Source organism: Squalius cephalus, assembly GCF_949319135.1.
Source record: "Squalius cephalus genome assembly, chromosome: 3".
Taxonomy (NCBI): Eukaryota; Metazoa; Chordata; class Actinopteri; order Cypriniformes; family Leuciscidae; genus Squalius; species Squalius cephalus.
This window is the reverse complement of record NC_137124.1, coordinates 10,516,691-10,634,933: the sequence shown is the minus strand read 5'-3', so window position 1 is coordinate 10,634,933 and position 118,243 is coordinate 10,516,691. Positions and strand designations below refer to the sequence as shown.

At 38.3% G+C, this 118,243-nt stretch overlaps 9 protein-coding genes and 2 long non-coding RNA genes across 17 annotated transcripts; 7 read left to right on the top strand and 4 right to left on the bottom strand.

Annotated features, from left to right (window-relative positions):
* The first annotated feature begins 4,225 nt into the window (after positions 1-4,225).
* On the top strand, positions 4,226-18,073 carry LOC307155854 (E3 ubiquitin-protein ligase TRIM39). Of its 3 annotated transcripts, none has more exons than XM_079866845.1 (8): positions 4,226-4,297; positions 7,190-7,851; positions 10,238-10,333; positions 10,449-10,682; positions 13,116-13,263; positions 13,349-13,393; positions 13,511-13,537; positions 14,559-18,073. In XM_079866845.1, the coding sequence occupies exons 2-8, from the start codon at positions 7,192-7,194 to the stop codon at positions 15,092-15,094; spliced, it is 1,746 nt and encodes a 581-aa protein (XP_079722971.1). In that variant the 5' UTR covers positions 4,226-4,297; positions 7,190-7,191; the 3' UTR covers positions 15,095-18,073. The 3 variants fall into 3 exon arrangements, with proteins under 3 accessions (XP_079722971.1, XP_079722969.1, XP_079722970.1); XM_079866843.1 differs by lacking the exon at positions 4,226-4,297 and adding an exon at positions 4,601-4,652; XM_079866844.1 differs by lacking the exon at positions 4,226-4,297 and adding an exon at positions 4,870-5,052.
* A 2,035-nt stretch (positions 18,074-20,108) lies between these two features.
* ovol1a (ovo-like zinc finger 1a) lies at positions 20,109-27,520 on the top strand. Its single transcript, XM_079866842.1, has 4 exons — positions 20,109-20,690; positions 24,035-24,273; positions 24,517-24,808; positions 26,397-27,520. The coding sequence occupies exons 1-4, from the start codon at positions 20,591-20,593 to the stop codon at positions 26,732-26,734; spliced, it is 969 nt and encodes a 322-aa protein (XP_079722968.1). The 5' UTR covers positions 20,109-20,590; the 3' UTR covers positions 26,735-27,520.
* A 947-nt stretch (positions 27,521-28,467) lies between these two features.
* mus81 (MUS81 structure-specific endonuclease subunit) lies at positions 28,468-36,904 on the top strand. The gene is made up of 17 exons (XM_079865158.1): positions 28,468-28,554; positions 28,826-28,972; positions 29,692-29,821; positions 29,921-30,027; positions 30,094-30,210; positions 30,362-30,442; positions 30,529-30,617; positions 30,708-30,893; positions 31,754-31,939; positions 32,066-32,193; positions 32,749-32,861; positions 33,869-33,988; positions 34,062-34,157; positions 34,242-34,370; positions 35,478-35,581; positions 36,219-36,302; positions 36,715-36,904. The coding sequence occupies exons 2-17, from the start codon at positions 28,835-28,837 to the stop codon at positions 36,779-36,781; spliced, it is 1,875 nt and encodes a 624-aa protein (XP_079721284.1). The 5' UTR covers positions 28,468-28,554; positions 28,826-28,834; the 3' UTR covers positions 36,782-36,904.
* Positions 36,905-37,062: 158 nt separating this feature from the next.
* LOC307155657 (transmembrane protein 151B) lies at positions 37,063-43,217 on the top strand. Its single transcript, XM_079866472.1, has 2 exons — positions 37,063-37,717; positions 40,929-43,217. The coding sequence occupies exons 1-2, from the start codon at positions 37,658-37,660 to the stop codon at positions 42,693-42,695; spliced, it is 1,827 nt and encodes a 608-aa protein (XP_079722598.1). The 5' UTR covers positions 37,063-37,657; the 3' UTR covers positions 42,696-43,217.
* Positions 43,218-45,702: 2,485 nt separating this feature from the next.
* On the top strand, positions 45,703-50,953 carry LOC307154926. The gene is made up of 2 exons (XR_013820435.1): positions 45,703-45,788; positions 49,498-50,953. It is a non-coding gene; the product is annotated as an uncharacterized lncRNA (long non-coding RNA).
* Positions 50,872-57,355, bottom strand: tmem179ba (transmembrane protein 179Ba). The gene is made up of 5 exons (XM_079865159.1): positions 57,164-57,355; positions 56,124-56,314; positions 54,361-54,498; positions 54,164-54,242; positions 50,872-52,436 (listed from the first exon to the last, which is right to left on the bottom strand). Exons 1-5 carry the CDS (start codon positions 57,269-57,271, stop codon positions 52,281-52,283), a joined length of 672 nt encoding a protein of 223 aa, XP_079721285.1. The 5' UTR covers positions 57,272-57,355; the 3' UTR covers positions 50,872-52,280.
* A 940-nt stretch (positions 57,356-58,295) lies between these two features.
* On the bottom strand, positions 58,296-63,596 carry prox3 (prospero homeobox 3). 3 transcript variants are annotated; one of them, XM_079865753.1, is made up of 5 exons: positions 63,297-63,596; positions 60,695-62,222; positions 60,136-60,243; positions 59,561-59,761; positions 58,296-59,476 (listed from the first exon to the last, which is right to left on the bottom strand). In XM_079865753.1, exons 2-5 carry the CDS (start codon positions 62,186-62,188, stop codon positions 59,288-59,290), a joined length of 1,992 nt encoding a protein of 663 aa, XP_079721879.1. In that variant the 5' UTR covers positions 62,189-62,222; positions 63,297-63,596; the 3' UTR covers positions 58,296-59,287. The 3 variants fall into 3 exon arrangements, with proteins under 3 accessions (XP_079721879.1, XP_079721880.1, XP_079721881.1); XM_079865754.1 differs by having other exon boundaries at positions 58,831-59,476; positions 63,053-63,575; XM_079865755.1 differs by having other exon boundaries at positions 58,842-59,476; positions 60,695-62,243; positions 63,297-63,360.
* A 6,765-nt stretch (positions 63,597-70,361) lies between these two features.
* snx15 (sorting nexin 15) lies at positions 70,362-78,849 on the bottom strand. Its single transcript, XM_079865752.1, has 8 exons — positions 78,651-78,849; positions 78,238-78,273; positions 78,036-78,156; positions 77,793-77,908; positions 75,469-75,805; positions 75,232-75,381; positions 74,943-75,152; positions 70,362-71,007 (listed from the first exon to the last, which is right to left on the bottom strand). The coding sequence occupies exons 1-8, from the start codon at positions 78,750-78,752 to the stop codon at positions 70,895-70,897; spliced, it is 1,185 nt and encodes a 394-aa protein (XP_079721878.1). The 5' UTR covers positions 78,753-78,849; the 3' UTR covers positions 70,362-70,894.
* A 3,935-nt stretch (positions 78,850-82,784) lies between these two features.
* trip6 (thyroid hormone receptor interactor 6) lies at positions 82,785-98,140 on the bottom strand. Of its 2 annotated transcripts, none has more exons than XM_079867279.1 (10): positions 98,072-98,140; positions 93,966-94,179; positions 92,118-92,275; positions 91,199-91,303; positions 89,500-90,063; positions 87,983-88,076; positions 87,734-87,903; positions 86,874-87,052; positions 86,539-86,659; positions 82,785-85,054 (listed from the first exon to the last, which is right to left on the bottom strand). In XM_079867279.1, the coding sequence occupies exons 2-10, from the start codon at positions 94,168-94,170 to the stop codon at positions 84,923-84,925; spliced, it is 1,728 nt and encodes a 575-aa protein (XP_079723405.1). In that variant the 5' UTR covers positions 94,171-94,179; positions 98,072-98,140; the 3' UTR covers positions 82,785-84,922. The 2 variants fall into 2 exon arrangements, with proteins under 2 accessions (XP_079723405.1, XP_079723406.1); XM_079867280.1 differs by having other exon boundaries at positions 87,983-88,073.
* On the top strand, positions 97,280-100,940 carry LOC307156074. The gene is made up of 3 exons (XR_013820653.1): positions 97,280-97,327; positions 97,358-98,682; positions 99,877-100,940. It is a non-coding gene; the product is annotated as an uncharacterized lncRNA (long non-coding RNA).
* Positions 100,941-107,414: 6,474 nt separating this feature from the next.
* On the top strand, positions 107,415-116,405 carry bcl6b (BCL6B transcription repressor). 2 transcript variants are annotated; one of them, XM_079865200.1, is made up of 12 exons: positions 107,415-107,633; positions 108,248-108,303; positions 108,555-108,759; positions 109,625-109,858; positions 112,186-112,332; positions 112,455-112,650; positions 113,190-113,410; positions 113,500-113,603; positions 113,696-113,836; positions 114,201-114,331; positions 114,418-114,555; positions 115,712-116,405. In XM_079865200.1, the coding sequence occupies exons 2-12, from the start codon at positions 108,279-108,281 to the stop codon at positions 115,859-115,861; spliced, it is 1,692 nt and encodes a 563-aa protein (XP_079721326.1). In that variant the 5' UTR covers positions 107,415-107,633; positions 108,248-108,278; the 3' UTR covers positions 115,862-116,405. The 2 variants fall into 2 exon arrangements, with proteins under 2 accessions (XP_079721326.1, XP_079721327.1); XM_079865201.1 differs by having other exon boundaries at positions 107,532-107,633; positions 113,193-113,410.
* The last annotated feature ends 1,838 nt before the right edge of the window (positions 116,406-118,243 follow it).

The window sequence follows — 118,243 nt, the reverse complement described above, 5'->3', positions numbered from 1 at the left end:
AACGAGTGAAAGAATTAGTGAATTTTGGGAACAAATTCTTAGTATGTGGTCACTATATAGGCCTATATTGTATATTTTGTAGGCTAGCCTATATTTTATTTCAAGTAACAAACTTTTTTGTGTGTTTTTATTTATTTATTTTAGTTACCCTACTCAAAGCTTAAAAATTGTCAAATTTGAAATTTTATAATGTATTCACAGTTTAACAGTATATCAACAAGTTGAGAGAAAACATGAGAACTATTTGGAACCAAACTTAGTAAGGGTGCTCCGATTTATTGGCTGACCGATAATAGCTTAATATAATTTGATCGGTGGTCTCTATAAAGGCCGATCGAAAGAGCCGAGCTGATGACCCAAAACTCGCGAGACAAAATTGCTTCACACTATATTCACCAGTCCAGCAATACATTTTTTGCAGCGTTTTTGCGGAGACATTGTAACGACAGCAATAGGGCTGTGATGTTTTAGTGCTTTCGTTCCTCCCTAAAAGCCCAAACAAATAAGCTAGATCAGTGATTGTTTAAAAAAAAAAACACACTCTAACTGTTGCTAAACTGCAGGACGTGCTCAATAATAAAAAAGAGAGTTAGCCTATTAAAACTGCATTAAGCGGATCGTGGCACGGACTGAGGCGGAGTGGAAGGAGCTTGGTGAGTATTAAACACCGTCGGTTTTGTCTTCAGTAAACACACGTTTGGGAAATAAGTCGCGTGTGGATCTGTGCATTCGGTTTTAAATTGACAGCAGCCTAACATGCATTCTGCCATGTGTGTCATTAATGTTTATCAAACAACAAAGACAAATGTATGGGCTTTTTCAAATCTTTTGATCTAATGGACGAGATAAGCTTGCACAATTTACATATTTGTGACTGGAGACGACAAAGAAACACACAGAGAGAAGATCACGTCAAATACTGTGAGTGTGTGTTAGAAATCAGGAATGGTGAGAGAACTTTGTGCTTGGTTCGTGTTTTGTCTTCAAACCAAACTTGGGTCTTCAGCCGATATTTAAACCCCGTCTGGCCAGTGCTTCTCATAATGCTACTCATTAAGTCCGTAGTGGAGAGAAGACGGTCTTTTGTGACTGTTTGAACACATTCGACCACATTAGTGTTTACACTACAAAAGCAATCCGGCCGACTGAGTTTTCGACGACCTCTGGTCAAAAGTGGACAAGCTCAAGGGCCATTCCACCGAATGGGTGACATTTGCTTGTTGGTTGTAACTCTTCAAAATTAAATATTATTTTATATATTTTTTCAACACTGAATCTAATACTACACAAATTAACTATTCAAAATGTGTATTGATCAATCAACTTATTTAAGTTGTTTACAAGGTTTCTAAGCAGAAGATGGCCGCATGTTTTCTCAGTCCTGTTGCCGAAACGTGTGCCATTTAAAAAGCATGTCAATTAATTCCTTTGTTTTCCCCACAAGAAAGTGTTTATTTTTAAGAAATTGTTGGTTATATGTTCAAATAATTGATATTTGTGACAAAAAAAAAATCACTATATTAAGGCAAAGTGTATTTTAATAAAAAAACACAAAGCCATTTTTTCATTTTAAAGAAGACCGAAGCCTCACGTTTATAATTTTTTCAATAATTCAATTTATTAAACAATTGTATAAATGATGGACCAAACAAACATGATAAAATCAGTGGTTTAACTTTTTCTTCTTTTTTTTTTCTTTTTAAGAAAAAAAAATGTAACCGGAATGAACACTTGGTAACAGGAATTAACTATTTCATAACAGGAATGAGGAACAGGAAACAGGAATGAGTGTCCATATGTGTGTGTATGATAGAGTGGACATGACAAAAGTTAATATTTTTAAAATAAACAAATAAAATCTAAGAAATAATGTAGATAACAGGATAGTATGTTGAGATTGACATTCTCAGTCATAGTTACAATTTCATCAAATATACAGAAATTAAAACGAGAGGACTTACTTGTGGTCTTCCCATTGCCTTCAGAAGATCCAGATGATGCAACTGTTGAAAATGTGTCTTGTGGAATATTCCAAGTTTTTCAGAGGGGGGAATGAGTTAGGGTAACAGGACAGAGTGAAAACCCGGGGACACGACAAAACATAAAGATATCGTGACACGATATAAAGTCACACAACAATCCCCAGAAATTAAGATTTCTGAAGGATTTTAATCATTATATTTCATGGTAAAGTTTAGAGGTAGTGGCGACATGCAGAAAATGCTATTTTTTAGTGTTCTATGTAGTTTTTATTAATGTTTTTAATTATGCATTTTAAATTTGTAGTTAGCTTAATGTGCAGTACATTTTGCTTAATAATAAAATATATTTGAGTTAATTTTCATGCAATTTTATATATTGTCTTGGGGACAGAAATGTCACCCATTCAGTGGAATGACTCTCAAATTGTTTTAGACCCTGTTTACACCCGTATTTAACGTCGTCCACTTGAATTCCTATCGACCAAAACGCATCTTAATACCAGGAGTAAACTGGACCAAAGAGAAAATCACTCATTGCTCATTAGTAGATTTAGTAGGATTACCGGTTTTTAATTAAATTTATACTGTGAAGACTATGCAGTGTTTTTACATTTGATTACTTTCTGGTTTTAAAGACTTTTTTTTTTTTTTTTTTTTTTTTTTTTTTATATCCAGGGAATGCTATTTGAAAAGCTCTAATTTTTCCCTTTAAGAGAGGAAATGAAATATGTTGCACATTTGCTTACCAAGAAATAAAGATTTGTTAGTTCATTATACTTTCTCATCTCTACAATTTTTTTATACTTAAAATAATTTTTTGCAATTCTGCTTCTCTCTCTCTCTCTCTCTCTCTCTCTCTCTCTCTCTCTCTCTCTCTCTCTCTCTCTCTCTCTCTCTCTCTCTCTCTCTCTCTCTCTCTCTCTCTCTCATTTGTGGGAGAGATGTTTTCGGCAGATCTAGTAGAGTAGCATTTGACTTTTGAAACACCATTCTTGAAATGAGACGGTTCTATCTGTCTCTCTGCAGACGGTATGTATGTACCAAAAAACATTGTGTCACCGTCTGGTTCTCCCTTCCAAAAACATCAGCTGATTTAACACTACATCAGGTTTTTGTATAGGGTTTTTGTTTGGACCGTATAAGACCTTGTCGACTGTATTCAGTCATGATCAGGCCCAGATCTCTGCAAAGTCTACATCTTCGCCAGCTTTTTTTATTTTTTTATTTCATTTATTTTTAATTTTATTTTAAAGTTATAGTTATTTTAACTTTATTCTAGCTACCAATAAGAATGTAGTACTATCATCTCAGTTTAACATATTTTACAATATTTAAATCCATTCCACAGAATTCCATTATTTCCCCTCCAAAAAAAAAGAAAGAAAATGCAACAAAAAAAAATACATAATATGTTTTGGCAGTGACTGGTGTTACTTAGTGTAGTTCATCACATTGAAGTACTTTTTAATACGTATTTGGAGATTGTGTCATGATCAATGTCAGTATATGTTACATCAAAATGTAAACTACTTATGATCCTGCAAGATTCATTTGTCATCCTGACAGTGTGTGTTTAAACAAGCATGTTATCTTGTTCGGAATCTCATCAAACAGGTTTAATCTCACTGTATCTGGCAGAAAGTGAGGGAGTGAAAGAGAGCTGAGGAGGGAGGGGCAGATCAGAGCACTAAAAGCAAACCACATGTAAGATTTCTATCAGACCTGTCCTAAATCACTGAATCTCGCCTGGATATACAGCACAAGGACGGAGCGACAGACCACTGGATAAAAAAGAAGAGGTAATTTACTCTTAGATTTCTGGTACTATAAGTTTTTTGACTGTTGATCCCGATTTGCTGTTGAGCTTGTAAGCCGAAAAGTTACTAAATCATAATTTAAGTAGTATTTGGAGAAAAAGGTTTTTTTGGATGCCAAACTTAAAAGTGAATGAATGTCATTAATTAGATAATTAATAAAACCAAGAAGCATTTATTTGAAAGAAAGGTAGCATAAGTACACTTCTCAAGGCAAATAATTTTGCAATTCTTTTTTTTTTTTATAAAGAGTAAAATGTATTTGACCACTTGTTAAACTTAGTTTGTCTGTGATCTTCATACATCCAGTAAAAATCACTTTCGGACCAGCTGGTTAAAGGGTTAGTTCACCCAAAAATGTCATTTCTGTCATTAATTATGTCGTTTCAAACCCCTATGACTTTCATTCATCTTTAGAACACAAATGAAGATCTTTTTAATGAAGATGGAGCTGTCCCTCCATTGACAGCTACACAATTACCACTTTCAAGTTCCAGAAAGGTAGGAAATGCATAATTTACCACTTTATTCACAAAATATGAATCTCCTGCACGCGTTTCACGCAACAATGCCTGCTCTTGCGTCAACACAACATGCATGCATCGTGGTGCTCTCGAGAGTAATATTTTGTAAATAAAGTGGTAAATTGTGTGTTTTTGTTTTTTTTTTGCATTAAACCACTAGAGTCACATTAAACCACTGGAGTCACATTAATTACTTTAATGACTGCCGTTCTGGGGCTTGAAAGTGGTAGTTGCATAGGCTGTCAATGGAGGGACAGAAAGATTTCATTAAAAGATCTTCATTTGTGTTCCAATGATGAACGAAAGTATTTCGGGTTTGGAACGACATGAGGGTGAGTAATTAATGACAGAATTTTCATATTTAAAAAAAAAAATCAACTCTTTAAAAGTCATTGGGAAAATGGTCAACTGAGAAACTGGATCATGTTTAGCAGATGTAACTTGGTTTGATATTTTTATTTGCATTTGGGTGTTTTAAGTGCAGCTTAAACTACCATTAACAGAATGGTAGTCGGAAGTACAACTGAATGGTTGCATTTGTGTGCATGTTCATTTCATCAGTTGGAAATAGATTTGGATTCGCAGAACCCACCTAGCTGCTCTGAAGGACTGAGATACTTGGAAAATAAGGAACATACCAATGACGTGAACTGAAACGCAATGAGCTCTTACACAATATGTGCACACTTTAGCCAGTAGTGCCTCATTCCAGTATAAAACTGCTGATTAGAGGTGAGAACACCATTTTCTCAATCTGATTCTGACTGTTTACAAACTCAATAAAACTAACCCTGAACTTAGACTATTTCTACTAACATCCAATAATCCTATAGGTTGCATTTGTCAGGTTCCCATTCTTTCAGGTCAACACAGAAACTAATGCAAAGTCATACCAACTGAAATTATTTTTACTGGTATAGCCCAATTTGTCAGGTTGATTTTAGTCAGAGTGACTAACATTTTTACTTATTGTTAGATGGTACCACGTGAAGCACATTTTTAGGATACCTTTGTACAGTGATGTAAGTTATTCATACTCATCTAATGTTAAAGATCCCTTGTGGTGAAAATACAGTTTTTAATGTTGTTTAGGCCTATATGTCTATGTGGACACATAACCATGTGCAAATCAACACCATTGCTGAGTATTTTCTCCTTAAAACTGCAGTAAACCAAAAACAGTATCAAATAGTGTTTGAAATCGTCCGTTTCCTACCGTCACATATAAACAATCCCATCAACATGCGGGGCTGGGCTTTTCCTATCATTAATGAGCAAGAACAACTGTAAAGACATACTTGACCCAAAAATGTTAATTCTGTCATTTACGCGCCCTCAAGTGGTTCCAAACCTGTATGAGTTTCTTTCTTTTGGGTCTGTAGGAAACTCAGAAGTGAAGGAGACTGTTGTATCTTCATCAGGATTCTTTATTGAGAACCCGATCTTTTGGTAGCTGCAGTCATCAAATCTAGCTAAGGGTACTTTACATGGTATCTTATATGCATTCAGTGGGCAGTCCTTAAATGTGTTGACCTTACACACAACCTTAGAAGTGACTGCTAAAACAAAAGCATCTAAAGACAATACAGAAAATCACCCCTGGTCGTGAAACTCCAGCAGATCTATCTCAGAAGAATTCAAACAAACAGGAACAATGGGTTAGACAACATTATCAAAAGGTTTAAACACCATCTAGTTCCGAGAACTAAGACTATGTAAACATTAACACATAGTTTGACTCTCAGTAGAAAGATCAAAGACTGACAACCAATTCACTGGAAACTTCATGTTCACATTGAATGCCCAATACAGTGTAGTTCACCTTAGTTTTCCATGTGATGTTATGTCTGGATATAGGATCAGCAGATCTTAAACCGTTAATAAAAGTTGTTATCCCACAGGCCCCATTAATTTCCATAGTATTTTTTTTATACCATGGAAGTCAATGTAAATGATGACATTTTGGGTAAACTATCCCTTTAAGAAGGGACAGGGAAATCGGGTACATAATAATCCGGGTGAATTATGATGTATATTACGATGTTATGATTAACTATTTGCCTCATAAGTTGTTCAAAGCGTTACTTAGGATTCTGATTTTTAGAAGACAGCTGTCTGACTCTGAGATGGCGAACGGGAACGTGGTTTGTGAAACACTAGCAACACATTAACTGTTTGATAACTTAGTCAAGCCAAAGGCTTATAAAAATCATATAATTTGCTGTTATGTGTTCAACGTTGCAGAGAGCGATATAAAACGCATTACCATTCTGATACATCGACTTGTAGACGAGCCTGTATAATTCACTTTTCCACTTCTTCTGAATCAGTTTCTGATTCAAACATATATGACTGAAATAAACTAATATTTCCACTTGCCATCGTGTAGCGTTTACTACAGTAAATTTAGACGAGTGGATCCTGTATTCTGAGCTGGTGTGAGTGAGTGGAGGCGGGGACCAATTTGCATATTCATTGATCCGCATATACTAAATGAAGTAAGGGTGTAGAGTAACATTCAAACTATTTTAAGGAATGAAGAAATTATTTTCACTGGAAAAACATTTAAATATGTCTTTTTGATTATCAAAAATGAGTTTTAAAGGTGCTCTAAGTGATGTCACACGTTTTTTTAGGCCGAAACATTTTTTGTCACATCCAGCAAACATCTCCTCACTATCCGCTAGCTGCCTGTCCCCTGAACACACTGTAAAAAAACCTTAGACCTTATTGTAAAGTGTTACCCTGTATTTTCCTACCCATGTCACGCAGCCAAATATGTACATTTCCATTAATTTCTGCATTTTTCTCTCATTGCCATCTCGTATCTTGCCATTTTCCTCCTCTCCTCTGCTTTCCCTCTGCACAGCCATGCCATTCTCGCGCAGCTTCTTGTCTGAAGAGCAGCTGCTGTGTTCCATATGCTTAGATGTGTTTGACAATCCGGTGTCCACGCCATGCGGCCACAGCTTCTGCATGACCTGCATCAGGCACTACTGGGACACAGCGAAGCTCTGCCAGTGCCCCCTCTGCAAGCAGTCCTTCAAGAGAAAGCCCGATCTCCACATTAATCGGACTCTACGCGAGATCACCGAGCAGTTTAAGCAAATGAGGGCAAACCCGGGGGACTCTGGGGGGGTCGGGGCAAGTGGAGAGGCTGAAGAAGAGGGAAGAAAACCAGAGCCAGGCCATAGTCCAGGTTATCTTATTGACGAAATGAAGCAGAGATTATCACGGTACAGAGTACATGGCAATTCTCTGGCCTGTCATGATGAAAGCGGGTCTGAACGAACACCGAACACAGACACTAATGGCACCCAGTTGCCTGTTATTGCCAGACAGCGGTCCCTGCGAAGGTTTACCCTGAGTGGGGCGGCAGATGTCATGAAAGTGCCCCTTTGTCCAAAACATCACCGTAACCTGGAGCTGTTCTGCCTGTCTGATCTGGAGTGTATCTGTGTTGAGTGTGGACAAACGGAACACCAATCACACGACATCGCATGTGCCGAGAAAGAGTGGCACAGTTATAAGGTAGGATGAAATGAGGAATAAGAGTCTGTGTAGAATATAACAAACAGTGTTGGGGGTTATGTGTAATCAATTACTTTTTTTCAAGTAACTAGTGAAGTAACGCTACTTTTAAGTTTACAATAAAAACGCAAGCAAGTTGAGAGAAATCGTAAGTGCAGAGGTGTTGTGTGCGCTCTGTGAACATGATGGATATTGTAGTCCTAGACTAAATGTGAACATGCATTTACTCATCTCACTTGCACAAAAACACATTCAGTATTCCTCAAAATAAATAATAGTTAAATGTGAATATTACGCAAACCTGTAATTAAATATGAAAAATTTCACAAATATGCTTTATGTATTTAATATCACTTTATTAACCAATGTCTTTGTTGCTGAACTTCGAATAAGCAAAAAAATGTACTTTAGATAAACGGCACATTTGTGTTGAATTTTGTTGTTTTAAAATCCAGAGCGGCGGCACAGCTGACAGGTTTGTTTGAGTTGCGCCCTCTACTGTACAGGCGTGAATTTGCATTTCCTTCAGCTTTATTCATTTCACTTTTGTTGTGAAAGGGCCTTTATGTTTGGCAAAAAAATTAGTTTTTTTTGTTATTGAAAGACAAACAAGCAAGCCCAGCCCAGAAGAGAAGAGAAATGCAAAAAAAGTAATGTTATGCACTTTACTTTCCATAATGCAATTAGTTACTTTTTAGAGAGTAACGTAATCTTAATGCATTATTTTTTTTAAAGTAACTTCCCCCAACTCTATAAGTATAAAAAAAAACTTTTAAAACCCCTCACACCTCACTGGCCCCCAAACTATTACATTCTTTTTATTATATAACTGTTATTATATAATAATATTTTAATTATTATATATTACTGTGCTCTTAATTTTTAAGTCCCCTTAAAAATATGTGGCATTTGCAAACTAATAACTGCTGTCAGTGGAGTTCATTTCATTAAGTGGTAAATTAATTTTAAACGGTAGATAAAACAAAATAAATGAAAATGTGAAATTTCTTGTTTGAAACATGTTTTTGTGTTATCTTCAATTTAATTTAATGATTTAATTTAAATTATCAAATTAAATTAAATAACTAAATAAATAGATATAAATACAAAAATGTAACATTTATTGTATTAAAATGTGCTTGTGCTGTCAATCTATAAAATAAATTAAATGATCAATTAAAATGTAACATTTCTTGCTTAAAGCTGTGCTTGTGCTATCACAGTTTTTTAAATAAAATGCAAAATTCCACTTTTTTATTTTCTTAACAAATCCAATGGCTTTCATACATTTGGAAGTGTGGCTTCAGTGTCCAGCAGAGGTGGACAAAGTACACAACTTCCTTACTTGAGTGAAAGTACAGATACTACTGGTCAAATATTACTCTGTTACAAGTAAAAGTTGCAAAGGCCGATTTTTACTTAAGTAAAAGTACAGAAGAACTTGTTTTTAAAAGTACTTAAGTATCAAAAGTAAATGCATTGTTTTATTATTGTTGTATGTAATACTTACAGTACCTTATGCCTCTGAATATATACCTACCCTCATATCAATATCAAATTTATTTCTAGAGCACAGTTCCAGTAGTGGGATTGAATGTGAGATTGAATAAGTGCACTCAATAACGTCCACAATGGTTTCGGACACCCAAATGGCTGTTCCCTCAAATAGTGCCCTATTTAAAGTCTGTTGGCTTTTAGTATTATGTAAGCCTTACTGTAATTTATAAGCTAGTGTGCTCCAAAACAAAATTCACATTTAGAAGACCAAACCCACAGCTGAAAATGAAAATGAGGTCAATGTCAGAATCCAACGCCAGATTGACATTTTTCTCCAACGTTGGACAGACGTATTGTGGTTGAAAATGAAAATTGGGTTAATGTCAGAAACCAACATCAGTCGGGTTCTGGCGTCAAACCGACTTTCATTTCAAACCAAAGTGCAACCCCTGCAACCATAATCATCCCCTTAGTGACATTACTACTTTCTACTCAAGGACCATGACAGAATTGTAGTGGAGTAAAAAAGTACGATATTTGTCTTTCAAATGTAGTGAAGTTAAAGAAAAAATTAGACTCAAGTTAAGTACAGATACTCAAAAAGTGTACTTAAGTACAGTACTAAAGTTAATGTATTTTGTAACTGTCCACCTCAGATACTCTTTTGGGTCAACTGAGTATTACTGATTTGGGCAGAGATCTTTGGCCACTACTGTGATTCAAAAAGGAGCAGTCATTCTTAAAAAAAATTATATTTGGGATGTAAAAATGTACATGAAGCACTGATATTGCTTAAGCACTTGTTTGGAGCTATATTAACATAATGCAGCATTACTGGTAAAATCTGACCCACTTCCTGCTGCATCATTTCCTGTTTACTTTCACACAGATGAAGATTTCCACCACAGAGACAGAGATACAGCAGATGACCAGAGAGAGGATGCAGAAAGTGGAGGAGATCAGACAATCACTAGTTGACGTCAAAGTGAGTTTACACAGTAGCTATCACTTGTTTTCATCATCCCACAACAATAAAAATCCCCCACTTCTCAGAGAAAAGTAGTGTTAACTGTAGTGTAAATCAGGCTCTTCTTCTCCAGACGCTGTCTGAGAACGAGGTGCAGCGCAGCATGCGGATGTTCGGGGCGCTGATGGGTTCTCTCGAACGCAGCCTGGCCGAGCTGCTGGAAGTGACGGAGATAAACCGGCGCTCAGCGGAGCACCAGGCGGAGCTCATGATCCGGGAGCTGGAGCTGGAGATCACGGAGATGAGGAGGAGAGGAGCAGCGCTGGCGAAACTGGCCAAAACTGACAATTTTGTCACTGGACTGAAGGTCTGTAATGTGTCAAGAGAACATGCCTTGGGAAGTGTGCATCAGATTTCATTTTCGTTTGAGACCCATCTTTTCAGTCTCTTCTCTTCGACTATTTAGTCTATATCAAATATCACAGACTCTTTTGACATGAGCTAATAAGAAATCACCTCAATGCCCACATAGCAAAACCACTTCTTCCACCATGTTGGAATGTTTTGCTCTGACAAGCACCATTATTTATTTATTTATTTATTTATTTATTTATATATATATATATATATATATACACATACATACACACACACACACACACACACACACACACACATACATTTATATACATGAAATATTATTTATATTATTAATCCTTTAGAAATCATTCAGATATGCTGATTTGCTGCTTATTATTATTATTATTATTATTAATAATAAATATTTTTATGAAAACTATTAGAGAATTCTTTGATTATTAGAAAGTTTATAAAAAAGTATTCATTTGAAAAATAATAAATATAAATAAATATTTTGTAACAATTTTCTTTTTCTTTCTTTACTGTAACTTTTGATTAATGTACTGCACCTTCCTGAATAAAAGCATTAATTTAAAAAATACTGATCCCTATGTGTATATATATGTATGTATATATATGTATGTATGTATGTATTATTTATAAATATAGGAAAAAAATTTTTTTTTAATTAATTAAATATTTTATTTAAAAGTTTCCCCAAATGTTTAAAATGTTATTTAAAAGTAAGTATAACTGCATGAATTGCATTTTTTAAAGTATTTTCCAGTTGCCTTTCTTTAATTATTTTGCCAATGCTATAATACTCACTTATATTCTTGTTTTGTGGCTATATTAGCCTTCATGCACAATTGTTATTTTGTACTTGTTTACATATATATATATATATATATATATATATATATATATATATATATATATATATATATATATATATATATATATATTAGAGGTGGGCATAGATTAATTTTTTTAATCTAGATTAATCTAGATTAATTTTGAAATTAATCTAGATTAATCTAGATTAAAATGGCTCATTTGAATTCTGCCGAAGGCATTCAGAATATGTGTGCTACCCAAATAATGACTATAAAAGTAAGTCTTTGTGAACGGGTTTCTCAAGCCATGTGGCGCATTAGACCAGGGGCTCATCTCCTGTTTCCAAAATGCATCACAAACTGCTTGAGAAAGCTGTTCTACTCATAGACTGTAAAGGTTACCGTCCATAGGCAACATTAGGTAGGCCTATGTTATTATCAACTACTATAGGCTATCAATTAGGGATGGGCGATATGGCCTAAAATCTATATTGTGATATACATTGCAGCCTCTTGCGATAACGATATAACGTACAGTATATTATAATAAAACCATTTCAGAACAGGTTACACAGACCCTGCTAAACAACTGCTAAATGTATTTTTTTTTAAAGGGTATATGTAGTTTTGAGAACATATATTGTGCAAAACTGTAAGTATACAACATAATTTTGCAGATAAATAAAATTTAAGTACACTAGCTGCAGAGACTTAAGTAGGTCTAATGTTTATTATAGCTTTGAGCTTATGAAACCCCAAATTTAAAGTGATAATATTGTCTAACTGATGTCTTTTCAGTTAAAAAGAAACACAACAACGAATCTTAAAATCGGGCATAGACAGAGATTATGTGTTAACCGTTACACCACTAAGATATATTGGAATGAGAATAATACGCGCGCGCTGGTATTCAGTGATATCATGTTTCGTTTTGAATTTGAGGTGGTAGAACGGATTAGTCGTGTGTTAACTTACCGAACCGTTACCCCACACACTCTGTCTATAGTTTGCTGCTGTTTGTCGGACGGCTTAAATCCGAACCAAGTCCAAATAGCCTAATGGATGTTGCAGCTTTCACTTTCAGCCGTGTTTACTTAAGATGACGACGAATATGCGTTGCAGCCGGGTTTACCTCGCGGCCGCGGGTAGATTGCGTCATCATCTCCGAACCCAACTTGGGGAATAGATTAACGGCGATATTTTTTTTATCGCGCGATAAGAGTCTCGCGTTAACGCAGCGCGTTAACGCCGATAACGGCCCACCACTAATATATATATATATAGTGTTATATTTAGTGTTATCCTTGCACTATTAAGCTATTTATTGAATTTGCACTATATTATAACCTCCAGCAACCTATATTTTTTATCATGTTGACATGTATATACTTGAATGTTATACTGGACTGCTGATTTTTATATTTGTTATATCTGATATTGTGTGTATTGGTGTCTTCTCTGTTGTATAAGCTACTGAATGCCTTGAATTTCCTTTGGATTAATCAATCAGTCAAGACATTTCATAATGGGCAAACTCTAGAAAGAAATTAAGCATGACACTTTAAACACCAAGCTCAATAATTGCTCTTGGTCTTCTCCATCAGGGCTACTCTGATGTCAGTACTCCCATGTCAAAGAAAGACTGGACGGGAGTATCGCTGACCTGTGACTTAGGAACTAAAGCAATTTACGCCTCAGTCTGTCAGCTACTGGAACAATACAAGCAGGAGCTTCAGAAACTGCCTGCAGTGTGTGAGTGACACCTGTCAAACACTAATCTACAGCGCCATCTAGTGGCAGATGTTCCTTCATGCAGTGACATCTCTCTCTGTTCTAGGCCTCTCTGTGTCCGCTAACCAATCACCAGTGAAGTCACACCCAAGTAAGATTTCTGTTGCCATGTGTTTATCTTACCATGATTTGTTATATAACTACGGATGTAGAATTACGAAATGCATTTTTCTTTTCAATAACATGATCTTATTTCAATGTTTTGCAGAAGTGAAGAGAGTACAGGAATATGCAGGTATGAGTTATAGATGACACTTTATTGCAGTGTGTGTATATAAGCAGGCACTATAGAGTTTTTTTTCCCTTGAGGCTTAATAACAGATTTGCCCTCTTATACAAAGTCCTAAGTAGTTGAGATAACAGTTTATATTGATTTGTTGATTCCTGCACATCATATCACCTGCATCACTTGTGTTTAGGAAAGGCAAATTAAATTCATTTTTGTTCTTGTGCAAGTTGTTCCCCTTGAACATTGAGCATTTGGGAACTTGACATGACGTCAAGCAGTATGACATGATATACTTAATTAAACAGCATTTTTCTGATTTGCTTGACCCATTATTTGCCAAATCCTATTTTTCTATATAAAATATTGTATTACATAATATTTAATACAATTCCAGTTAGAATTTTTATATAGTACCAACATTTTTAATCAAAATTATATTACATTTTTATGTGTGTATCTATTCAAAAGTTTAGGTTCGGTATAATTGTTTTATGTTTTTGAAAGAAGTCTCTTCTGCTCACCAAGGCTGCATTTATTCGATTACAAATACAGTATAAACAGTAATATTGTGCAATAATATTGCAATTTAAAATAACTGTTTTCTGCTTTAATACATTATTATTATTATTATTTTATTCCTGTAATGCAATCATTACTCCAAGATCTTGACCAAAAATGTTTGCATCTCTTGATGGAAATAACATCTAAACCTTTATTTCCATCAAGAGGTTCTTCTCCCTCCCAACCATTCTTTCATAATTTGAGCCTGATGAATCTTGACATTGTCAACCTGGAATATGGCCATGATGTGTCTTTCTACATAGTTGTTTAAGAAATGAAAAGCTGCACACTCCTTCAATTAGAGTTGCAGAAGAACCGTTACGAAACATAACATGCTAGAAACATCACAGCAATAATGATCCAATCATAGACCCTTTTAAATCCAAACAGAAACTTTTTTAATTGGCCAGGCAGTTTATGTATATTCTAAACATAAAAAGGTAATAATTTGAACTTTTTCCATCAGTTGATGTGACCCTGGACTCCAGCACTGCTCATCCACGTCTCCTCCTATCAGAAGACAAGAAGAAGGTGTGGTGCGGTGAAAGGCACCAACATGTTCCCAACAACCGTGAGCGCTTTGACCGTGTAGTCTGTGTTCTGGGGCACGAGGGCTTCAGCGGGGGTCGGCACTACTGGGAGGTAGAGGTCGATGGAAAGACCGACTGGGACCTGGGGGTGGCCAGTCATTCCAGCAACAGGAAAGGTAAGATCACAGTCAGCCCCAGCAACGGCTACTGGTTTCTTAGCTTGCGGGACAAGAACAACTTTGCCTTCAGGGCTGAGCCATCCATTGCCCTACCCCTCACCCTGAAACCTCAGAAGATAGGGCTGTTTGTGGACTACGAAAAAGGCCAAGTGTCCTTTTATAATGTGGACGCAAAGATGCACATCTACACGTTCATGGACAACTTCTCTGAGACCATTTATCCGTTCTTCAGTCCCTGTACCAACAAAACAGGCAAAAATAATGCTCCACTGGTGATCACGCCTGTCCAGTGACTGGAAAAGTTTTTATGACCAAACATCTGCTCCGTAATGTTTTTGGCTTTTCTTTTAGAACAAATCTTCTAATCTTTCTTATTCTATTAAAGTCGGCATGAAACAAAGGTTGCAATAGTCTTTTATTCCTTATTGGGACGTACATCCGAGTGAAGCGGCTTCCTGAACATGAAAAAATGTAGGGCGGGACTTGATTTTGTCCTTTGGGTATTGATTGGACGGTTGTGGTTTGCTATTGGTCGATCTCATGTGAGTGACAGGTTGCCCCACCCTCACGCCACTAAACACATCATCAGAGAAGAGATATTGCTGCAAGAGGGAGGGGAAGATATTTTGATTAAAGATTAAGAGGGTACATTTCTTTTCTTTTTTTCTTTTCTTTTGTATTGGTTAATTGCACTAAATCATTTATATTACATTATTAAAATGGTCCATTTTGATTTCATGGTGACCTTAACATAAAATCAACAGGGATTTATATTTTCTTCAGAATAAAGACTAAAATAATAAGCTTACATATTTCTTGTAAATTAAACAAAGACTGCACTGCAATCCACTATGAATGTCATTATTGTGTACACTGTATTACTTGTCAGGCATTGAAGATGAAGTTAGCCTAATACTTTAATAAAATCTGAATGTTAGTAAATTCATCTTAGTTTGTATCTTGTCCACCGTTAAAGGCTCATTTAGTCCACTCGTGTAATTCTCACACACTGCACCTCATGTTTCAGTTATGAAGTGTAATTGCGAGCATGATGAAATAACATTTCAGTGTCAGATGGCAAGTTACTGCAGGTCATTTTTCTCTTTGTGACATTCCATCCTTTCTGTCTCTCTCTTTCATACTGCCAGAATACCAGACGAAAGTTAGCCACTGTTTACACTTACATAGTCTAATAGACCAACATTGCAAGCACCTCGTGTTTGCTAATGACACGGTAATCAACACTGTCTTTACATTGTTGTTTGTTTTACAGCTTTATCTGGGTTACTCCCAACCAAATCCTAACGGTATTTTCTCTCTGTACATCGTTCGTGTTGAAGCATGTCAAAAGTAACTGTCGGAGAGAAGAGACCCGAGGGCTGAGTGAGTGAGTGAGTGAGTGAGTTTCCTCAACGCACCGCCAGATGGCAGAACTACTGAGAATATTAACCGCACTCTTTTCCCCACTAATGTCTCCTAACGCAAACACGTGGTTTAAACGGGCCGAAGTTACGTTTGTCCACGCCATCTATCCAAACGGCTCTTTATGAACTACATAAAACAGACTTCACAGGTGTTGACCTGTTTTTCCCTTGCTAAATATGTTAAACTGATCCATTTGGAACATATATAAGGAAGACCGGGGCTAGTTGTCACAAACGCAGATCTCAGTAGCAATACTGTGTTGCATAAATGTTTTACCTTTACATTTTGCTGGAAAGCTTATAATAGACTGCTTAATGGCAGGTTTTATCGTGACAACATGTCACAAATAGTAACTATCTCCCCTGTGCTTTAATTCATCCATGCCTTAGTGTGCGTGTGTGTGCGTATGTTTCAGGTTAACCCTACATTATGGGGACAAAATGTCCCCACACAGATGGCAATATCCAAAATCTTTGTCCTTGTGGGGACACTTTTAGTCCCCATGAGTAAAACGGTGTGTTGTTTTTCTTTTTATTTAATCAAATCTTTTTGGGTTTTCTGTTCTCTGGCACCACCTCTTTCTTATTTTTATGTTTAGTGTGTCTTGTTCTAAAACTAATGTATTATTTGCATACTGTTCTGAATTTAGTGCAACAGGAACTTATTGTAAAGGTGAACTTGGAAATTAGATATGTAGCCTACATTGGGCTTGGTTTGAAAATAAATAAAATTATGAATTTGGAACAGAAATTAACCAGGCCTTGGAACAAAATGCCCAAGTATTTAAAATATAGGGGCAAATTATATATATATATTTAATACTTGATCTATTCTATTGATATTCTATTCTAGGTCAATGGAGTTCAGCATGTTTAAATTCCTCTATAGATACCGAGCCTTTATTGTGTTATGATATTTTGTGCATTATTTGCAACGTTTCTATAGCTACAAATAATTTCAGAAAGTTCGACAGATAAAAAAAAAAAAATAGCACCATGTGAACCTCAAGTTTCATCGTGGCAGAATCGCAGGTGTAACAAGCCAAGCAGGAACGCTCGACTGACATAACAAAACTGACAGAATGAGAGAGCATGTGTGAGAGATGACTATTACAATATTTAAATATAGTAGCCTACATTCCTCACTAATACACTCTAGAATGTGGATCTGTGAGAAGAGTTCTTCCAAGCCTTTTCAGACTGAAATTGTTTCTTGTCAACAGGACGGTGTGACGCACGTTAAAGCCATGTCACAAATACTATAGTCAGAGAAATGCATGCTGGTCACAACTCCACCCAGCTGCGGGAAAAAAGCCCATAGCTTAAGTAAAAGTCACCAGTCATTCTTATGGCTTAGAAGTAAATGAAGCGAAGCAGGCTCTGAGCAAGACGAGAAGAAGAGAAATGGGGGAAGGGATGGAGTGATTGTAAGAGAAATGGTCGTAGGCCGTCTATCAGGTTGAGCCTGAATGTACTGACTCTTGCCCTCCTGCCAGCTCTACTTGCATGGCAGCAAACATCTCCGTCTTTCAGAGCCATGTTTGCAACAGTAAAGTTACAGCGTCAAGTGCACGAGACTTCCGTCTCGTGGCTGAACTGATTTATAACGCTTTATTGAATGCAAGCCTTGCAGTTATGAATCTATCTTACTGGAAATGTTGAATTTATAAATCCATAGAAGTTTGAAATTACAATAGTGATAATTTATTAGTTTAATTCTGATGAAAGGATAGAGAGGTTGATGAAAAAAAAAAAAAAAAAGAAGTAAAAAAACGTAAGCGAAATGTTCTGCCTCAACCGCTCCAACAGCCCAGGTAGCATACCTGTCATTCTGCAACACCTACACACTCCTTTTCTTTTTCTTTTTTTTTGCTCAAAGTCTTTCTCTTTCTCTATTGCAAAAAGGCTAAATCATCTCTTCATCTTTCCACCTGTTTGCTCTTTTTACCTCAGCCAGTTTTACATTTTTACATTGTGCTGATTGTGATTTTAACAGTAAAAGACTGTAAAAAAAAAAGAAAACTGTTAATTGGTTAACAGAAAGAACAAAATTACATAATTTATTGTATAATTTAAACCCATGAAACCCATGAAAATGAAAACCCATAAATTGACTTTCCCAGAATTCCCTGCGTGACACTACACATTTGATGTATGTTTTCGTTGAAATAACTGTTTCTTCTTAGTTTTTTCTAATCAGTTATGTACATTAGGGTTTTATGTTACATATTTCCCCGGTTTCACAGACGAGGCTTAAGTCTAGTCCCAGACTAAAATACATGTTTGAGATGTTTTAAATGAAAGCAACGTGCACTGACATATCTTGAAATTTGTCTCAAGATTCACACCAGTAATGTTTTTTTCTAAGGCACATTTATAAAAGCTACTTAAATATCCTATTGAACTAAGGCCTAATCCTGGCTTAATCTGTGAAACCGAGCGGCCCTAATGTTGTTAAATTAATGTTTATTGCAATTTTTTTTTATTTCATGTGTGTTACCGTGATGGTGTTTAGTGTTTGTTTGAATGACACTGTGCACCTTCAATATATTAGTGTTTACTTTATCATAAACTGCTTGTAATGAACAATGACCAGCTGTTTTTGAGTGTATTACAAAGGTACAAAACAGATATTAGTGCTTCAATAGGTTGGTAAATTAACATTGTATCAGTTAATGAAACACGCTTAGTTTTTTACTGTTAATTTAAGATAAATCTGTAAAACCTAAATTGTTGCTACCTTATTTTTTTATTGTAAACTTCTGGCAACCACAGCTGCCATTTTATTTTACGTAAATTCAACCTGCCTGTTTTTTTTACAGCTCATTTACATGGTTACATCCCTGGTTTGTGAGCACTCTGTAAGCCGTAGCCTTTGTAGAAGAACAGCACAATCATTTTGGAATTTATACAGAATGTCCTACTGCAAATCTATCAAACTTTTCAGCAGTGAAACTGCACAAAAAAAGCAGATATCTTTGCCTTCAGAAACTTGTCTTCCAACATGAAACTGGGAACTGAGTAGGCCTATTTTCCTAATTGTTCAATTAGCATCATGATGAACTGCTGTTTTGTGTACACTTGAGGTGTTTGTGTTCTGTCATCAGTTGCCTCATAAATAAAGTGTGAATATGTGTGTGTGGAGGATTATAGGTCTTAGAAGTTTCATGATCATTTTTTGTATTATATGGGGCTGAGAACAAAGAGTGCACAGTGCATTTGGCAGTTAACTAAAACTACAAGGAAACTATATCATCACTGGCTGTTCCTAATGCTTAGTATAGCCTAATAAGCAATATGACAGATGGAATGAAAACTTAAATTAATCTATGGTTTAGAATTAGAAATATTACATAGAATGGGGTGCATAATGGCTTAATGGGCTTCTTGGTGTTTAAATTTTAATTGTTTGAACAGTCTTGGCTCACTTGAACATTCCCAATGTAAGGTTTTTTTCGAGTTTTTTGCTTTTGTTTTGTTTTGTTTTTCCGTAATTTTTAGGAAAACCGTAAGTCGGATCAGTTAGAAAAGTCAGAATGTTGGCTTTCTCAAGACAACATAATGATCTTTAGTCATTTAAGCTGTTTCGACCATATTTAAATGCCGATATTCTCTTAAGGCGTCAGAGGGAAAACACAAAGAAAATCGTCTAGGTTTTTTACGTCAAGTAAAGGGCGACATTAACTGTAAGATTTCTTTTTAGTTCGTCTTTGGTCGCATATGGCCTCGTAGACTATTATAGGCCTACACTTCATTCACTTCGGTGCCACATTGAAGCGGAATTGTTCAGAGGAGAGAGAGGGAGAGAGAGAGGGAGAAAACCGGTTGGACAGGTAAGACGTAGAGGCAGGACTGGGTCGGGTTTGTTGTCACCGTTATATTCAGACGCATGCGCATTGTTCCCTGTTTCCTCATGAAATGTGTACCTGCGCTCTAATCAGCCACTGAAATTCGTTTTGTAGCCTACTCCGTCGTGTTGAGCAGTTTGGACTATTTATCTGCCACAAACATCACCTCCCAACTGAACAAAGACACCTAGCTTGGTCTTAACCTAACGTTACTGGACTGAGTGAATTTCCGAGGAAGACTTCGTCCACTCGGAGTAGCGGAAGACGGCGGAAGGTGTAGCAGAAGCGGGTAAATAGAGTGGGAAACTCCACGGAAACCTGTACAGGTACAAAAAGTTTGGAGTAAGAAGGTGTGCGTATACAGCGAAGAACTCGGCTTTGCTTTTCCAAATTGAGGAAGGCACCATCCAAGAAGGACTTTACACTTACTTTGCAGTTTTATCAAAAGTAGGTCGGTGTTAAAAAAGCCTGCTGTTTAATTTTGAGAGATAGCGGGGAAGGACCTCGGGAATAGACCATGCCACGAGCTTTCCTGGTGAAGAAAACGGGACATTCCCCCGGCAAGAGAAACTGGAGCAATCTGCCAGATCATGAACGCGGTGACATTTATATTCCAGGTGAGAAGATATAAAAGTAAACTCTTTTTCAGATCACAATCCGGATAACGGTACAGATGCAACAGTTCATTCCAGGGGGTCTAAAAAATTATTTTGTTTTTTTAAACCGTTGGTTTATTTATTTTTTATTATTATTATTTAATTTTAAATCCAACGTTTGGATTTGTCCATATTTGACCCAAACATGGGTTGAAACAACCCAGCATTTTTAGAGTGAGTTGTGTACGGAACAGCTTGCCTAATTGATAAGCTTATTTTGTGTAGCCTATTCTGTATAGCCAATTTTTTTAAAACATTTTTTTAACTAGGATATTTTATGTGATTTAGCCTACACTAAATTAAAAGATAGCTAAATACGCACAACTTGCCTAAATGTAACCATTTGTGAGTGATTGAAAACTAGGCCTACTTGATCTTATAAAATGAGTTTGAGTGTGTATGTGTGTGTGTGTGTGTGTGTTAAGAGTGCCGTTATACTGCACCTTAGTTGACCTTCAGACCCAACTGTCTTCCTTATAACATGAAACTCATTGCAACACAGGACGGTGCCAGTTTGGCCTACGCAAAACGTTAGTCGTCTGAAATTAACTAGCCTATAGGCCTAAATAAAATAACATAAATCTAGATAAAGCTAAACGTTTTCCCCTGAAAGCTAGGCTAGCCTACTAGACTAATCACTGTAAATTATTATAGATATATATTGGGTGATATTTACAATCAAGTTAATGATAACTGCCCGATTTTACTGTTTTTGGAAGTTAACAGTTTGGACTATCAAATTTCTGCGGGTCACCTAACGGATCAACCGTTCATTATGAGCCCCTTTCTTCACGAATCATCATAATGAGATATTCTGAGATGTAGCCTATAGTGTAGGCTATTTAAAAATAATAATAATAATAATAATATAGCCTATATATAGCCTATATATATATATATATATATATATATATATATAATATATATATATATATATATTTACGGTTCACAGTTAAAAACGAAATGTGTGTAGAACTGTGCCATTTTAAAAGAATGCGTGCGTTTGTCTGCCTGCGGGGTTTTGTGATCCGTTTGCGTAACAGCGCATTCATAAACTGAACCAACTTGTAACCGAGACATATATAGCATTGATTCATGCAGGTATGTCAGGAGGTTGTTGTAGGACACCTGTTGCATTCGTTGCCATAACGATAACTGAGTTCACATGTGTATTTACAAGGCGGTTTCTTTCTTTCTTTCTTTCTTTCTTTCTTTCTTTCTTTCTTTCTTTCTTTCTTTCTTTCTTTCTTTCTTTCTTTCTTTCTTTCTAATCAATGCAGCATCCGTTTAACGCATCGTGGTCCTTTAGTTTGTCGCCCGTGATATGGTTTCGGGTTAATGTTTACAGCGGTGAAGGAAATAACGGGCTTCACCGCGCTAGCTCCCTTCTCCCGCTACACCCTTAGCAAACACACACACACACACACACACACACACACACACACACACACACAGCGAGTGTACCTTTCACCTCACTTTTCGATATCTGACTGCTGAACAAACCCAGAGCACAGGCATTGTTATGTATTTATCGACGTTGCCTACCCACTTTATGACTCTTGTTTTAACCCATTGGTTGTTTTTAATTGTTTTATTCCGCCCTCCATGTGATGTGACGCAAATTGTCATAGTGAGGAAAATTGACTTTGAAACATAATAAGCTAAATGACTGATAAACCAGTTTAGGATTAATGGAAACTTTACTAACTGATATGAGGTAAAACATGATGTTTTTCCCTGATTATTATGGCTTGTGCGTTTCATTTAAATGCATGTTCACTCAAATCAAACATATTTGTCGACATCGAATGCGGTTCCTTTTTTTAAAGATAAAATTCTTTCGGTTCTAGTTCATCTTCATGTTATTGTTTGTGGTGTGACTGACTGTCTTTGAAGGGAGGGGTTGGCAAACACTTGGACAAAGGCAAAAAGAAACAACAATCACGGTTGTGTAGTGTGTGTGTGTGTGTGTGTGTGTGTTTGTTTATTTATGTGTATACTTATAGGCTATGTATGTATACATATACATATATATATATATATATATATATATATATATATATATATATATATATATATATATAATATTCACATGATCCTTCAGAAACAATGTTTATTATCAATGTTAAAAACTTTTATTCAGCAAGGAGGGATTAAATTTATCAAAAGTGACAGTAAAGACAATAAGACATTTATAATGTTACAAAAGTTTTCTATTTCAGATAAATGCTATTTCAGAAAAAAATTCTGAAAAATTGCTCACAACAGTTTCCAGCATTGATAATAATAAATGTTTGTTGAGTATGCAGCAAATCATCATAGCAGAATGATTTCTGAAGGATCATGAAGACTGGAGTAATGATGCTGAAAATTCAGCTTTACCATTACAGGAATAAATTACATTTTAAAATATATTCCGATAGAAAACAGTTATTTTAAATTGTAAATATATATTTCACAATATTACTGTTTTTGTTGTATTTTGGAGTTGGAGACTTATTTTAAAAACATCAAACATACATTCTGGTCTCTTCAGAACTGAACTACTTAGTTGGATTTCTTGACAAGAAACTGAGTTTGCTCACCGTGCAAGTCTAAATGGCCGTTATGAAATATCGGTTATTGGATGCTACCGTTAGCCACTGCACCCATTAGACATTTGCATTTTAATTTGCAACTCAGTCGATTGTGCCACACCAGAATCAACAGATTCATTGTTCAGACTGCTAGTATTAGTGTCGGTGATCATCTAAGATCTCCATGCAACCAATGTTTTTTTGTTTTGTTTTTCTCTCCCTGTGATCTAATAATCTTTTTATGAGTTAGCTATGATCGAACAACCTCTTAGGAAAGAACATGATAGTTTACCGTCAAACATTTGCAGGTTTTTCATCTGATGTATTGTGTTGCATGGAGGTTTGTATAAAGGGAGCTCAAGCCTGTGCCTCTAGCCCAGCTGGTCTGACTGGTAAAGCAGTAACAGGAGTGGTTTGACTTCAGCCCGGCACAATACACTCACACACTCATGCTCACCCGCCAACCCACCCACTCACACTCACACTCTCACACACCTGGCCCAGAGGCACAACTGTCCCCCTTAGCCTCGAGAGCCACATACACACCCAGTTTCTGATTGTCTAGCAATCACATCCTTCATCTTCAGCTGTGTGGGATGTAATCCACACTTGTTCACAAGGCCAAGATGTTATGAGGGAAAGATTTGTACACCTGCAATACTCAAGCAAATATTGTGGTGACACAATTAAAGATGTTTTCCGCATTTCTAATTTTGACGTTTCTTCCAGTCTCCATGTCTCCCATTGCTCTGCGAGAGGAGAGCGAAGCCAGTCCTGCAGAGGTGGCGTTGTGTCTGTCCACACGCAAGGACCACAGCATCTACACGTGTAACCAGATGTACACCGATGACCCTGGCGCAGTGGTCCCTGCCGCTGAGCTCCCATCATGCACTGCTCTAGGCCAGAGTCCAGAGACCGAGCACATCCGAAGCGCGCACAACAATACGTACGTGCGCACTAAAATAAAGGTGAGGCTTCTGGAAAATGTTTGCTTATGCTGTGTTGATCTAAGATCTAGTTTCGGCAGCATTAAGCAGTCATATTCAGCTGTCGTGCTATTGTGCCACTATTTGACATAATTGATTTGTCTTTCCCTATTGCTTATGTGTCTGTGTGTGTGTGGGGAGTCATATCATTTTACTAGTTCGAATGTTTACACTGCCACTAATTTCGTCTTTATATTTCCCTCTTTGTTTGTTATTTGGCTGCAGGTCACCACAGGTGAGCTTCCCATAGAGGTCCCACCAGCTGTCCCTAATGTAACTACAAGTCCACCTGTTTCTATAGGGACACCTTGCTCACCTCCTGTTGCTAAGTCCTCTGCAGCGCAGTCACGGAGTAATACCTATGTTTGCCAGGTGTGTGAAAAAGTTTTCCAGTTCCAGCGCATGCTAAACAGACACCTGAAGTGTCACAGCGAGCAGAAGAGGCACTTGTGCGACTTTTGCGGAAAGGGCTTCAACGACACCTTCGATCTCAAGAGGCACGTCCGCACACACACAGGTGAGAGATTCGTCGGTTCGCGATGAAATTGAAGTTGCAATAAATCGATTGTTTTGCAATGTGACGTACATCTGAGTGTAGTGATTATCAAAAACTAATTACATTTAGATTATTCTATTTAAAATGTAAAGTCTGGTCTCATTGGCTCTCAAATTGGTCTCAGAATCTCATTGGCTGCAGGATCAGCAGAGGCCAATCAGCTTGTGCCATGCAGCAATGATGTGATTCACACATTCACGCCTTCTAGAGTTTCATGACTGAACTAGATATACATACACACACACACACAGACCACTGTATGGAATAATTAAGATTTTCTAAATATAACTCTTGAAAGGTAGTGGAATATTAAGCAGCAAAAAAATGTTTCAGCATAATAATAGTTAATTATAAACTGCAATAATAATTGAACCCCCAATCAGTATGTTATAATGATTTCTGATCATTTAAATGCAGCCGTGGTTAGACTTCTTTCAAAAAACATTAAAAATATTAATTACAAACTTTTGACTCTGTGTGTGTGTGTGTGTGTGTGTGTGTGTGTGTGTGTGTGACTTTTTTTTTAGTCCCCATGAGGAAATAGGCATATAAATCAATTCATTAAAATGCAGGAAGTTTTCTGTGAGGGTTGAGTCAAGGGTTTGGGGATAGAATATACAGTTTACAGTATAAAAATCATTATGTCTAAAGGAAAGTCCCCATAAAACATGAAAACCCAACATGTGTTTGTATGCGCCGTATGTGTGTGTGTGTGTCATATACACACACTGCTGTGCAAAAGTTTGGGATCAGTAAGATTTTAATATTTTTAAAAGTCTCTTCTGCACAGCAAGGCTGCATTTATTTATTTTATTTGATTATAAAAACGAAAAGCAGTAATATTGTGAAATATTATTACAATTTAAAATTACTTTTCTATTTGGAAAATAGTATAAAATGTAATTTATTCCTGTGATCAAAGCTGAATTTTCAGCATCATTACTCCAGTCTTCAGTGTCACATGATCTTTCAGAAATCATTCTAATATGATGATTTTATTGCTCAAGAAACATTTATTATTAATGTTGAAAACAGTTGTGTAACATTTTTTTTCAGGATTCTTTGATTAATAAAAAGTCCAAAAGAACAGCATTTATCTGAAATATAAAGCTTTTTTCAAATAGAAAACAGTTATTTTAAATTGTAATAATATTTCACAATAGTGCTGTTTTTTTGTTTTTCTTAAATTCAAATAAATGCAGCCTTGGTGAGCATAAAACACTTCATTTACAAACATTAAAAAAAATTGTGTGTGTGTGTATATATATATACTGTGTGTGTGTGTGTATGTATATATATATATACATACACATATATACACACACACACACTATGGATGAATCATTGACAATAACATCTATAACATGCTTTTGCAAAATAGATAAGGTGAATTTGCATTTCATGACAACTTGTTGTTTAGTTAAAAACCCTACTGTCATTTCCTTCTCAGTTTGAATCCTCAGTTTTTATTTTTTTTATCTGCAGAACTATGTTAGACCAACATGCAAAACGCCTTCGCCTTTTTAAATCAAGAATATTCTTCTTGCAGGTGTTCGTCCATACAAGTGCAGTCTCTGTGAGAAGGCCTTCACCCAGCGCTGCTCTCTGGAGTCCCACATGAAGAAGATCCACGGTGTCACGCAGCAGTACGCTTACAAGGAGCGCCGCAGCAAGCTGTACGTCTGCGAAGAGTGTGGCCATACTGCGTCTACCCAGGATGCACTGGTGCGCCACCTCCACACTGAACATCCAGACAGTGTCCTCCTGCGGGCCAAGGCGGCGCGAAGACTGTCCCCGTCAGCGAACGCTAAAGACGACAGCTCCCAACCTGGATCCCCTCTCTCACTTCACAGCGATGATACTGGCTCAGGAGGATTCTCCCTATAAAAATATGGTTTTATGTACAAAGGGATGCGATTGATGCGCATTCTGTTTCATTCAGAGTGCGAGGGAGGAGGGAAATTAAAAAAGGGGAAAGTGAAGTCATGCAAAATGCTGTTTTTATGGCAGTACGCTGAAATTCAGTTTACACTTTTGTTGTACTTTTCCCTGTGAAACCACACAAAAGCAGACGATGATGTCCACTACATCATAAGTATGCACTACTTCACTTTACATAATAATATTATTATTAACATTGATGAGATGAAACACAACTCAGGAGAAATACACACATGAATGTGATATTAAATGGCTCAATTTGTACTGTATGGGACATGAATTTCATGTAGCAATGTTTCAACACTAAAATAATGCTGTTATGAACTCTACTGATAGTTATTATCAGTGGCCTCTGAATGTTTGATATAAGGGATTTCGAAAGGGAATTAATTTTGTGTTGCTAATTACTGCTTTATGTAATATATGTATGCATAAATTTATCATAAAAAGATTTATATTTATCCTGGTGTAGTTTTATATTTTCTGGGCTATGTTTAAACATTTTTGCTGTAGATTTTATACATTTGTTTTCACATGTAACAGCATTCTTGTGTGTGTGTTTTTTTTTTTGGGTGGCATTATTGTTTTTTTTGTACTTTTTTACATTCAAAAGCATCATCAATATAACATTGTAATTCCTGTCACTGTTTGTTTAAATAAGTAGACTGTGTCATTCTATTTCGGTGATCATCACAACACACCTCAACAATAAATGTTTTTGTTGATGGTTTGAAAATGAGTGTGGTTCATTCACCTGTGTTGTTTTAGGAATAGGCAACATTGCTATCAGAAACTCAACGACTTAGTTAGAACTTAATTATTGATATTCTAAAGTAGGCTTCTTTTTATGCATGATTGCTTGCATGCCAAGTAGTATGGGGAGATAAGAGCAATAAAGCATTATGGAATTTGCATGTGAGAGAATGAGTGAGAGAGAGAGAGATTCAGTGGGTGGATGTTGGTGTTGGCGGATTCCAGATCCTTGTTTGGTCTTGTTCATGGAATCCAGTGTCTGTTTCATTGTGGGGCCATCAGGCATTAACAGCTCAAAGGTGCCTATCCCTTTAGAACCGTTATTTTCAACACCAACAAATTCAGTACCACCCTTTTCAAACTGCACAAGAATTTCTTGTTTAAAACAAACAGAAGTTGAAGCGAAATAGGAAATGTACTTTTAAAGGGATAGTTCACCCCAAAATTATAATTCTTTTTAAAAAAAAAAAAAAAATTAAAAATTTAAATTAATCACCCTCATGTTGTTCCAAACCTGTATGAATTTCTGTCTTCTGCGGAACTCAAAAGAAGATATTTTGAAGAATGTTACCAAACATTTGATGGGCATTGACTTCCATAGTATGGAAAAATAGTCAATGGGGGCCCATCAACTGGTTACCCATATTCTTATTCTATATCTTCTTTTGTGTTCAGCAGAAGAGAGAAATTCATACAGGTTTGGAGTGATTAAATGAGGACAAAATGTTCATTTTTGGGTCAACTTATCCCTTTAAGTTGGGTAAATATAGGCTACTGTAGTTGTATAATACTGTGAAACATTCACCTAAACATAATCCAACCATATTGTGAAATAATGGTAAACTATTTAGGCGATTATCCACTGACTATGTCGTGTTTCTTCATTTTGAGCTTGACTAAAATGCGCCATCAACCCTGTGAGTGGCGCTACTCGTGTTATCGTCGGACGGAAATGACGCAGATACGGTACTTTCGAAAACACAGGCGGGGAAACAGTGTGGCAACTAAACTATGTAAATAAAGAATCACAATTAATATAATATAATAACTTACGTGCATTTTAAAAGATCATCACTCTAGCTAGCATTTAATCCGAATTTTAGCACATTGTTTGCAAGCAAACAAGCTCATTTAGTTTTTAGTAAGCGTGCGTTACATATTTCAGTTATTGTAACTCAGCTTTGGAGTCTTCGTTGCCTAGTGTTTATCCAATCTTGTATAATGCGGTTGCATCGGTTGCATTACGAACACTTAAGCAACTTGAATCTGTTTAACTTCTGATAGGATGTGAATATGCCTGGGGATCAGGTGTGTTTGGGTCGCAAGCGCCCGCTGCCCTCGTGCCCGAACCCTCTGTTCCTGCAGTGGTTAACAGAGTTACGTGACAGCGCCAAAGAGAAGGGCATGAAAACACAGTACGTGTACCAGAAGGTGAGCGAATGAGTTGGGTTTAATATCTTATTTACAGCTGCGCCATTTTTGATTTTGAACGGGAATGAAAGCGAGGCTGTGAAGGAGAGCTGTTGTTGCTGGCGAAACACTGCATCTTTCCAAGAGAATGCTGTAGACAAAAAACTTATGACATTTTGAGCTGTGGATAATTATAAGTGATCTAGGAGCTTTTATACAGCGGATGCCATTGAAAACACAGTCATTGCCATTGAAAATATGCCTCTCCCATACGTAATATACATATTTTACATTATGAAATTGTGAACCACTACATTATAGTGATCATAAACACAGCTCAAACTGCTGCGTAACACGAGAATGAACCTCATTGGTTCTCGCTGAAGCTCAAACGTGATGCGTAACACAAGAATAAACCTCATTGGTTCTCGCTCGACAAGCGAACATGCTTTAGCTTTGTTTACCACAACTGATGTTTGCGCTGATGAATGCTTATATGTGCATAAAAGCCTAAATTCAATCTGTTCATCATATAAAGCGATCGAGTCTCTTCAGAAAATGTATAAACTTTTTAAAGCTTCAAAGTGGTAGTAGCCTTGCTTTCATACCTGTCATGCCGCTGCTCTGAATAAGGTCTATTTCGAATGTTTGATTTAACTGACTGTAAATATGTAAATTATCTAATTAGAATATGCTAAACTGATTAAACCCAGCAATTGCAATGTTATGCTATTTCACAGGCCATAAACTCTTTGAAAAAATATCCTCTCCCGCTAAAAAACGGAAAAGAGGCGAAGATCCTGCAGAATTTCGGCGACGGGATCTGCAAGATTTTGGACGAGCGATTGCAGAAGCATTATCGGGAAAACGGTGCGGGACTTCAGTGTAGTGAAGACGTAGATTTTCCCTTTATTCACAATCTACTGGCATCATGTTTACATGCTTCTGTTTGTTTGATTTTCCTGAAAGGTTCTGATGCTCCAATCCAGTTGACTAGCCATACAAGCAACATGGCTTCCTCTAAACAGATGGACGAACCTCAGAAGAAACTTTCCGGAAACTTGGGTGAACATATGGTCGGTTTAAGGATGAAATGAGTTGTGCGTACTTGTCTTAGAAAACTAATGACAAACTTCTTGCAGAAACGAACACAAATAAAAGGAACAAAGGAGAAGGGAACTAGGAAAAAGAGAGAGTATGTGCCACAGAAGAGGTCTGGAGGTTACGCTGTACTGCTCACTTTGTATAGGCACACACAGGTAAAACAAGCACATTTATTGTCATGTTATTTTGTATTATAGCCCACAGTAGTCTTTTTTTAAGTTATCGTTAAAAATGACCTCCCCTATGGAGAAAATGAATGTGATTATTACTCCCGACTGCTGTACTCTGTTTTGTCCTGTTTTCTAGATGCCTGGCAGTAAAGGCTTCATGTTTAGGAATGAACTACAAACTGAGGCACAACCCTTGTGTGATAAGTCCTTCACAGTGGTGAGGCCAACAACACACTTCTACAAAGGATGTACCGCTATAACCGCTGTCTGTAGCCTAAGTATGTCTTATCCCTCTACATATAGCCTGATCTTGGTTGCAAGTACACGGCGTGGTCCTCGGTGAGCACGCTCATTCAGAAAGACCTGTTGGTGAAGACACACAATCCTGCCAGGTAAACCAGATCTGCAATCACAGCCCAGGAGTTCTGCTTTCATTTGAGTTCTGTAGATCTTCATCGCTCTCTTTTCTTGTTTTATTTCAGGTATTCATTGACTGACCAGGGTTTGGCTTTAGCTGAGAGGCTTGATTCAGAAGAGACAGGGATGACTAAAGAACATGTGGAGCAAAGGAGTGAAGAAGAAAACTCTCACGATGGACCAGATGTTGTAGACCTGACTTTGGAGGAGGAGGACGAGCAGGAAGAGAAAGAGAAAGCTAAAGCGAGTCGGTGGGTACAAGCTTTTGCCTAAGTACAAGGACATGTTAAAGTTATCAGGCTATTTTGAGTAGCAAAAGTCACTAATATTTAAAATTACAATTACAACAATTCTTGATTTGTTTTAATGGAATATTGTAGTATTTAGTATAAATGATTTATCCATCATTATTTAAAAAAAATTCATGTGCCCTTATAATCTTTAACCAAAATACCCCCCTCCCCCTCCCCCTCCCCCTCCCTCTCCCCCTCCCTCTTGAACAACATCCTTCTCTTCTCTGATGATGTATTTACTGGCGTGAGGGCGGGACAACCTGTCACTCACATGAGATCGACCAATAGCAAACCACAACCATCAAAGCATTCGAGCTGCTTCACTCAAATATAGGCCAAAATAGGGAAGAAAAGACTATCACAACTTCTGTTTTATGCTGACTTTACAGTTTTGCACGCACATAAAGCCGCCTCTTGTCCTAAATTGAGTTATTTTTCGCTGCTTATTGCGCTTAAACAGTGAAATACACACTAAATAATGTCATAATGCCGGTCTTGGTGAGTATTCACGTAAACGCAGTCAATTTTGTTTTAAGTGAACGTCAACAGTTGAGAAAGAAAATGCATGTTTAACAGTATAATGGATCTGTGCGTCAGGTCTTAAAGTGACAGCAGCCTAATATACCGCTGCCAAATTATGAGATATATTAAAAATATCTATATGGCAGCTTTTCCCCATTGTATCGATGTCAAAATTGTGGCCAGTGAAAATTCTGAGTGGCTAGTAACTTTGGAAAACCACTAGCCACAGTGACTGGTGAGCAAAAAAGTTAATGTCAAGCCCTGATTGTAGCATATTAACTGTATAAACATTCCAGGTCCAGCAAGTCTTCAGAAAGGCCTACTACAGCTCTTTCTGTAAATCAGGCCAGAGGTCTTCTCTCCGAGTCAGATGCCAAAGGAGAATCCCAAACTTCAGAGACAGGGAGAACAGCAATGGGTTGGCATCTTCCACCTGGATCTTATGACATTGTGTTGTGCGTTGACTTCATCGAGACGACTGGGTAAGATAAAAAAGTTTGTGTGTGGTACAACTTATATCAATATAATTTTATTTCGAGTTGAATGCGTTGTTTTATAAAACAGGAAATAGCTAGTAGAGTTATATTAGTTACATTGTGACTCAACAGGGGAAGCAGTGGTCGCAAACAAGAGTTGGCCAAGGAATTGCAAAGGAATGCTGTGACCTTTGACATCAGGAAACTGAATGTAGGGGACTTCCTTTGGGTGGCACGTGAGAAAGTGACACCTGTTCCTGGTAGGTCAACTTCGCCATGCTTTACTGAGATGCAGGACTAGTTAATAACCAGCAGATGGCAATGTTGTTCTTCTCAGAAGAAATGCACAAGAAGAGTTTAATAGATGATAATTATAATATAATAAAACATTTTTATTTATATAGAGCCTTTCCAACGCCCAAGGTCGCTTTACAAAGATGGGTTTAAGGAACAAATGAAGATCAAATTAAGTCATTTTTATACAGTCGTTCTCAATCTTTGTGACTTCAACGCTCTCCTTTTTCCAAGACAATAATCAAAGGCTCTGTTATCTAAGCTAATATGTACCTCTAGTACTTATGTTGTAGTGAACTAAAAATATAATGTCAGTTTAATTCTCTTTTTTTTTTTTGCATTTTAATAAAGATTGTCAATATACAAGTAACTTTATATAATTTAAAGACGTATTGAGGCCCTCCTGGAAGTTTGCTGATGCCTCCTAGTGTGACCACTGTTTTAATAGTTTAATCCATAATAGTAATAATAAACAATAATAATAATTATTGATTACATAAAAACCATGTGTCTTCCTCCAGGGCAGCTGCGTCCACCAGTGGGGAAAGAGCTAGTGCTTGATTACATCATTGAGAGGAAGAGGATGGATGATCTCTGTGGAAGCATCATCGATGGGCGCTTCAGAGAGCAGAAGGTTGAGGAAATTCTCTTTATAAAGTTATGAAAATGAACTTTGTCGCATTTTTTGTAGATTATTTTTTTTGCTTTTTCCTTTATTATTTTAACATTTATTTTATGTAACTTAAATGTAATTTATCCATTTAAAATAGTATATTTATTCTGTCATTTATTTTTCATGTATTTTCATGCATTTTTTTTATTTTATTTTTTAGATTTATTTATTCCCACATGTATTTATTTTATTATATTTATTTAGACATTTATTTTTTATTTTTTTTCTGTGCGACACTGAAATGTGAGGCGGTCCTTGCTTAGCTCCTGTGCGTCATTGGTCGAGAGCTCACGTACAGCAATAGAGATCGGAGTTTGCTACGAGACATCAGATCAACTGGAGAGTTGCAAGTTATTTTCAAAGATTCGTGTCGATGTCGAATTGTTTCGTAGTGACCACTGAAGTAAATGATGGATGTTTGATCCTTCATATTTATCTGCTTTCTAAATATAGTGAAAAGTTGCACGATTCTGGATAAATTGTGATTCTCCCAAGATTCCAAATAGAGAACTAAACAAAATTGGAATTAATTATATATATATATATATATATATATTTTTAAATCAGATTGCATGAATGATTTAACGACTCTCTCATAGATTTCACTTGTCATTGGATAAATCAGTGTTTTTGAACAAATCTCTTGAAAGAATGATTCAATGACTACTATATTTTTTTATACTTTTCACATGTCGCCACCAACTGGTCTAATGATGTAATTGATGCTATCTTTTTTTTTTTTTTGTGACTATAATCTTTTTTTGCCCGAACTATAAACTTTTATCCCAGAACTTCTGTGATAATTTGAAGCTTGTTGTCATTTCAGAATAAGATCGTGTCGGTGTTTGAATCGAGTTCGCGATATTTGAACGATTAATCATGCAGCTCTAATGAACAGATTTGTGACTTTCCTAATATATGTTCCATCATTTTCCCGTTTATATTTTCTGTTGCCTTCTCGTTCTCAGTTTCGACTGAAGAGGTGTGGTCTGCGTAAGCCCATTTATCTAGTGGAGGAGTGTGGATCGACGGCGGCTCATCTCAGTTTACCTGAGAGTACATTACAACAGGCTATAGTCAATACCCAGGTATACATCAGGCCGTAAAGACAGGCATGCAGTAGTGGATGATGATGATGTGATTGATTGTGTATAATTGCAGGTGGTTGACGGCTTCTTTGTGAAGCGTGTTCAAGATGTGAAAGAGTCTGCTGCTTACCTCACCATCATGACCAGATACCTGCAGAAACTCTACCAGGTTTGTTTTAAAGCCCAATCAGTGCAGTATGTGGAAATCACTTCTTTAAATATTTCCTAATTTATGGGGTTTTTTTATCCTCAGAATTGCACATTATTCTGTCGCTCCAGAGAGCTGGATGGTGATAGAGAAGATGAGATGGAGAATACAGCGAACCTCTCCTGTTCTCTCATGGCCTTCACAGAGTTTAACTATGGGGCTGTCAAGAACAAGGTAATGTGAAAACAAATCCATGGGCTTCTGAGAAAGTAGAGTTGCACTGATATTAAAATCATGTATGATATGATTTGCTGACATGAAAATAGTTATTGCTGATACGATAAATGGCAATATTAAAAATCTATACTAAAATAAAAATATAACACTAAAAACAAAAACCAGTATTATGATGCTTGAGTAAATTAACACAATATTATAATGTACACTGTGAAATATGTCATATTTATTTTGAAATGACTCTTGCTAAAAGATTTATATATATACATATACATATATATATATATATATATATGTATATATATATATATATATATAGTTCTGCTAATGAACTTTGTTGTGCTGATAATATTGTTCATCTCTTTTTGGTAACACTTTACACTTTAGTAAGATTTTTCATGTTAATTAACTACATTAGTTAACATGAACTACCAATGAAAAATACTTCTAAGCATTTATTAATCTTAGTTCATGTTAATTTCACCATTTACTAATACATTATTAAAATCCAAATTTGTTATTATTCAATGGATTTAAACGAACGTGATCTAAGAATGAGGAGTTGTATTTTTAATAACTAACAATAGTTATGTTTCTATCCACCTATTTTTATGTGCATTTTGGGATATTGTATAAAAAAACCACTGGATGGAAACACCAAGATGTGCAGAAATTCTAAAAATGCACATAAAAAAACATGCGCTCAAAGACATTAGCATAAACTACGATGGAAACACATTTACTGAATAAATTCCTTGATGCACAGCAAAAAACTCACGTGACTTTGCCTCAACAGTGGATGTGATTGAATAACTGGACTAACCAGTGGATCAGTTTCATCGCAGCATCTCAAATGTTGGTTTGATAATTCTGAAACGCCTGAGCCAAAATCTGTCATCAGAATGATTTAGTTTAATTCCCTTCCTGAAGCGTCTCACATGATTGTTCACAAACACCAGCATCCGAACACAAGATGAACATGACAGCGTTTGTGTTTCATCCGTGCACTCTGAGACTCAAGTCATTTATGATGGAGGAAAAAAGGATTTTCTTCATAAATCGAATAATTTCTAATCAAGATCTCTCTCTCTCTTGCACAAACAGTGCCAGACAGTGCGGGAAGTATTTGCTCGACAGCTTATGCAGATCAGTGGAGTCTCTGGTGATAAAGCAGCCGCTGTTCTCGAACACTACAGCACCGTCAGCAGGTGCGACTCGCTCTCTACTATTGCACAAACATATTAAAACTCATTTACATTCCACTATCACAGACACCCGCTCATTAAATTACAGCGTATCGCCCCGCTAACACAGACACGCACTCATAACACTTATTGTCATTCTACTATTGCAGACACTTTCTGACGTATGAATTAAAAATGCCTTTTTACGTATTCCTCATCGATTCCTTGGTAACTCATGCAGATGACATAAGGTCATGTCATTTTATCTCTTAAAGGGATAGTTCAGCCAAAAATTAAAATTCTGTCATCATTTACTCGCCCTCAAGTTGTTCCAAACCTGTATGAGTTTCTTTCATTTGCTGAACACAAAAGAAGATATTTTGAAGAATGTTGGTAACCAGACAATTGACGGCACACATTGATTTTCATGGTAGGAAGAAAAATACTACGGAAGTTACCAACATTCTTCGAAATATCTTCTTTTGTGTTCAGCAGAAGAAGGAAACTCATAATTTACTCACCCTCAAGTTGTTCCAAACCTGTATGACAAAATTTTCATTTTTGGGTGAACTATCCCTGATTTGGGTGAATCATTTGGAAAATGCTGTTGCCTCATGCCTCATTGTTTTCTTTGTTTTTAAACCATTCATTCTTTCTCTAGTTTATTGCAGGCATATGACCAATGCTCCAATGAAACCGAAAAAGAGAAGCTTCTTTCATCTATCAAATATGGAAAGCTCAAAAGGTTTGTTTGTACTAGAATCTAGTGTTTTGCTAGATCTCTCTCTCTCTCTCTCTCTCTCTCTCTCTCTCAAAAGTGACTTGCATTTTATTTATCAAAAATATTAAGCAGCACAACTATTTTCAACATTGATAATCATAATAAATGTTTCTTGAGATTCAAATCAGCATATTAGAATGATTTCTGAAGGATCGAGTGACACTGAAGACTGGAGATGCTGAAAATTCTACTTTGATCGCAGGAATAAATAAAATTTAAAAATATAGTCAAAAAGATATTTTAAATTGTAATAGTGTTTCACAATAGTACTGTTTTTACTGTAATTTGCCTTGGTGAGCAAAATAGATTTTATTATTATTATCATGATATTTCTGATTGATATTTTATGATGTATATGTTTGTATTGTTATTGCAGGAATCTTGGACCAGCCTTGAGTCGCACTATATATCAGCTTTACTGTACATGTGGACCTCTGTCATAGGCTTTCACCTTCACAAATGTCTGGTGCACTTCAGTTTAATCATTGTATTATAATTTTTCTGTTTGTTGACTCAAATAATGTCTAAAGCAATAAAGGTGTAAATTTCAGTTTTTCAAACCCCTCAGGAGTATTGCATTTTATTCTGGCTGTTCTATTCTGTTTCAAATCAAAAATTGCTGTGCCCAAGCATTTAAGCACTGAAGCGTATGATTTCAAAAAGGCAAAATATGCATTAAAATGAAGGAGAGGGGGTATTGGTGCAATGGATTGGGACTATCAGTGTGGGGCAGGTGGGTGACATCAGTGTAGGTAACAGCAGCTCTGCCTTCCAGGAGACTGGAGGGGGACACCGCTGACGTCCTCTGAATCTCCCTCAAGGAGAAACACGCATATCGACAAAAACAAGTAGGGCGCCCTCCTTGCCTCGTATCCACGCTGGTTGCTTTCTGGGAATGTGTTTTGACGTTTTGCTCCCTGCATCCCGCGAACAGACAGGCGCGTGCGTTTTAATGTCCTCGATGCATTCTCTTCTCTTCATCCATGCCTCTGGATACACAGCCGGAATGAGAATAACAACAACCTCATCATCATCACAGTCAAGGGGATGCAGCTGGTGGTGAAATGGTCAGAACCGAGAGACTATTTGAGAAAATATGCATGCACTTGATGTGTGAAGGGCGAGGAGGAGACGGAGAATGCGGGTGTGTGATGTGGCGTTGATCATGCGACTTCGCCCAGGCTGCCGCTCTCGAGAAACCGTGTCGGGACCCGCGGCGGATGGGGTGACTTACCCGCAGGGGAAGACCCGGACCAGGGCCGCCAGATCCTGAAGCGCCCTCGGCCACCCCCGGTGTGTCTCCGCGGGACGGAGGGAAGATGCAGGAGGCGACGGAAGATGGACAGGAGCCCATACTGAACGGAGCTGGGAGGGAAGAGGTGAGACGAGGGCATGTACTGGCCCACATTCTATCAAAATTTTGCGTTAGCATATACAGGTGAGTTGTTATTGTATAGTACTAACTGTGTTGGGCACATGAAGACTGTCACGACGTGTATGGCAAGCCATTTTAACATCTGTTTTTAATTGATAGTAGCCAATCCACTAGGGACTGTTCTTTCACTTGTAACTAGTAGGCTAGCCTGCTTATTCCAATAGTGACTAACATTTATTCCAGTTCTATTAGTAGGCCTACCTATTCATTAGATCTAGTATCACAAGACTATTGCTAACGGGTTGATTTTTATTTTTTTGTTTCACTTTATTTTAAGGTCTTTGTTACACTGGAGCCTAAATACAGTAGTCAACATTTGAAGTGGATCAAAAAAGTTCATCAAAGTTGTCCTAAGACGAGAACGGGTATTGTTCAAAATTCATGTATAACTTTGAAAGGTTTTGATCCGCTTCAAATGTTGATTAATGACTACTGTATTTAAGTTCTGAGTAATATTAAGTTACTACATGTACTTATAGCCTACTATAGGGTTAGGATTTGGTTTGGTTCAGGGTTAGTTGCATTTAAGTAGGCATAATTTATCGTTATTACTTTAGTAACATGTTTATGACACTGTAAATTAAGTTACCTTTTTTATTTTACTTGTTGTTACAGTTTACTAGTTTACTTGTCAGATGTAATGATTCATCAAAACAACTTAGTTATAGTTCAGTCAGAAATCCTAGAAAATGTTAGCAACAATAGAAATAGTCTTATAAATAAATACTAGTCTATTCTATTGCTATTAAGAAAACTGGTATAGAAGATACCAATAACAATTTGATTAGTCATGGTAATATTGAATGGTAACTAAAAAAAAAATAGTATGTAATGAATAAGTATTATCTAATGAATAGTTACAAGTGAAGATACCAGTCACTATTGGACTAATTAGTAATACAAAATATATTCTAGTAACATTAAAATAGATACTAGTTGGTTTTAAGGAATAAATGCCTAATGCTACTTAAAACAGCTTGCCATATGATGTGATCAAGCTGCACTCTGACGAGTTTTTCAGGCTCATGATTTTAGTAGTTTAATATAGAGACCTGTTATCTATCCATAACCGAGCATGCTGCAGTATATTGCCTGTTAGCTATGTGATTTTATCTCTGCACTGCAGTTACTAGTTTCCCTAGATTTTTGGCCTTAATCTGGCATTCTTTTATCTTATAAAAAAAGTGATCATATTGGCACAATATGTGGTGGCACTTTGATGATATCAGATACTAATAGCGTAGTACTGAATGATTTCCATGTTCAAATACCATGATGTTTACATAGTATTTTAAGCTACTGTTTGGAGGTGTAAAAGAGATCATAATGCTTCTCTCAAGTACAGTATCTCCACAGATGCACTAAATTGGTATTCCACAATTTTAGGTTTTCTCTTCTGAGGTTAATAATCATAATATGTTACCAAAGAAAGTGTAGCACCCATAGCCCACAGTATAAGTAATGCAACTGTGTATTATAAGTGATATTCTCCGCACAGGGGTAATAGGCCTATGCTCGTCTTTTCCCTCAGGTCTTGGCAGAGCATTTCCCTTGGGGCTGTTGTTTTACTATCATCCTTGGCAAAGTCTCTTTCTAATTTTGTTTGCCACTGTATAGCTCTTTCCCTTTCACATTTATCAGGCTCTTGCGTCTGATAGATGTCCTCTCACTGGTACAACATATGATCAAAGGAGGTCTGTGTTATTTCAAGGCAGATAATGACTTCGGCTAGGTCAATATATCTGTGACAAAGCTCAAGACCAGAGTCAGCACTGACCTCTATATTAACAAACTACAGCATTTCTCTCTCTCTCTCTCTTCTCTCCATTCATTCATTGGTGCTGAGTTAACCTCCTGTCTCTTGTTACATGAAGATCAATAGAAATTGAGACAGCTTGAAGGGAAGAAAGCTGTGAGTCATATCAGAAATGCAATTTTAAATTAATTTGGATGGCAGGAGGAATAGGCTACAACAGATAGTGTGCTATTTCTGTTCATTTTAGGATGGCATTAGTGTGGCACCGGCTGTTGAAGGATAATGAAAAACTGAAGTCGAGTGAAAGATGCTGCCAGAGTATCTGGCTTTGCTGTATCGCTCTACCTTCCAACATATTTTTATCTCTCTGTAAAGATATCATATTCCTCCTTTAACCAATATTTTTCTATGTATTATGTTCCTCTCTCTTGCATGATAGACCTTTCTATTTCAGTTCATTTCTATTAACCCCACCACAAATTCAGAATTGTATGATTGAAGTTGCTACGTCAGTCATAAAAGGCCATAATCCTCTTGCTACTTCACTCAGATGTTAATTTCTGAATTTGTGGTTTAGTTAATAGAAAAAGACTGAAAGAAAAAGGGCTACGGAAGAGAGACGTTCATAATGAAGAGTGTTCAAGAAAGAGAGTGCAATTGCTCATTTAAAAGCTAAGACTAGAAAGAGCAAATTTATTTAAAAAAAAATGTCATTACATGGACTAGTTTTTATTGTGATTTTGCACAAATTTCACTTGCATCCCAGTTGTAACACATAAAGAAGCATTTATCATTCTTTAGTTTTTCCATTGTCATACGTTTGTTAGTGTTAAATAATTACAATAACTTTGAAGTACTTACAAGAGTAGGATTGGTTAATAGGCTAAATAGTTTGAAATAATGGTCCAGTGGTGTCAGACTGTGAAGGATGGTCATGACAGGTTTCTTTGAATGCATGATAGTATGAATGAATTGGGGGGGGGGGGAAGAGTTATGAACATGATTTACTTAAAATGTTATAAAAAAAATTTCAGAATACAGTGGATAATAATAATTTGCATGAAATCCATTATGCTTAAAATAATACTCCATAATAAAATGGCAGACAGTGCTTCTCAACAAGTGTTAGCCTACCTTTTCTGACAATTGCACTAAAAAGTACTTGTCTGGAAGCCAATGGCTGTTGTAAGGTAATTAAATCTATTTCGCAACCTAATGTGCATGCAATTTATTGCAGCCCAGGCCAAGAGTGTTGTGTAATTTAACCATACTTTTAAGTAATTAAGTTTTTTTTTTTCTCCAGGCAATTATTAATGTTTTGCCCAGGAAAATATGTTTTTTTTTAACCCATGTCCACATTGCTCACTCTCATATTCTCTCTCTCCTCACCTCTCTGCAGCAGCGTCCGGTGAAGCAGTCCTTGGCCTCCTCTCTGTGTCGAGAGTCTCACTGGAAGTGTCTTCTCCTCACTCTGCTCATGTTCGGCTGTTTCGGCACACTGGCCTGGTGCAAGCTGTGCAAAGTTCCAGTGCTCGCCCCGACAGAGCCCGAAGCTGCGGTTGTGGAGCCGGGAGACCCCTCCGCGACCTCAGCTAGCTCTGGTACCTACATCCCCCTAGAAGTGGATCTGGATAGTCCCTGTTCCAGTGGCTACATTTATATTCCTCTGGCTTTCCTGGCCATGCTGTACGTGGTCTACCTGGTGGAATGCTGGCACTGCTACTCCAAGACGGCCATGTTGGCTCAAGCAGAGGTTACGGAGGTGTACGAGCGCGTGCAGAGGCTGCAGCAAGCAACGCCGTGCATCTGGTGGAAGGCCATCAGTTACCACTACGTGCGACGGACAAGACAGGTGACGCGCTATCGCAACGGGGACGCCTATACCACTACGCAAGTGTATCACGAGCGTGTAAACACGCATGCGGCGAGCTCAGAGTTTGACTATGCGAGGTATGGCGTCAAAGACGTTTCGAAGGAGTTAAGGGGCTTAAAGGATCATCCAGCGGTACGACTGCGTTTCACCAAATGCTTTAGTTTTGCTAGTGCCCGAGCGGAGGCTGCCTACCTGACCCAGCGTGCACGTTTTTTTGGTGAAAACGAAGGTCTTGATGATTACATGGAGGCACGGGAGGGAATGCATTTGAAGAACGTTGATTTCCGTGAGCACATCCTAGCTTTCCCAGACCCGGCCAGACAGCCCTGGTACGCCAGACGTAAAGTTTTCTGGCTGGCCTCGGCTTTGCTCCTGTCCTGGCCGCTTCGGGTTGTTGCGGAGTATCGCACTGCGTATGTGCACTACCACGTAGAGAAACTATTTGGCGATGCTGATGATAACAATACGGGTGACGTAACTGAGAACAGCGGGGGCATGGAGAATGGAAACGGACCTGGACCTGGCACTGGATCGAGTTATCGTGCCATTTCACGAGTAAACACGGTGGACATGACGGAGCTGGAGTGGCACATTCGCTGCAACCAGCAGATGGTGCCCAGTTACTCCGAGGCCCTGTTGATGGATCCCGGTTCAGGCGCCAACCAAGGTGCCAACACTCCTCCAGCTGGGCAGGGGACTAACTCGACACCAAGTGGCCCGTCTTATCCAGTGGCCTTCGCTTCGGCTTACTTGCTCCAGAACTGTCCTCGTTGCCGCCGCACCACAAGCAGTGCTTCCCTGCCTTCCCGTCTGAGAGGCCCGACCGCAGCCCTGCTGAGTGGCACCATGGCTGGGATGAGAGCTAGTGCATCAGGAGGTGGTCCTGGAGGCCCGGGACGGCTGGTTCTGAGCAGGAGCGGCTTCTCTTTGGGGCGGCTCCAGGCTCCTCGCCCGTCATCCCTCTTCCACTCCCGAAGTGTAGGTGGAGGGCTAGCAGCAAGAGGAGAAGAGGCAAGTGGAGGAGGTGGTTTCTTAGGTTTGGGAGCTAGACAAGACGAAGAGAGCAGACGAGTGCTTGAGGGAGAGGGTGATGAGGATGAGGAGGTGGCGAATGTGGTGGAAAGAGAAGAAGAAGGGGAGAGAGACGGGGAAGAAAGAGAGCAACAAGAGGATGCAGAAGAAGGGGAACCAAGGGAAAGAGACAGACCTCCAACATATCAGGATGCCCTTTTCTTCCCAGTGTTGATTGTGCATGGAGAGGAGAGTTGCCATTCAGGTGAGGACATTTCTTGAGGAAAAGACACTAAACCCCCATTTGAAGTGAAAGAGGGAGAATTGGAAATGTCATGACCAAAGCAATTTGTCAATTCATTTGTCAGTGACCTCTATAGACTTTCATAAGAAATGTGTAAGAAAAGCTTGTCTGAAAAAAATGACAAATGGCAACGGTTGAAGCGGGATTGGTTGGTAAAGTTTTTAAGGCGACGCTTAAGAGAAGAGTCAGTTGGTAAAGCTTAAGACCAATATGAGAATGCATGAATTGACCAAGAAAGGTGTCAGACACCTCTTGTCAACAATGGCTGACGTCACTTATCTATGCAATAAAGAAATGGCGAGAGAGTGTTTGTGAAATTTAAGGGGATACACAAGAAAAGAAGAACTCCTCCTGTGGCCATGTAGCAAAAAGCACCAAAAGACAAACTACCGAAGGAAGGCAAGACCATTGGAAAGAACAGAACAGTTCATCAAGGGGAATGTTATTAATATATATATACATAGCCATCATATAGCTGTGTCCAACAAGTCAAAAAAAAGTTTTATAAAAAAAAAAAAAACAAACACGAGAGAGAAGAGCCTCATAAACTTGCACAAAATGTTGGGATTCAACTTCTTGAGACATTTCATTGTAACAATCTGTTGTTTATTCAAAATGTCCTGCATCTGCTGTTCTTCTGACATGGATATTTGACTAAACTAATGGATGCCATTATTATTGCAGGGAGTATAATCAAATTAAGCAATTTTCTTGCAACTTCATTAAGAGTATTTTCTTTCTGCAGGCTTGCAAGTCCCAATAAAATTTTTGGTTTGCTTATCAGAAAATGAGTAAAAGTATGTGTTACAGCATTAAAAATGTGTGAGGTGCTGTAATCACATTGTGTTCACTATGTATTTTATACTTATTGTTTGTTAGTCAGTAACTGTTTATTTGTACAACAGCATATCACCAACTTTGCCTCATGAAGATTTTGACACTGAAGAGCACCTCACAGACATAAATAATGGTGCAGCATGTTGCCCTCCATCTAGCCTCTGTGCTCTCTCTGATTGGCTGAAGTGTCATGTGAATAAATAGGCCAATTGTGGATGAGACTGCTTAGTGTGCCAAGACGCATCCATCTTCTGGTAACTGTGGATCCTCGTGAGACGTCTTAGTAGTGAGTTCATTCATTGCAGAATGCACATATGAATGTGTTTAATAATTGGAAAATGTGTACAATGCAAATCTTCCTACTTGTGTTATACTGTCAAGCTTCAAATATAATCTGCAAATACACATTGGAAGCCAAAAAGCACACGCTTTGTCTCATCATAAGCCTAAAGCATGCAGACATGCTCTCTCATTTATCCTTTAGCAGGTCACATAGATGTTGCAACTGTACTGCAAATAATTAAAAAAAACACCTTTAATTAAGAAAAAGCAAATATTCTTGCAATACTGTCGAAATGTTCTGTCACAACGTGAATGTTGATCTAACAGTGATGTGGTGTCTGTTTAAATCACGATGAGAATGTAAAGTATGTCATAAGTATTTGATTGTGCAGCGTGTTTCATCCATTAGCTGGTGGTTGATGCACAGATGGCTAAACTACTTGAATTTTTAGAAATCGGAGCTGTTCAGTTGAGTGCACAATTGTCTTCTGGACCTCAGATGGATGACGAGAGTTTTTTAGATTTAGATTGCAAAAAGTCTTAGGCGGTCCTGAGATCAACTGCATGTTCAGCTTATGTGCGTTTTCAAGGGTATTTCAAGTTTGTATTCCGGGGTTTTTTTTTTTTTTTGAGACCGAACCCTTTAAGATTTAATAGTAGCATCAAAAGCAATACTTTTCTTTTTGTGTGAAATTCCCTGAATACAATCATTTCAGATGCAGCCAAATTCGTTAAGATGTTTGCGGGATACAGTATGATTGATTTGTTCAGCTTAACTAAACAGAAGCTTTATATTTGTCCCTCCCCAAAGTTAGTAGGTTGTAAGCAAGAAATTTTTGCTTTTACCCTAGTACAGTGATTTGGCTTGGAGAATGAAAGTTATGAAAGGAGAATGAAAGTTATGAAATATGTAAGTTTGTTTATGTGTGTGTGTGTTGGGAGGCAGTCTGAGGATTGTCACAACTGATGATCATGAGAAACGTAACACTTGATGGTACATAATAAACTGCTTGATTTGAAATCTTATTTGTGCCTTGACATTATGAACTCTGCCCAGTTATCCAATTTGTAAATTTTTGATAATTCAATTTTGTGTCGTCTTTGATCAAAAAAGAGAGAGTGAAAAAAAAAAAAAAAAAATGCTTCCCAGACAGTAACATAGTGTCTGCACAGATCTGGCCCACATCTGGTACAGGTGAATTCCACATGGCCCCGGATGTGGGCCGGATCATGACAATGGGTTATGATTCATCACTGCAATCAGGTCAAGTCAAATGTGTTAGATCTTCCTATTGCACATTGTTAGAACTATTCTATGTTCTGTGCAGCATGTAGGCCTATATTGACAATTGTAATGATGATATGATATTATGACCACATTTACATAGGCTACAGTAGGCCTATCTACAGGCTTTATTCACATTTTGAAGACCTGCTTCCTTATGCCACTGCTTCAGTTTCTTGCCTTTAAGGCCCAGTAGGCTATTAGTTCAGAAATATCGTTATATGGATACCTGTTACTACAGGAGTTCAAAAAATGCCCAACCAATCCGAATCAAGAATTCAACAACGCCCTGTGTGACTCCGTATTATGACGCCATGCTGCGAATGTTTGTATATTAGGCTACATATTTATTAAAAGCAATATTTTAAAGCATATTTCTTTAAAATGAATTTACCCACCTGTAAGAACTTTTCTGTTTTAGCGCTTAGTCTATTTCTATTTCCGTTCAAAAAACAAAACAAAACAAATGATGTTATAAACTTGTAGCCTACAAACCTATAAACATCTCTCTCTCTCTCTCTCTCTCTCTCTCTTTTAATCCTGTCGTGTTTAATTTGAGGTGAAGTGGATTTAAACCACTCGTTAGAGAAAATCACGGATTTAACAGTCACGCTGAATCGCGATAGAGACACGACAAGGACGTGATCAAGACGGCGGGAAAAATCTGGTAAGACATCTCTGATTAATGTGGAAAGTAGTTTGTTTTGTAAAGTTTGTTTTGTGTGATGTAAAGACTATGACTGTAGGCTATAAAAAACGCTCACAACACCTTTCTATATGTATGTATTTGTTACATCTTTGCATGCTGTTGTTTCTACACGGTCTCGTGCTTCAACAGTAGCTAATGTTCCCAATCACTTACTGTATGAGGCTGATGCGAGCGGCTCGGTAAGCCTCTGTAAGCCGCTTGATGCCCTTCAAGCCCCGCGGATCAAACCGAGGCTGTCGCTGCTGCTGTATAATAATAAAGCGTCACGACTAATGATTGACGCATTTTCATTTTGTCAGAGTGTAAATGCTCCACTGATGCCACCAAAGTCCCCTAAACAGTCCAAGGATGTCAAACACTGTATTATTAAAATCATCACTTAGAAGAAACGGCAACATGAAAAAGAAGTCATCCACACACATTATGAGTATATATAGCCTATATATATATATATATATATATATATATATATATATATATATATATGCTCCTGTATAAGAAAAATGTATAATTAAAAACAACTTAGAACACACACAAAAAATTGCATTTGTTGCATGTCCCCACTCTCTATCTCTAAGTTTTACCATGAAATATAATGATTAAAATCATTCAGAAATGTTTTTTTTTTTTTTTTTTTTTGTATTGTTGTGTGACTTTAAATCCAATCTATGCTTTAAAATGTTTTTGTTTTTTTTGTTTTTTTTGTTTTTTTATGAGAAAAAAAAATCCCATTCCCAAAAACAGTAATATTTGGCAATATTATTACAAATGAACATATTTCTATTTGGATATATTTTAAAATGCAATTTTTTCCTGGGATCCAGCTGAATTTTCAGCATCATTACTCCAGTCTTCAGTGTCACATGATGATTCAGAAATCATTATAATATGCTGATTTGCTGCTCAAGAAACTATTATTATTATTATTATTATTATTATTATCAATGTTAAAAACACGTGCTGCTTAAAGTCCCCCTGTGGTGAAAATCAAGCTTTTAATCAGAATCTGTTCAGAGTGCAAAGTCTGCGCTTCACTTCAGAGATGTGGTTGGCCAAGTACAGCATGGGGAGGGCAGGGTTCGGACTCATCCCAAAAACTCCTCTGTGGCATAAAGCAACATCAGTGCAGAAGAGACAGCTAGCGGTAGAAGAAGTCAGGAGACAGGAGGAGGGAGAGCGACATGCCAAAGCCGTCTCGAGGGCCAAGCAAGGGAGATGGACCAACTGGGGGTCTGGAGAAGAAAAAGCTCAGCTGGCGTGACATCTGGCAGATGGAGGGAGCGCGGCTGAGTTTTGTCATCAGAGCCACATACGACCTGCTACCCTCCCCCCAAAATCTGAAAGAGTGGTATGGAGAAGATCCCGCCTGTTCCCTGTGCCAAGTACCTGCATCCCTAAGGCACGTTCTATCAGGGTGCACTACAAGTCTCACCCAAGGGCGCTATACTTGGCGGCATAACCAAGTACTCAGAGAGCTGGCATCAATACTGGAACAGAAGCGTACCACCACAAACAATCTCCCACAAACATCGGCAGGACAGGTCAACTTCACAAATTTCGTACTAGCTGGCCAACTTAAAGAGCATAATACAACACCTAAGGATGCAAGCATCCTGCAGTCAGCGTGGGATTGGAAATTGGAAGTGGACCTTGATAAGGAGCTTGTGTTTCCCCCAGAAATAGTGGCTACAACACTCCGACCAGACATGGTCCTGTGGTCTCCAACAACAAAGCTAGCATATATGTTGTGGAGTTAATGGGAATGGGAAGATGGGGTTGAAGAGGCTTATGAGAGGAAAAAGAACAAATATTCCGACCTGGCAGCTGAAGCATCCCAGAACGGCTGGAAGACCAGCATCTTCCCAGTAGAGGTGGGATGCAGGGGATTTGTTGCCACATCTACCACCAGTTTGCTGAGAAAAATAGGGGTGAAGGGTCACTCTTTCCAACAGGCCATCAAGTCCATGTCAAGTGCTGCCGAAAAAAGCAGTAACTGGCTCTGGATCAAACGTAAAGACCCCAACTGCAGCGAGGTAGAGACAGATGCTATGCGGTCAGGCTTAGGCCCGACTCAGGGAGAAGGACGCCCCTGCCATGCAGAGCCCATCAGGGATATGGAGGATATGCTGGGTACACCGTTGAGCCTTCTTGAAGCGTTGTGGGCTTCAATCAATGAAACGTCGATGAAGCAGGGTGCCCACCTGATGACCCCAATGACATACCTTACCCTCCTTTCACCACTCCACACCGACTGCTACTGTCAAGAGCTTCCTACTAAAGGGATTGAAACATCTAGTTCAAATAGCTTTACATTTACATTTATGCATTTGGCAGACGCTTTTATCCAAAGTGACTTACATTGAATTTCAAGGTACACATTTTAAATTCTTATCAGTTCTTGCTTTCCCTGGGAATAGTACCCATGACCTTGGCATTGCAAGCGCAGGAAAGCTTTACCGCCAACTGTGACGTCATAAACCAACGTGGTGGTTGAACAACCACTTTGCTACAATATGGTTTTAGGAAACAGTCGTGACTAGCAAGTTGATTTCTCCAACGATGCATCGTACTATGATAGTGAAGCAGCGAGTTACGTCACTGTCAACGTGTTATCGTCAACGAGTCTTTTGTAACATTATAAATGTCTTCACTGTCACTTTTGATCAATTTAATGCATCCTTGATCAATAAAAATATACATTTTTCTCTTTTTTTAATCTTACAACAAATATTTAAATGGTATCATTGTTTCCACAAAAATGTAAAGCAGCAAAAACAGTTTTCAAAATTGATATTAGTAATAATAAATGTTTCTTGGGCACCAAATCATATTAGAATGATTTCTGAAGGATCATGTGACACTGAAGACTATCACACATCACACCAATCCTCCATAAACTTCACTGGCTTCCTGTTAGGTTCAGGATTGAGTATAAGATCTGTGTCCTGACCTATCAGTGTGTCTACGGCAGCGCACCAGTGTACCTCCAAGAACTCATTAATAGGCAAAACACAACCCGACATCTCCGTTCCTCTGACAGCCACCAACTCCAGGTTCCCAAGTCCAAACTCCGCACTATGGGAGATAGGGCCTTCCAGGTGGCTGCGCCTCGACTGCCCTCCCCAACCACCTAAGGGCGCCACAATCTATAGAGGTTTTTAAAAATAATTTAAAGACTCACTTATTTTGTATTGCATTTTCTTAATATAATTTTGTTTCTTGCTGTTTTTGACTGTTTTTATGTTCAGTGTTTTTACCTGTGCACCTGTAGCACTTTGAGATGTGTTCTTCACGTGTAAAGTGCAATACAAATAAAACGTATTATTATATTATTATGAAGACTGGAGTAATGATGCTGAAAATACAGCTTTGATCACAGGAATAAATTACATTTTACAACATATTCATATAGAAAACAGTTATTTTAAATTGCAATAATATTTCACAATATTACTATATTTTAATAATAAATGCAGCATTGGTGAGCAGAAGAGACTTCTTTTAAAACAATAATAAATCAACCTGGTGCTACGTAATATATTATATAAAACGGGTAACCATTTAAATCGTTATTAATAGAATTTTTATTTAGCTTAATTTTTACCCTAATTAGAAGGCTATTTAATCACAGTGGTAAATGACCAATATCTCTTTTTCTCTCCGCCAGATGATGACTGAGACAGCAAAGGCCCAGGCCGATTCGGTGGTGTCCAGTGTGGAGTCCATGCTGGCGGACGCCGGCCGAATACAAACGCGGTGCCGGGAGCGCAGCGAGCAACTGTCCGCGGCCGCGCTGGAGCTGCACGAGGAGACCCAGAGCCTGCGGGAACAGTGTCAGGCCTCACAGCTGGACATGGCCCGCCTCAGACGCACGCTAGACGAGCTACTGGATACAAAACACGCCTACGAGGCCCGCGAGAGACAGACCCGAAAACTCAGCAAGCAGCTGTAGAGACGTGAATTCGAGGAAATTAACCCAGACAGCAACATAGCATCAGCCCTGACCCGGCCCACATGTGGATTCCACACGCTCCAGATGTTGCTGTCTGGGAAGTTAAGCTAAAGTAGGCCTAAATATCTCTGTAAAAAGTTATTTACATAATTTACAGAACAGAATAAAAGATTTAAAAAGGCAATTTCAAATTTATATCTCAAAGAAGAAGATTTTTTGTATTTGCAAGATATAAACTCGATATTCTGCTTTTGTAGTCGGAAGGTTAGTGTGACGTTGATTAAGTTCGTTTATAGCCTATACTTTTAGCTTTTTACGCTACTTCTGGCGACTGCATTTAGGATTCAAAATTCATAAAGGTTGTGTTCATCTGTAATAATTATCTTGATGGACAAGACGTGCAAGTTTCATAAACTTTTGTTGAACACAGAGCTTGTTTTTAGTGATAATTCAAAAGCCTATGGAAAAATCCTGCCGTCATACCCGAGGCACTCTATTATGTGCCTTAAAGGCACACTATGCAAGATTTGTACCTTCATATAACAGCTTCAAATCGTTTCGATGGTAAACGAACTGCGAATCATCCCGATAGCAATGCAGGTTTGAGAGGTGGCGCCCCGACAAATCTCGCGAGAATCACGACTTGCTTTACGGCACGACGTCACATACATCAACAACATATGAAGCAGCCTCTGTGGAAGACACTAGCACGCATTTCAATGTGAATCATGGCAGAGTCGACAAAGAAAACTAAGAAAGTGCGGTCGGAAGAGTACAGAGACGGCTCTGCGTGAGTGGTATTTACGACAGTAACGTTAAATACAAGTACTCCACAGCGACTCTAGGGGTCGCTGTTTGAGAAAAACGGAAACTGCATAGTGTGCCTTTAAACTGTCAATTTATTTCTCATTTCACACGTTTTTCCCACCCATATGGCAGATGAATAAAATCCCTAAGCGCAATAATCTCATACATTTTTATATTAAAAATACCACCTTTGATATTTAGACATATTGTGTGACACCATAAGCTCTTGGTTGACTAAATGAATTGCTTTGAAGTGTTTGCATAGTCACAGACTCAAGCATAGCGGGTTATACAACAGATTTAATATTCATAAAAAATATCAGTGCATTATCTGTAACCAGCGGTTCAAAAACAAATGTAGCAAGTTAAATAAAAAAAGTTGCACAGAAAGAGGACTAACATGGACTCTGTGACGCCGAGATAGGCGGAAGGACACTGTGTTTCCGAGGACTTTCAGCACCTCAGATTTGGCACTTCGCCTGTGGAAAGCGGATACCATCACTGGCCAAATTATGGATTTATGTCCCTGTCAACCCAAACGCACACACACACACTCTTACCTCCTGTGGCTGTGTGCAAGAAAAAGCCATTAAAAATGACATCTCTACTGGGCACAAGATTAATAGGCAAACACTCTCAGAAAGACACTCTCAAGCAGTTTTGCTCATGTTAAGGACACCAAGGACTATGAATAAGAGAGTGTGTGTGTGTGGGGGGGGTGGGGTGTACTTATGGGAGATTCCTGGCCTACAAAACAGGCACATGAGCAGCGTCTAATGGGATTTATGGAGTAATTCATATAAACAGACAGCAGAGGGCGAAAATGTTGTACATTGACACAGAGCAGGCTTTATTTAAAGCGATAGTTCACCCAATAATGAAAATTCTCTCATCATTTAATTTATGAGATTTTCTTCCTTCTGTTGAACACGAAATAAGATTTTTTTACGAATGTTGATAACCAGACAATTGACTTCCATAGTAGGAAAAAAAATACTATGGAAGTCAATGGGTGCCATCAACTGTCTGGTTACTGACATTCTTCAAAATATCATATTTTGTGTTCAACATATGGAAGAATCTCATACAGGTTTGGAACAACATGAGGGTGAGTAGCCTAAATGATGACAAAATTTTAATTTTTAGGTGAGCTATCCCTTTAATACAAGTGACAAGTTACAGTAGAGTGCATCAACCTTAACCTGGTTTGATTCCAGGTCAACTAGGTTCAATTTATTGGATGTTATTCCACAAAAGCCTTGAAACTGTTATATGTGCTAATAAAATGTTTTGGCCAGAGAGCCACCATGCAGTTTCACCATGTAGTTTTCATAAAGCATTTTCCTGAAGATTTGTATGCTCATGTTTAGTTTGTGAAAACTCTGGGCAGTGTTGTCAGATTTGAACTCTTTACATAAAGCTGTGTCTCAATCAGTTCAGGTCACACCACCAATCTGGCAACCGCACACGATCACCTGCCAGGTCTGTGCTGCCAGCCACAGATCAGTAACCATGGCAACTAACCCTTGGCAATGCTAGTGAACAAAATCAAGACCGTATACTGGAACTGCCAAAATCCTTTTGGCTCAGCTAGCCAGCAGTGCGTTTGTGAATGTGAGCGTATGTATGTGTGTATGTGTGTGTGTGAGCGTGTTCAAGGGACACACAGACTGCTTTAGTGTGGGGCGACACTAAGGACGTCCTCGGCGGTTGAAGAAGGGCTCGGTTTCAGAAGGGGTCACTGATGGTTCCTCTCCTCCTGACTGGGTTTCTGACCCTTTGTTGCGCTGGAGCAGGACCAGACCTGCTATGATCATCCAAAAGAAGAAATTCACCCATACTGCTATCTAAGAGGGAGAAAAATAAAAGTTTCTTAAAGATGATGTTGAGAGATTATAAAGAGAGATTTTAGACAAAATTTGTCAAAATATATATGTCTAAAACGTGTACAGATGTCTAACACACCTTATATTATTATTATTATACAACACATAAACATACACACACATATATATTTTGATTGAATGATTGATTTATACTTTTTTAATTAAAATCAATAGACAAATAATTGTTTTTTCTAAATATATGAGATCAATTACATAATATAATTGTCTAAAACATTGTCATATATATATATATATATATATATATATATTAGTGCTGTCAAATCAAATCTAAATTTGTTTATATAATATACATGTATGTATTTTATATATATAAAAAATATAAGTTTGTGTATGTATATATACTATATAAACACAAACCTTTATGTTCGATGCAATCAATCGATTTGACAGCACTAATTTTATATACAGTACCAGTCAAAAGTTTGGAAACGTTACTATTTTTAATGTTTTTGAAAGAAGTATCTTATGCTCATCAAGCCTGCAGTTAAAAAAAAAAAAAAAAAAACAGTAATATTATGAAATATTATTACAATTTAAAATAATGGTTATCTTTTTTAATATACTTTAAAATGTAATTTATTTTTGTGATGCAAAGCTGAATTTTCATCAGCAAGTACTCCAGTCTTTGGTGTCTTATGATCCTTCAGAAATCATTCTAATATGATGATTTATGATCAATGTTGGAAACAGTTGTGCTGCTTAATATTTTTTTATAACCTGAGATACTTTTTTCAGGATTATTTGATGAATAAAAAGTTAAAAAGAACTGTATTTATTTAGAATAGAAATCTTTTGTAACAATATACACTACCGTTCAAAAGTTTGGGAACAATAACTTTTTTTTTTTAAAGAAATGAGTACTTTAATTCAACAAGGATGCGTTAAATTGATAAAAGGTGATGGTAACGATTTATATTGTTAGAAATGTTTTTATTTTGAATAAATGCTGTTTTTATGAATAAATGCTGTTAACGTTTTACTCAATGAATCCTGAAAAAAGTATTCCAAAAAAATATATTAAACAGCACAACTGTTTCCATCATTGATAATAACTGAGTATCAAATCATCATATTAGAATGATTTCTGAAGGATCATAAGACACCAAAGACTGGAGTACTTGCTGATGAATATTCAGCTTTGCATCACAAAAATAAATTACATTTTAAAGTATATTAATAAAGAGAACCATTATTTTAAATTGTAATAATATTTCATAATATTACTGTTTTGTTTTGGTTTTTTTGTTTTTTTTAACTGCAGGCTTGGTGAGCATAAGAGACTTCTTTCAAAAGCATTAAAAATAGTAGTGTTTCCAAACTTTTGACTGGTACTGTATATATAAACACACACACACACACACACACACACACACACAGATCCATACATACTGTATACATATACTGTATATATGACAATGTTTTAGAAAACTGTTTAGATTTTGCCATCAAGAAGATTTTGCCTGAGGTTTCTCCACCACCTCCAGATAAATGAGAGATTTGAAGCCAGAATGTCAATAAATCAAACAGCATTAAACATTTAATTAATCTCAGATGTTAACTTGATGGAGGCTCTAGAAATGAGTCGGTGTGAATGAGATGTAACTCTAATATGCTTATGCTGATAGCTCTTGTATAATGCGTTTCAATGCATTTGTGATCAGCTCTACCTCTGCACTGTGCAGTCTGGAGTAGAACTGGCTCGCACTGATAGGGCTCGACCAAGACTTATCTTGCGCTTCTTCACACCTGCAAATGCACAAAACAGTGTATTTATACAACCACTAGTTATTGATACAGTTGTTATGATGGTCAATACTGTCTGTCTGCACAAAAGCTATTACAAAGGTCTCTCAAACACACTCACTTTGTTATATTTTTCAGTGTATGAAGCACAGAGTCACACAGTCTGTCTCGGCCGATATTCAGGATGCATCCTGTCACCAAGAGGAAGAAGAGGAAGACTCCAGACAAACCAAGAGTAATGTTCATCCATAATTTCTCTCTGATACAAGACAGAGACAACATGGCACAATGTTTGAATGACATTTTAGAAAAAAAAATATGTTGTTGCTATCCAAGTAGCTTCCAAATTAATAGTCTTAAGGAAAAAAATCTTCTTTCATGTTAGCAAGGACTCACACTCTGACAGTACAGGGACTGTTGCAACATCTCTTACTGAATTTGAAAATCACAACTTGTTATTAATATACACACTACCAAAACTAGTGGTTGGCCGATATAGATTTTTTGATGCCTGATGCCGATATCTTGGAGAACAGGCTTATACTTTAGATGGCAACTTCTTGATTCTGCAATCATATTACAGTATTTTTCACAAGTAAATAATTTGCTTAAATTTTTTGTCTTTACTTGTTCACAAGTAAAGAATTTAAACTATTATGTTCACGTTCTCAGCGCCGGTAAAATAAAAGTGCTTCCGACACATCGGCCAAATAAAAAATCTTATCGGCCAGTGCCGATATTTAAAGGGGTGATATAATGCCCTTTTGAAAAGATGTAAAATATGTCTTTGATGTCCCCAGAGTGTGTGTGTGAAGTTTAAGCTCAAAATACTCCACAGATATTTTTATATAGCATGTTAAAATTGTCACTTTTTGAGGGTGAGCAAAAACGCACCGTTTTGTGTCTGTTCCTTTAAATGCAAATGAGCTGCTGCTCCCAGCACAGAGGGCGGAGCTTCAACAGCTTGTGTCATTTTACCTCACACAGACATGCACTGAAAATTTCAAAAACTTTTTTCCTTTTATGTTCAAACCGGAGACAATGATGGAGAGACTGGTGACCACATGTAGACAACATTTCTGAATGGTTAGTTGGTGAATTTATGTAGCTTATGTGTAGTTATCTTCTAGTCATTGATTAGCATATTCTGTCTTGATAATCTATAAATCATGTTCAGGGGGCGGGGTTTATGTAAATTTTAGGGTTGGTGATGTCACTAACCCGGGAGGAATGTTGTGTAGTCACTACCAGCCATTTGTTGTAGTCCTTAAAAAGTGATTTCTTTTAAAGCAAATATCTCCCTTTGCTTTGAACTTTGAGCATTGTGACTTTGCAGATGTTGTTTATGCTCAAACAGCAATTACACACTAACTAAAGTTAAAAAAGTGAAATCATAATCAACCACCCCTTTAAAAAAAAAAAAAAAAAAAGTCAAATATCGATATAACAATATGTCGATATATTGTCGACTACTAATTTAAACATTTGTGGGGAGTACGTTTTTTAAATGAGGTCTTTTCTGTGCACCAATATAATATTTTGTGGAAAATGTGATACATTTTATTCAGAATTATTTGTTAAATAGAAAGTTCAAAAGGAGAGCAGTTGTTTGAAATACAAATGTTTTGTAATAATTTTAAAGTCATGTCACTTTTGATCAATTTAATGAATACTTGAATAAAAGTATACTGTACATTTCTTTCAACAACAAAAAAACTAACCACAATGTCTCATATCTAAATTCTAACAACAACAAAGAGTTTGCATCACATATCCGTTTGCTATCCATCCATACTGGAGCACTACAACAGGAAACAGAAAACCTCTGTTCACATACATGAAATAAAATCACACGCACATGATTTACGGAGCTCTTTGACATACCTTTTCACATCTCCGTCAAAACAGGCGACGTAGACCCAGTAGAGGGAGAGAGAAAAGCAGAAGACAGCCACACACACCGAGATGGCTGACACAAAGTAACAGAGAGAGGGAGAACTGAATGTAAGCACACTGATGGATGTGTTGTTCAGATGCACTGAACCGTACAGCATACACTTCCCAGAAAAACTTCCCTGTTTGAGTGAAAAAATAAGGAAAGCATGTTATGGCTTACAATGCATCTTGTTATTACCATAGTAGGCACTTTCTACAAATAATGTACAACAGAGGGCCTGAAACTACTGAAAAACTTGGGCACAAAGGGGTGAAATACAGGTGGAAGTTTATGCACTTCAAACTAGACACTTTTCATGTTTAATGTATGTGCCAGTGAACTCCACAACTACATACAAGAGCATCATGGTTGTCGTCTTCATTTTTCCCTTTCATTATTTTCCTGCTATATCCACTGTTACCAGGATGAAACACTCAAAACTTAAATTCTTACTCACACTCTCCTTTTCTGCTCATCTGACTTTAATAAGCCAAATCCTCAGCTGGTCACATGACAGAAACAGTGACAGAACTGGAAGCTTCAGTTGCTTCTATTACACTTTCATTTTCTCTTCACTTCCGGGTTTTATTTTTAAAACGTGGGCCTATTAGTTAATCTACGGTATGGATAATTAGAAAAATTATAAAAGCATAGGCCCATTAGTTTTTCTACAGTATGGATAATTATAAATAAATAAAAAGTAAAACATTTCTGGTCACATGACTATGACGATTTTAAGGGCAACTCGTGAGAGTCTACAGAACCCCTCCAGAAGAAAAGTTATGATTTTTGTATGCATATAGGGAAAACACCAAAACACATCCCCTGCAAACAATTATGCTAAACAAAACTGTAAACTACAAGCATTCAGCTAACATCGTCAAAGTTTGAAACTTATTCTGTCGTGTTTCTGAACGCAATAGCGGATGCAACAACAAGGTAAAGTCTGTTATAATCTTCTATATTAAATAGCAAACAGCAGATATACCTGTGAGATTGTAACTGAGGCGGCTGTGATGATCCCACAGATAAAACAGCTGCCGTACAGCAGCAGCTCCAACAACAGAGGCCACGGCAACGGCAACGGCAGCGCCATAGCGTGTGTGTGTGTGTGTGTGTGTGTGCGCGCGCCACAACTCCGCACTTCTTTAACCAGCCGCGGCAGCGCGCATACACGCACTCATGTGTCCAAAACGCATCATGAGTTAACGACTATCATGTGATCGCAACATCGCACAATAACATGAATGAACAGAACCACATTCCGTTGCATAAGCACCAAAAATAGGTCACATTTATGATAATCACCTTCTATAAGTTATATAGACCTACCTACTTCATTTTGACTAGATTTGAAAGTTAACTACATTAAAGTATGATTATATTAGGACCATTTTACTTGTAACTGAACTACTTTGGTTTCTGTTAGATCAGTGCAAAGCCCTGACACACTTAAAATAGTTTGTTCAACCAAGGTTGTATAAACTATATCCAATATATAAAGCAAAACCAATCTAGGACCAGTTTTGGGGAAAGTTAAAAGTAATGCTTTGCAATTTTGCGTTACTCCCTAAAAAAAGTAACTAGCGTTACTTTTCCTCATCTGGACTGCTTTGTTTTTTAACAAATGTAAAGGCGCTTTTTTTTCACACCAAAAGTGAAATGAAAGGCCTGTTCACACCAACAACGATATAGCTATTTGAGATAACTATGATATATTAGCATCTACGCCAGCTGACGATATCGTTCTGTTTATTCTATGCGCGTGCTTGTCTGTCGTTGCAGGATTGATTCTGATTGGTTGTCAATGTTTTTATCGTTCATCAGCTGGAAAAAATCTTTAACTATTATTTAATATTGAGAACGACCTGTCATTCTGGACTGCAGAAGAATAAAGTTCAACACTTCAGCAATAAAGACTAAAAAATTAAACACAAATGTGATGTTTATCTAAAGTCACTTTTGCTTATATTAGTTTGGTTGAATTGGATCATCGATTGTCAGCAGCAAAGACATTGGTTAATAAAGTGAGATTAAATACATAAAGCATGTATTAACATTTAATTATTGCAGGTTTGCGCAATATTCTGAGTTTGAATTTTAGAGTTTTTATTTATTTTGAGTAATACTGAATGTGTTTTTGTGCAAGTGAGATGAGTAAATACATGGTCACATTTAGTCTAGAACTACAATATCCATCATGTTCACACACACGCCTCTGCACTTACTCACGATTTCTCTCAACATGTGGACAGGACAGGTGTCAGTCAATAAATGTGAAAAAGTAACTCAGATATTAATGTTATATATTGTAAATGAAAAAGTAATGCTTTACTAGTTACTTGAAAAAGTAATCTGATTACGTAATTCATTATCCCGAACCCTGTCTAGGACCATCTGTATTGACCGCAATAGAAGCCCATTCCACTGTGTATTGGCTCGTGCTGTCAGGTGTTTGAGCTTAGTAAGAGGGTAAGTAACTCACGATTTCTTAAGTTTGAGAGCCAGGGTCTCCTTACCCTCCCTCAGTTGACCATATGAAATGTTCACGTTATTTAATGTACTCAGCCAATACATATATCATGTAAGACTGCATATGTGTTTAAAAATAAGCATTTAAACTGTGGCACTAATTTGTAGCGTAGACTGAGAGGAAAGTTTGTTTTGACTCATTTTATTACACGACACCACGAATATACAGAAACTCAACAACATTATATGACGAGTAACAAGTAATATAAAAAGGTCAAAGGCCAACCAGGCCTGCATTTTCAGATAAATTAATGAGCCTTAATGTAACAGCGAATAAAATGAAAACATTTTTTTTTTTTCATAAATTCAGAGCGTTTTTCAGTGCTAAGTGTAATAATGCTTGACTAAAGCAGAAGTGTTAATCAGATAACGTTTAAACAAATAATACTTTTGAGCATCATGATGATGATAATAAAACACTTATTTAGTGTTCTCGATCTTTACAGCATCATTTTGTACACTTTCTTCTTGGTTCTTTGCCACTGATTCAAATAGTTAAACATTCTTGCACACTTATGATATCAATCTGTGCACAATTTCTGTGTTTTCTGAGGCTGTGCATGTGTGTGACGAACTGGATTTAACCCATGCGGTATGTGTCTGTAGGGCAGCCGGGCAGACGGAAGCTGTCAGGCACTGGGCTGTCTAATTTACAGATGATCTTGTAGATGGCCTTCTTCCAGCACGGGTCAGTATCCCGACCACTCTGTATGGCAGAGAAAAACTCCCTCAGGGCAATCTCGGATATCTCCACAAACCTCTCAGGAACCTAGAAAGCAGAAATGACGTTTAAACACGTAATTGAACGGTTTCACGCCGCACACAGATGTGCACATGCTTTGTACACACTGACCTGGTAATCATTGCTCTTATTGTAGTGCATGTTGAGAATGCGGTAAAGCTCGGTGTCTCTGCCCAGGCGGAGTGATCTTTCCCTGGCAGATGTAGGCCCCTCTCTGGCCGCCTGGCGGGCAAAGCGCTCCATCTGGATGTAGAAGAACTCCCGGAAGTTACTGAACCACTTAATCAGCTGGGAAGTGACACAGCGATTGAACTGTGAAAGAAAAGCCAAGTTAATTCTAGCATCATTTCAAAAAGAGGCTCTGTAATGAATGTAGGTCAGCATTAAACATTTTAGTTGTTTGTTTTTTTTCTGGAGACATTCTGTGAAGTTTAATCACATACGGACAAAGCTTTATTATAATACATATGATCTCATTGAAAAATCCATTGACATGGACTCATAAATATAGGAACATTTTCTGACTGCTCTAATTGATTTAAACTGTTTCAAAGGGAAACCATGTCAGACTGCTGTATATAGGTCAGTGTAACTTTATTCAATAAGTCATTAGCCCATATCATTTGTGCAAGATATGCACACACAACTATTCTACTTTGTGTTTAGGATATCTGAATGATGCTCACTTTGACATCAGGGAAATATGTCTTGAGAGTGCTGGAGCTGGGGTAGCGTGCGTAGAAGAACATGAGTTTGGCTTTCTTCAGGTGGCACGGAGAGAGACCTTCCTGAGAGTGTAGATGGTTAAGGAATGTTTGATAGCAGCACAAATACATTTATATAGTTGTATGTATAATATCCACTACCGTTCAATCACTTTGGGTCTGTAAGAAGTCTCTTATGCTCATCACAGCTATTATGATCAAAAATACAGTAAAAACAGTATTTAGCACAACAGTTTTCTATTTGAAAATAGTTTAAAACGTAATTTATTCTTGTGAATTATCAGCATCATTACTCCAGTCTTCAGTGTCACATGATCCTTCAGAAATCAATCTTATATGCTGATTTGTCGCTCGTGAAACATTTATTATTATCAATATTGGAAAAAAAAGTTGTTTTTATTTTAAAAAAGTGATAACATTAATAAATGTATTAATTTCTTTTTAAAACTGACCCCCAACTTTTGAACGGTTGTGTAAATATATTTTTTTCCCTTTGTTTTGTCTTCAAATAAAAGGATATTGATCCAGCGGCGAGATAGAGAGCTGCATCGCCTCCATCCCCCCCTCCTGCTCCGCCTCCCCTCATCCCTCCTTCTCTCGCTCTATCCGACGGAGAGGGCTCTAGCTGCCCCAACAACGGGAGGGGTGGGAACGCAGAGTTGTGTGAACGGAAGTCCATGAAAGATTCAGACAGGCAGTCCTTATGAAGAGGCAAACTGGAGAGGGAACGGGCGAAGAGATTCTGCATGGTGTAGTGAAGAAGGGGCAAGGGAACGGGGTTGTCCGGGGGATAAGAGGGCAAGAAGTGGTCTTTGCTCCTGGGGGGTAAAAGTGCCGGGAGAGGGGGCTGGGATAGCGGAGGGAGGCTGGGATTGGCTTGAGGGAGGAGGACACTTTGAGCGATAGGCGCCCTCTTTTCTTGAGGACTCTTTGTGACAAGTGGCAACGCTTCCACCTGCTCAACCGCATGAGGTCTCGCCCTCCTGTCTGAGTTTAAATCCAACGGCATGCTGGTTTCTTGGGAAACAGTTGCGGATGTGACTGTCGAGGCGTCGGTTTCGGCATAGAGACGGACAACTCTGTCGATAACTTGAGCCACGACATTTGCGAGCTCCTGCTTTAGAGCTTGAGCAAACTTCTGCCCTCCTTCTGCGCTCTCCCACTCGCCCCGGACCAAACTGCATCCCAGCCACACCTGATCACCATTTAACTCCAAGTCCAGGTCCACGGAGGTCTCTGGAAATATCTCGGCGTTGCCATTCCCGTTGGTTTCGTTGTTTTTCTTAGACGAACAGCGCGGAGGAGAAAACCCACTGCTGATGAGTGGATCGTCGCTGTCGGAAAACATCTCCGCAACCTCATCGAGGTTAATCGCTCCGTTCTCCTGTTCCTCATCGCCTCCTTTCTCGTCATCCGCCTGGCCTCCGTAAACTCTCCACACCTTGCGCTGGAGTTCGAGAAGTTTCCCTCTGGTTTCCTCCAGCTGAAGCTTCAGTTCTTGTCGCTGTCGCTTTCTGCCTTCCCTGCTTTCCCTCCTGTTCCCTGGTTTCTCTCCCTTCCTCTCACCCATTCTAACCGAAGCTCTACTCTTCCTCCCTCTTTTTCCTTCCCTCCCCGGTTCTTCTTCGCTTCGAGCTGCCGAGTCCATCCTGGGTCTCTTAACCCTCGCGAAATCCTGCCCCCATTCGCCAGGGTCGGGAGCCGAGCTTTGTCCCCGTTCTCCATGACAGCGCTGAGATGAAGGGGTTGCAAACTCCCTCTTGCCAAACACATCCTCCTCCCTTATATCATCATCTACCAAAAGCCCAGGGAACAAGCCCGGACGCTGACGGAAACTACCCCACCTTTGGGACGCACTGTTGGGATGCATGAGAGGGGAGAAGAGCGGGTGGGAAGACAGGCTGCCGGGGGAAAATCGGTGGCTTGAGGGGTTGGAATCTGGCAGGCTGTGATACAGTTCGAAGGGACACATCTGGGAAGGCTGCTGATGAAATCGATCCGAAGGGGAATCCATAGCCCCCTTTTCCGTTCTGATCTGGTTTCAGGATCTTTAAAGAGAGCACAATTTGCTGTGAATAAATACAGAATCATAGACGAATACACGCAGCTATTTGGATCGGTTTTAAAATTGCTCATAATCCTCTCATTGTTATCGGCATCATCATAGTCTCTTTTTTTCCCCTCTCTGCATGTGAGCGTTATCTATCCGCTGACAGCTGTACCCTGTGTTTGTTCAGACTGTTGACTCTATTGCTCTCATCCTTCTTTCCCTCTCTCTCTCTCTCACACACACACACACACACACACACAACACACTCAACTCAACACAAATACATGGATGGTGAGACAGTAAATATTTTAATGAGATTACTATAGTCCCAAAGCTCTGAATCTGCATTTTTACTTAATTCAGACCTTTTAGTACTACTAAATAGTTTTGAGATAGAGTGATAGACATATAGACAAGATAGATAGATAGACAGATAGATAGATAGAGTGATAGACATACATATAGACATACAGATAGATAGATAGATAGATAGAGTGATAGACATACAGATAGACATACAGATAGATAGATAGATAGATAGATAGATAGATAGATAGATAGAGTGATAGACATACAGATAGATAGATAGATAGATAGACATAGGCTACATAACTCATTTATCCTAAAATCAGATTAATGGAAATTACTCTCCTAAACTGACGTTTTCGCCTTTCCCTCATTGGCACAAATGCCACAGATGTCATCAGATTATAGCTCGAATTTAAAGCCGTTTAACTGCCATGGAAAAAAACATTTACCAGATGGAAGGACAACACCCTCACGGATAAATTATATAAATTGATTTGCCTTAATTACTCACACACTTACCAACTCGCCGTGAATAATATCGCAGAGTTCACGTCAAAGTTTTCTTGTTATTTGTTATGAAGAGAGATTTCGCTCCTGCTCGAATACCGGCGCACGAGCGGACATTTGTAAACTCTGCGCGCGCGCGTGTGTGTGTCGCAGATTCATTAACAAATAAATAGATGAGCCGCATTTGACAAGGACAACCAAATACGCGGATGTCCCTAAGGTAAAAAGAAAGGTAAAATATTTTTTAAAAACTTACAAAAGAGTCAGTTAAAACGCATCCCCCGGTCGGTCACTTTCCTATCGTATTATATGTCGGTCTTGTCGAGGTGTGCGTTGGTCACCGGGAGCATCAGCGTCAAACGCGCCACCGAGTTTCCTGTTATTGCTGTCGCTCCTGCCTCGCGCTGTCCATCTCTCATCCTCGCGCACACTATCGCGTGGTGATCAGCCAGTGGGCGTCGAGGCGAGGCGTGAGAGAGGGAGGGATGTCCGTCCGCTGCCCCGCGCACACACACACACACACACACACACACACCTCTCTCACGCGCGCTCTCCCACTCGCTCTCCACGTGGGGCAACTACTTGGTTATGAGCCTCCACCAATCAAAAACGACCAGATTTACTAAAATAATCTGATGTACATATGGTGCATCATTGTGACATTTTTACACCATAGTTATAACCGTTCTTGTTAAGATTTACAATTTAAATAAATGTAAAATTAATAATCGATAAGGATCTCATTCAATGCAAAAAGCCGACTGAAAGTGAATCCAAAAAGCCCTAAATAGAATTTGCTCTGAACAAACAGTAGATAGATCTGATACATTTCTGATACATAGCTCCCAACAGTATAAAGTTCCCAAAGGGATAAAATGGCCCTTTATTATTACCGCTCAAAAGTTTGGGGTCAGTACAATTTTTTTTTTTTTTTTTTTTTTTTTGTTAAATAAATTAATGTTTTTGATTAGGAAGGATGCATTAAATTGATCAGAATGACAAAATCTATATCAAACAGAATGTTCAATCCATCAAAAAAGTTATAGTCTCTTAAAAAAATTAACAAGCAGCACAACTGCTTTTAACATTGATAATAATCAGAAATGTTTCTTGAGCAGCAAATCAGCATATTAGAATGATTTCTGAAGGATCATGTGACACTGAAGACTGGAGGAATGATGCTGAAAATTCAGCTTTACCATCACAGGAATAAATTACATTTAAAAAAATAATAATAAAACACTTATTTTATTTGGTAATATTTCACAATATACCTTTTTATTAAAAGCAGCCTTGGTGACATTTTTCAAAAACATGAATAGCCTAAATCTTACCAAACCCCAAACTTTTAAGAAATGTAATAAAATAAAAACAAGCAGGTTTCTGATAAAGACGCGACATTCCAGGACTTTTAAAAAATGAAAAATGCTGTAAGATTTTGTTTTTCTAGTTGGAACATATTTGGTTCTTGGAGGATTCTTTTTTTTTTTTTTTTTTTTGCTTGCACTGGAATGTGTTCCAAATGATGATAGAATTCTAATAGGAATTCTGTACACATTCTTTTAAAAAATGTTAAACTCTCTTTCGACTAATGCCACGTACCTATTACAGGTTAAAACTCGAAAAATTAGAATATCGTGCAAAAGTTAATTTATTTCAGTAATTCAACTTAAAAGGTGAAACTGATATATTATATACACTCATTACATGCAAAGTGAGATATTTCAAGCCTTTATTTGTTATAATTTTGATGATTATGGCTTACAGCTTATGAAAACACCAAATTCAAAATCTCAGAAATTTTAGAAAATTTTCATTAAAGCTGTAAGCCTTACAGGCTTGAAATATCTCACTTTGCATGAAATGAGTCTATATAATATATCAGTTTCACCTTTTAAGTTGAATTACTGAAATAAATGAACTTTTGCACGATATTTCACCTGTATAGTAACACTGACTGCAGTAATTAACTAGAACCTATTGCAATTATAACATTTTTGTCTAAACATACTTCTGACTAAGAATCGATTGTTTTAATAGCCTGATATAAATAAATCATAACATAAATCTGAGTCTGAGGACGTGAACAGCTCCGGGTAGAACGTCACGGGTTGCCATCTCATAATTACGGTAACATGGTGTGAACGCAGCATAAGCTGGTTGTTTTGGTTCAGGAGGAACTGTAAAAGGCGGCTGCTGTTTGTTTGTGGCGTATCCTGACGTGTGATGCGCGGATGATGTGATGTCTGTGCGAGGAGGTATGGAAATACATATTTTGACAGGCAGGTATGACATCCTATCATTGCATTCGGACCGAATGCATTGATTGGACGAAGATTTTTTGACTTCCACAGAAGATTTATGTACATGTTTTAATATTTAGACCACTTCTATTATTGATTGCTATCAGGATGTCAAGAGTTTCCTGTAAAACCTTCCGTTAATGATTTTTATTTTTATTTTTTATTACATATTTGCCCTATGGGACTGTATATGCCAAGGCCGGTATGAAAATGCAGCAATAAAGCTCTTCATAATCAGAGACTCCTCCACCCCTGAACGTGTGAAAGCTGATTATCGGTCCCTCCACTCCTCTTCATAGCACCCCTTCTCTCTCTTTCATTGTTTCCATCACTCCCTCTCTCCCCCACTTCACTGAAATACCCCTCAACCAACCAAACTGTTCACAATAACCAGTGGCTACTGTTGTTATGGAAACAAGAAATATGACACAAAGCCTTATTAATAAAAGGTGCTTGCGACTACAGAGCGATCTATAAACAAATGTAATTGAAATGTAGTTTACAGATATTGGATAGATAGACGGGACATTAGCACAGCTCGCATAGTTTGACAAGTGGCGTTGATGCAAATTGTTCCACTGTTTTATTTCTAAATCCATTTTTTTTGCTCTGTAACAAATGACAGTAAGTGTGCAACGGAAGTGTTAAATTCCGCATTCGACAATTCCTTAATTCCTTACAGTCCATTTGCACTGTAAACACACACACACACACACACACCTTTTGTAAGGTCAGGCTGAAAGGCTTTTTGAACTACATTAGCAACTCACACTGAATGCTTTGAACTGAAGCCAAATGACTGACAGCAAACAATATTAAAATGCATGAGCAATTCTAACAAAGAGCTATGAAATACACCAAAGGGACGTGGCCATTTGCGAGCAGTGTTTTAAAAATGCCACACGAATGTCGATCCTTTCAAACGGTGGGAGACTTATCAAAATGTCTCATTTGAATGAGTCACGATCAAACATATTGCATTATGAGTCCGTAATATGCACGGAATGAAAATGTGGTATCCAGCGGGGGGAGAGAGAGAGAGAAAGCAGGAGTGCAGATAGACGTTTTGAGGGGGTCGATGGACAGGCAAAGTGTTTGCCCATTGGCTGCCTCTGAGGGAAAGTGTGTTTGAGAGAAGAGAGCACTCACACATTCAGCCTTGGGCAAGGTGACTGAGGAGAGAGAGTGAGTGACAACTGCAGTTGAACTAGAGGATATTCAATCTGAAGGGACAGAATAATGAATCCAGTCCTCGGGAATTAGTAACACAAAGACGTAAAAAAAAAACCAGGGAAGACAAATACACACAACCAGGTTGAGAGAGTGTTTATAATACGTGAAAAAAGAGGATTTTAACATCAGGCAAGTTGATTAAATGGAAGATATTTTGAGATTATTGGATGAAAACTGCGCAGGATGAGCAAAGAATTGGTCATTCCACCTTTGTCAGTATGAAAAATAATAATGCACATTATCTGTTTTCAAATAGATCTTCAGTGACCTTTACAATAAGGTTCAGTTTGTTAAAGGCAGGGTAGGCGATTTGTTGTTATGCTGGTTGAAAGTCTCTTCACATGAGAGAAATCACTAAGTTAAGTGGTTAAAATGTATTTGTATATGTGGTCTGTGGGAGGCGTAGGACCATAAAACGTTCGTCCAGTCATTGCATTCTGACGAGCATATGCTGCGTTCACGCCATAACTACAGTAATTTGGAAGAGATGGAAACCCGTGATGTTATACTCAGAGTGGTTTGTGACTCGAATTTATGCGTTTCAATGGCAACACTATCAACGCCAAAATGAATCTGCAGCAGTCGTACAGGGGTGCGTTTCCCAAAGCCAACGATGGTCGCAAGTTCTGTCGTTACCAGTTGAGTTCAATGGAACATGCGACCATAATTAGCAAACGATGCTTTCGGGAAACGCACCCGAAACGTTTTTTATGATCAATATTATTGTAATGTTTTGTGCTTTGAGACATGAGGTAGTTTGTGCGCGTTCATGTGTTTTGAAGGAGGCGTGGCTTTAGAGACGCTCTGAAGGGAGGGTGGGATCTCATGCTTTCAAAACTGGCCTGCTATTCCTAGCCTCTTAAATTGCCTATACCACCTTTAATTATATTTTTTCAATTTGAATAATTTAAAAATGTAATTTATTCCTGTGATGCAAAGCTGAATTTTCAGCATCATTACTCCAGTCTTCAGTGTCACCGTTCAAAATAACTGTTTATTTGAAATAGAAATATTTTATAAATCATATCTATGTAAAGCACCCTTGCTGTATAAAAGTATTGATTGAGTTACTTACTAAACCTAAACTTTTGGAAGGTAGTGTATATATGTCAAGGGACTTTGTCAGGCCCCACCCATAAAATGTATTGTTTTGGGCCTGTGAATTTTATGGAGAATCCTGTAAAAATCTGCATTTTATCAGCTAGATATAATTTGAGCACTAAATTTAACCGACACACCACTAGATAGTGGATCCAGCTGAGCCATGGCCACTGTTTCACCAGCTTTCAGCTAAAACTCCTCTTTACTGAAGCTCTGTTTTGAGTTTCTGCCTCTGACCTTGAGTTTCAGGAAACTGACTGCGGTAATGCACATTATTAAAGCCGTGAGTGTGTGCATGTGTCTTCAATGGATTGTCCTTGTCCTCTCAGCACCGCAAACATATTCTTTGATCTCTGACCGAAATGACTCTCACAATGCGGTGGAGAACCTCAGGAATACAATATAATGCACCGACTCGCTCTCAACCGCACACAGATAAGCTACCACAGACGCGAGAAAACGCGCTCGCTCACACACACTTTCACTCACTCTCCCTCTCAGTCTCTCCGCAGTACTCAGGTTGCAATTATCCTCTTTGGCTGGAGTGTTTTGATGGTATAATTGCCATGGACACTGAGGAGAGAGGGATTGGTGAGTGAGAGATAGAATGAGGGATGGAGAGGGGGAGAGAGGGACATCGAGAGCTGACACTCTCAGCATGCTAATGCCCAAACACACTCCATCTCCCCCCGTTTTCCTTTTTGTCACTCTCTTCATCGCGCGCGCGCACACACACACACACACACACACACACAGGTGCGGTAACCTCTCTCCATTCCACATTCTCTCCAGGAAGCCAAAACAGCAAATACACAAGCTCGACGGGAGAGCGAGAAAACAACAGTAGGAGGGGAAAGAGAGGGATATTTTCCATCCACTGACAATAGAGATGATCCACGCTCATCCTCTGCTCATCCCTCAGTTCTTTCAGCTATGTAATCCTTTTTGTCCTTTATATTCGTTCCTTCCCTTTACCCCACTCCAGAAAAGAGAGCCAAAGTGAGTGCTACTCACGATGGCCCTAGAGATGTGGTTTTATCTGCGCTGATGTCTTGATCTAGTTTAGGAAAAACAGCGACACCTGGTGGTGTATTAAAACAAGTGCGCTCAAACCTATTAAAGTCCCCCTGTACTCAATAATTGTATCCATTAATACTCATCTTTGATCAACGAAATTAAATGTTTTAAAGTTTTTTTTCCTTGAAAAAAAAAAAAAACCTTCTATGAATATGCAAATTAGCCCCGTCTCCACTCACTCACTCACACCGGCTTAGAGATTCACTGCAGTTTTAAGGAGAAAATACTCAGCAATGGTGTAGACTTATACCCTGGAAATCCTCTCGGGAGAGCACAAGTTGAATTTGCTCAGCGAGTCACTCTGGCGTCGAGTAATGATGCTCATTAACTATGCCCTAGTATCCGAGCTGCACCAATCACATCGGGTTATCTGATATAGGCGGGCCAGAGGCGATCTAAACAGATGACGACAGCACTGCGAACGTCAAAGTCATTAGTAAACATTGCAAGATGGCTATGGATGAACACCAGTTGTTTGAAACGACTTTGGCCGCTACAATGAATGAGTTAGACTTGGCTTTTTATCTAAAAGAGGAACAGAAGACGGCGCTCGAATCGTTCCTTTGCAAGAAGGGCGTTTTTGCTGTTTTGCCGACCGGATACGGCAAGAGTCTAATCTACCAGTTAGCGCCACTGGTAGCTAAGCGTATGGGGCTTGTTGTGATTGGTCGTAGTGTTATCCAATTGCGTGCAGTGAGATTTTCAAATGCATGCTTGGTGCCGCCCCTCGAGCTGGCCGATTTTCATTAGTCGATGCCAGACCATTAATCTTTCAGATTTAGGTCTGGATTTCCAGGCTAGTTGACTTATGAATTTGTACATGGTTTGTCTTAAAGCATATTAAAAACACCACATAGACATATAAACAACATTAAAAGCTTGATTTTCACCACAGGGGGATTTTAAAGTTAACATGAGATGAAAATTAACCATATGAAAGGTGCACTACGTAACTTTTTTTTGTTCAAAATCAACAACATTTTAATAATGAGTCAATACATCAATCAGTCAGTCAGTCAGGTTCCGGAAGTAAAATTTCTCCATATGGAAACTGTTTTTTAACAATAACTTACCCTTTAAAGAAAGACCTACTGTGAGCTACGAGGTTGTAAATCGATAGTATCTGCTTCTTATGAAGCCGTCAGCCCACATTATTTCAGCTTAGTTTTAAAATAATTGTGTATAACAGCAGAATTTGTGGTGGAAAAACAACATTGCTCATTATGCTGCACGGAAAATTCCACCAATCAGAGCCAAAAGATCTCTTTAGCTCCGCCCACTCCAATGAAGCACTGCTAATCACATATTATATATATATATATATATATATATATATATATATATATATATATATATATATATATATATATATATATATATATATATATACACACACACACACACACATAAGCTGTTAACTACACAGTCTTTTTGTTCAGTTTTGTCCAGTTTTCTAATACTTTTTCGCTTCAAATTAAAGTGTATAGTGTTGTGAGTCACCTCGTAGCTGATTGGCTTGGTTCATGGCTTATAACACTTTAACAAAGACTTTTGAACACACTGAATATCCTGTTCCACCCTGAAATATCATATTACAAAAGTAAAATGGGTTGAGAATGCTTTTTTTTATAATTCTATTATATTTTAAATTACTTATAATTTACAAAACAGGCAGATTCCATTGAAAAGGCAATGTCTTCATTTAGACAACAGTCGTTTACATAATAGCTTCATTTACACAAAAGTTGGATTAAAGAAAATTGAATGGCCTCTAAAGACGTTTCCAGTTCCTTAGGATCAGACAGTATTAGATGATTACATTAAAATAGTGTCAAATCAAATAAAAATCGCTTGGTCTTACAATGCAGGGAGTGTAGTGCATCCATTGGACACATCCGTTTGGATGGTGCTACAAGTGTAACTATTTGGTGTGGGAGTCAAGTGTGTGTGTGTGTGTGTTGACCGTGTGGGTGGTCGGCGAGTTGCACTTAAGTGAAACCGTGGTGGAATTGTTTCAACGTGTGCGCGTGTTAGTCAAAACTCGGTTCATGAGGGTACATATGTGGGAGTGTGCTTGGGTATCCCAGGTTTGATGAAGCTTGAGTTAGTGTGTATGTGTGTGTGTGCTTAAATTGTTTCTCTATGTATTGTGGTCGTGAGTGGGAGTCTGTATAGATAGAAGTCTCTCCGCAAGCTCTAGGACTTCAGCAATCTTCCTCTTCACTGCTTCTCTCCTCTTCAAATCTACATCTCCTAGCGGGAGAGAATGAGTAATAGAGAGAGAAGAGAAAAGGGTAGAACAAAGGGATGTAGTGAGCTTTAGTTTCCCCCTACCATTTAAATATTTTACATTGCATCCAAATAGAGCTAATTTAATGCTTCGAGGAAAAAAACATTGCATGTAATGTCCTTGTGTTGAGAGCTACTCTGCTCTTTCCTCTCAAATTATTTAATCACGCCAGGGTCATTCTGACCACAGCAAATTGCCATTTGTATGATTTAGGGTCTGTAACCTGTATATGGGGCCAGTTTTTCAATTTAATTTTTATTTAGATAATTAAAAAACTACAATGTTTATTAAAACAGCAGTCTTTTGGTCATGCAATTTATAAAAACATAGCTTTTTTTTGTTTTTAAAGAAATGAATACCTTTATTCAGCGAGGATATATTAAATGGATCAAGAGTGACAGTAAAGAGCTTTAAGGGGGTGTTCACACTCGTAGTTCGGTTCGCGTTGTTCGTTTGATAGGGATCCCCCCCCCCCCCCATTTTTTTTTTTTTTTTTTTTACTTTTTATTTTTTTTACGTAAAAAAAAAAACGTTTAGTCCTGGGCATTCACATTGGCATTTTTACACTGAAACTAAAGATACTGAACCTGAAGGCATAGGGATACGCTCACAACCTGATTGGTTAGCTTTTATTATGAAACAATGCTGTGCACTGGGCTACATGCACCTGTTGTGTGTGCGTAGCTACATATGATGGTATTTTGACCAGCTGAGAACTCGTGAAGAGCTTATAAAATGTGTAAAGTAGGCAAAACAGCAGCAGGAATCCCTCGGTCACACACACACACACACACACAGATCTGCTGTGAGGAGACGCGGTTCTGATGCCTGTCCCGAACTGTGATGGGCAACATCATGACAATGATGAGAAAAAAACAGATATGCTCGAGCATTCTGTCCTATTTAGGGTCGCATCTTGTGACAGCTTATGTCCTGTTTTTGGTTCGTTTACATGTCTTTGGTTCGTGCTGCGTTCATATTTCAGTCGAACCGCACCGAGGTTGGTTTGGAAGCGGACTGAGACTCACCAGGGTTCAGTAGCAGCGTTCACACTTATTCAAATGAACCGCACTAACAGAGCAATCGCACTAGGGTTCGTTTTAATTGAACTAAACGTGCCAAGTGTGAACACACCCTAAAATGTTACAAACAGTGTTGGGGGTAACACATTACAAGTAACGTGAGTTATGTAATCAGATTACCTTTTTCAACTTGTAAAGTAATGCAATATTTATTGTATGTATATTTTAAGCATTTAAATTTACAAGAAAGTATCTGAGTTACTTTTTCAAACAAGCTAACAAGCTACTTAACAAGCTAAACAAGTTTCAAACAACGCAAGCTACTTTATTTTTCCCATGTATTGACTGACAACTCTTGTGTTCACGTTGAGAGAAATCGAGAGTAAGTGCAGAGGCTGTGTGTGTGAACATGATGGATATTGTAGTTCTAGACTAAATGTGACCATGCATTTACTCATCTCACTTGCACAAAAACACATTCAGTATTCCTCAAAATGCCAAATAAGCCCAGACCATATGAGAAGTAACACAACGCATTACTTTTCATAAAAAGTAACTAAGTAATGAAATTAGTTACCTTGACGCAATACTGTAATGCATTACTTTTAAAAGTAACTTTCCCCAACACTGGTTACAAAATATTTATATTTCAACTAAATGCTGTTCTTATGAACTTTACAGTGCCCTCCACAATTATTGAACCCCCTGGTAAATATGATCAAAATTGGCTGTAAAAAATAAATCTGTATCGATTATCCTTGTGATCTTTCATTCAAAAAATGTGCAAAATTCTAACCTTTCATTGAAGTAATAGAATTGAAAGTGGGGGGAAAATCACATTATGAAATAAATGTTTTTCTCCAAAACACGTTGGCCACAATTATTGAAACCCTTTTATTAAATACTTTTTGCAATCTCCTTTTGCCAAGATAACAGCTCTGAGTCTTCTCCTATAATGCCTGATGAGTTTGGAGAACACCTGACAAGAGATCAGAGACCATTCCTCCATACAGAATCTCTCCAGATCCTTCAGATTCCCAGATCCATGTTGGTGCTTCTCCTCTTCAGTTCAGCCCACTCATCAGGTCAGGGGACTGGGACGGTCATGGCAGAAGCTTCATTTTGTGCTCCACAACAAATTTTTGTTTTGATTTTGATGTTTGTTTTGGATCGTTGTCCTGATGGAAGATCCAACCACGGCCCATTATAAGATTTCTAGCAGAAGGCGTCAGGTTTTGATTTTTTATCTGTTGATATTTGATAGAATCCACAATGCCATGTATCTGAACAAGAAGTCCAGGACCTCCAGCAGAAAAATATGCCCACAACATTAAAGATCCAATGGTATATTAAATTGTACACATGGGGTACTTTTTATCCTTGTGTTCACCAAACCCATCTAGTGTGTTTGCTGCCAAAAAGCTCTGTTTTAGTCTCATCTGACCACAGAACCCTGTGTTGTTTGAAGATCCAGTCGTGTCTGACAATTAAATTTGCTGGAATTTGTTTTTGGATGAGCGAGGAGGATTTTTTTTAAACCCTCCCAAACAACATGTGGGGATGTAGGGGTTGTTTGATTTTTTTTTTTTTAGGCTTTCTGACCCTAAGACTCAACTAATCTCTGCAATTCTCCATCTGTGATCCTTGGAGAGTCTTTGGCCACTCAAACTTTCATACTCGCCGTGCATTAAGACAGTATAGACACACGTCCTTTTCCTGGCAGATTCATAACATCTTTAGTTGGTTATAACTTCTTAATAATTGCCCTGATGGTCAAAATGGGGATTTTCAATTCTTTAGCTATTGTCTTACAGCCACTTTCTATTTTGTGAAGCTCAACAATCTTTTGCTACGCATCAGAACTGTATTCTGTGGTTTTACTCATTGTGATGGATGATTAAGGGGATTTGGCCTTTGTGTTTCCTCATATTTAAACTCCTGTGAAACAAGAAGTCATAGCTGGACAGTTTCATGTTCCTAGTCACCCTGGTGTACTAAAAAAGGTAAATATTAATGGGAATATACTTCAGAGATATTTTCCTCGTAAAAAATTCTAGGGGTTTCAATAATTGTGGCCAACATGTTTTGGAGAAAAACATTTATTTCATAATGTGATTTCCCCCCACTTTCAATTCTTTTACTTCAATGAAAGGTTAGAATTTTGCACATTTTTTGAATGAAAGATCACAAGGATAATCGATGCAGGTTTATTTTTTACAGCCAATTTTGATCATATTTACCAGGGGGTTCAATAATTGTGGAGGGCACTGTATATTCATTAAAGAATCCAGAATTTTTTTTTTATAACAGTGTCCACAAATATATTAAGCAGCACAACTGTTTTCAACATTGATAATACGTTTCTTGAGCTGCAAATCAGCATATTAGAATGATTTCTGAAGGATCATGTGACACTGAAGGCTGGAGTAATGATGCTGAAAATTCAGCTTTGCCAATACAGTAATAAATTCCATTTAAAATATATTAAAACAGAAAAGTTATTTTAAATAGTAATAATTTTTCACAATATTACTGAGACTTTAAAAAAAGTAGTGCATCTATTTTGCATTTTAAACTCAATTTTGTGCACACTTGTTATAACTTCAAGTTAATTAGTCACACTGGAAATGGAAGGTCACGTCAAGCACATGCATTGTGGGATACTATATTCCCAACAGTGTGCTTCGTTGAATACAGCACATATTACCAAAGGTAGTATTTAGTTTTTTGGGGATTCTGTGCATGCAGAAAATGTGCACAGTATATATCCTATACACTGCAGAAAAGTATATATATATATATATATATATATATATATATATATATATATATATATATATATTAGTATGCCATCACAAACAGCCTCCTTGTCTTACCTTGCACTCCTTTCATAAATATATCGACAGCCATCCTGTATCGTTTCACTGCTCCACTGTAATCACCCTCTCTCTCTCGTTCCTGGGCGGCATTCAGCTCTTCATTGGCCTGGTGCACGTAGCTCTCATCTCCGCCAGACTCAGTCCCGTTTGGACCCGTTAGAGGGACAGACAGGAGTTGAGCATGGCTGGGTGATCCGTATGGCTGATCTGAGGCATTGAATAAGATGGTTAGAGTGAGATTTGCATTTAAAAGAAAAAATAAGTCAAACTGTGCAGACTTCCCAACCTTCTTTGGCACATGGGTCAAAAATAGCCAGGTCTGTATCTGAAAGCGGAGGCGGAGCCTTTTCTAAATGTTCCTCCAATCCAGAATCAAACAGCGAATCAAACTCCTCTAATTGGTCAACTGGAGAACCTGGGATTTCAAGTGAGGCATCTGGAAGATGAAGAGTTAGGAATAGAGCAATTAGCCATGATTGAAATCGAATAGAAACAGGATAAAAGACGTGGATGACAAACTAACGTGTTGTAGCATCTGTAGCAGCGGCGCATTGGTCTGTGCCGTTATTCTGATGTGTTGAGATGTCAGTGTCGCTCTCTTTTTCTGTCAGCTCCTGTATTTGTGTTTCTGGTGTGGGGCTGCTTTCCCTGTCGACGGAAAAGGCCTCGACTGCCACCTCTGTCTGGGCTAGATCTGTCAGTCCTGGGTTGGACTCCAGCTCCTGGGCCGGGATAGGAGCATCTCTCCCCGTCTCCTCTTCAGCCGACAGCTCGGCGTTCCTCTCCGGCAGGGGAATAAGAGGAGGATGAAGACACGTGGAAATGGCAGCTGTCTCCAGTGGTCTCCTCACTTCTCCTCCCTGACAGAGGAAAAATGACCAAGCGGATTACCAAAAAAATTACCATTCACAAGACACACAATCAGACAAATACAGCACAACTTTTATGATCCTTTTTGTTATTTTTGTTTGACCATGTCAGTGCCCATTATGAGCTCAGGGGCCGTATTCACAAAGCATTTTATCTTACCACTAAGAGTACTCCTAAATCGCACTAAAAGATTTTAGCTAGGAGTTTTCTCTTAAAAGTTATTCACAACGCCTTTCAGACCTACTCTTAGTAAAGAAAAATGACAACTCCTAAACTAAGAGTGAGTCTTCGTTGCTATGGATGACGTCATTACTCATGCACGAGCTTGACTGAAGTGACCACCTTGATTGGCTGATGATTGTAACGCGGGAATGATTCCAAACACCTCCCCTACGATGATGAGTGACAGGTGACAGGTCTGAGAATGCCTGCGCTACACAAGTAGTGCGAAGGACGGAAGATGATGAATAACTGAATGAATAGCCTAAATGAATAAAGAGTAAGGCAAAACAAATAGCCTAGTAGCCTAATGAAACATATGAATTGATGCAATATCTTTGCAACATTATTGAATTAATCTGTCACTATATGCCTCTGCCTACGTTTGCAAAGAGAAGAACATTTTAATTTGATTCACAATGAAAAGTTACAATTAGTTTACATGCAATGAGTAGCCTAGTTTTGGTTGTTGTTGGTGGCGTTATTGCATCCCTAGTTATGCCTACAATGCAAAATTGTTCCCTCGCGATTGGAAGCTCCTGTAGCCGCCGCATACGCATTTCAAAACATCGCAGCGTGAAATGCCACAAAAAGCGGTTTGTGAATAGGTCTTAGTGAGTTAGGAGTCCTCTCGGCTTCTTTTAAGCTGTCCCAGGCTTAGGTGCTACTTTTAGAGCTAAAACGCTTCGTGAATTACTCTTAGTCAAAAAAATTAGGAGTCCTAAAGTTACGAGTGACACGCCCATTATTTTTAGGAGTTGCTCCTAAATTTGCTAGTTAGGAGCTACTTTTAGCCTTAAAATGATTTGTGAATACGGCCCCTGATAAGAGCAATATTTCTTTTATGTTCCACCTAAACAACACCCGAGGATGAGTAATTGATGGCAGTATTTGATGAACTATATGTATACACATCCTTAAAATATGGGATTTTTTGGATGAAGTCTCTTAGCACTTAGTTCACACTTGGCATGTTTGGTTCGATTAAAATGAACGCTGCCATCCGAACCCTGGTGCCACCAAACAAGCAGAAAAGATGAGTCTCGGTCCACTTTCAAACCAACTCTGGTGCAGTTCGACTGAAATATGAACGCAACACGGACCAAAGGCATGTTAACGCACCAAAAACAGGGCATGATTACACCAGAAGCCCTCAAATGGACAAAATACACACAGATCTGCTGTGAGGAGACGAGGTTCTGATGCCTGTACCGAACTGTGATGGGGAACATCGCGACTATGATAGGTTCAAGATCTGTGTGTGTGTGTGTGTGTGTGTGTGTGTGTGTGTGTGTGTGTGTGTGTGACGGAGGGATTCCTGTCTCTGTTTTGAATCCTTTACACATTTAATAAGCTCTTCACGAGTTCTCAGCTGGTCAAAATACCATCATATGTATCTACTCACATACAAATAGTGCATTTATCCACAGCACACAGCATTGTTTTGGATGTTCGGTAACTTCTGTTGTGAATCCCTATTCCTTTAGGTTTGGTGTTAAAATGCCAATGTGAACGCTAAGCAAACCAAACTACAAGTGTGAACACACACTTAGCCTACACTGTCAGTCCAAATCTGATTGTATGTGAACCCGATTGGAATCTGATCTAAATGAGTTAAAGTCCACACTGTTCAGATCCATTTTGTGTGTCCCGTGGCGCTTTTTCATTTTCCAGAATATATGCATTGGCTTCTATGGCAATGACATTGCATTGATAAGCATATACCATATGTCTAATATATCTATCTATATGTCTTACCCTAAAGAAATCTTTGAGTTGATGGCTGTTGTACAGGGCAGGAATGTTTGTAGAGAAGAGCAGCATGTCCTCGGTTGCTTTCCTCCGCTCTTCAATCACAGCCTCATTAAAACGCCCTGTGAGAGCGAGAGATACAGAGAGAGCGGTGAGGGGAGTTAAGCCGACTAACAGCTTCAAGTGATAAATCTTAAAATCCAGGTGGTGGGAAATAAAGTGACAAAATTGCAATTCCGTTGACCTTACCAAAAATCTGCGCTCGTGGGAAAGGGGGAAACTCCTCTAGCCGCCTGAACAGGTTCCTGTGAGTGTACGCCAGCTCTCCGTGTAATTTCTTCAACTCTGAGTACCTCTTCCACACCACAACCTGCCAATCAAACCAACAATGAGTCCAATGCAGCTCCAAACGTGTGTGTATGCAAACATACATGGTCAGGGATGATCATACCTCTTTAACATTCTCCGGCTGTGTCTTTGATACAAACTGTGGAGAAAGAGACGGATAAGTTAAACCACATGACACCAAAGGGAGAGGATTTGAAAGGGCTTATTATTTTAAGCATGAATGAGGAAGGGGATGAGATTTGTGCATGAGACACTGGAGTCACGTGATCTTGTTCCAGATCCTTTAAATCACGAGTTTCACAGCAAACCAGATACACAAACCTAAATTTGTATTTATTATTAACCCTCTCTATGAGGATCAGTATATTGCACAGTTTAACAAAGTGTAAAGCATAAATATCTAGGATACCTGTAATCAATTCAAAACACAAAACTATGCCGTATCCGTATCTATTATTCCCCTCTGTGATAAGGAGATGTAAATATGATCATGCAGAATATTTTAGTGCTACTAACCCTTGCTGTTACTTTATATTCCGTGTGTCCTTTCTCGTGTGTGCGTGGATCTGTCACAGTGAAGAAGCGATGGTATTCTTCAATTTTAGACTTTCGAGACATCACTGTCAGAAAAATGTTTAAATTTGAAATAACATAAATATGAGGACAGAATCAAGCGGTCGTGACTGGTACTGCGTTGGACTGTTGACAGTTTGGAAGTTACTTCCTGCTTTGTGACAGGCGCATGCGCAAACGGATAACGTCGCTACTTTTCAATCCCTTCATAATAAAAGTCATTCTAGGGAACGTGAAGATTTTTGTGTCTGTGCAGGGGCGATTCCAGGATTTTATAAATGGGGGTGACCAAGAACCAGTGAGGGGAGGGGGGGGGGGGGGGGCATGGGAAATAAATACTTGTAAATATTAAGCACAATGCACAGTGCCCTAATATAGATGGCATTAAATGTGGCACTGCATTTATTGGACCACACAGTTTTGTTCTAATAAATAAAAAAACAAAAAAAGACTCTGACCTCTTTTCATTCTCAACTGTGCCCCCCTCTAGACACGCCCCTGTGTCTGTGGTGTCTTTAACGAATGTGCTGATGAAAGAACGAGTGTGACCCATAGACAGTAAAAAAATAAAGAGTGTGTAAAAATAGTGTATATTAGATACACATGATAAATCAAGTTTTACATCACTTTTAAAGTCTACAGTCACTGCCCTCTTTTCAAAACCTTTTTTTGCTGTTGTAAAGAATAACCTAATTCTGTGACTATGAAAGTGCAATGCATTTATAGCCAATTCAATGATATCAAACCATTGTAAACCTGCCATTGTGAAATTATTAACAGATCTGGTTATCAAAAATAAGCATTTTATATATACAGTGGATTCAGAAATCATTTTGTTACGTTGCAGCCTTAAATGCTTTTAAATGATTTTTTTCACATCAGTCTACACTCCATACCCCTTAATGCCATTAAAGACACCTGATTGTGAGCCACTCTGATCATCTTATAGGGACCAATTTAAAACTAACTAATTTCCACTCATCTAAACTAGACTAGATGGGTCTTGTCACTCTGAGACATTTTGTCATTTGTCACAAAAAAGCAATCAATTAAAGATAACGCTTATTCTTTCCCTCATATTAAACCAAGGATGAGCTGGCCTCATTTAGGTGCCCAGCATGTTACCCATAGCACTGACATGCTCACCTCTCCCTTGTAAATGTTAATGGCCACCCATTGAGATGGCCAAGTCTGAGTAATTGCCCTCTGAGATCTCGAAGTCCTGGTTCATGTGGGCTCAGAGAGGGGGGAGATTTAGAGGTGCACAACTGTCCAATCTCAGCCACACATGAGTATCAGATTTGATCCGATGGACAGGATCTATATATATATATATATATATATGTACTGTAAAGCAGTCACCTATATCACCGGAGATGATGATGGTGTGACGTAATGGCTAAGCAAGCAGAGCAATTAACATTTGAGTCACTTCGCATCATTAATTCCTTTGTCTAACGAGGACCTCATAGTGAGAATAAGACACAGAAATGCACGGTTCTCCAAATCACAAGTGACACCACACGCCTTACCTGTCCACGATAGTGTCATCACCCTGCTATAATTAAGACCTTACTAGTTCATTAGTGCCTTTCTACTGAGGTTATTAATACTTTCCCCTGTCAAACATGAGGATATTTATGTTATAGCTGATCAATTTTTACGTTATATTATTGCAAATAACAGAATTGATACGGCTTCTGATGCACAGGTAACACCTTGGTGTGACCTTATCAAACATCTTTCCTACTGGGTCTGGAAGAGTCCCTTCCCTCGCACAAATGTCTCCTCACCCTTTACCCTTTACCCCTTCTCCTGTACACCCACACGACCACCTTCATCATCCTTCGTGTGTTATGTTTCGACCAATAAGTTCTCTTTAATAAACCCCAGGTTCCCACCTTTTGTGCCTATATATAAGCTTGTCATCCTTAAAGGCATCTAAAGGCAGTGTTTTTACAGTGCTGTAAGATGTTTTCCCCGTTACAGATGGTCGTGGCGACTCTATCGCTCTCTTTGCTGCTGTGCAGCGTCAGTTCGGCACCTGGAGGAGACATGCTGATCCAGCTGTTACGGTCTGAAGTGGAGCCCAAGGAGAATGAGGTAGAACACAAGCTTTTCTACTGTTTGTTTTGATGGTGATGTCTGTGTGGATATAGAGAAAATAATGGTAAAACTTTACAATAAGGTCCCAATGCCTAAGGCATTGCCTAACAAAAAATAACAATCAGCAATTATCATCAATCAGTCAATCAATATAAATATATATGTTTATTTATAAAATTGTATAACTTTTTTGTTAATAAAAATATGTTTATTTTTCATTAATTATTAATTTGTTTTGCAAATATTTAATCTATGAAAAGTACTAAAAAGAGCTTTTGACTAAACCTCGTTACTCAATCCTCAATCGGTAAACCTCAATCGTGAGTCACGCGCAGTTTTGCGTCTCTGCTTGTTTGCAAGGCAACAGTAAATAAAGAACTGGTTATCTGAATAAGTACAGCTGGATTTTCTTTACTCACGAACGCGATTTTTTTATTTGTCGTCGAGGCACAGCCAATATCAAATAGCCTGTGCCAAGTACTTCGACTTCAATAACATGAGATTTTGGCCAAATGACAGAAAGAAAAAAAAGACTGAGCGGCGCGCCCACATCGTTACAGCAAACTTTATAATATAATTTGATGAAAACATAATGCTGCCTCAGATACGGATTTTCTAATGGCGAACAAAAGTGTGTCTGAATTTCTCTGGATAAAAACTTCGTAAGACAGCTGAGCTTTTGGTAATAATATGATAACATATAAGTGTCTGACCATGCCACATTTTCAACTTTAACAATGCGGTATATTTAATTGTTTAAAATATATGTTTATATATATATATATATTTCCTGAAAAGTGGCGTTTTTTGGAGATAGGTTTCCGCCAGAGTCAGACAGCGACGCAATGAATTGTAAACTGTTACTTAAATAGTGACATGCACAAGTACTAAAGCAAGTTCAAATTAGAATCTATTTTTCTTTTTGACCTTGAAAAGCTTGTGAATCTTCGTTCTTTGCAGCTTCAGGATTTCTTTCGTTTGCTCCTTCTGAAGCAACTTTCTGAGTCGGCGGCACCTGAGGAGAAACAGGCTCGTGAAAGCATTGACGATGATCTCGACGTTCACAACGAAGTGGTTCGCCAGATTCCCCTCTCCCACCGAGAACGGAAAACAGGCTGTCGGAATTTCTACTGGAAGACCTTCACCTCCTGTTAGTCAACTTGCTTGGTATCAAATCTCAACTCAAACCCTTTCAACACTGACATAATTGTGTAGGCGTCAATATTACTTGTTTTAGAGGATTTCTGGTCCTGTGCTTTATGCCCGTATCCCTGTATCCTGGATTGTAATAACTAATCTAAATTGTCTTCAGTTTCTCCTTTATGATACTATATTTACCAACAATGTTCTTACAATTCACCAGCACGCATATTGGTAAATAACAGCACCAGTAACACTATTACAGTACAAATTGAGTGTAACTCTTTTTGATTTTTATGCACTGTATGGTATAAACTATTTGTGTTATGGGTACTATGGAGATTGATAGCAAGTGATTGAATGATTTAAGTTCAAATTAAATTGAAAAAATCTTGATCTATAGGTTGTGTTGACCTTGCAACAGTGTCATTAGATTGTTAGTCCTCTGTAATAAACTGTGATCAGGGAAACTGTTTATGTGTGATTGGCTTTATGGAATGTAATACAAAAAAAGCAAACAACTTTTTTTTTTTTTTTTGGCAATTTTTTTTCCTTTCACAGTTCATCAAATCATAAATTGGAAACAATGGTCAGTACAAAAACTAGAAATCAATATACATTTGCTGTAAATACAAATGGATTTATAAAGCAGATTTTTTGTCTCCCCATAATCAACATCAGGGAGAAAAAAAAATGCAAAGTCATCCAAACAAGCCCTGAAATAAACCGGCATTAAAACAAACCATGCAGAACCACGGGCACTTTATCAATCAGTGATTTATGCCAATGATGACAGGTTAAGAAAAAGTTGTGTGGCAGCAAACTGATCAGATTTGAACCATCTTACAGAATATTCCAGACAAAGTCAATAAATAAAGCATGCAACCATCTGACCCACTTTATGCTTTTAGTTTCTAGATAAATGTAACTATTCATTGGAACAAACACTGGTACTTACTTATTTTGCTTCAAACAATCAACATCTTATTTGAAACCTTTTTGTAAAATCGCTTTAAGTAATGGATGCTTGCTGTTCCACATATATTCAAATAATAAAAAAATGCATTTTGACACAAAATACAGCAAAAAAAAGAGATGTAAAAAAATAAAGCCAGTCAGTAACAATCTCTTTGCACAAAAGTCGGATGCATGATCAAAATCTGAAGTGAAAGTCTTAACCTTCTTGTAAACTTCATTCCACTTATCTTCTGTTAGTCACTAATCTGTACATTTAGTAACAAAATTGCGACTAACTTCCTCACTGTTACGAGAAACGTTCTAATACTAATAGGTCGTATTCGTCATTCTTCTAACATTGTAGACTCCTCTCCCTAATCGCTCACTATTTCTCTCACTATTCAAACTCGCTCCCGAAACCAAACCACAAACTCTACATGCAGCTCAACACACACCTGTCCAAAGATGTCCTTCATTGAAGCATTCATGGCTTACAATGACTCTTTATTCCTATCTGATAATATGCGGTTCTTATAACAGCTTAAAGGGATAGTTCACCCAGAAATTAAAATTCTGTCATTAATCACTCACCATCATGTCGTTGCAAACCTGTAAGACTTTTGTTCATCTTCAGAACACAAATGAAGATCTTTTTAATAAAATCTGAGATTTCTGTCCCTCCTTTGACAGCTACGCAACTCACACTGACACTTAAAGGTTCATAAAGAGATCGTAAAACTAATCCAAATGAATTGAGCGGTTTGTTCCAAAATTTTCTGAAGAGATTCGATCCTTTATATGATGAACAGATTTAATTTAGGCTTTTATTCACATGTAAACATTCATCAACTCACACATCAGTTGAGGTAAACTGAAGCTCAAGCATGTTCACTTGACACGCGAGAACCAATGAGGTTCATTCTCGTATTACACATCACGTTTGAGCTTCTGTTTATGTTCGCTGATCAATGTTTATATGTGAATAAAAGCCTAAATTAAATCTGATCATCATATAAAGCGATCGAGTCTCTTGAGAAAATTTGGACTAAATCGCTCAATTCATATCATTTGGATTAGTTTTACGATCTCTTTATGCACTTTTTGAAGTGTCAAATTGGTAGTTGCGTAGCTGTCAATGGAGGGACAGAAAACTCTAAGATTTCATCAAAAAGACCTTCATTTGTGTTCAGAAGATGAACGAAAGTCTTGCCTGCTTGGAATGACATTAGGGTGAGTAATTAATGACAGAATTTTAATTTTTGGGTGAACTATCCCTTTAAGAGTTCAGCATAAACCTAGAGGTTGTTTGGACTGACAAGAGCAGGAGGGGAAAAAAAAGAACAAAAAAGCTGCCCATGTTAAACCTTTCCACCTTTTTACCAGAGAATCATTATAAGCATCATGATGAATAAATCAATACCAAGTCCGTAAATGAAATACAGTAATAATATCCTTCAACAATCATGATTTCAAGTATTAAAATAAGGAGCGCTTGATCTCCGCCGAGTGTAGCAGGAGAAAACATCATGTATTTGTTTTAGAGAGGATAAGAGAACAGAGACGATGTGAAAGCGCATCTGAATAGGGACCATATGACGTGACCCCAACTGCCAGCAGAATCGGGGCGTTATTTGAGGAAACCGAGACTTGTTTCTATATTTCCATGAAAGGTTGTTGTAAAAACTCTCAAGAGCAGTGACAGATTTTCCAAAGTCAGAAATGCACCCTGTTCACAAGACTCACGTTTTTTATAAACACGCATAACATTTCACACATTTCATTCACCACCTGTTTTTCTCTGTTATTAAAGATTCATCTTTCCAGTCAATCTCCTCCTAGCACAAGAGCTATTGTTTTGTTTGTTTGTCCACAGCTCTATGCTACCATGAGATTGTGCGATTGACGTGGATATTTAGTGTGGAGGATGGAAGAAATACCAGGTGGTGGATGTTTAGATAGTTGCAGGGTCTGAAGAATAACCACGAAGGGCACAGCGAGTCAGGACGGGGGCGTTAGCAGTCAGTGGAGATTTTGGCAGAAAGGTCTTGGATGCGACGAGCGCTGCAGCTCTTGCACAGAATGTGTCCGTCCAGGGGATAGCAGCCTCTTCCCTCGGCCTCTGAAGAGAGGAGAAGACCACACTCCTACAACACAAACACAGCTCGGCTTTAGCATGCACTTGCTCGACTTCACTTATTATTCATTTCAATAGTCAAAATGTTATTTTTAATACATTCATCTCAAAGTATTATGTATGCATTTGTAATTGCAGGGTAAATGCATTCATGCCACGTATTTAACAATATTGCAACTGTGTCCTCGCACTTTTTCAGTGCCGATGGTTCCAGAAATATTTCCCCCATTCACTTCTCCCATAGGGATTTTAAAAAAACGTCTTCAATAAAACATTATAAGCCATGAACCAAACCAACAAGCTACAAACTTTAGAAGCAAAAAAGCATTTGGAAAAAAATGTAGGGAAAGCAGCGAGGTAAAGAACTACAATCCCATGAAGCACTGCGCATAAGCATAATCGAATAAAAAACAATGGAGAAATTTATTTCAGTATATTGAATTGATTATAAGTGTATATATTACATTTATTGCAATAAAATATGCATATATATATATAAATATACACACAAATATTTTGAGAGCATAGGGAGATTGATTATGTAATTTGCAGTGCTTCATGGGAGTGGGCGGAGCTAAAGATCTTATTTGGCACATTTTGCTTGTCTTCTCTCTGATTGGTGGAATTTTCTGTACAGCATCATGGGTAATTAGTTTTCCACCAAGAATTCAGCGGTTAAATGATTATTTTAAAACAAAGTTGAAATAATGTGCGCTGACGGCTCCAGCAAAAGCAAATACCACCAATGAACAACCTCTTTGCTCAGAGTAAGGCTTATATTTAAAGATTTATAAGTTGTAGCTAAAAATCTATTTCCCTATGGAGAAAATTTATTTTTATTTTCGAATGTTGCACTCTGTAATGCCAGATTAAGACGAGACACTACACTTTTTCAGGCATTTTTAGGCTATTTTGCTTCCATAAATTGACAGACTAGTAAAAGCAAAATAGCCTAAAATCTCAAAACTGACCATTGCCTGAAAAACAATGGTTTTGCCTGTAGTGTCTTGCTGTTACCAATCAAATTAAGTCTTGCAAAAAAGCAAAGATGGCTTTAGTTGGTGGTGCTTATTTCAATATATCATTACATATAACTTTATTATTTCTATTGCATTTAAAATGGTTAAAGTGAATGTTCTGACAAGTATGGTAAACTAAAGTATACTTGTATGTCATGTATTTAAACATTTGTAATAATATCATTTATACTAAATAGCTATGTCATCATTACAAATGTATAAAGGCGCCATGAAATCAAAATGGACAACTCTTATTTTCATCAGATAATTACTAATAAAATAAAAACAATTTAGAGTGACTTTCATAATTAACAAAATCCCCCTAAATATTGAGATATTTCTTGTCAATATCATACATCACTAAATGCAACCCCTTATTTTTACATGGATGTTAAACATAAACTACTCTCAAATATCTGAGTTGGTGCATTACATAAATTATTCAACAGTAAACATGCAAAATGATGGTTCTTACCTCACATACGTAGCAGTTAACATGAAAACTGCGATCCAGTGCAACGATCCTCACGGTCTCCTCCTGCCCGGGCTCTGGCATTATGGGCTGACAACATACTGAGCAACGGGGGGCAAACTTCCTGTTCAAACAGGAAGCAAACAAGGTTTTAGAGATAAAATCAATCAATTTAGTAACTGGTAGGACATTTGAAAGAGCCTCATATTAATAAAAATAATGCAAAGATTTAGTAAAAGAAAGAAAACAACATGCCACTTCACCATCTGCATTCAATTGTTTGTTTATCAACAGAAACAGAGGCTTGAAGTGAAGTGAGAGTGAAGTGAAGTGAGTACCTGTGGAAGTCCTCAATACAGTGGATCTGAGATGTGGCATCCACAGTAAACGGCACTCCATCCAGACAACAGCCGCAAACCACACAGGTGAAACAGCGAGGATGGTAAGCCTTTCCCATCGCCCTCAGGATCCGGTCTAGGATGGGCTCAGAGCATTTTGAACAGCGCTCAAGTGTGCTCTGTGAACAGAGAGGAAGAAAAAAATGTTTTGATGTAAAAGGTGCTACAGAAAGGAAAAAACATACTACCCTAGAAATCCAGAGTTCTCACGAGAGCACAATTTGAATTTGCTCAACGAGTCACTGTGGCATTGAGTAATGATGCTCATTAACTATGCCCTTGTAGCCGAGCTGCACCAATCACATTGGGTTATCTGATATAGGCGGGCCAGAGGCGAGCTAAACAGATGACGACAGCGCTGCGAACGTCGAAGTCATTAGTAAACATTGAAGGTTGGCTATGGATGAACACCAGTTGTTTGAAACGACTTTGGCCGCTACAATGAACGAGTTAGACTTGGCTTTTTATCTAAAAGAGGAACTGAAGACGGCGCTCGAATCATTCCTTTGCAAGAAAGGCGTTTTTGCTGTTTTGTCGACCGGATACAGCAAGAGTCTAATCTACCAGTTAGCTCCGCTGGTAGCTAAGCGTATGGGGCTTGTTGTGATTGGTCGTAGTGTTATCCAATTGCGTGCAGTGAGATTTTCAAATGCATGCTTGGTGCCGCCCCTCGAGCTGACCGATTTTCATTAGTCGATGCCAGACCCTTAATCTTTCGGATTTGGGTCTGGATTTCCAGGCTAAAAACATACAATAAAAAGGCAGAAACCAAGAGAAGACGACAGAAACAGAGAACTCACTATGTAGCAGCTCTCGCAGTAGCTCTTCCTGTCTAATGCATAGAAGGGCTGACCTCTCAGTCTGGCATGACAGGTGATGCAGGTGAAACACTCCACGTGAAACACCTGCTCCATGGCAATACAGCCACTGCCGTCTCCCAGAACATTATCCCCACACCGAGCACATCGACCTGAGAGAGAGACAGAGAGATCCATGACCCTCACTGTACACATAAAATAAGCAAAAATGCATTAAATATTGGAGCGTACCAAAATATTCCTCAGTTGGGGGATGATTCATGTCATACACCAACTTCTTGGTGAGTCGATCCAACTCTTCCTCTGGACGCGGTGCTGACCCCTGCTGGCAGAACACGGAAGAACATTGAAACCATATTTTACCATTCTTGCACAAATGTAAACTTTACACATTCTCAGACTTTCTGTAGAGTAAAAACACACAAATCATGTTCACTACCGTTTTGAAAAGCAGTGCACTTCATAGTATTGCAGATGCACTTGTAGAGTAGGCTACTTCAAATCATAAATGTATTTAAAAACTTGCAGATAATCAGTATTAATGTAAAAGGCCACTTAAGTCTAACATAAAGGTGCAGTAAGCGATTTCTGAGAAACACTGTTGCTATTAGAAATCAACTCAAACACACACCCCCCTCCCTTCATTGCTTCGCCCACAAAATGCATGAACACTCAATGCAAGAGTGGATGTCACTTTTTCATAGCTGAAGCGAAGCAAATAATGCTTTGCAAAAAATAAAGTGAAGATGAATGAACTACATGGAAGAACAAAAAAGGAACATACAGTACAGAAGAGTAAATGCAAGCAAGGGTTGGTTGTGAGTCGCCATCAGCTCCAGACAAACAATGACTCTCAAAACTGTCCTGTTACTAGAGCTCACATTACATCTACAGCATATCTTGATTCTGTGAAACAGAGCAAAACCAATGTATGAAGCAGAAACAACGAAACCTCGCATTTGTTTTCAGGTCTCTCCAATATTAACGTGGGTCATAAAGCTCTTGCCTGATCATAACCCTTTTTCCTCCTTTTTCTCTTTTGTAATGTCTCTCAGCATCTCTCTTTCTACAGTCTTTCTTCAAATCTCCCTCTTGCTCTCTCTCCTCCCCCATCATGAGTGGACACGCCCCCTACTGCTGATTGGCTCACTCTCTCTCCTCCCCCATCATGAGTGGACACGCCCCCTACTGCTGATTGGCTCACTCTCTCTCTCCTCCCCCATCATGAGTGGACACGCCCCCTACTGCTGATTGGCTCACTCTCTCTCTCCTCCCCCATCATGAGTGGACACGCCCCCTACTGCTGATTGGCTACAAGTGTGTTGTGCTGCTCGGTCTGATTCACTTTCAACAGCGCTTCTCAGAAAACTTTTAAAGTGCACTTTGTAATAACATAGTAATACATAATAATACATTTAAATGTAATAATCGTTTGTCATGCTTTAAAAAAAGAAGGTGTTGGCTGACATACTAAAGCATAAAAACATACTTAACATGTAAAGTACTTTATTATTTAACTGTACATTGAAATGTAATATTTTTTGTGTAAAGGACTGTCTATTAACATTAAAAAAATGAATAAATTAAAATAAGAATTATTCACAAGACTACTTTAATGTGAGTTTTTCTTCTTTTTTTTGTAAAAGCCACTCAATAGGAAGTCTGCCTTTGGTCTCATGCCAGAGAGTTTCCATTTGTGCTACAACTTGACAAACCAACATCGACCTCTCCCAATAAACCGGTCTTACCTTGTTAGACTGATATGCTGACACTTGGTCTTGACTCATCTTCACCGGCACTCCCTGGCCGGCTCTCCCTCCTGGCATATTTCCTGCTCCTCCCTTATAGGCAGCGGGATCTCCATGAGGTTCTTGTGCAGGAGGAGGTGGCGGTGGGTACCAGCCCTGTCCCTGCGCTTCATAATGTGGCCGATCTTGCTGAGGGGGGCGAGAGGCATGCTGACGGGGCGGTGGCGGGGTGTACGCTTGCTCTGCCTGTCGCCCGCTCTGAGAATAGGTGACGGGCTGAGCCGTTTTCACCTGTACAGTAAAGCGTGGGCCGGTTGGGGTGGAGGCAGTGGTGTAGGAGGCAGGCACTGGTTGTGGGTAAGGTTTGTGGACTGAAGAGGCGACAGAGGGGTAAATATAGTCCGGCTGAGGTGTAGAGGTGTACGGTGGGGCGGGGTGGTACTGGTTTTGGAGTGGAGCGGGGTAGCCCATTGAGGGCCTGCTTGTTGGTGGAGCCCCCATCTGGTTGGAAGAGTTATAGCGGTCAATAGGGCCGTGCTTGCTGTAAGGCACATTGTCATACAACTGTTGAAAAAAATGGGGAAAAAACAGATTCAGAATCAAGTATTTCAGAGATCTGTGCGACAATACCCAAATATTAAACATTACCCAAAAGGCTGGGATACACTATCCAATTTTTGCTGACTCTTCTGTCAGGCACAGTTTAAGTAAGAGTGCCAGAGAAAAACATGTTGTCAAATTGTCCTGATTCAGTATGTGCGGTCAGATGAGAAGTTGTCAGGCTTTTTGTCAGTGTCATTATTCTAACATCATTTTCATAATTTCTTATGAAATAAAAAGTCTCTCACCTCAGAAAAATGTACTTTCCTGTCCTGTCAGATAAACTGTGCACACGGCACACACTCTTCAATTGTGTGCGCAATTTACATTGTCAATTAGTAAGTCATGAAATTACCAAAAAGTAAGTAATACCAAAATGACATTACTGGCTGGGAAGGATTTCCATGCAGGTATGATGTTCAATCTATTCTTCAGGATCAGCATCCATGTTTTATTAACAATTCATATTAGTATTGTGTATTTGCCTTAACCCAAAATACCATTTTATTTTCACTTTGTGTTATTTTCTATATTTTTGATGACTGTTAGTGGCTCATAGTAACTTACTAACTTTACTCTATGAACAAAAACTAGTTTGGGACAGCTATTTCATAGCCTTACCTTATACTGTTTATTCACCAGTGTTAGTGATATTGTTACAATTTATGTATATGTTAAGTAAAGTGGGATGGTACTTGTGTGCAGGGCCGTCGCTAGAGGTGAGAAAGGCGCCAGGCTTTCAATTTCAACCCAGGCGGGACAAAGAATGTGATGTCAACCGATGGCGGGACCACAGCAACAACCTGCACCAGGGCCCCGGATACCCCTGCAACAACCCTGCTTGTGTGTGTGTGTGTGTCTCAACCATTTTTGAGAAATAAATACTTGGATCAAATTTCTAAAAAAATTTCACAGCTCAATGACCATGTGAAAATGTGGGTCCCATAGCCAAACCAGTTTAGTGTATTCCAGCCTTAAGAAACACATTTACTTTCTAACATGTCTGAACGCATTCTTTAAACTATTGTTCAACGTTCTTTCCCCCTGGCACTTGGTTTAAAGCATTATTTTGAAGAGTTGCTGCTTTTAAAGTGTTTACCGGTGCGCCTGAGCTCTGAGGGTGATTGTCCAGGTCAGCCAGCATGCATGTGAGAGAGTCTATCTCTGCGTCAATATTGGAGATGTGCTTCTCTGATCCCCGACTCTGAACAAATAACAGCCACAAACAAAACTCACATTATTATACTTTCATGAAACACAATAATGCCTAAATGTGTGGGGAATGTTTCAAAGTGCCTCTATTATGCTTTTTTATTTTTTATGCAGTGTGTAATATCGCTTTTTGTGAATGTAACAGTTCTGCAAGTTTTAAAGATCAAAGTGCATGACAAATAAAGTTATTGTCTCCTTAAAGAAAAAAACAGTTCGTTAGTAACTCCAGTCTCATTTGCTGTTAAAAACATGAGATGAAACAAATTTACATAATGCCAGTCTATGGTCTTCATTGGCTGCCACCGATCAATGTCGTCTTTGATTCTCACACACTGTAGTTGTAGCTAATAAAGCCTGGAAGAGTTTGGTTTGTGATATCGTCACGTTGAGAAGATGATATTTATAGCACTGAAAATCCACTTCACGTGCACTTCCATCAAGATCACAACAGTCGTGCACAGTCTGACCAATCAGAGCAGAGTACGCTCTTGGAAAGGAGGGGTTTAGAGAGACTGAATCTTCAAACAAATCATTTTTAGACTGATGAGGTGATATGCAATGTATGTTATGAGAAAAGTAAATTGTTTTTGACCTTGGATGCATGTAATCCTATTGTAGGAGACATTTAAAACTAAACTAGGAACCTTTAAATTAGCATAATAGGGGCACTTTCAAAACATTTGATGAGAAGGATATTTTTCCAGTATTTTTGAGGAAATTTAAGGAATGATCGACAAATTCAAATTGGATCAAATCACATTCACAGAACACAAGTAATTATAAAAGAACATGTGGGTATCACTGACGTGAAGTTCATGGCTGGCCATGCGGGGGCTCCAGTTGTGGTGGTCTTCTTTGGGCCCCTGGCCTGGAGCATAGTATCGCTCTCCTATTTGGGGAGGCAATGGATGATAGGCAGTAGACCCTGAGCGATCATCTTGATGCTGGTGTTGCATGGATCCCCCTAAGCATACAAATTGTATTCAAACAATTATTTCTTTAAGAATAAATTCAAGTAAAGAGATAATGAGTTGCTTAATATCAAATAACCACTGTGCTTGTAAGGTTGACAATTATAAACAATTTTCAATAAGTACCATGTCACAAACTGGACCGCTTGGAAAAAACATGATGCATATGTTTGCTTCTTTGTTTTTTAACACCATGTCAGCTTCTCTGGCTATTTTTATGGCAAAAACTATACTTAAGTTTTTAAAATTTAAACTAAATAAGACTTTTTATATTAAATAAAATAAAACAACATTTGGATTAACATGATTAAAACCTTTTTAAGGGAATCAACAATATAAAACTTCTCACGCACAATGAAGTAAAGGGCTGCGCGATATTTCGTTTTAGCATCGAGATCATGATGTGCGCATCCGTGATAGTCACGTCGCAGGATGTGCGATTCAAGTACAGAGATCGTAGTTGATCCATGATCCGTATGGACCAGGCACTACGGTTCGAAACGCATGTGATTCACAGTTTAATTGCAAAATGTATCATTTGAACGTGTTTAAGAGATTTTAAACCATTTGAGCTCAAGAGGACGCAAAAGAGTAACTAATTCAGAACTTGTGGTCAGTTTTCTGTGCACACAAAGAGACGAATTCCCTTCTCATTCTGTGTCTGTTTGTGCTTGAACGGACACATACATGCGAAATTCAAAATGCCCAAAAGCTTGTCTTGGCGTGTATCCTCATAAACAGCGGCTTACGTGAATGCAAACAATTGAGAAAGAAAACGGATGCGTTTCATTATATTGGATCAGTGCATTAGCTCTTAAAGTGACAGCAGCCTAATATTCCTGCTGCTGTCTGTATCATCAATGGTTATCAAAATACAAAGAGAAAAACACTGTTGTAGCTTCAACAAAAAAATTATTACCATTGAAGACAATGCAATCTTATTTTACATTTGATTATTCAATTTCTGTACATGAATACTGTTAGACTTACCTGAACAGCACAGTGTTTATTTCATTTGCATTTTTGTTCTATTTTATTTATCTATGCTTGTAATTTGTTTATTTTTTTCTATGCAGATTCCCTCCCCTAAAATCACCCCAATCATTCTAGAAAGATTAATTAATTTCAAATAGAGCCATCCACTTCATCTGGTGAAAGTGTTTTAATATCGCAATATACAGTAGTCAACATTTGAAGTGGATCAAAAAAGTTGTCCTAAGACAAGTATGGGTGATGAAAGGTTGAGATCCACTTCAAATGCTGACTGCTGTATAATCAGAAAAAGAAAAAAATTAGGTCCCACTTTATATTAAGTGGCTTTAAGTACTATGTACTTGCATTGGACTTGCAATGGACTTATTGTGTTCATACATGTTTTTACATTGTACTTATTTTTTGAAAATACCTGCATGTAATTACAGCTGTAATTAACCTACCCATACCACCACACCTGTCCCTAACCTTACCCATGTCACACCTCAATAGCAGCAAAAGTGTTTTACAATACAACATGAACACAATAAGTACATTGTACTTATTGTTCGATGTAAGCACATAGTACTTAAAGACACTTAATATAAAGTGGGACCAAAAAGGGTAAAAATGTCAGTTTTTTACAATATTGAGCAGCCCTAATGAAGCGTGATGCATCAAACCTGCACTGGAAAGTTTAAGGGTTCTTACCTGAAGGTCCAGTTGCCATATATCTTACAGGCATCCCATTTCCTCCTGTTCCACCATTCTGCTCATACATGTTATATTTGGGCCTCTGGTCGGGGAGACCTTTCTTAGGAGGTCTGTAGAGAGCGGGGCCAGAGTGTGACATTGGTGCTGTGGCTCGATCTGAACTACCCAGGGTTCTTGGAGGCAGCCAGTTGGGGCCAGACATACCAGGCTTCTACAAGGACAGAATAACAATTGTCAGTGTGTAACCTTTCTCCGTTTTAAGTGACTTGTTTGTGCATGAGCATGACTAAATAATATAACTAGATTTTCTACTACACACCTCAAACTCAAAGAGATCAGACCCTATAGCAGTGCTGTCCAAACTTGTAAAAAAATGCATAATGTATTACTACACAAAACCGGTTGATGCTTTATGCTGAGTTTCCAGTGGCAACGCATGGTTTCCACGATAACAATAGGCAGCAAATTAAAAAGCAGGAAAAGGCAACCATTCTCAGCCGAAAGGGGAATTCCAGGGTTCCTTAGTCGAAATGCATTTCTCTTTCTCACACACACACAAACATACATAAAATTCCCACAGGTGCACAGTACTTGCAATGTATTCGCTCCTCTCTCAAGTCTCCCATTGGTACAATGGCCATTGTCCACTACACTTAATCCACAATCCTTTATATACGGAGTCCGTCCATGAAAATAAGATAGGAAATGTTATGTAATGATCAACTTTTCATTTGAGCCATCTGGTGTCCGCTGGACAATGCCCTGTGTATCCAAGGGCTGAGGAGTGTTTGTTAAGCTCACGAAAACAAAGCAAATAAACCTCACAACAATACAAGATGCTAACAAGTGTAAACACAGTCAGAACGGATATATGGGAAGTATTAAAATACAAACAGGGCCTTTGAGAAGGTGCAGGAAAATGTAGCTTAAAGGCACAGTGTGCAAGTTTCGCCACTAGAGGTCGCTTATTCAAAACAATAAAGTCGTAGCTCGACGGCGCAGTGAATGAGCGTGGAATCATGGGAGTTGTCGTCTTCACCTCCACAACCAAAGGAAAGCAATCCGACAGGCAAAAATCGTGTTCATGGATGAGCTAATATATTAAAGTCTTATTAACGTTACTGTGGTATGAAGCAGGGCGGGGCCGAGAGATTTTACGTTGCCGTTTTCATTATATGCTGCCATTCCTTTCGTTTTGTTCATGCATATTTTACGATTAATGTTATGTTCGACGTTCGCCTCCTTCCTTGAACTTAGTTAGTTACGTTTGATCATTGTGGGGTAATGCAACGCTGTTCTACTGTGTGACTGAGCGGTGATGAAAGTTATGTTAACGTTACTCTGTGCGTTCGCTCTGTGGCTGCTATGAGACACTTGTTGCACATTGCAGTAAGATAGATCGATATTAGAATATCATATTAATAAAAGCTGAATGACTTGTGTTGCTAAACGGCATGCAACTCATTTTAAAACATATGGTGGAGAAAATGCTGTATTACTGTTACTACCAATAAAGCTCTATCTGATTATGCTATGTTAGCCACTTGACAAAATAATGTTGTCTGATCTACTTTTTGGGAACAAACTCACAGTAAAATCAAGAAAACAAGAGATTCAACCAATAAGACTAACAACGCTGAGCTGTATAACAATGATTACTTTTCTGTCGATAAAGGTATCCAAACAGTTGCTCACCGGTCTAATAAAACATAATATATTAACCCTCTGGGGTCCTTCGGGTCCAAATGGACCCGAAGTGTTTAAATAAAAAAAATTAAAAAATCATAGCTTCATCGGAATGATCCGAAATTTGGTGACTTTGTTGGTACTTGGTATATGAACACCCAAAAAAATTGGGGACAGGATTTGAATAGTCTAAGTGGTTGTAAAAAAAATAGTCACACTCAGGACCTTCGGGTCCAAATGGACCCGCCATAGGAAATGAATGGGAAATTGGCAAAAATGTGACAATACAGAGTTTTTTTGTGCGTACAATCTACAAATCAGCCACGATCCAGAAAAAAAGCACACAACAGTGAAGGGGTGAATCTATAAAACATCAAGAGTGCAAAACAGACACATCCACACACACACACACACACACAAACAAACACACTTTTATACACATACACACTAATAAATTCAGATTACAAAAATCTGTTTTGAATTTTTAAAAATCACAGCTTCATCGGAATGTTACGAAACTAGGTGACTTTTATGGTATTAGGTATGTGAACACAGAAAAAATATTGAGGTCATGATCCAAGCATGCTAAGTGGTCATAACACTTCTGCTCTTTGGTCAAAAATGACCCCCATAGGAAATGAATGGGAAATTGTCAAAAATATGAAAACACAGAGGTTTTTTTGCGCATACAATCTACAAATCAGCCAGGATGCAGAAAAAAAGGACTCAACAGTGAAGGGGTGAATTTCTAAAACATCAAGAGTGCAAAACAGACACATCCACACACACACACAAACATACTTTTATACACATACACACTAATAAATTCAGATTACAAAAATCTGTTTTGAATTTTTAAAAATCACAGCTTCATCGGAATGTTACGAAACTAGGTGACTTTTATGGTATTAGGTATGTGAACACACAAGAAATATTGAGGTCATGATCCAACCATGCTAAGTGGTCATCACACTTCTGCTCTTTGGTCAAAAATGACTCCCATAGGAAATGAATGGGAAATTGTCAAAAATATGAAAACACAGAGTTTTTTTGTGCATACAATCTACAAATCAGCCAGGATGCAGAAAAAAAGGACTCAACAGTGAAGGGGTGAATCTCTAAAAATCAAGAGTGCAAAACAGACTAAATCTGTTCAGGCAAAAATTACTAGAATTCGCAAGCCTTTCTACAGAGAGCTGTAAATCCACTAGTGGTAAAAATGTGCTATTGCGTGATAAAAATGCTCAGTGTGTCCACCAGTTGGCGCCCATCTCATTTCAAAAATTGCTTTCATGAGGCCTAGGCTTGACTCTAAAATGAAATACAGCTTTAATAAAAATTAAATAAAAATTATATATATATAAAAAATTTCTATTATATTCAATGGGAAAAAATGGGTCATAATTATTGCATAAATATTAATTATAAATCATAAAATTATTTCAAAACACCAAAAAAGAAAAGAAAAAATATTATAAAAAACAAGTAAAAAAAAAAATATTAAGATTTTTTAATATATATATTAATCCCGCCCTCCGGGTCCATTTGGACCCGAAGGTCCCAAGTGTGACTGTTAAACGAAGGACCCCAGAGGGTTAAAGCGTCTTTGGTGTTTACAAGGTTTCTTTCTAAGGAAGTCAACCCAGAAATAGATGGTAACACAGATATGACAGGTGTTATTTCAGATATGACAGGTATGACAGGTAGGATTTCTCTGGATTTAAACATTGTTGGAAATGTATTAAGATAATGTAAGTACACAAGTCAACAAAATCTTTGTTCTAGTGGTTTTGGGCTATTTTAATCCAAAAATTGTGCCTTTAAGATAGCAGTTGGTTTCAAACTGGTCATTAGCTGGTTGACCAGTTATGAATGTCCCCCAAAATAGTTAAACCATCTTACTATATAAATAACTAGCTGCTAATTTGTCGTTGCAGGTCCAATGGTGTCAAACAGACCAGTTTGGACCAGATAATGACCACTGCGACCATGTAACAAAACAAATACCACCTTTAAGATGTATTTTTCAGCTGTGACCTCTAATCACTGCACTGATCTACTAAATGTCTATGTTTGTATCCAGAGAAATGTCCAGCCTGACCAACACTGGATTGCACCGCAATCCGTGAAAGCTCATACTCAAAGCCGGGGATTGTTAGGCCGATGAATCACCCGTATGACAATGTTTTTTTTAATCTTTGAAAGCACATTAATCTACAATGTAACGCGTAACTGCTTCTCTCTCCTGCAGTGGACTGTGAACATTGCAAAGTTACATCGACTGATAAAAGTGCGACACTGCCGCACACAACCGTCATTGTGGATGTTTGCGATAACAACAACAACTCATCTATGGTAACTTGCGTCCTGTGTTTATTGGGTTATTTAAACAATAGGACATTAACGATTTCCCGTACCTCTTGAAAACGCTGCAGACTCCCAGTCTACCGAGCATCTGCCTCGTCTTGCCTCGTTTTCATCTGCAAAATCAAATCAGCACATGAAATGAACCGGCGAGCTTCGTCCGTGTGTGTGTGTGTGTGTGTGTGTGTCTCGTCTGGTTTGCCTGTGTTTCAATTAAAAAGTTCAGTTAATAGATTCCCAGCCCTTGTGCACTTACTTACCACCAAGTATATCAATGCAATTGTTAAACATGCAAAACTATCCCCTAAACATTAAAACGACAAACGAGCCCTCGAGATCGTTCAGTTTGTCGACGAGTAGCATCCAGTTTAAACTGTTTATTTGTGTGTTAAATAAAGCGAAAACTGCAAGGCTGATTTATACGAGATTGTTTTTTTTTTTTGTTTTTTTTTTTCTAAAAGAAATACAGTCTCACAAGATGTGAGTAAACACTATCAGTAAGCTGTGTTCGCTTTAGGTTAGTACCTAAACCAATACACTTTTAGTTCCCTGTCGGTTTCATTTTAGTAACCTACTTTTCCTGGAGGATCAGCGGCGGCTGACAGGCCTGTGTGCGGCGGGCACGCGCATGACGTCACGTGGCAGGCTCTTTCCACATTTAAAGGTAGAGTAAAAATATATATACACATAAATGTACATTTTCAGGTCAGAAACCACTTTTTTATGTTTTGCTTACTGAAGTACAACATTACTTTGGGACTACCTCTAACAAGAAGGCTTTAAAAACAATTGAAATATGTAAGTCTTTTAATGTTTTGCTTTGATATCTTTTCCTTCTTTGTTTATATAATGTTCTCAATAAAAAAAATTAAATACAAAAAAAGGTAGAGTAGGGAATTTTTTTTTATAAACACTTTTTGTTATACTCCTTGAAACTTTCTTCACATCATCATAGCAATTAATAATATAAGTGGTCTAAATATTTAATGAGGTCAGTCGCAAAAATAACCACTTCCACGCCTTTTCAGCACTAATTTTTCACCGCGTATCTTTAGTAAATCCTTACAGTAGTTTTTTAACATCAAAAGAGGGTTTGAGCTGGCGCAAGCTGTTAGTAAATCTGGCCATAAAGTAACAAACTTCATAGACAAACATTTGCAAATCGTAGTTACTTGTCACTACAACTTATAGTGACTAGCAACTGATTACTTGTGAGTGATGAATAAATAATTGTGATTAATTGAATAGATTACATCTGAAATAACTACAGTATCAGATAAAAAAAGTATTTTTTTCTAAAGATAGTATCTGAAACTGAAAAAGACACTAGCCACTATCAGATCATTTAGACACACTGTAAGTGCTACTATTTATTTTAAAGGAATAAATATTAAATTGGCTTGCCATAAATTTCAGGGAGGTGTGGAGCATATTTTGGGATGCATGCTGTGTGTCCCATATTGGAATGACATATGGTGCCAGATGAGGGATTTATTTATCGCCTGGGGAAACTTAATCCTGGGCATATCACTTGTTCTCAAAACGAAAAGGAATGTTTAGCTGTCTTCAGTTGCATTTTGATTGATTAATCTATTGTTAAGTGCAATGGGTTTGATTAAATCAGCCAATGCTAAAGCAACTGAATAATCATCAAAACCATATGAATAACATCTCACATCACATTATTTTATACTGTTTTGTAAAAAAAAAAAAAAAAATTGGTACATGTTAAAATTTTGTGTGTCAGACTTTATTTAGAATTTATTGCCGGTCTTGGTCTCTCCAATAATTATGATAAACTCTGTGCTTCACTTTAATATCCTGCTATTAATATCCTGATAATACCTCTCACCTCCAGGCCGGCACGTGAAGCACCCTCTGTCGGAAACTCTACGTGACCATCAGACCAAGCTCAACGGCTCTTGAGGGGAAATGGCTGACCTGAACCAGTATCATTCTCTCCCCTTTTTTCTTCAGAGGTCACTTTACTTCCAAGACAAGATCGGGAACGCTTCAGACACCCATTCACCTCCTCCCACCATCTCTCTAGTATCTCACTGTCATTGCTGCTCTTAGAATATTTCATCAAGAGATTTCTAGTAGTTATAGAAAAAGTTAATAGTCTTCGGAAAACAAACATGAATCTCCACAAGTATATGATCAGTGTACTTTGGACTACAAGAAAATGGGTTTATATTGAGACGCCCATTAGGACTGACAATTTGAGGAAAATGTGTTAGTCTTTTTTATGAACTTATGTCGTGACCCCTTTACAAGTAACATTAGCGAAGTTTACAATGAAAATGCATATTACAAAAGCTTGCTCTTGGTGTAATTTTCTTCAAAAATACTTTGCAATGAGGTATATGTGCTTGCTGACAGAGATATGAATAGAGTATTCTTTTTAAGAATTTATCTAAGATCTTTCTCTGGTAATTTTTAATGTTGCAATAGGTCCTAGAATAGCCGTGTGCTGGTTATGAAAGAATAACTCATGACCTGAAATATCTTCCACATTTTTAGCTGCAGACAATTCAGCAAACATCTTGATTACTTGGCTGCTCATCTAATGATCCTGGCACAGTATTTTAAGAGAAACATTGTTCTCTATATACGGAGCACATGAGGTCTTATTTTCGTTGAGCTTTTCTGGGGTTTGGAATGTTAATCATTTCTGGCTCATTCATGGTTTATTTTTACTTATTTATTATTACATATATTTTGTCTTCGAGATTTGTCCATCATGTCTGACTCAGTAGGGTCAGATCTGAGGGATCTTAACTACTCACGCATGCACAAGCACACACATATACTACTGGGTGAATAGGATTTTTTTTTTTTTTAATTAATACTTTTATTTAGCAAGGATGTATTCAAATTATCAAAAGTGAGTGTTTCTGAATAGAAATCTTTTGAAACATTATTACTGCCTTTACTCTTTATTTCAATGGTCCACTTTATAGAATTCTTCTAACTATAAGTAACTTTGCAACTACATGTCAACTAACTCTCATTAGGGTATTAGTAGACTGTCTGCTTAATATCTGATAACACTTTATTGTGATGCTCCACCAACAGACATTATACTGACTATAAGTAACTTTGCAACTACATGTCAACTTATTCTACTAACCCGAATCTTAACATAACAGTCTACTTACAGTTTACTACAATCTGGTTAATACTCTAATGAGAGTTGACATGTTGCAAATTTACTTGTCTGAAGTGCACCATCTAAATAAAGTGTAACCTTCTTTTTCAAATAAATGCTGTTCTTTTGAACTCTCTATTCATCAAAGAATCTTGAGGAAAAAATCACTTTTTCCACAAATAAAATCATTGTTGCTTATAATAATGAATGTTTCTTGAGCATCATATCAGAATGATTTCTGAAGGATCGTGTGACACTGAAGACTGGAGTAATGATGCTGAAAATTCATCTTTCATTACAGGAATAAATTACATTTTAAAATATATTAAATAGAAAACCAGTTGTTCCACAAAATTACTGTATTTACTGTATATCTGCTCAAATAAATGCAGCCTTGCTGTGCATATAAGAGACTTCTTTTAAAAACATTAAAAACCTTACTGACCCCAAACTATTGAACGGTAGTGTGCATGCATAAACAATATGAATTTGCTTTTGCATTTCACTCATTCTCAACCTGTGACCCTTTTCAGTACATCCTAATTTTCTTCATTGTCCATTTTTGTCCGTCTCCCCACCTCCTTCCACCTTCCTCAAGAGGACAAACATCCCCCTTCATCCACACACCACACCGGATGAGCTCACAGCGTGTCCTTATATGTCCAAATCTCTCAGTTTCAGCAGGAAGAGGCAGTTTATTAAAAATACAGTCATTGTTTCTGCAGCTTAAATAATCAATATTATGTTGTATTTTGAGATTTTAAAAGTCAGTGGGGTCCAACAAACACTGGACCCTATTTTTAAAACACTGGACCCAAAAAAATAAAAATAGCTTTATTTGTGTTCCACATACTAAAGAAAGTCATTCATAAAAAAAATTCAATCTTTAGTGCATCGGTAACACTTTACAATAAGCTCTAATTTGTTAACATCAGTAAAAAACTATAACTGTTTGTTTTAGTTCACATGTGTGCATTAACTAATGTTAACAGCACCTTCTGATCTTAGTAAAAGTTGACATTAAGATAAGTAAATGCTGATGTAGCCATATAGTTCATATAAACTAACACTAGTGCACTGTTAAAAAAATATGATCAATAAGTTATTTTGCATTGTTTCAACTCATCAAAATAAGGTAAGGAACTCAACTTCAACTTTTTCATGTTATATTCAACTAATTTGTAAGTCAATTAAATGTAATTTAAGTTGAAATGACTTAAACATCCAAGTTGATTGTACTTCAAAATTTAAGGAAGCAACTTTTGTTTACACTGTGTTAAGAAATGAACCCTTATCGTAAAGTGCAGTGAATGTCAGAACAACATATTCCACCTTTTCATTCCTTGATTCATGCTTATTAGAAAGACTAAACAGTGACTCAACTATAGGCTGCAGCTCCATAAACTCATCAGTGTGTCACATCAGCTCTGAGAATCACAATAGAGAGGTTCAGCCCACTCGAGCCGTGCTGCCGGACACTAGCCGAGGCACGCAGCTCTGAGGATCTCATCTATAGGCTATAACGCTCCGACAGACTGGATGGTTTCCGTTAATTGGCCGAGCTCGTTTAGTAATGGTCTCACTTTTCCTCGCCGCCCCCTCTCTTCCGTTGCTCGCACAATGCCTGGAAGTCGCCTAGACCCACATCTCCCTCTCTGTTTTTTTTCTTATGTTGTTTTCTCTCTCTCTCTCTTTTTCCCCTCACACCAAAGACACAATTGATCCAGTCAACATCAAAACAAATAGGAGCACAAGGACACACACACGCACTCAACACCCTCGTCCAAAAGATACTTCCGACTCGCATTAACACACACAGAGCATGGTTGAACCTGGTTTGAACACAAACAAACGACTAATTCACTAATTGCATAATGACTTCTCAAAGCTCAACACTTTATCACGACTGTCATGGCTTGACGTAAAAGAGAACTATCCATGTCACTTTAAAATATTAAATTCATTTGCATGTCTAGATCAAAGTCCTTTAAGGCAATAATGTCACTCTCTTTTAATGGGGAAACATTAAATTATCCAAAGCTGTTCACCAAGCATACGATTAAATTTCATATTTGAAATCACCAGTGTTGGGGAAAGTTACTTTGAAAAGTAATGCATTACAATATTGCAATAATATTACAATAATTACAATAATATTTTTTTATAACAAAAAAGTTATATTTTTGGGTAAATGTAAAGACCCTTTCACACCAAAAGTGAAATAATAAGCCTCAGGCTGAAGGAAATGCAGATTCACTCCTGCAGAGGCTCAAACAAAACTTTCAGCTGCTGTTATTCTGGATAACGCAAGAATATTCAGGAGAAAAAAGTCTAACACTTACTTTACCAATAAAAAAACAAAAAAACTTTATAGTCATTTTTGCTTATGGTTTAACTGAATCATTGAAGGTCAGAAGCAAGTACATTGGTCAATAAAGTGAAATTAATTGCATTAAAATGTATGTTTTATTTAACATATTTATTTATTGGAGATTTGCATAGTATTCTGGTTCTGCATTTCACTGATTTTATTCATTTTGAGGAATATTGAATCTTCTTTTTGTCCAAAAGATGAGTAAATGCACGCTCGCATTTAGTCTAGAACTACAATAATCATCATGTTCACACACACACACACACACACACACGCGCGCGCCTCTGCACTTCGCTTTGTCACAACATAAGGACAGGACAGTAATGTGTTACTTTACTAGTTACTTGAAAAAGTAATCTGATTATAACTCAAGTTACTTGTAATGAGTTACTCCCAACACTGGAAATCACCAATGAAATCTGATTCATAAATGTTTCTTCTTAAATGCTCAAATCAGGACCTTATGTTGCCCCGCCCCTTTGTAGCGCTGCGCTTGTCGTGTTCTGTCTTCCGGTTTTTATTTCTACAGCATAAAGGTAAGATCCTACAGCTTTATGAACGAACCTTGTTTTAAAATCTTCCCGGTCTACTGATATTTATGACATCCGCTTCAAACATTACAATGCTCATGCTAAATTTTGTTACTCTAACGATAGTATCGTTATTCCTCCATAATGCGTACAGTGATGCAAAGGCTCTAAATGTAACGGTGCGTTCAAGTCATGTCGGAAAGATCGTATTTACGAGTTGAACGCACATGAACGCCACCACTATGTCGTTAATACGAGTAGAAAGCTTGGGATTTTCTTTAAGCCCTGATGTTTATGAGTTAGGGCAGTGAGAAACATTGTGGAATACCTCAGCACTTACAGGTATTTAGCAGTGATATGGTCAAGCTTTTTTATTTACAATGAAGTAAGCTAATTGCCTGCACAAAATAAGATGAGCATTGTAATTTAGAAAAATAATATGTAACAATAAAGTTTACAGTGTCTTCATGAATTACTTAAAAACATAAAAAAGCAAAACACACCTGATGCGCAATCTTTGTTTTTCATTTTCTAGAAGTATAGAGTTAAAAACCTTGCTGTATTTTTGTGTAGTTAATTTAGAGAAGTTACACCGCCATCTTTCTCAGATGAAAACTTGAACGCACCTGACCTTCTAAACACGACTTCACAACTCGTAAAAACTTCCTAGGAGGACTTGAACGCACCATAAACACTTAGTGAAAATTAGTATGCACCATTTAAAAATGAGCAATCAAGCAATCATCGCCTGGTGGATGATAAAAGAGTAAACAATGAACTGAAGAAACATGAAGCATATTTAAGGAGCAGAATTTCATACAGACTTAATTGTCTGTGTCTTTGTGGCCATTGGTAAGTTTTCCCTCCAAACTCTCCACAAACTGTGAGTGAAGAAGGTGAGGTAACTTTCCGCTTGTTTTTAAGCTATTGGAGACCTACATGAGCCCTCATATCCCCTGTCTCATTCTCCTGCCTGCTTTATTGACGGATGTCCTGCGCAGGCGTTTCATCCCTGTGTGTGTGTGTGTGTGTAATTGTGTGTGTCTCACAGGAAGCCTTGGGGGGGGGGGGGGGGACAGGTTGTGGAGCGAGGGGGTGTCCCACAGTTCCTGCACATCTGCGGGCTGCATTTCTCTAGGTGTCCCTTGTTTTTCGGTCGTGAGAGAGGGATATCACCCATATCACTTTTTTTTTAAACTCTCCTATTTCCTTCCGCTCATTGCCCATAACAAGCTTCCCAAAGCACACACACACACACACACACACACACACACTCTCCTGTCACAGGAAGCCAGACAGAGGTTTCCGGCAACCCTTGAGAGAGGCAGGTGAGGCCTAATTTGGCCGTACTTGCTGACCTGGCTGCATTCGCTGAGTTGCTTATCTTTGGTCTGAACAAAGGTTGTGCACTTTGTTTAGGCCATGTTTACTGTGCAACCTGGTTAAATCAGTCTACACAAAATTACTGATAGGAAGTTAACTTCCAGACTCACTTGAGATGGCCTACTTAGATTGGAAAGAAAGTGAAATGAAAGGGGCATGTGAAGTATGGTAACACCCATACTCTGAATGTGTCCTCTGCATTTAACCCATCCAAGTTAGTGCACACACTTTAGGAGCAGTGAGTAGTGAACACACACACACAGACTGCAAACCATGGACACACACACACGGAGCAGCGGGCAGCCATTATGTTGTGGCGCCCGGGGAGCGGTTGGGGGTTAGGTGTCTTGCTCAAGGGCACCTCAGTCGGTTCCTGACGGTACTGAGAATCGAGAATCACAACTTTTGGGTTAAAACCCAGACAGGAACATAGTGTCGGCCCAGATCCGGGCCACATCTGGTACATGTGGATTCCATGCGTAACAGATGTGGGCCGGATCTGGGCCGACACTATGTTCCTGTCTGGGAAGTCTGATTCTCTAACCATTAGGCCACAACTAACCCCTTAATAAGTCAGTTGATTGACTTCGTTGCAATACTCATCCTGCAATTCTAGTGTAATGGACATGAATGATGCCTCAAATTGTGTGTTGAAGAGACATGTGAATGTGTATGTATGTACACAAAGTCGCACAACATTTTAATGAGGAGAAATATGTCACAACACACAGTATATCACACTCTTCTGTGAATGGAGATGTGTAGCCCCTGACCAATCTGAGTGTCTATGATGGTCCACCGTCCAAAAACGCCTACACACACATGCATCGAAACTTTGACATAACATGGATAGTCATGTACGTGTGCGCAGTTAACCTGGGGAAGTGACGGCGCAGGATCACTGTGGGACGACGACAAGCCGGTGGAGGGAGTGTGGTGATCTGGGAAACCCTGGATCCGGCCATTCATGTGGACGCAAATTTGACACGTGCCACAAACCTTCACATTGTTGCAGACCAGGTACATCCCTTCATGACAATGGTGTTCCCTGGTGGAAGTGGCTCTTTCAGAAGGATAAAGCACCTGACACACGGCACACATTGTTCAGGAATAGTTTGAGGAACATGATGAGGAGTTCTAGGTGTTGCTCGGCCTCCAAACTCTCCAGATCTCAATCCAACTGAGCATCAGTGAGATGTGCTGGACCAACAAGTTTGATCCACTCGCAACCTACAGGACTTGAAGGATCAGCTGCTAATGTCTTGGTGTCAGACACCACAGGACTCCTTCAGGGGTTTCATAGACTCCCTGCAATCCTTTTTAATGCATATATATTATAAATTTAGCTGAGACTGTGGTATGAAGTTTTTTCAAGTTCACTTAAAATTATATATTACAGTGTTATTTGCACAGTCCTAATCTGATCTTATGTTTGCATTGTCACTGGACTTGCTTGTCAGATGATTCCTATGGCAAACCATAAGAATGAAGTTGATGTATTTGCGCAAACTTCCTCTGAGACAATTTCCCTCGTCCTGGACAGACACCGGGTCGTGCGAGTTTGCTTTGGTTTGCTGAACTCCTGGACAGTGTTGACAGGACTTCTGACCCGTTGACAATGTGCACAAGCCCACGCAATGACACACTCTGACACACACAAACCAACATTCCCTGGATTCTTCACATCCATACAAACATTTACAAAACACACGCACCATGCATCAAAAAGCACTCTACCCATTTTCCTGTCATCATTAAACACAAAAGGGCTCTAATACACAACTATAAATACTGACACACGGGGGCCTGGAGCCTTTTCCCGCTGAGCTTCCAGCGCGTGGGCAGAGTAAGGAAGGTGGAGAAGAGGATTCGGGATGGGGTTTTCCCACCCTGATCAGAGACCATCGAGATCCCGCATTCAGTCATTATAAGAAACGCCACAAAACTGACCTGGGAGCAGTGTGAAAAGGCAGCTCAACGAACACAGGAAATAAACACCCTGACTGAATGAGACTTCCTGCACTGCGTTATAAAGGATACTCTCTCTTAGGTCAGACCGGTCAGTTTTCCAGAGACACGTTTGAGTGAGAGAGTCTAGACCGTGTGTGTGAAACTGGGATCAGAAGAGAGGAGCTGTAAGAACAGGGCGGTGTGTGTTCTCGTCCCTGCTGGTCGGGGTGAGTTCTCAATTCAGTCTTTTTAATGCATATCTATATTGGATAGATATTTCTTGCAGACAAATATTTTGTACTTGAATTCAAATTTTTACTTAGTTTTTTTTAAAAATGTGATGCTTTGGATTATACTTTTTGATGTTCAAACCACCTGCAAAATGTGGGGAAAATCCCTTTGCATCCTCATGCACAACTAAGGAGGTTTTAGGGGGTGAGGCAAAATACTAATGAATGAATGATAACGTGGTCATTTTTTCACTGTCCTCAAATCCTGCAGTTTTTTTTTTTTTTTTTACTCTGAATTATTATGATGTGTTTAATTTTTAAAAGGGCTGTCTGGAGTTTAGTAATTTTATAATAATTCAATTTTATAAAGTTTTACTGATTTGCTAATTAAATATTGCCACTGCTAACTGAACTAATGCAATAGTCAGTGCATCACATTTTTTATTGTGCATGATATTTTATGGTTTTGCAGAATGATGTATCAGTGAAGTGGTTCATAAATGACATGCATGTTTGTTTGTTTGTTTGTTTGTTTTTTAAAGATGTTTACTTTTTTACTTGTTATTAAACTTGGTGTATGTGGGTTACAATGATTTGTTTTTTGATGGCAGGTACGAGTAGGGAGCTGGCCTCCCCAAATAGATGCTTCTGAATCTCATTTTGCCAGGTAAAAATATTCTTATGTTTACTAAACATATTTTATGATTACTATAAAGCTTCACAGGATCATAATTCAAATAAGTAGACTATATTGTTATATATATTATAAATACATATTATTATGGATATTATGGATATCAATAGACATATTTTAATTATTTAAATCATTTTTTGCTAACTGTAATATAATGCAACAATATTATCTGTAGAGCTTAATTATTAGAAAATAATATGTTTACAATATTCTTTATCAAATAGCAAAACAAATGCAGATGGAAGAGGAACACGGAAGCCCGCATGTGATGGAGGTGAAGAAAGGCTACATTAAGGAGTTCACCCGCCACTCCAACGACGTGCTGCTGAACTTAAACGAGCTGCGGCATCGCGACATCCTCACCGACGCCACGCTGCTCGTGGGCTCCGCCACGCTGCGCGCGCACTGCGCCGTGCTCATCGCATGCAGGTCGGGCATCAGGGAGTGCCAGATCATTCACTTTCTCCCGCCCTCCCTCACTTCTTCTTTCCTGTCCACCTCCGCCATTTTTCCTGTTTGTGCCAAGATTAGCTTTTTTCTTCTTCTTCTGTAGACAGTTAGCTCACTCCTGTCCTGCATGAGATCATATTCAGCCCCGCGGCACACACACCGCTTTTGTTTCACAAGTAGCTATTGTACTATTGTACTATTGTAAGCAGATACGCTTTTGTATGGAAGGCCACATCCGCCACAGAATGCTGAAATTATGACATAAAACGTTATTATTGACAAATTAAGTCACAATTATAAGATTAAAATGTTGAAATCATGACAAACATTAGAAATTATTACAGTTATAATTTTAACTTTTTCCCATAACTTTTTCCCTTGGGATAGAAATTCGAAATTATGACATAAATGCCCAAATTATGACATAAAAATGTGAAATTATGACAAAACATCTTATTTTTGAAATGGTCATGACAGTCATCATTTTGACTTTTTATCTAATAATAGAGATAAAGAGTTGAAATTATGAGATAGAAATAAAAATATATGACTGTCAATAAAGTCAAAAATATGACTTTTTGTCATAATATCACATTTTAATGTCATGATTATGACTTTTAAGTCATAATTTCATTCCCCCTGTCATAATTATGATTTTTGAGATAAAATGTTGTTATGATTTAGTGTCTCATAATTTAGATTTTTTATGTCATATCATAAATATAATTTGCATTAGCATGCTTTGAGTGGAAATGGGCTTCCACGTTTGTCAGAGTTTGCAGTCAGTTGAAAGTGTTTTTATCCCACTTTCGATACTTTTTCTTACACATCTGTTTTCCCACAGTGGATTCTTCTACACTCTGTTCTCTCGTCGAGCGGCCGGTGCCTGCGGTGAGCGGGTGTTCTCTCTTGCCCTGCCGGAGGGCCTGGACTCAGGCAGCGTGTCTCTGCTGCTGGACTTCATGTACACCTCCTGCCTCCCTCTCACGCCCCGCACAGTCTCTGGAGTGCTCGCCGCTGCCTCCTACCTGCAGATGGAGCACGTGGCAGACACCTGCCGAGCATTTATCCAGCACAGGTGAGACTGAACACCAAAGCAATGAAGGTAGTGCACACAGAACACTGACAGCGATTCGCAGTGAAAAAACGACGCAAAGATTTCTGGTGACATGAGTGACTGATGCTACAAATTTAAACAGAGCTTAACTTTATGCAAATAACCAACAATATGATGCAACAACTTGCCTGTACATTCTTAAAAATAAAGGTTCTTTATTGGCATTTATGGTTCCATGAAGAACCCAAAGTTTCTCGGGGGAACGCAATAGTTTTTGCAAGGGAACCCAAAGTTTCCCGAATGCAATAATGCAATAGTTTTTGCGAGAGATCGCAACGTTTCTATGTGGAACGCAGTAGTTTTTGCAAGGGAACGCAACGTTCCTCAGGGGAACGCGATAGTTTTTGCAAGGGAACGCGAAGTTTCTCAGGGGAACGCAATAGTTTTTGCAAGGGAACGCAACGTTTCTCAGGGGAACGCAATAGTTTTTGCAAGGGAACGCGAAGTTTCTTGGGGGAACGCAATAGTTTTTGCAAGGGAATGCGAAGTTTCTTGGGGGAACGGAATAGTTTTGCAAGGGAACGCAAAGTTTCTTGGGGGAACGCAATAGTTTTTGCAAGGGAACGCAACGTTCCTCAGGGGAACGCAATAGTTTTTGCAAGGGAACGCGAAGTTTCTTGGGGGAACGCAATAGTTTTTGCAAGGGAACGCAACGTTTCTCAGGGGAACGCAATAGTTTTTGCAAGGGAACGCGAAGTTTCTTGGGGGAACGCAATAGTTTTTGCAAGGGAACGCAACGTTCCTCAGGGGAACGCAATAGTTTTTGCAAGGGAACGCGAAGTTTCTTGGGGGAACGCAATAGTTTTTGCAAGGGAATGCGAAGTTTCTTGGGGGAACGGAATAGTTTTGCAAGGGAACGCAATAGTTTTTGCAAGGGAACGCAATGTTTCTCAGACGAACGCAATAGTTTTGCAAGGGAACGCAACGTTTCTCAGGGGAATGCAATAGTTTTTGCAAGGGAACGTGAAGTTTCTCAGGCAAACGCAATAGTTTTTGCAAGGGAACGTGAAGTTTCTCAGGGGAACGCAATAGTTTTGCAAGGGAACGCGAAGTTTCTTGGGGGAACGCAATAGTTTTTGCAAGGGAACGCAACGTTTCTCAGGGGAACGCAATAGTTTTTGCAAGGGAACGTGAAGTTTCTCAGGGGAACGCAATAGTTTTGCAAGGGAACGCAAAGTTTCTTGGGGGAACGCAATAGTTTTTGCAAGGGAACGCAACGTTTCTCAGGGGAACGCAATAGTTTTTGCAAGGGAACGCAACGTTTCTTGGGGGAACGCAATAGTTTTTGCAAGGGAACGTGAAGTTTCTTGGGGGAACGCAATAGTTTTTGCAAGGGAACGCAACGTTTCTCAGGGGAACGCAATAGTTTTTGCAAGGGAACGTGAAGTTTCTCAGGGGAATGCAATAGTTTTTGCAAGGGAACGCAATGTTTCTCAGGCAAACGCAATAGTTTTTGCAAGGGAACGCAACGTTTCTCAGGGGAATGCAATAGTTTTTGCAAGGGAACGCAATGTTTCTCAGGCAAACGCAATAGTTTTTGCAAGGGAACGTGAAGTTTCTCAGGGGAACGCAATAGTTTTGCAAGGGAACGCAACGTTTCTCAGGGGAATGCAATAGTTTTTGCAAGGGAACGCAATGTTTCTCAGGCAAACGCAATAGTTTTTGCAAGGGAACGTGAAGTTTCTCAGGGGAACGCAATAGTTTTGCAAGGGAACGCGAAGTTTCTTGGGGGAACGCAATAGTTTTTGCAAGGGAACGCAACGTTTCTCAGGGGAACGCAATAGTTTTTGCAAGGGAACGTGAAGTTTCTCAGGGGAACGCAATAGTTTTGCAAGGGAACGCAAAGTTTCTTGGGGGAACGCAATAGTTTTTGCAAGGGAACGCAACGTTTCTCAGGGGAACGCAATAGTTTTTGCAAGGGAACGCAACGTTTCTTGGGGGAACGCAATAGTTTTTGCAAGGGAACGTGAAGTTTCTTGGGGGAACGCAATAGTTTTTGCAAGGGAACGCAACGTTTCTCAGGGGAACGCAATAGTTTTTGCAAGGGAACGTGAAGTTTCTTGGGGGAACGCAATAGTTTTTGCAAGGGAACGCAATGTTTCTCAGGGGAACACAATAGTTTTTGCAAGAGAACGCAAAGTTTCTCGGGGGAACGCAATAGTTTTTGCAAGAGAACGCAATGTTTCTCAGGGGAACGCAATAGTTTAGAAGTTTTGAAACAAATTTTTTCTTCCCATCTCACTTTCATGATGCATAAACAGACCAAAAGTTTGTTCTTTTCTCTGCAGTGAAAGGATCACCGTGAGTCCCTCTTTGATGGAGCCAGCCTCCAGAGCGCCTCTCGGTGGAAGATCACCACCTGCTCATCCCACCATCTTCTCCTCCCCCTCCAGGCCCGATGCTGAGGCAGGAGATCCCATCCCAGACCGAGCCAGGTAAAAGGCTTATAGAGGGAATGTAGAATATTATTGTGTTTGAATGCATTTGACACTTCCACTATATCCCATCTCAAAAATGATTATCAAAAGGTTATAAAATACATCAACTGTATCTACAGGATTCCAGGTGAGAGCTTTGCCTCGCTGGATCCAGGAACTGGCCTGATTGCTATCCCCAAGTCTCAGACCCTAAAATTAGAGGAATCATCACCTCCAACCCCCTCCACACCATCCCCAGACAGTCCTTCCCAGTCCAGCGGGCAGCCCAACTCTCCTGCTGAGTCCAGCGGCTGCAGTCTCTCTCCTCAACTAAAGGTGTGCATGTTTATGAATGATTTATCTGTGCATATTATTATTATTTTTTAAAATTCATGTGGAGTCTTAATCTTTAATCAAATACGTTAACCTCCCCTCCCCCTCTAAACAAGTGTCATGGCAGAGGGTAGGACTAAAAATCCTGACATTCAAATATGCCTCCATTTAGTTAGCAATGCCCAACTTCTTACGATCCAATCAATTCCTGAGAATTGCTGTAAGTTACCGAAAGCAGAACCACACATGAAAATCAGCAACACGGTTTACACGCATTAATCCGTCACTCTCACACTGCATGACGTGACAGACAAGTAATCCAGTCCTGTTCTGTTTACATAGCGTTGGTTTTCCGAGAATGTAGTTCTGACTCCTGAAAATTTACGGGTGTGAGTTCGGTTATAGATTACGGTTTTCACTCCCATAAATAGCAGAGCTGTGTGTGTGTGTGAATGTAACCGTGTAAAGGACTCAAATAGGGCTGACAACTGTATTCTGTTGCTGTGTGAACGTGGTGTAATTGTAATGTTTCATCCTTACAGAAGAGATCTGAATCTAAACCAACTCCTGACCCAAAGGCCTGCAACTGGAAGAAGTACAAGTATATTGTCCTCAACCCTCTGTGTGCCACACCTATAAAGGAGGAGGGGCCTGGAGAGGAGCGTCAAGCACAAAGCCACGCCCCCTTTGTCAGTGATAGGATGGAAGATCCTAAAACAGCAAATAACATTTGGACAGGGGAGGAGCCTGGAATTAATAATAGGTGTGTTTAGTCTCTTTTGACTTAACTGATTAAAGAACTTTTGATGTAATTGATTAAAAATGTATTGACCATTGTTTTATTTCTTCTAGGAAAACTTTGCATCTTCCATACAATATGTCACAGCAAAAATATCCCCATCATGTTGTGGACCGTCGTTTGCAACCCCTGGCCCTTTCGATCAGTGAGGATAAAGGTCAGTGAGCATCTCTTAACTTTACTATGAATAGCTGTGCTTACAAAAATAAACAATCTTATCTTATTTTTCATCCTCTTTCTTTTAAAAAGGTCTCTGCAGTCCTTATGTTTGCACCCAAATAGCCAATCAGAATCCTTTATTGGGCCAACATCCAATCAAGTTTGAGAACCTCTCTGCACAGCTCAGTTACACTGGAAATCAAGGCACAAACACAAAGCCTTCCTGCTCAGGTGAGGCGGTTGACTAAAGTTGACTGTAAAAAAAATATTGTTGGTTTAACTTAAAAAAATTAGTGACCTGGTTGCCTTAATTTTAAGTTCATCGAAATAAAAAATTTGGTTTAATCAACAAAAATTCTAAATATTATGTTACCTGAACCACATTAATTATCTAGGTTGCTTTGACAAAAGAAAAAAGTTGTAATAAAAAATCATGAAAATATTTTTTTACAGTGTACAACTTATGCTTGTGGAACTTATTTTTTTAGATTATCTGTTTTATTTATTTATGTATGCACTATATAAAATAAAGTTAATATTATTACTGACTTGTATCTCATTCCTTATATCTCTCTTATGCTCTCGCTGACTCCAGGAGACAAGCCCTACCGCTGTAATGTGTGTGGGGCGCAGTTCAACCGGCCCGCGAATTTGAAGACTCATTCCCGCATCCACTCGGGAGAAAAGCCCTACCGCTGCGACACATGCGGCGCCAGATTTGTCCAGGTACATCTGCGCAGGATTGCATGTATCATTCTTATTTTTGAGCATTTAAAAGGATATTCTTGAAAAATGCATGATGTGTGTTGCAGGTCGCTCACCTGCGCGCTCATGTTCTGATCCACACCGGAGAGAAGCCGTACCCATGTAACACCTGTGGAACACGTTTCCGACACCTGCAGACGCTGAAGAGCCACCTGCGCATCCACACCGGAGAGAAGCCGTACAGCGTCAGTATACTTCAACATATACATTTTAATATCTTTATATATATATATATATATATATATATATACATATACATATTTAAAACAGCCCTGCATCTTTAAAAATCTCATAATTTGCAAAAAAGGCCTAATATAATCTAATTTGATGATGCTGCGTTCAAAATTATGAATAAAAACTTTCCATTATGTAGTTTTTTTTCTTCACAAAATAAGACTAAAGATTTGTTCAATTTTATATATATATATATATTGTTTTTTTCTTCTCTATTTTGACGTGAAACGGCTTCTCGAACAAGAAAAAATGTAGGGCGGGACTTGATTTTGTGCTTTGGGAATTGATTGGATGGTTGTGGTTTGCTATTGGTCGATCTCATGTGAGTGACAGGTTGCCCCGCCCTCACGCCAGTAAACACGTCATCAGAGAAGAGATGTTGCTGCAAGAGAGAGGGGAAGATATTTTGATTAAAGATTACGAGGGCACATGAACGAATGCAATGTATACTGCAATGTTCCATGAAAAACAAGAATTATCAATTTTGACTTTAACTTGCAGTCTGTGAAGGAGTGGAAAAACATTTTCAAAATAAATAAGCTTTTTTCCCCTCAAAATCTGTAATTTTATGTCGCTTTTTGGATGTCGTGTAAATCTCCCACAGATTTAGCAGACAACATCTGTCACTGTTCATAATTCTAACCTTGAAATCGAGGATTAGACATATTTCATACATTGAGATTGGTCTAATTTGCTACTGAAAAGTAAGATTGATTACCCCTAACTGACTGCTAGTTAGTCATACTAGTTCTTAAGACACAGTCTTAACACAATGGCTATGTTTATGCAGCTGGCCCCTGGTGATTAAGGGATAATTCAAAGACTTCTTCACCAAAATGATTGTCAAAGCAAAAAATGCTATGAAATGCATATCATATTTTTTGAGAATGTGTGACGTGCTCAAGCAAAACAAATACTACTTTTGGATTCAGCATCCCAAAATTAGCGAGAAATAAGTTGGTTTAACTTCATTCAGCAAATATGATGTAGGCAGGTATAATATGTATATTTTATTAATTTATATATATATATTTTTACATTTATGAACTACAACTTTAAATTAAGGTATGCTGAAATCTCACTCTCGCCTCTAATCTTTTCTTCCAGTGTGAGAAATGTCACCTGCACTTCCGTCATAAGAGCCAGCTGAGGCTCCATCTGAGACAGAAGCACGGCGCGATCACCAACACCAAGATCCGCTACAAGGTTCTGACGGACCCGTACCAACCTGGACCCACCCTGCTGCAAGCTGGCTGAGGGACACGGTCAACATCGCAGGCGCCGTAGCTAAATGCTCACTCTGAACATCCAAACGTTTAGGCTGAAGATTGATGGATCTACGAACCAGTATTGTAAAGAGTTTAAAGAGGTGGAGTGCTGCATTCGAGGACAGCTTGACTAAAATATACCAATGAATGTAGTCTTCCAAGAATGCAGCACTCCTGCACTAGATGTGCTGACTGTTACCTTTTATTATTTGTTCAAATATTATTATTTATTTTGCTTTGCTATGCATACTTTCTCTTCCTCATGCTATTTAATCATATTTTATGCTGTTGCAACAAGTATTTTGTCGTCATATTGGCAGGGGAAATGGTGCATATCGTTGTCAAAAAGTAAGTATGTAGCCCTGTTCAGATTGTAATTGTTTCTCAGGGGGGGGGGGGACACTAAATGAATTGTGTATTAGCATGACTAATCATTTTACTAGTCGGCAAAGTATCCAGCCAGGTCAAATTTTAACCTTATGTAAATAAGAAGTTGTGTTAAAAAAAATGTTCCTGCTAATTTCCACATTGGTAAAAAAAACAAACAAACAAAAAAAAAAAATACATAATTTGGAAAGATAAAACGCAAGACCATTTAGGGATAGTTCACCCAAAAATGAAAATTCTGTCATCATTTACCCTCCCTCAAGTTATTCCAAACCTGTATGAATTTCTTTCTTCTGCTAAACACAAAAGAAGATATTTTAAAGAAGGTTGGTAATTAAACAGTTGCTGGTCCCCATTGACATCCATAGTATTTTTTTTCCTACTATGGAAGTCAATGGGGTCGTTTGGTTACCGACTTTCTTCAAAAAATCTTCTTTTGTGTTCAACAGAAGAAAGAAAGTCATACAGGTTTGGAACAACTTGAGGGAGAGTAAATGATGACAGAATTTTCATTTTTGGGTGAGCTATCCCTTTAAACCATTTGAATGCTCAAGCTTTATCACTGAGGAGCCATGCAGATTTATTTTTCCAGACATACCCATGAGAAACAACTGCCATCCGAATAGGGATTAAAGGTTTGTTCACACCAAGAGCGATAACTATAACGAAACCTATATTAGCGTTCAAACCAGTTCTGTTTATTCTGCAGTTTTGTCGTCTGTCCCTTTAAATGCTCGAGCTCTGAAAGCAGGATGGATTCTGATTGGCTGTCAATGTTTTTATCGCTTATCGACATCATGTCACTGTGTTGTTATCGTTATAGCTGTGGTGTGAACTCTGCTATTCTTTTATATTTAGAACAATTTTTAGAACTATATCTTTATCTATATCGTTATAGTAGTTATCGTCCTTGGTGTGAAACGAGTCCTAAGACAGTGAATCAGGTGAATTGAAAATACTTCAGTAGCCTACATACATTATTATGGAAGGATATGTAAAATTAATTTTGCTGTTGTGATTTAAAGATGGTTTGTGGCAGAGTGTGAAGATGTTTATTAGGAGTTCAGATTGGAGATGTAAGAGCTGAATGAAGGTAAAAATGAGTGGATAAGTGGAATTCTGCAAGATTGTAGGAAAGACTATGAAGGGAAGACGGATAAAGAAGAACAGAAGTGCAATTAAGGAATTAAGCATGTTTGAGAAAGAAGAGAAAAACGACTTTTTTATTAATCAATATGCTGTCATCTGTTTATTTATTATTATTTCTTTATTAATTGTTCTGCCCAAATAGTGTTCTTATTTGTTAATGAATCCATTCTGGTCCAATCACCAGAATGTCAAACTCAAATATAACTTCTTAGTTATTAATATTTACCAGTTATTTAGTATTGTAATGTACTAATTTAAAAGGCCTGGAGCCTATTTCTGTTTAAGTAACAAGAAGAAAATTTGTAGAGGATTAGACTCTCAATGTATCTTTTTTTTAATGATACTTGTGTTTTTTTAGAGGCCATTTCAAGATTTTAATGATGTATTATAGTTTCCAAGAGTCCAAGCAGGTTGAGGACTCACCAGTCAAACTAATATACATGTAAAGAAGAGTGATGATGATGATGATGATGATGAGGATAATGATATCAACAAAATTGTATTGCGCTCTTTTGCTGGACAAAGACAAGACCTATTTTATATAAATTAAAGTTAAATTAATTTCTTGTTATTGTGTGTGTGTCTGCTGTTCTCATGCAATCCTGCCTCTTCACAATCACATGAACGAATTGGGAGAGTCTCACAATTATATAGTAGTCAACTTAGTAAGCAGCATATACAAATGTTTCACTACAAGTTCAAATCTAGCTTGCCAATGCCTGTCTGATTCTTGGAGCCTAGAAGAACAAAGAATTCCCCTCTTAGCCCTTCCTTCCTTCGATTAGCTCACGACTGTTACCCCTTGACTCACCCTAAAGCGCCTCAGCTTCTCTAC

Coding starts and splice junctions, on each gene's coding strand:
- LOC307155854 (XM_079866843.1), top strand. CDS start 4,613: ATGATGAACGAAAGTATTTCGGGTTTGGAACGACATGAGG. Junction 4,653..7,189: donor GGGTTTGGAACGACATGAGG/GTGAGTAATTAA, acceptor CCCTCTGCACAG/CCATGCCATTCTCGCGCAGC. Junction 10,334..10,448: donor AATCACTAGTTGACGTCAAA/GTGAGTTTACAC, acceptor CTTCTTCTCCAG/ACGCTGTCTGAGAACGAGGT.
- ovol1a (XM_079866842.1), top strand. CDS start 20,591: ATGCCACGAGCTTTCCTGGTGAAGAAAACGGGACATTCCCCCGGCAAG. Junction 20,691..24,034: donor CGGTGACATTTATATTCCAG/GTGAGAAGATAT, acceptor CGTTTCTTCCAG/TCTCCATGTCTCCCATTGCT. Junction 24,809..26,396: donor GCACGTCCGCACACACACAG/GTGAGAGATTCG, acceptor TTCTTCTTGCAG/GTGTTCGTCCATACAAGTGC.
- mus81 (XM_079865158.1), top strand. CDS start 28,835: ATGCCTGGGGATCAGGTGTGTTTGGGTCGCAAGCGCCCGCTGCCCTCG. Junction 29,822..29,920: donor GAAGCATTATCGGGAAAACG/GTGCGGGACTTC, acceptor TTTTCCTGAAAG/GTTCTGATGCTCCAATCCAG. Junction 32,862..33,868: donor GGCGCTTCAGAGAGCAGAAG/GTTGAGGAAATT, acceptor TCTCGTTCTCAG/TTTCGACTGAAGAGGTGTGG.
- LOC307155657 (XM_079866472.1), top strand. CDS start 37,658: ATGCAGGAGGCGACGGAAGATGGACAGGAGCCCATACTGAACGGAGCT. Junction 37,718..40,928: donor ACGGAGCTGGGAGGGAAGAG/GTGAGACGAGGG, acceptor ACCTCTCTGCAG/CAGCGTCCGGTGAAGCAGTC.
- tmem179ba (XM_079865159.1), bottom strand. CDS start 57,271: ATGGCGCTGCCGTTGCCGTTGCCGTGGCCTCTGTTGTTGGAGCTGCTG. Junction 56,315..57,163: donor CCTCAGTTACAATCTCACAG/GTATATCTGCTG, acceptor TCACTCAAACAG/GGAAGTTTTTCTGGGAAGTG. Junction 54,499..56,123: donor TTTGACGGAGATGTGAAAAG/GTATGTCAAAGA, acceptor GTCTTGTATCAG/AGAGAAATTATGGATGAACA.
- prox3 (XM_079865753.1), bottom strand. CDS start 62,188: ATGGATTCCCCTTCGGATCGATTTCATCAGCAGCCTTCCCAGATGTGT. Junction 60,244..60,694: donor TCTATCTCGCCGCTGGATCA/ATATCCTTTTAT, acceptor AACCATCTACAC/TCTCAGGAAGGTCTCTCTCC. Junction 59,477..59,560: donor ATAAGAGCAATGATTACCAG/GTCAGTGTGTAC, acceptor TCTGCTTTCTAG/GTTCCTGAGAGGTTTGTGGA.
- snx15 (XM_079865752.1), bottom strand. CDS start 78,752: ATGTCTCGAAAGTCTAAAATTGAAGAATACCATCGCTTCTTCACTGTG. Junction 75,806..77,792: donor AACTCAAAGATTTCTTTAGG/GTAAGACATATA, acceptor TTCCTCTGTCAG/GGAGGAGAAGTGAGGAGACC. Junction 75,382..75,468: donor TGCTACAGATGCTACAACAC/GTTAGTTTGTCA, acceptor TTCATCTTCCAG/ATGCCTCACTTGAAATCCCA.
- trip6 (XM_079867279.1), bottom strand. CDS start 94,170: ATGTCTGGCCCCAACTGGCTGCCTCCAAGAACCCTGGGTAGTTCAGAT. Junction 88,077..89,499: donor CAGCATATCAGTCTAACAAG/GTAAGACCGGTT, acceptor GTGTTCTGCCAG/CAGGGGTCAGCACCGCGTCC. Junction 87,053..87,733: donor ACTGCGAGAGCTGCTACATA/GTGAGTTCTCTG, acceptor CTCTGTTCACAG/AGCACACTTGAGCGCTGTTC.
- bcl6b (XM_079865200.1), top strand. CDS start 108,279: ATGCTTCTGAATCTCATTTTGCCAG. Junction 108,760..109,624: donor GCCGTGCTCATCGCATGCAG/GTCGGGCATCAG, acceptor GTTTTCCCACAG/TGGATTCTTCTACACTCTGT. Junction 112,333..112,454: donor CCCATCCCAGACCGAGCCAG/GTAAAAGGCTTA, acceptor CTGTATCTACAG/GATTCCAGGTGAGAGCTTTG.